Genomic DNA, 144179 nt, shown 5'->3' on the forward strand with positions numbered 1-144179 from the left:
GTCTGAGTGGGAATGGGGCGGTGAATTAAAATGACAGGCGACCGGAAGCTCGGGGTCCCCCTTACAGACTGAACGGAGGTGTTCCGCAAAGCGGTCACCCAATCTGCGTTTGGTCTTCCCAATGTAGAGGAGACCGCATTGTGAGCAGCGAATACAGTATAGTAGATTGCAAGAAGTACAAGTAAATCGCTGTTTCACCTGGAAGGGGTGTTTGGGGCCCGAGACAGTGGGAAGGGGGGAGGGATAGGGGCAGGTGTTACATCTCCTGCGCTTGCACGGGAAGGTGACAGGCGAAGGGGAAGGGCTGTTTGGGGTGATAGAGGAGTGGACTAGGGTGTCTCGGAGGGAGCGGTCCCTACGGAATGCTGAAAGGGGAGGTGAGGGGAAGATCTGTTTGGTGGTGGGATCACGTTGGAGATGGCAGAAATGGCGGAGGATGATCCGTTGAATGTGGAGGCTGGTGGGGTGAAAGGTGAGGACAAGGGGAACCCTATCGTGGTTCCGGGAGGGAGGGGCAGGGTTGAGGGCAGAAGTGCGGGAGATAGAACCGACACGGTCGAGGGCCGTGTCAACCACGGTAGGGGGGAATCCTCGGTTGAGGAATAAGGAAGACATGTCGGAAGCACTGGTGTGGAAGGTGGCATCGTTGGAGCAGACACGGCAGAGACGGAGAAACTGGGAGAATGGAATAAAGTCCTTGCAGGAGGCGGGGTGGGAGTCCGATCACCATCTCGTCTGGTTTTGAATACCTCTTAATGTCTCTTCTCTTTGGTTCTCTCCCAGCCCGGCCTTTCAATCTATTTCATTCCCTGTGTCTCTTTAGTCTTGATAAAGGGTTAGACCTGAAACAATGACTCTAATTTCACTGCATGGATATTGCCTGGCCTGCTGAGTTTCCCAGCATTGTCTGTGGTGATTTTAGACTCTTTAACACCATTGTTCACTGTGGCCATGGAGAGGCCTGCTTGGCCTGCTGAGTTTTGCAGCATTGTCTGTGGTGATTTTAGACCCTTTAACACCATTGTTCACTGTGGCCATGGAGAGGTCTGCCTGGCCTGCTGAGTTTTGCAGCATTGTCTGTGGTGATTTTAGACCCTTTAACACCATTGTTCACTGTGGCCATGGAGAGGCCTGCCTGGCCTGCTGAGTTTCCCAGCATTGTCTGTGGTGATTTTAGACCCTTTAACACCATTGTTCACTGTGGCCATGGAGAGGCCTGCCTGGCCTGCTGAGTTTTGCAGCATTGTCTGTGGTGGGCGGGACCCCGAGGCGCTCCGGGCGGTGATTGGTGGAGGCGGCTGTCAATCCTCGAGCCGCAGCCAATAGAAGAGCCGGACTCAGTGAGGGACTTTATTTGGGCGCTGTGCGGCCGCAGTGCGCATGCTCGGCGCTGCTCGCAGTCCCCGGATGAGGCTCCGCTTTGAGGAAGGAGCTAAAATGGCGGCGGGACTGAGGATGGATCCGGAGTGGGAGTGGCCGGCCGGTCGTGGTGCGGAGGATCAGGGAATCTCCGACATTTATAGCAGCGCCGGCCTTCCCTGGGAACTGTGGGTCGGGGGGAGGGGGAAGTGTTTGGGTCGGAGGGCGGGAGGGGGAAGTGTTTGGGTCGGAGGGCGGGAGGGGGAAGTGTTTGGGTCGGAGGGCGGGAGGGGGAAGTGTTTGGGTCGGAGGGCGGGAGGGGGAAGTGTTTGGGTCGGAGGGCGGGAGGGGGAAGTGTTTGGGTCGGAGGGCGGGAGGGGGAAGTGTTTGGGTCGGAGGGCGGGAGGGGGAAGTGTTTGGGTCGGAGGGCGGGAGGGGGAAGTGTTTGGGTCGGAGGGCGGGAGGGGGAAGTGTTTGGGTCGGAGGGCGGGAGGGGGAAGTGTTTGGGTCGGAGGGCGGGAGGGGGAAGTGTTTGGGTCGGAGGGCGGGAGGGGGAAGTGTTTGGGTCGGAGGGCGGGAGGGGGAAGTGTTTGGGTCGGAGGGCGGGAGGGGGAAGTGTTTGGGTCGGAGGGCGGGAGGGGGAAGTGTTTGGGTCGGAGGGCGGGAGGGGGAAGTGTTTGGGTCGGAGGGCGGGAGGGGGAAGTGTTTGGGTCGGAGGGCGGGAGGGGGAAGTGTTTGGGTCGGAGGGCGGGAGGGGGAAGTGTTTGGGTCGGAGGGCGGGAGGGGGAAGTGTTTGGGTCGGAGGGCGGGAGGGGGAAGTGTTTGGGTCGGAGGGCGGGAGGGGGAAGTGTTTGGGTCGGAGGGCGGGAGGGGGAAGTGTTTGGGGCGGGGGGGGAGAGGGGGAAGTGTTTGGGGCGGGGGGGGAGAGGGGGAAGTGTTTGGGGCGGGGGGGGGAGAGGGGGAAGTGTTTGGGGCGGGGGGGGAGAGGGGGAAGTGTTTGGGGCGGGGGGGGAGAGGGGGAAGTGTTTGGGGCGGGGGGGGAGAGGGGGAAGTGTTTGGGGCGGGGGGGGAGAGGGGGAAGTGTTTGGGGCGGGGGGGGAGAGGGGGAAGTGTTTGGGGCGGGGGGGGAGAGGGGGAAGTGTTTGGGGCGGGGGGGGAGAGGGGGAAGTGTTTGGGGCGGGGGGGGAGAGGGGGAAGTGTTTGGGGCGGGGGGGGAGAGGGGGAAGTGTTTGGGGCGGGGGGGGAGAGGGGGAAGTGTTTGGGGCGGGGGGGGAGAGGGGGAAGTGTTTGGGGCGGGGGGGGGAAGGGGAAGTGTTTGGGGCGGGGGGGGAAGTGGAAGTGTTTGGGGCGGAGGGCGGGAGGGGGAAGTGTTTGGGTCGGAGGGCGGGGGGGGAGAGGGGGAAGTGTTTGGGGCGGGAGGGGAAGTGTTTGGGTCGGAGGGCGGGGGGGGGGAAGTGTTTGGGTCGGAGGGCGGGGGGGGAGAGGGGGAAGTGTTTGGGGCGGGGGGGGGAGAGGGGGAAGTGTTTGGGGCGGGGGGGGAGAGGGGGAAGTGTTTGGGGCGGGGGGGAGAGGGGGAAGTGTTTGGGGCGGGGGGGGAGAGGGGGAAGTGTTTGGGGCGGGGGGGGAGAGGGGGAAGTGTTTAACCCGGGGAGGATGGGCCCAGTGAGATCAGACAGTGTGTAACCCGGGGAGGATGGGCCCAGTGAGATCAGACAGTGTGTAACCCGGGGAGGATGGGCCCAGTGAGATCAGACAGTGTGTAACCCGGGGAGGATGGGCCCAGTGAGATCAGACAGTGTGTAACCCGGGGAGGATGGGCCCAGTGAGATCAGACAGTGTGTAACCCGGGGAGGATGGGCCCAGTGAGATCAGACAGTGTGTAACCCGGGGAGGATGGGCCCAGTGAGATCAGACAGTATGCAACCCGGGGAGGATGGGCCCAGTGAGATCAGACAGTGTGTAACCCGGGGAGGATGGGCCCAGTGAGATCAGACAGTGTGTAACCCGGGGAGGATGGGCCCAGTGAGATCAGACAGTGTGTAACCCGGGGAGGATGGGCCCAGTGAGATCAGACAGTGTGTAACCCGGGGAGGATGGGCCCAGTGAGATCAGACAGTGTGTAACCCGGGGAGGATGGGCCCAGTGAGATCAGACAGTGTGTAACCCGGGGAGGATGGGCCCAGTGAGATCAGACAGTGTGTAACCCGGGGAGGATGGGCCCAGTGAGATCAGACAGTGTGTAACCCGGGGAGGATGGGCCCAGTGAGATCAGACAGTGTGTAACCCGGGGAGGGTGGGCCCAGTGAGATCAGACAGTGTGTAACCCGGGGAGGATGGGCCCAGTGAGATCAGACAGGTGTGTAACCCGGGGAGGATGGGCCCAGTGAGATCAGACAGTGTGTAACCCGGGGAGGATGGGCCCAGTGAGATCAGACAGTGTGTAACCCGGGGAGGATGGGCCCAGTGAGATCAGACAGTGTGTAACCCGGGGAGGATGGGCCCAGTGAGATCAGTGTGTAACCCGGGGAGGATGGGCCCAGTGAGATCAGACAGTGTGTAACCCGGGGAGGATGGGCCCAGTGAGATCAGACAGTGTGTAACCCGGGGAGGATGGGCCCAGTGAGATCAGACAGTGTGTAACCCGGGGAGGGTGGGCCCAGTGTGATCAGACAGTGTGTAACCCGGGGAGGATGGGCCCAGTGAGATCAGACAGTGTGTAACCTGGGGAGGATGGGCCCAGTGAGATCATAGTGTGTAACCCGGGGAGGATGGGCCCAGTGAGATCAGACAGTGTGTAACCCGGGGAGGATGGGCCCCGTGAGATCAGACAGTGTGTAACCCGGGGAGGATGGGCCCAGTGAGATCAGTGTGTAACCCGGGGAGGATGGGCCCAGTGAGATCAGACAGTGTGTAACCCGGGGAGGATGGGCCCAGTGAGATCAGTGTGTAACCCGGGGAGGATGGGCCCAGTGAGATCAGGCAGTGTGATTTGCTGGACGCCATGGCGGGGATCTGAGAAAAGGGACAAAAATCAGACAGAAGCACTCGGACCTAAACTTTTATTTTTATTAAGCAGAAGAAAAGTCTACATTACATTACTTCACACTCTTCATGTTGTTATTTTCAGTTCTGCCATAATTAGATCTCCCGGTGAAAGACTGAGTGATTGAGAAAGGTTCACAGCTGAGAGTAAACAGGGATTGTAGACTGAGGAACGACAGCAGGTGAACCAACACAGGATTGTGAGAGCACCAACTGGAGAGAACCCTTCCGATTCAAAGAGCTTCCAGAGATCGACTGGGGAAAAAAGGTAAGAGGAAGTCCCATTGACTCAGATACACACTGGTCCTGGAGATAGACTGGGGAGAAAGGTCAGAGAGAGTCCCATTGACTCAGATACACACTGGTCCTGGAGATGGACTGGGGAGAAAGGTCAGAGAGAGTCCCATTGACTCAGATACACACTGGTCCTGGAGATGGACTGGGGAGAAAGGTCAGAGAGTCCCATTGACTCAGATACACACTGGCCCTGGAGATAGACTGGGGAGAAAGGTCAGAGAGAGTCCCATTGACTCCGATACACACTGGTCCTGGAGATGGACCGGGGAGAAAGGTCAGAGAGAGTCCCATTGACTCAGATACACACTGGTCCTGGAGATAGACTGGGGAGAAAGGTCAGAGAGAGTCCCATTGACTCAGATACACACTGGTCCTGGAGATGGACTGGGGAGAAAGGTCAGAGAGTCCCATTGACTCAGATACACACTGGTCCTGGAGATGGACTGGGGAGAAAGGTCAGAGAGAGTCCCATTGACTCAGATACACACTGGTCCTGGAGATGGACTGGGGAGAAAGGTCAGAGAGAGTCCCATTGACTCAGATACACACTGGTCCTGGAGATGGACTGGGGAGAAAGGTCAGAGAGAGTCCCATTGACTCAGATACACACTGGCCCTGGAGATAGACTGGGGAGAAAGGTCAGAGAGAGTCCCATTGACTCAGATACACACTGGTCCTGGAGATAGACTGGGGAGAAAGGTCAGAGAGTCTGATTGACTGACTCCGATACACACTGGTTCCTCCCTCCCTTCCATTTCCTGATTTACAGCTATTTCTGGGATGTTACTTGAATCCTCTATAGTGAAGACCGATGCAAAATACCTGTTCAATTCAGCTCCCATCTCCTTATTTTCCATTATTCCCCAAACTCACTTTCTATAGGACCAATGCTCACTTTGTTAACACTTTTTTTTTCTTTTTAAATATCTATAGAAACTCTTACTATCTGTTTTTATATTTCTAGCTAGCTTTCTCTCATACTCTAATTTTTCTCTCCTTAATTAATCTTTTAGTCATGCTCTGCTGTTTTTTATATTCTGTCCAATCTTCTGAGCTGCCAGCCGCCTTTGCGCAATTATCTGCTTTTTCTTTAAGTTTGATACTTTAACTTCTTTAGTTAACCACGGATGGTGGGTCCTCCCCTTGGAAATTTTCTTTCTCTTTGGAATGTATCTATTCTGTGTATTCTGAAATATCCCCGTAAATGTCTGCCACTGCATCTTTATTGACCTCTCCCTTAACCTAATTTGCCAGTTCACTTTAGCTAGCTCTGCTTTCATGCCCTCAGAATTGCCCTTATTTAAGCTTAAAATACTAGTCTAGGACCCACTCTTCTCTCCCTCAAACTGAAGGTAAAATTCAATCATATTATGATCGCTGCTACCTAGGGGCTCCTTCACTATGAGGTCATTAATTAATCCTATCTCGTTGCACAATACCAGGTCTAGTATAGCCTGCTCTCTGGTTGGCTCCAGAACGTGCTGTTGTAAGAAACTATCCCGAAAACATTCTATGAACTCCTCATTTATGCTACCTTTGCCGGTCTGATTTTTCCAGTCTCTGTGTAGATTAAATCCCCCATGATTATTGCCATACCTTTCTGACAAGCTCCCATTATTTCTTCCTTTATACTCCATCCTACCGTGTGGTTACTGTTAGGGGGCCTGTACACCACTCCCACAAGTGACTTCTTGCCTTTATCATTTCTCATCTCTACCCAAACCGCTCCTACATCCTGGTTTCCTGAACTTAGGTCATCCCTCTCTATTGTGCTAATACCATTAATTAACAGAGCCACCCCTCCACCTTTTCCTAGCTTTCTGTCCTCCCTAAATGTCACGTACTCTTCAATATTCAGGTCCCAATCGACGTCATCCTGCAGCCATGTTTCTGTAATGATGATCAGATCAGACTTATTTATTTCTATTTGCGCTATCAGTTCATCTGTTTTGTTTCGAATGCTACGTGTATTCAGATGCAGAGCCTTTAGTTTTGTCCTTTTATTATTTTTGTAACCTCTAGCCTTATCTGTTGATTTACTCTTAGATTTGTCCTCTCTATCCCTTCCTGTCACGGTCTGTTTATCATTTCCCATATTACTACCTTTCTCTGTTGCCTTGTCTCCACTCTTTGATTTACCACATCTCAACAAGTTTGATCCCTTGCCCCCACTATTTAGTTTAAAACCCTCTCTACCGCCCTAGTTATATGACTCGCCAGAACACTGGTCCCAGCATGGTTCGGGTGAAGACCGTCCCAACGATACAGATCCCACTTTCCCCAGTATGGTGCCAGTGCCCCAGGAATCAAAACCCATTTCTCCCACACCAGTCTGTGAGCCACGCATTCATCTCTCTAATTTTATTTACCCTATGCCAATTTGCTCGTGGCTCAGGTAATAATGCAGACATTATTACCCTTGAGGTTCTGCTTTTTGAATTAGCCCCTAGCTGCACAGTCTCTCAGCAGAACCTCTTTCCTAGTTCTAACTGTGTCATTGGTACCTATATGGACCACGACGACTGGCTCCTCCCCCTCCCACTGCAAGTTCCTCTCCAGCCCAGAGCAGATGTCCTGAATCCTGGCATCCGGCAGGCAACACAGCTGTCTGGACTCCCGCTCTTGGCTGCAGAGAACTGTATCTATCCCCCTGACTATACTGTCCAATGACCACTATCTTCCTATTAACTCCCCCCGCTTGAATCGCTTCCTGTACCTCGGTGCCACGGTCAGTTTGCTCATCCACCCTGCAGCCACCGCTTTCACCCATACAGGCCGCAAGAACCTCGAACCTGTTGGACAATTGCAAAGGCTGAGGCTCCTCCACCTCCTGGGTCCCCATACCTGCCTCACTTTTAATTTAATTTGATTTAATTAACAGGTAAGGCATGGCAGGAGAGCTCTGTGCCATGGTATGCTCTTCCTGCACTATGTGGGAAATCAGGGACACTTCCTGTGTCCCTGACAACCATGTGTGCGGGAAGTGTATCCAGCTGCAGCTACTGGCAGACCACATGCGGTGCTGGAGCTGCGAGTGGATACATACTGGAGCATTTACGATGCTGAGGACGTCGTGGATAGTACATTTAGGGAGTTGGTCACACTGCAGGTAAAGGCTGCACAGGCAGGAAGAGAATGGGTGATGGCCAGGCAGAGTAGTAGGCGCAGGCAGGTAGTGCAGGGGTCCCGTGTGGTCATACCCCTCTCAAACAGATATACCGCTTTGGATATTGTTGGGGAGGATGGCTTATCAGGGGAAGGCAGCAGCAGCCAACTTCCTGGCACCGTGGGTGGTTCTGCTGCACAGGACGGGACGAAAAAGAGTGAGAGCTATAGTAATAGGGGATTCTATTGTACAGGGAACAGATAGGCGTTTCTGTGGCCGCAAACGTGACTCCAGGATGGTATGTTGCCTCCCTGGTGCAAGGGTCAAGGATGTCTGAGTGGCTGCAGAATATTTTGGAAGGGGAGGGTGAACAGCCAGTTGTCGTGGTGCATATAGGTACCAACGATATAGGTAAAAAACGGGATGAGGTCCTAAAAGCTGAATATAGGGAGTTAGGAGGTAAATTAAAAAAACAGGACCTCAAAGGTAGTAATCTCAGGATTGCTACCAGTGCCACGTGCTAGTCAGTAGAAATAGAAGAATATTTCAGATGAATACGTGGCTGGAGGAATGGTGCCAGGGGGAGGGATTCAAATTCCTGGGACATTGGAACCGGTTCTGGGGAGGTGGGACCAGTACAAAATGGACGGTTTGCACCTAGGCAGGGCCGGGACCGATGTCCTAGGGGGAGTGTTTGCTAGTGCTGTGGGGGAGGGTTTAAACTAAAATGGCAGGGGGTTGGGAACATGAGCAGGGAGACAGAGGAAAGGGAAACAAGGATAAAAGCAAAAGACAGGAAGGAGAAAAACAAAAGTGGCAGACAGAGAAATCAAGGGTTTAAATCAAACATGGCCACAGTAAATAATAATTCTAAAAAGGTCTAAGAGGGTTAAAAAAACAAGCCTGAAGGCTTTGTGTCTTAATGCGAGGAGCATTCGTAATAAGGTGGATGAATTAGCTGTGCAAATAGAGGTAAACGGATGTATGATTGGGACTCCGGAAACATGGCTCCAGGGTGACCAAGGCTGGGAACTCAACATCCAGGGGTATTCAATATTCAGCAAAGATGGACAAAAAGGAAAAGGAGGTGGGGTAGCATTGCTGGTTAAAGAGGGATTAACACAATGGTAAGGAAGGATATTAGCTCTGATGATGTGGAATCTGTATGGGTAGAGCTGAGAAATACCAAGGGGCAGAAAACGTTAGTGGGAGTGTCATATAGACCCCCAAACATTAATGCTGAGGTTGGAGATGGCATTAAAAGGGAAATTAGAGAAGCGTGCAATAAGGGCACAGCAGTTAACACAGGTGACTTTAATCTACATATAGATTGGGCTAACCAAATTAGTAACAATACTGTGGAGGAGGAATTCCTGGAGTGTATACAAGATGGTTTCCTGGACCAATATGTTGAGGGACCAAGTAGAGATCAGGCCATCTTAGACTGGGTATTATGTAATGAGAGGATTAATTAGCAATCTTGTTGTGCGAGGCCCCTTGGGTCGGAGCGATCATAATATGATAGAATTCTTCATTAAGATGGAGAGTGAAGTAGTTGACTTGGAGACTAGGGTCCTGAATTTAAATAAAGGAAACTACGATGGTAGAGGTAGACTACCCTTTATCCGGACTTCCGAAACCCTCTAAAAACCGAAGGTTTTTTCAGTCAGCGTAAGTCGTGCGCACGACCCCCCGCAGACACCCCCGACCCCCCCCCGCGGACCCCCGCCGACTTACGCTGAGCGTCAGCGTAAGTCGTGCGCACGACCCCCCGCCGACCCCCCCCCGCGGACCCCCGCTGACCCTGACCGTAAGTCGGCGGGGGTTGGGGTCGGCGGGGGGTCGTGCGCACGACCCCCCCCCCCACCGCGGACCCCCCCCCCCCCCCCGCGGACCCCTGCCGGCCCACCTTCCGAAATCCGAAATTCTCCGAAAACCGAAACACGGCTGGTCCCGAGGTTTTCGGATAAAGGATAGTCTACCTGTATGAGGCGCGAGTTGGGTAGGATTGATTGGGGAATGTTACTCAAAGGGTTGACGGTGGATAGGCAATGGCAAACATTCAAATCGCATGGATGAACTACAGAATTTGTTCATCTCTGTTTGGCATAACAATAAAAAAAAAGTTGACTCAACCGTGGCTAACAAGGGAAATTAGGGATAGCATAAGATCCAAGGAGAGGACATATAAATTGGCCAGAAAAAGCAGTAAACCTGAGGGTTGGGAGCAGTTTAGGATTCAGCAAAGGAGGACAAAGGGATTAATTAAGAGGGGGAAAATAGAGTATGAGAGTAAGCTTGCAGGGAACATATAAACTGACTGTAAAAGCTTTTATAGATATGTGAAGAGGAAAAAGATTGGTGAAGTCGAGTGTAGGTCCCTTGCAGTCAGAATCAGGGGAATTTATAATGAGGAACAAAGAAATGGCAGACCAATTAAATACATACTTTGGTTCCGTCTTCACAAAGCAGGACACAAATAACCTCCCAGAGATGTCGGGGAACATAGGGTCTAATGAGAGGGAGGAACTGAAATAAATCAGTATTTGTAGGGATATTGACGGGATTGAAGGCCGATAAATCCCCAGGGCCTGATAATTTACATCCTAGGGTACTTAAGGAAGTGGCCCGAGAAACAGTAGATGCATTGCTGGTCATCTTCCAAAATTCGATAGACTCTGGAATAGTTCCCATGGATTGGAGGGTAGCTAATGTTACCCCACTATTCAAAAAAGATGGTAGAGAGAAAACGGGGAATTACAGACCGATAAGCCTGACATCGGTAGTGGGGAAAATGCTAGAGTCCATTATAAAAGATGTAATAGCAGAGCACTTGGAAAACAGTGACCAGATCGGACAAAGTCAACATGGATCTAAAAAGGTAAATCGTGCTTGACTAATCTACTGGAATTTTTTGAGGATGTAACTGGTTAAATAGGTAAGGGAGAACCAGTGGATGTGGTGTGTTTGGACTTTCAGAAGGCTTTCGATAAGGTCCCGCATAAGAGATTAGTGTGTAAAGTTAAGGCACATGGGATTGGGGGCAAGGTATTGACTTGGATAGATAACTGGTTGGCAGACAGAAAGCAAAGTGTTGGAATAAATGGCTCTTTTTCCGAGTGGCAGGCAGTGACTCGTGGGGTACCCCAGGGATCAGTTCTCGGACCCCAGCTATTCACAATATATATTAATGATCTGGACAAGGGAACGAGATGTAATATCTCCAAGTTTGCAGATGACACAAACCTGGGTGGACGTGTGTGCTGTGAGGAGGATGCAGAGAAACTCCAGTATGATTTGGACAGGTTGGGTGATTGGGCAGAGGCATGGCAGATGCAATTTCACGTGGATAAATGCGAGGTTATCCACTTCGGTGTCAAAAACAAGGTGGCTGATTATTATCTGATTGGCAATAGATTGGGAGAAGGAGAAGTGCAACGAGACCTGGGCGTCCTTGTGCACCAATCGCTGAAGGTAAGCATGCAGGTGCAGCAGGCGGTTAAGAAGGCAAATAGTATGTTGGCCTTCGTAGCAAGAGGGTTTGAGTACAGGAACAAGGATGTCTTGCTGCAGTTGTACAGGGCCTTGGTGAGACCACACCATGAGTATTGTGTGCAGTTTTGGTCGCCTTATCTGAGGAAGGATGTACTTGCCATGGAAGGAGTGCAGCGAAGATTCACCAGGCTGAAGGGGCCGAATGGCCTACTCCTATCTTCTATGTTTCAATGTTTCTGATACCTGGGATGGCAGGAATGATGTATGAGGAGAGATTGGGTCGATTGGGCTTATACTCGCTGGAGTTTAGAAGAATGAGAGGGGATCTCATTGAAATTTATAAAATTCTAACAGGACTAGACAGACTAGATGCAGGAAGGATGTTCCCGATGGCGGGGGAGTCCAGAACCAGGGGTCACAGTCTAAGGATAAGGGGTAAGCCATTTAGGACAGAGATGAGGAGGAATTTCTTCACCCAGAGAGTGGTGAACCTGTGGAATTCTCTACCACAGAAGGCAATGGAGGCCAATTCATTAAATATATTCAAGAAGGAGTTAGATATATTTCTTAAGGCTAAAGGGATCAAGGGATATGGGGAGAAAGCAGGGACCGGGCACTGAATTTGGATGATCAGCCATGATCCCATTGAATGGCGGAGCAGGCTCGAGGTTTCATGAAGGGGAAGTCATGTTTAACAAATTTGCTTGAGTTTTTTGAGGAAGTAACATACAGGGTGGATAAAGGGGAACCAGTGGACGTAGTGTATTTAGACTTCCAAAAGGCATTTGACAAGGTGCCACACAAGATTATTGCTCAAGATAAAAAAAATCACGGGATTGGGGGTAATATTCTGGCGTGGGTGGAGGATTGGCTCTCTAACAGAAAGCAGAGAGTTGGGATAAAAGGTTCGTTCTCAGACTGGCAACCAGTAACTAGTGGTGTTCTGCAGGGGTCAGTGCTGGGTCCCCAACTCTTCACAATCTATATTAACGATTTGGAGGAGGGGACCGAGTGTAACATATCAAAGTTTGCAGATGATACAAAGATGGGAGGGAAAGTAGTGAGTGAGGAGGACATAAAAAACCTGCAAAGGGACATAGACAGGCTAAGTAAGTGGGCAGAGATTTGGCAGGTGGAATACAATACTGGAAAGTGTGAGGTTATGCACTTTGGCAGGAAAAATCATAGAGCAAGTTATTATCTTAATGGCAAGAAACTGGAAAGTACTGTAGTACAAAGGGATCTGGGGGTCCTGGTGCACGAAACTCAAAAAGTTAGTATGCAGGTGCAGCAAGTGATCAAGAAGGCCAATGGAATGTTGGCTTTTATTGCTAGGGGGATAGAATACAAAAACAGGGAGGTATTGCTGCAGTTGTACAAGGTATTGGTGAGACCGCACCTGGAATACTGCATACAGTTTTGGTGTCCATACTTAAGACATACTTGCTCTCGAGTCAGTACAAAGAAGGTTCACTCAGTTAATCCCGGGGATGAGGGGGTGGACATATGAGGAGAGGTTGAGTAGATTGGGACTCTACACATTGGAGTTCAGAAGTAAGAGAGGCGACCTTATTGAAACATATAAGATTGTGAAGGGGCTTGATCGGGTGGATGCGGTGAGGATGTTCCCAATGATGGGTGAAACTAGAACGAGGGGGCATAATCTTAGAATAAGGGGCTGCTCTTTCAAAACTGATGAGGAGAAACTTCTTCACTCAGGGTGGTAGGTTTGTGGAATTTGCTGCCCCAGAAAGCTGTGGAAGCTACATCATTAAGTAAATTTAAAACAGAAATAGATAGTTTCCTAGAAGTAAAGGGAATTAAGGGTTACAGGGAGCGGGCAGGAAATTGGACATGAGTCTAGGTTCGGAATGGTCATGGCCCTGTGGGTAGTGGAGTGGGCCCAGGGGCTGTGTAGCCTGGTTCTGATCCTACTGTGTTCTAATTCTGTGTTAGATTTCAGGAGATGGTTTTATTCCTGTTCCTGGCTAGGGTGGAGATCGCCTTTACAGAAGGTAAGTACTGTAGAAAATATAGGGACAGAGTGATCTCGACGAGTTTCGATCGCCTAGATGGGTCGGAGAGGAATTTCCCAGATTTTTTTCTCCCAAATTGGCCATTGGGTCATTTATCTGGTTTTTCGCCTCTCCTGGGAGACCACATGGGCTCGGGTGGATGGAGAGTGATAGAAGATTTGAGGTTAGGATCAGATCAGCCATGATCTCATTGAATGTCAGAGCAGGCTCGAGGGGCCGAATGGCCTACTCCTGCTCCTATCTTCTATGTTTCTGTTCCAAGCTGCACTCCGTGACAAACTGCACCATGTTGTGAATTACAATTCTGAACTGACGCTGGATTTACTGAGTTATTTTCTATCAGTAAATCTATTTCTGAATTTCACGATGGCAGTTGAATTAAATGATTATCGTTTTAGTAAAAACTGATAAAATGATATGTAAACCTTATATTTTAATGATTAGTAAAATTATTTTGTGTTGTCAGAAAAAGTTTCTTGTTGGTCCCATGATCCAGGTGTATGAATACATACCATTCCATAACAGTAACAGATTTAGATAGTTTAAGACAATCTGATTTCCAGCGGTCACAGGGTGTATCTCCAACAATGTGACTATTTTATTGATGTATTTCTGTAGATGCGGCGCTGCTTAATGTCCTGTACAGCTGGAACTGGCGGTGGATTCAGTAAACCCACAGTGTCAGGTCTGGTGGTGTAAAAAATCCGTTATTGGAATCGCAGCTTCATGGTTAGAAACACTGGCTGAATGTTCAGGGTTAATGTTCTTCACTAAACTCCGAACATGTGATGCTGGTTTTGTTATTTCCGTTTTCAGTTATTGTCGGTGAGTGATTTCCTCTATTGCCAGGGTAACAATCTGTCAGATCTCAGTACAAGAGGCCTTGGTTCCTTTTATATCTGAAAGACCGTGAAACATTCAGTGTAAACTGTCCATGTACTCGGCAGTCCAGGAGTAGGAACCTGTTGGTTCTGAGCAGTAGGGTATGTAGATACATATAATTGGTAAGACTTCCTGTTGCCATGGTTTAGTAATGGTTCTTTTTAAATTTGATAAACTCTGTCTCATTATATTTTTGAGTAGTGAATATTGTTCCACATGTTGTTCAGTTCTGGGCACCACCCCTCAGGAGAGAGTTGTTGGTTTTGGAGGGGATGTAGAGGGGGTTCATCGGATGATACCTGAGCTAAAATGGCTCAATTATGAGGACAGGTTGCAAAGACTAGGCTTGTATACCCTTCAATATAGAAGATCAGGGGACGATCTAATTGAGGTGTTTAAGATGATTAAAGAAGTTGGCAGGATAGATAGAGAAACTATTGTTCCTCTGGGGGTGGGGGGGGGGGGCAGTCCTGAACAATGAGGCTTAAACTTCAACTTGGAGCTAGGCTGGCGCTCTGTGACTGAGGGAACTCGGCTCCATTCAGCACACAGCCCGACAGCGGCTGCTCAGCCCCGAGTTTAGATCACAGCGAGGGAGGGAGGGCCACAGCGCTGGTTCGTAATTCAGAAGAGAAAATGGCGCATTTCCGTCTACAGGAGTGAGAAAGCGGAAGTCTCAGTTCTAATGATTTATATCACAGGGAGGGATGTTAATGTGGAACAGAACCGGTTTGTAATGGAGGGGAGATTCCTGTCAGCATCAGGTCCCGGGGAATGAGCTGAACTGGCTCACAATACAGGTGCTGGTCCGGGGGTGGAGGGCACGGTGGGTTCATCATGTCCCGGGGAATGAGCTGAACTGGCTCACAATATAGGGGCTGGTCCGGGGGTGGAGGGTGCGGTGGGTTCATCAGCTCCCGGGGAATGAGCTGAACCGACTCACAATACAGGGTCTGGTCCGGGGGTGGAGGGCGCCGTGGGTTCATCAGGTCCCGGGGAATGAGCTGAACCGACTCACAATATAGGGGCTGGTCCGGGGGTGGAGGGCGCGGTGGGTTCATCAGGTCCCGGGGAATGAGCTGAACCGGCTCACAATATAGGGGCTGGTCCGGGGGTGGAGGGCACGGTGGGTTCATCAGGTCCCGGGGAATGAGCTGAACCGACTCACAATATAGGGGCTGGTCCGGGGGTGGAGGGCGCGGTGGGTTCATCAGGTCCCGGGGAATGAGCTGAACCGGCTCACAATACAAGGGCTGGTCCAGGGGTGGAGGGCACGGTGGGTTCATCAGGTGCCGGGGAATGAGCTGAACCGGCTCACAATATAGGGGCTGGTCCGGGGGTGGAGGGCGCGGTGGGTTCATCAGGTCCCGGGGAATTAGCTGAACCATCTCGCAATACAGAAACATGGCTCCAGAGTGACCAAGGCTGGGAACTCAACATCCAGGGGTATTCAATATTCAGGAAAGATAAGCAAAAAGGAAAAGGAGGTGGGGTAGCATTGCTGGTTAAAGAGGAATTAACACAATGGTAAGGAAGGATATTAGCTCTGATGATGTGGAATCTGTATGGGTAGAGCTGAGAAATACCAAGGGGCAGAAAACGTTAGTGGGAGTGGTATATAGACCTCCAAACAGTAATGCGGAGGTTGGGGATGGCATTAAAAGGGAAATTAAAGAAGCGTGCAATAAGGGCACAGCAGTCATCATGGGTGACTTTAATCTACATATAGATTGGGCTAACCAAATTAGTAACAATACTGTGGAGGAGGAATTCCTGGAGTGTTTACGGGATGGTTTCCTGGACCAATATGTCGATGAACCAACCAGAGATCAGGCCATCTTAGACTGGGTATTATGTAATGAGAGGATTAATTAGCAATCTTGTTGTGCGAGGCCCCTTGGGTCGAAGCGATCATAATATGACAGAATTCTTCATTAAGATGGAGAGTGAAGTAGTTGACTCAGACTAGGGTCCTGAATTTAAGTAAAGGAAACTATGATGGTATGTGGCGCGAGTTGGGTAGGATTGATTGGGGAATGTTACTCAAAGGGTTGATGGTGGATAGGCAATGGCAAACATTCAAAGATCGCATGGATGAACTACATAATTTGTTCATCTCTGTTTGACATAAAAATAAAACAAAAAAGTTGACTCAACCATGGCTAACAAGGGAAATTAGGGATAGCATAAGATCCAAGGAGAGGACATATAAATTGGCCTGAAAAAGCAGCAAACCTGAGGTTTGGGAGCAGTTTAGGATTCAGCAAAGGAGGACAAAGGGATTAATTAAGAGGGGGAAAATAGAGTATGAGAGTTTGCTTGCAGGGAACATATAAACTGACTGTAAAATCTTCTATAGATATGTGAAGAGAAAAAGTTTGGTGAAGTCAAGTGTAGGTCCCTTGCAGTCAGAATCAGGAAAATCTACAATGGGGAACAAAGAAATGGCTGACCAATTAAATACATACTTTGGTTCCGTCTTCACAAAGCAGGACACAAATAACCTCCCAGAGATGTCGGGGAACATAGGGTCTAATGAGAGGGAGGAACTGAAAGAAATCAGTATTTGTAGGGAAATTGACGGGATTGAAGGCTGATATATCCCCAATGCCTGATCCTTTACATCCTAGGGTACTTAAGGAAGTGGCCCGAGAAATAGTAGATGCATTGCTGGTCATCTTCCAAAATTCGATAGACTCGAACAGTTCCCATGGATTGGAGGGTAGCTAATGTTACCCCACTATTCACCAAAGGTGGTAGATAGAAAACGGGGAATTACAGACCGATAAGCCTGACATCGGTAGTGGGGAAAATGCTAGAGTCCATTATAAAAGATGTAATAGCAGAGCACTTGGAAAACATGGATTTACAAAAGGTAAATCGTGCTTGACTAATCTACTGGAATTTTTTGAGGATGTAACTGGTAAAATAGGTAACGGAGAACCAGTGGATGTGGTGTATTTGGACTTTCAGAAGGCTTTCGATAAGGTCCCGCATAAGAGATGAGCATGTAAAGTTAAGGCACATGGGCTTAGGGGCAAGGTACTGACTTGGATAGAGAACTGGTTGGCAGACAAAGCAAAGAGTTGGAATAAATGGGTCTTTTTCTGAGTGGCAGGCAGTGACTAGTTGGGTACGGCAGGGATCGGTCCTCGGACCCCAGCTATTCACAATATATATAAATGATCTAGACGAGGGAACTAGATGTAATATCTCCAACTTTGCAGACGACACAAAGCTGGGTGGGCGTGTGTGCTGTGACGAGGATGCTGAGAAAGTCCAGTATGATTTGGACAGGTTGGGTGATTGGGCAGAAGCATGGCAGATGCAGTATAATGTGGATAAATGCGAGGTTATCCACTTCGGTGGCAAAAACAGGAAGGCAGATTATTATCTGAACGGTAATAGATTGGGAGAAGGGGAAGTGCAACGAGACCTGGGTGTCCTTGTGCACCAGTCGCTGAAGGTAAGCATGCAGGTGCAGCAGGCGGTGAAGAAGGCAAATGATATGTTGGCCTTCGTAGCGAGAGGGTTCGAGTACAGGAACAAGGATGTCTTGCTGCAGTTGTACAGGGCCTTGGTGAGACCACATCTGGAGTATTGTGTGCAGTTTTCGTCACCTTATCTGAGGAAGGATGTTATTGCCATGGAGGGAGTGCAGCAAAGATTCACCAGACTGATGCCTGGGATCAGGGTATTGGTGAGGCCACACCTGGAATACTGCGTGCAGTTTTGGTTTCCATATTTAAGAAAAGATATACTTGCTCTCGAGGCGGTTCAGAGAAGGTTCACTCGGCTGATTCCGGAGATGAGGGGGTTGACGTATGAGGAAAGGTTGAGTTGGTTGGGACTCTACTCATTGGAGTTCAGAAGAATGAGAGGTGATCTTATCGAAACATATAAGATTGTGAGGGGGCTTGATCGGGTGGATACGGTGAGGATGTTTCCACTGATGGGTGAGACTAGAACTAGGGGGCATAATCTAAGAATAAGGGGCTGCCCCTTCAAAACTGAGATGAGGAGAAACTTCTTCACTCAGGGTAGTAAATCTATGGAATTTGCTGCCCCAGAGAGCTGTGGAAGCTGCGACTTTATATAAATTTAAAATGGAGATAGACAGTTTCCTAGCAGATAAGGGAATTAAGGGTTACGGGGAGAGGGCAGGGAAGTGGAGGTGAGTCTAGATTCGGATCAGCCATGATCCTATTGAATGGCGGAGCAGGCCCGAGGGGCCGTATGGCCTACTCCTGCTCCTACTCCTGATCCTACTTATGTTCTTATGATGGCAGGAATGACATATGAGGAGAGATTGGGTCGATTGGGCTAATACTCGCTGGAGTTTAGAAGAATGAGAGGGGATCTCATTGAAACTTGTAAAATTCTAACAGGACTAGACAGACTAGATGCAGGAAGGATGTTCCTGATGGCCGGGGAGTCCAGAACCAGGGGTCACAGTCTAAGGATAAGGGGTAAGCCATTTCGGACAGAGATGAGGCATTTCTTCACCCAGAGAGTGGTGAACCTGTGGAATTCTCTACCACAGAAGGCAGTAGAGGCCAATTCATTAAATATATTCAAGAAGGAGTTGGATATATTTCTTAAGGCTAAAGGGATCAAGGGATATGGGGAGAAGGCAGGGACAGGGTACTGAGTTTGGATGATCAGCCATGATCTCATTGAATGGTGGAGCAGGCTCGAGGGGCCGAATGGCCTACTCCTGCTCCTATCTTCTATGTTTCTATGTTTCTGTTCCAAGCTGCACTCCGTGACAAACTGCACCATGTTGTGAATTACAATTCTGAACTGGACGCTGGATTTACTGAGTTATTTTCTATCAGTAAATCTATTTCTGAAGTTCACGATGGCAGTTGAATTAAATGATTATCGTTTTAGTAAAAACTGATAAAATGATATGTAAATCTTATATTTTAATGATTAGTAAAATTATTTTGTGTTGTCAGAAAAAAGTTTCTTGTTGGTCCCATGATCCAGGTGTATGGATACATACAATTCCATAACAGTAACAGATTTGATAGTTTAAGACAATCTGATTTTTCAGTGGTCACAGGGTGAATCTCCAACAATGTGACTATTTTATTGATGTATTTCTGTAGATGTGGCACTGCTTAATGTTCTGTACAGCTGGAACTGGCGGTGGATTCAGTAAACCCGCAGTGTCAGGTCTGGTGGTGTAAAAAATCCGTTATTGGAATTGCAGCTTCATGGTTAGAAACACTGGCTGAATGTTCAGGGTTAATGTTCTTCACTAAACTCCGAACATGTGATGCTGGTTTTGTTATTTCCGTTTTCAGTTATTGTCGGTGAGTGATTTCCTCTATTGCCAGGGTAACAATCTGTCAGATCTCAGTACAAGAGGCCTTGGCTCCAATTTATATCTGAAAGACTGTGAAACATTCAGTGTAAACTGTCCATGTACTCGGCAGTCCAGGAGTAGGAACCTGTTGGTTCTGAGCAGTAGGGTATGCAGATACATATCATTGGTAAGACTTCCTGTTAGCATGGTTTAGTAACTTTCTTTTTTAAATTTGATAAACTGTCTCATTATATTCTTGAGTAGTGAATATTGTTGCACATGTTGTTCAGTTCTGGGCACCACCCCTCAAGAGAGATGTTGGCCTTGGAGGGGATGTAGCGCCGATTCATCGGATGATACCTGAGCTAAAATGGTTAAATTATCAGGACAGGTTGCAAAGACTAACCTTCTATTCCCTTGAATATAGAAGATCAGGGGATGATCTAATTGAGGTGTTTAAGATGATTAAAGGAGTTGACAGGATAGATAGAGAAACTATTGTTCCTCTGGGGGTGGGGGGGGGGGGCAGTCCTGAACAATGAGGCTTAAACTTCAACTTGGAGCTAGGCTGGCGCTCTGTGACTGAGGGAACTCCGCTCCATTCAGCACACAGCCCGACAGCGGATGCCCAGCCCCGAGTTTAGATAACAGCGAGGGAGGGAGGGTCACAGCGCTGGTTAGTAACTCTGCAGAGAAAATGGCGCATTTCCGTCTACAGGAGTGAGAAAGAGGAAGTCTCAGTTCTAATGATTTATATCACAGGGAGGGGTGTTAATGTGGAACAGAACCGGTTTGTAATGGAGGGGAGATTCCTGTCAGCATCAGGTCCCGGGGAATGAGCTGAACAGACTCACAATACAGGGGCTGGTCCGGGGGTGGAGGGGGCGGTGGGTTCATCAGGTCTTGGGGAATGAGCTGAACCGACTCACAATACAGAGGCTGGTCCGGGGGTGGAGGGCACGGTGGGTTCATCAGGTCCCGGGGAATGAGCTGAACCGACTCACAATACAGGGGCTGGTCCGGGGGTGGAGGGGGCGGTGGGTTCATCAGGTCCCGGGGAATGAGCTGAACCGATTCACAATACAGGGGCTGGTCCGGGGGTGGAGGGGGCGGTGGGTTCATCAGGTCCCGGGGAATGAGCTGAACTGACTCTCAATACAGGGGCTGGTCCGGGGGTGGAGGGGGCTGTGGGTTCATCAGGTCCCGGGGAATGAGCTGAACCGACTCACAATACAGGGGCTGGTCCGGGGGTGGAGGGCTCGGTGGGTTCATCAGGTCCTGGGGAATGAGCTGAACTGACTCACAATACAGGGGCTGGTCCGGGGGTGGAGGGCACGGTGGGTTCATCAGGTCCCGGGGAATGAGCTGAACCGACTCACAATACAGGGGCTGGTCCGGGGGTGGAGGGGGCGGTGGGTTCATCAGGTCCCGGGGAATGAGCTGAACCGACTCACAATACAGGGGCTGGTCCGGGGGTGGAGGACGCGGTGGGTTCATCAGGTCCCGGGGAATGAGCTGAACCGACTCTCAATACAGGGGCTGGTCCGGGGGTGGAGGGCGCGGTGGGTTCATCAGGTCCCGGGGAATGAGCTGAACCGACTCACAATACAGGGGCTGGTCCGGGGGTGGAGGGCGCGGTGGGTTCATCAGGTCCTGGGGAATGAGCTGAACCGACTCACAATACAGGGGCTGGTCCGGGGGTGGAGGGAGCGGTGGGTTCATCAGGTCCTGGGGAATGAGCTGAACCGACTCACAATACAGGGGCTGGTCCGGGGGTGGAGGGGGCGGTGGGTTCATCAGGTCCCGGGGAATGAGCTGAACCGACTCACAATACAGGGGCTGGTCCGGGGGTGGAGGGCACGGTGGGTTCATCAGGTCCCGGGGAATGAGCTGAACCGACTCACAATACAGGGGCTGGTCCGGGGGTGGAGGGGGGCGGTGGGTTCATCAGGTCCCGGGGAATGAGCTGAACCGACTCACAATACAGGGGCTGGTCCGGGGGTGGAGGGCGCGGTGGGTTCATCATGTCCCGGGGAATGAGCTGAACCGACTCACAATACAGGGGCTGGTCCGGGGGTGGAGGGCACGGTGGGTTCATCAGGTCCCGGGGAATGAGCTGAACCGACTCACAATACAGGGGCTGGTCCGGGGGTGGAGGGGGCGGTGGGTTCATCAGGTCCCGGGGAATGAGCTGAACCGACTCACAATACAGGGGCTGGTCCGGGGGTGGAGGGGGCGGTGGGTTCATCAGGTCCCGGGGAATGAGCTGAACCGGCTCACAATACAGGGGCTGGTCCGGGGGTGGAGGGGGCAGTGGGTTCATCAGGTCCCGGGGAATGAGCTGAACCGACTCACAATACAGGGGCTGGTCCGGGGGTGGAGGGGGCGGTGGGTTCATCAGGTCCCGGGGAATGAGCTGAACCGACTCACAATACAGGGGCTGGTCCGGGGGTGGAGGGGGCGGTGGGTTCATCAGGTCCCGGGGAATGAGCTGAACCGACTCTCAATACAGGGGCTGGTCCGGGGGTGGAGGGGGCGGTGGGTTCATCAGGTCCCGGGGAATGAGCTGAACCGACTCACAATACAGGGGCTGGTCCGGGGGTGGAGGGGGCGGTGGGTTCATCAGGTCCCGGGGAATGAGCTGAACCGACTCACAATACAGGGGGTGGTCCGGGGGTGGAGGGGGCGGTGGGTTCATCAGGTCCCGGGGAATGAGCTGAACCGCCTCACAATACAGGGGCTGGTCCGGGGGTGGAGGGGGCGGTGGGTTCATCAGGTCCCGGGGAATGAGCTGAACCGACTCACAATACAGGGGCTGGTCCGGGGGTGGAGGGGGCGGTGGGTTCATCAGGTCCCGGGGAATGAGCTGAACCGACTCACAATACAGGGGCTGGTCCGGGGGTGGAGGGGGCGGTGGGTTCATCAGGTCCCGGGGAATGAGCTGAACCGACTCACAATACAGGGGCTGGTCCGGGGGTGGAGGGGGCGGTGGGTTCATCAGGTCCTGGGGAATGAGCTGAACCGACTCACAATACAGGGGCTGGTCCGGGGGTGGAGTGCGCGGTGGGTTCATCAGGTCCCGGGGAATGAGCTGAACCGACTCACAATACAGGGGCTGGTCCGGGGCTGGAGGGCGCGGTGGGTTCATCAGGTCCCGGGGAATGAGCTGAACCGACTCACAATACAGGGGCTGGTCCGGGGGTGGAGGGCACGGTGGGTTCATCAGGTCCCGGGGAATGAGCTGAACCGACTCACAATACAGGGGCTGGTCCGGGGGTGGAGGGCACGGTGGGTTCATCAGGTCCCGGGGAATGAGCTGAACCGACTCATAATACAGGGGCTGGTCCGGGGGTGGAGGGCGCGGTGGGTTCATCAGGTCCCGGGGAATGAGCTGAACCGACTCTCAATACAGGGGCTGGTCCGGGGGTCGAGGGCGCGGTGGGTTCATCAGGTCCTGGGGAATGAGCTGAACCGACTCACAATACAGGGGCTGGTCCGGGGGTGGAGGGGGCGGTGGGTTCATCAGGTCCTGGGGAATGAGCTGAACCGACTCACAATACAGGGGCTGGTCCGGGGGTGGAGGGCACGGTGGGTTCATCAGGTCCCGGGGAATGAGCTGAACCGACTCACAATACAGGGGCTGGTCCGGGGGTGGAGGGGACGGTGGGTTCATCAGGTCCCGGGGAATGAGCTGAACCGACTCACAATACAGGGGCTGGTCCGGGGGTGGAGGGCGCGGTGGGTTCATCAGGTCCCAGGGAATGAGCTGAACCGACTCACAATACAGGGGCTGGTCCGGGGGTGGAGGGGGCGGTGGGTTCATCAGGTCCCGGGGAATGAGCTGAACCGACTCACAATACAGGGGCTGGTCCGGGGGTGGAGGGGGCGGTGGGTTCATCAGGTCCCGGGGAATGAGCTGAACCGTCTCACAATACAGGGGCTGGTCCGGGGGTGGAGGGGGCGGTGGGTTCATCAGGTCCCGGGGAATGAGCTGAACCGACTCACAATACAGGGGCTGGTCCGGGGGTGGAGGGGGCGGTGGGTTCATCAGGTCCCGGGGAATGAGCTGAACCGACTCACAATACAGGGGCTGGTCCGGGGGTGGAGGGCACGGTGGGTTCATCAGGTCCCGGGGAATGAGCTGAACCGACTCACAATACAGGGGCTGGTCCGGGGGTGGAGGGGGCGGTGGGTTCATCAGGTCCCGGGGAATGAGCTGAACCGACTCACAATACAGGGGCTGGTCCGGGGGTGGAGGGGGCGGTGGGTTCATCAGGTCCCGGGGAATGAGCTGAACCGACTCACAATACAGGGGCTGGTCCGAGGGTGGAGGGCACGGTGGGTTCATCAGGTCCCGGGGAATGAGCTGAACCGACTCACAATACAGGGGCTGGTCCGGGGGTGGAGGGCGCGATGGGTTCATCAGGTCCCGGGGAATGAGCTGAACCGACTCACAATACAGGGGCTGGTCCGGGGGTGGAGGGCACGGTGGGTTCATCAGGTCCCGGGGAATGAGCTGAACCGACTCACAATACAGGGGCTGGTCCGGGGGTGGAGGGCACGGTGGGTTCATCAGGTCCCGGGGAATGAGCTGAACCGACTCACAATACAGGGGCTGGTCCGGGGGTGGAGGGCACGGTGGGTTCATCAGGTCCCGGGGAATGAGCTGAACCGACTCACAATACAGGGGCTGGTCCGGGGGTGGAGGGTGCGGTGGGTTCATCAGGTCCCGGGGAATGAGCTGAACCGTCTCAATACAGGGGCTGGTCCGGGGGTGGAGGGGGCGGTGGGTTCATCAGGTCCCGGGGAATGAGCTGAACCGACTCACAATACAGGGGCTGGTCCGGGGGTGGAGGGCACGGTGGGTTCATCAGGTCCCGGGGAATGAGCTGAACCGACTCACAATACAGGGGCTGGTCCGGGGGTGGAGGGCACGGTGGGTTCATCAGGTCCCGGGGAATGAGCTGAACCGACTCACAATACAGGGGCTGGTCCGGGGGTGGAGGGCGCGGTGGGTTCATCAGGTCCCGGGGAATGAGCTGAACCGACTCACAATACAGGGGCTGGTCCGGGGGTGGAGGGGGCGGTGGGTTCATCAGGTCCCGGGGAATGAGCTGAACCGACTCACAATACAGGGGCTGGTCCGGGGGTGGAGGGGGCGGTGGGTTCATCAGGTCCTGGGGAATGAGCTGAACCGGCTCACAATACAGGGGCTGGTCCGGGGGTGGAGGGCGTGGTGGGTTCATCAGGTCCCGGGGAATGAGCTGAACCGACTCACAATACAGGGGCTGGTCCGGGGGTGGAGGGGGCGGTGGGTTCATCAGGTCCCGGGGAATGAGCTGAACCGACTCACAATACAGGGGCTGGTCCGGGGGGTGGAGGGGGCGGTGGGTTCATCAGGTCCCGGGGAATGAGCTGAACCGACTCACAATACAGGGGCTGGTCCGGGGGTGGAGGGGGCGGTGGGTTCATCAGGTCCCGGGGAATGAGCTGAACCGACTCACAATACAGGGGCTGGTCCGGGGGTGGAGGGGGCGGTGGGTTCATCAGGTCCCGGGGAATGAGCTGAACTGACTCACAATACAGGGGCTGGTCCGGGGGTGGAGGGGGCGGTGGGTTCATCAGGTCCTGGGGAATGAGCTGAACCGACTCACAATACAGGGGCTGGTCCGGGGGTGGAGGGCGCGGTGGGTTCATCAGGTCCTGGGGAATGAGCTGAACCGACTCACAATACAGGGGCTGGTCCGGGGGTGGAGGGGGCGGTGGGTTCATCAGGTCCCGGGGAATGAGCTGAACCGACTCACAATACAGGGGCTGGTCCGGGGGTGGAGGGCGCGGTGGGTTCATCAGGTCCCGGGGAATGAGCTGAACCGACTCACAATACAGGGGCTGGTCCGGGGGTGGAGGGGGCGGTGGGTTCATCAGGTCCCGGGGAATGAGCTGAACCGACTCACAATACAGGGGCTGGTCCGGGGGTGGAGGGGGCGGTGGGTTCATCAGGTCCCGGGGAATGAGCTGAACCGACTCACAATACAGGGGCTGGTCCGGGGGTGGAGGGGGCGGTGGGTTCATCAGGTCCCGGGGAATGAGCTGAACCGACTCACAATACAGGGGCTGGTCCGGGGGTGGAGGGGGCGGTGGGTTCATCAGGTCCCGGGGAATGAGCTGAACCGACTCACAATACAGGGGCTGGTCCGGGGGTGGAGGGGGCGGTGGGTTCATTGGCAGTTGGGACAGAAAATGGTGCATTTCCGCCCAGAGCAGTGAGAATGGGGGAGTCTCGGGAGGGCTGAAATTTACTGTGAGCAAAATCTCCAAACTGAACACACCGCCCCGGAACTGGGGATCTGAGGAAAATCTCCAAACTAAACAAACAGCCCCGCAACTGGGGATCTGAGGAAAATCTCCAAACTAAACACACCGCCCCGGAACTGGGGATCTGAGGAAAATCTCCAAACTAAACACACAGCCCCGCAACTGGGGATCTGAGGAAAATCTCCAAACTAAACACACAGCCCCGCAACTGGGGATCTGAGGAAAATCTCCAAACTAAACACACAGCCCCGCAACTGGGGATCTGAGGAAAATCTCCAAACTAAACACACAGCCCCGTAACTGGGGATCTGAGGAAAATCTCCAAACTAAACACACAGCCCCGCAACTGGGGATCTGAGGAAAGGGACAAAATCAAACAAATACTCGGCCTTAAAATTGAATTTTTAGTAAGCAGATAAGACATCTAAATGACATCATTTCACGCTTTCAATCAAAATTCTAATTTTCTGACCTGCCATAATTAGATCTCCCGGTGACCGATGGAGTGATTGAGGAAGCTGGAAGTAAACAGAGACTGCAGACTGAGGAACAACAGCCGGTGAACCAGCACAGGATTGTCAGAACACCAATCGGAGAGAACACTTCCGATTCAAAGAGCTTCCAGAGATCAACTGGGGAGAAAGGTAAGAGTCCCATTGACTCAGATACACTCTGGTCCTGGAGATGGACTGGGGAGAAAGGTCAGAGAGTCTCCCATTGACTCAGATACACACTGGTCCTGGAGATGGACTGGGGAGAAAGGTCAGAGAGGGTCCCATTGTCTCAGATACACACTGGTCCTGGAGATGGACTGGGGAGAAAGGTCAGAGAGTCTCCCATTGACTCAGATACACACTGGTCCTGGAGATGGACTGGGGAGAAAGGTCAGAGAGTCTCCCATTGACTCAGATACACACTGGTCCTGGAGATGGACTGGGGAGCAAGGTCAGAGAGGGTCCCATTGACTCAGATACACACTGGTCCTGGAGATGGACTGGGAAGAAAGGTCAGAGAGTCCCATTGACTCAGATACACACTGGTCCTGGAGATGGACTGGGGAGAAAGGTCAGAGAGTCTCCCATTGACTCAGATACACACTGGTCCTGGAGATGGACTGGGGAGAAAGGTCAGAGAGGGTCCCATTGACTCAGATACACACTGGTCCTGGAGATGGACTGGGAAGAAAGGTCAGAGTCCCATTGACTCAGATACACACTGGTCCTGGAGATGGACTGGGGAGAAAGGTCAGAGAGAGTCCCATTGACTCAGATACACACTGGTCCTGGAGATGGACTGTGGAGAAAGGTCAGAGAGTCCCATTGACTCAGATACACACTAATCCTGGAGATGGACTGGGGAGAAAGGTCAGAGAGTCCCATTGACTCAGATACACACTAATCCTGGAGATGGACTGGGGAGAAAGGTCAGAGAGAGTCCCATTGACTCAGATACACACTAATCCTGGAGATGGACTGGGAAGAAAAGTCAGAGAGAGTCCCATTGACTCAGATACACACTAATCCTGGAGATGGACTGGGGAGAAATGTCAGAGAGAGTCCCATTGACTCAGATACACACTGGTCCTGGAGATGGACTGGGGAGAAAGGTCAGAGAGTCCCATTGACTCAGATACACACTGGTCCTGGAGATAGACTGGGGAGAAAGGTCAGAGAGAGTCCCATTGACTCAGATACACACTGGTCCTGGAGATGGACTGGGGAGAAAGGTCAGAGAGAGTCCCATTGACTCAGATACACTCTGGTCCTGGAGATGGACTGGGGAGAAAGGTCAGAGAGAGACCCATTGACTCAGATACACACTGGTCCTGGAGATGGACTGGGGAGAAAGGTCAGAGAGTCCCATTGACTCAGATACACTCTGGTCCTGGAGATGGACTGGGGAGAAAGGTCAGAGAGAGTCCCATTGACTCAGATACACACTGGTCCTGGAGATGGACTGGGGAGAAAGGTCAGAGAGAGTCCCATTGACTCAGATACTCACTGGTCCTGGAGATAGACTGGGGAGAAAGGTCAGAGGGAGTCCCATTGACTCAGATACACACTGGTCCTGGAGATGGACTGGGGAGAAAGGTCAGAGAGAGGGTCCCATTGACTCAGATACACACTGGTCCTGGAGATGGACTGGGGAGAAAGGTCAGAGAGTCCCATTGACTCAGATGATGTCCCCACACTATTACTGCAGATTTGGTTTTCCCAATCTATACATAGCTTAAAATCCCCCATGATTACTATATTACCCTTGCTACATGCACTTCTAGTTCCCTGAATTATACACCGCCCTACATTACAACTACAGTTTGGGGGCCTATAATCACCTCCAACCAATGTTTTCTGACCCTTGCTGTTTCTTGGCTCCACCCAAACTGATTTATTTACTTTATTTTTGGAGCTAAGATAATTTCTCCCTCCTGTCTTTATCCCATCCTTTATCGATGTGAGACCAGAACTGTGCCCGGTACTCCGGTGTTGTCTCACCAAAGCCCTGTACAATTGTAGCAAGACTTCCTCACTGTTGTATTCCAACCCCTTGTAATAAAGGCCAACATGCCATCCGCCTTCTCAATTGCTCGCTGTACCTGCATGCTAACTTTGTTTCCTGTACGAGAACACCTAAATCTCTCTGAACACCAACATTTAATAATTTTTCACCATTTAAAAAAGGTTCTGTTTTTCTACTCTTCCTACTAAAGTGAATACGCACACATTTCCCCACATTATGTTCCATCTGTCACCTTACTGCCCGCACACTTAGACTGCCCATATCCCTTTGCAGGCTCTGTGTCCCCATAGCTTACTGTCCCACCTGGCTTTGTATCAGCAGCAAACATGGATACATTGCACTCGGTCCCTTCATCTAAGTCAGTAATATAGATTGTAAATAGCAGAGGCCCCAGCACTGATCCTTGTGGCACCCCACTAGCCTGCCAAGCTGAAAATGTCCTGTTTATCCCTACTCTGTTTTCTGTCAGTTAACCAATCCTCTATCAATGCTAATAGTCATAATGGCACAGAAGGAGGCCATTCGGCCCATCCAGTCCATGCCGGCTCTCTGTAGAGCAATCCAGTCAGTCCCATTCCCCCGCTCTATCCCCGTAGCCCTGCAAGTTTATTTCCCTCAAGTGCCTATCCAGTCTCCCCTTGAAAACATCGAGTGTCTCCGCTTCCACCACTTCCGTCGGCAGCGAGTTCCAGGTCCTCACCACTCGCTGTGTAAAAAGGTTTTTACTCACATTCGCCCCCTGTATCTCTTGCCCAAAACCTTAAATCTGTGTCCCCTAGTCCTCGTACCATCCATTAGTGGGGACAGCCTTTCCCTGTCTAGCCTATCCAAACCCATCATAATCTTGTACACCTCGATCAAATCACCCCTCAACCTCCTTTGTTCTAATGAAAACAAATCCAGCTTCTCCAACCTGTCCTTGTAGCTAATATATTGCCCTCACCCCCATGAGTCCTTATCTTGCATAGCAGCCTTTTATGTGGCACCTTATCAAATGCCTTTTAGAAACATAGAAGATAGGAGCAGGAGTCGGCCATTCGGCCCCTCGAGCCTGCTCTGCCATTCAATGCGATGATGGCTGATCATCCAAATTCAGTACCCTGTCCCTGCTTTCTCCCCATACCCCTTGATCCCTTTAGCCTTAAGAAATATATCCAACTCCTTCTCGAATATATTTAATGAATTGGCCTCCACTGCCTTCTGTGGTAGAGAATTCCACAGGTTCACCACTCTCTGGGTGAAGAAATTCCTCCTCATCTCTATCCTAAATGGCTTACCCCTTATTCTTAGACTGTGACCCTTGGTTCTGGACTCCCCGGCCATCAGGAACATCCTTCCTGCAACAAGTCTGTCCAGTCCTGTTAGAATTCTATAAGTTTCAATGAGATCCCCTCTCATTCTTCTAAACTCCAGCGAGTATAAGCTCAATCGACCCAATCTCTCCTCATACGTCATTCCTGCCATCCCAGGTATCAGTCTGGTGAATCTTCGCTGCACTCCCTCCATGGCAAGAACATCCTTCCTCGGATAAGGTGACCAGAACTGCACACAATACTCCAGATGTGGTCTCACCAAGGCCCTGTACAACTGCAGCAGGACATCCTTGTTCTGTACTCAAACCCTCTTGCTACAAAGGCCAACATACCATTTGCCTTCTGCACCTGCATGCTTACCTTCAGCGACTGGTGCACAAGGACACCCAGGTCTCGTTGCACTTCCCCTTCTCCCAATCTATTGCCATTCAGATCATCTGCTTTCCTGTTTTTGCCACCAAAGTGGATAACCTTGCATTTATCCACATTATACTGCATCTGCCATGCTTCTGCCCAATCACCCAACCTGTCCAAATCATACTGGAATTTCTTGACATCCTCCTCACGGCACACACGCCCACCCAGCTTTGTGTCGTCTGCAAACTTGGAGATATTACATCTAGTTCCCTCGTCTAGATCATTTATATATATTGTGAATAGCTGGGGTCCTAGGACCGATCCCTGCGGTACCCCACTAGTCACTGCCTGCCACTCGGAAAAAGAGCCGTTTATTCCAACTCTCTTGCTTCCTGTCTGCCAACCAGTTCTTTATCCAAGTCAGTACCTTGCCCCCAATCCCATGTGCCTTAACTTTACATGCTAATCTCTTATGTGGGACCTTATCGAAAGCCTTCTGGAAGTCCAAATACACCACATCCACTGGTTCTCCCTTATCTATTCTACCAGTTACATCCTCAAAAAATTCCAGTAGATTAGTCAAGCACGATTTACCTTTTGTAAATCCATGTTGACTTTGTCCGATCATATCACTGTTTTCCAAGTGCTCTGCTATTACATCCTTTATAATGGACTCTAGCATTTTCCCCACTACCGATATCAGGCTTACCGGTCTATAATTCCCTGTTTTCTCTCTGCCACCTTTTTTGAATAGTGGGGTAACATTAGCTACCCTCTAATCCATGGGAACTATTCCAGAGTCTATTGAATTTTGGAAGATGACCAGCAATGCATCTACTATTTCTAGGGCCACTTCCTTAAGTACCCTAGGATGTAGCTTATCAGGCCCTGGGGATATATCGGCCTTCAGACCCATCAATTTCCCTAACACCATTTCCCTACAAATACCGATTTCTTTCAGTTCCACCCTTTCATCAGACCCTATGTTCCCCGGCATCTCTGGGAGGTTATTTGTGTCCTCCTTTGTGAAGACAGAACCAAAATATGTATTTAGTTGGTCTGCCATTTCTTTGTTCCCCATTATAAATTCCCCCGATTCTGACTGCAAGGGACCTACGCTTGACTTCACCAATCTTTTTCTCTTCACATATCTATAAAAGCTTTTACAGTCAGTTTTTATGTTCCCTGCAAGCTTACACTCATATTCTATTTTCCCTTTCTTAATTAATCCCTTTGTCCTCCTTTGTTGAATCCTAAACTGCTCCCAATCCTCAGGATTATTGTTTTTTCTGGCCAATTTATATGCCCTTTCCTTGGGCCTTATGCTATCCCGAATGTCCCTTGTTAGCCACGGTTGGGTCACCTTTTTTGTTTTATTTTTATGCCAAACTGGGATGAACAACTTCTGTAGTTCATCCATTCGGTCTTTGAATGTTTGCCATTGCCTATCCACTGTCAACCCTTTGAGTGACATTCCCCAATCAATCCTACCCAACTCGCTCCTCAGACCATCGTAGTTTCCTTTATTTAAATTGAGGACCCTTGTCTCCGAGTCAACTACTTCATTCTCCATCTTAATGAAGAATTTGATCATATTATGATCGCTCCGACCCAAGGGGCCTCGTACAACAAGATTGCTAATTAATCCTTTCTCGTTACATAATACCCAGTCTAAGATGGCCTGATCTCTGGTTGGTTCCTCGACATATTGGTCCAGGAAACCATCCTGTAAACACTCCAGGAATTCCTTCTCCACAGTATTGTTACTAATTTGGTTGGCCCAATCTATATGTAGATTAAAGTCACCCATGATGACTGATGTGCCCTTATTGCACGCTTCTTTAATTTCCCTTTTAATGCCATCCCCAACCTCCGCCTTACTGTTTGGAGGTCTATAAACCACTCCCACTAACGTTTTTTCCCCTTAGTATTTCTCAATTCTACCCATACAGATTCCACCTCCTCAGAGCTAATATCCTTCATTACAATTGTGTTAATCCCTTCTTTAACCAGTAATGCTACCCCACCTCCCTTTCCTTTTTGCATATCTTTCCTGAATATCGAATACCCCTGGTGAGTTCCCAGTCCTGGCCTTCCTTGAGCCACGTTTCTGTAATCCCAACCAAATCATGTTTGTTTACTTCTATTTGCGCAGCCAATTCATCCACCTTATTACAAATGCTCCTCGCATTAAGACACAAAGCCTTCAGGCTTGTTTTTTTAATGCTCTTAGACCTATTAGAATTATTATTTACTGTGACCATGTTTGATTTAAACTGTTGATTTCTCTGACTGCCACTTTTGTTTTTCTCCTTCCTATCTTTTGCTTTTATCCTTGTTTCCCTTTCCTCTGTCTTCCTGCTCAGGTTCCCAACCCCCTGCCATTTTAGTTTAAACCCTCCCCCACAGCACCAGCAAACACTCCCCCCTAGGACATTGGTTCCAGCCCTGCCCAGGTGCAGACCGTCCGGTTTGAACTGGTCCCACCTCCCCCAGATCCGGTTCCAATGTCCCAGGAACTTGAATCCCTCCCCCTGGCACCATTCCTCTAGCCACGTATTCATCTGAAGTATCCTTCTATTTCTACTCTGACTAGCACATGGCACTGGTAGCAATCCTGAGATTACTACCTTTGAAGTCCTGTTTTTTAATTTATCTCCTAACTCCCTATATTCCGCTTTTTAGGACCTCATCCCACTTTTTACCTATATCGTTGGTGCCTATGTGCACCACGGCAACTGGCTGTTCACCCTCCCCTTCCAAGATGTTCTGCAGCCGCTTGGAGACATCCTTGACCCTTTCACCAGGGAGGCAACACACCATCCTGGAGTCACGTTTCCGGCCGCAGTAACGCCTATCTATTCTCCTTACAATTGAATCCCCTATTACTATAGCTCTACCCCTCTTTTTCCTCCCATTCTGTGCAGCAGAGGCACCCCTGGTGCCAGGAAGTTGGCTGCTGCTGCCTTCCTCTGCTAAGCCATCCCCCCCAACAGTATTCAAAGTGGTGTATCTGTTGGAGAGGGGGATGGCCACAGGGGACCCCTGCACTACCTGCCTGCGCCTAGTACTCTGCCTGTTGGTCACCCGTTCCCTTTCTTCCTGTCCAACCTCTACCTGCGGTGTGTCCAACTCCGTAAATGTGCTATTCACGATGTCCTGAGCATCATGAACGCTCCAGTATGCATCCAATCGCAGCTCCAGTGCCGCAATGCGGTCTGTCAGTAGCTGCAGCTGGATGCACTCCCTGCACATGTAGTTGTCGGGGACACAGGAAGTGTCCTTGAGTTCCCACATATCGCAGGAGGAGCAGATCATGGGGCCCGGCTGTCCTGCCATGACTTACCCTTTAATTAATTGAATTTAAATTAAATCAATCAATCCCACTAATTACACTACAGTTAACTGGTTTACCAGCAGTCCCTGCTACACTAGAGAGACCTTAGAAACTATAAACCAGAGTTAAAGTTTAAAAAAGAGAGAAATACTCACCAACCAATCACTTACCTGCTTCCTGGTGACGCCACAATTTGATTACTTTTTACCTCTCTTCCCCTGCTGTTGAATTGGTCGGGCCTCGTTCGCTGAATCAGCCGCCGCGCCCCAACTGCCGCCGGTTTTTGAAACTCCTCAGCTGCTCGCTCGCAGGTCCGCTCTGGTCGGGCCTCATTCGCTGAACAGCGGGAGGCCGAGGACAGCGCGGACCTGCGAGGAGTCGGCAGCAGTGAGGAGGCCGATACTTATCCGGCGAATTCCAAAAGAACAGCAAAATCAAGGAGTGACGTCACAGGACTGCAGGAAAGAGTCTGAGAGCGGGAGCAGTCAAACTACAACTGTAAAACCGCTAAAGTGACATCACAACCAGGGAAGGAGCTGATTGGTAAGTAGGACCTGGTGAGTATTTCTACAGTCCAGTCGTTAAAGTAAAAGTAAGGTCTCTAGTTTAGCGTAAGTAGTGTTTAAAGGGAAGTAAGGTCCCTAGTGTATTTAATATTTAAAGGGAGTAAATTAAGGGTAGGACTTGGCAGAGCAGCTCAGCAGTGTGGAGTGCTCCTCCTGTGCTATGTGGGAGGTCAGGGACACTTTTGGTGTCCAGGGCGAACGTGTGCAGGAAGTGTCTCCAGCTGCAGCTACTTGCAATCTGCGTTTTGGAGCTGCGGCTGGAGTCACTGTGGAGCATCCGCGAAGCTGAGTTCTTCATGGATAGCTTGTCAAACGACATCGTCACACCGCAGGTAAAGAATGCACAGGCAGACAGGAAATGGGTGACTGCCAGACAGAGTAAAAGAACTAGGAAGGCAGTGCAGGAGTCCCCTGGGTCCATCTCTCTCTCCAACAGATTTTCCGTTTTGGATACTGCTGGGGGAGATGCTTTCTGAGGGGAATGCAGCAAGAGCCCAGTCCGTGGCACTACGAGTGGCTCAGCTGCACAGGAGGGGAGCAAAAAGAGTGGGAGAGCAATAGTGATGGGGGATTCTATCATAAGGGGAACAGATAGACGTTTCTGTGGCCGCAGACGTGACTCCAGGATGGTATGTTGCCTCCCTGGTGCCAGGGTCAGGGATGTCACTGAACGGCTGTAGGGCATTCTGAAGGGGGAGGGCGAACAGTCAGAGGTCGTGGTTCACATTGGTACCAAGGTCATGGGTAGAAAGCGGGATGAGGTCCTGCAACAAGAATTTAGGGAGCTAGGTAGCAGATTAAAAAGCAGGACCTCAAAGGTTGTAATCTCTGGATTGCTCCCGGTGCCACATGGTAGTGATTATTATAGGAATAGGTGGATGGAGCAGATGAATGCGTGGCTGAAGAGTTGGTGCAGGAGGGAGGGCTTTAGTTTCCTGGATCACTGGCTCTGTTTCTGGGGAAGGTGGGACCTGTACAAGTCTGACGGGTTGCACATGAATCGGAACGGGACCAACATCCTTGCAGGGAGGTTTGTTGGTACTGTTGGGGGGAGTGTAAACTAACTTGGCAGGGGGATGGGATACGGAGTGGAGCTATAGTAGGGTGTGATGCACAGCCAAATATAGAGGAAAAAACAAGAGCCTGGAAGGCAGAGCAAATATGTAATGGCACAAGGGAGTATGGCAAGGCTGGATGGCATTTATTTTAATGCAAGGAGTCTTGCGAGTAAGGCAGATGAATTCAAGGTGTTGATGAACACATGGGAGTATGATATTGTTACTATCACAAGAGACATGGTTGAGGGAGGGGCAGGACTGGCAGCTCAGTATTCCAGGGTATAGAATCTTCAGGCAAGACAGGGGGGGGTGTAAAAGAGGAGTGGGTGTTGCAATATTAATCAAGGAGTCAATTACTGCTGTAAGGAGAGATGATATCTTAGCAGGTTCTCAATGATTTATCTCCAGAAGGTTCCTGAACACCGGCGCTAGACTGATTCACCTGTAGATCATTGGTTTACCACACGCTCCATTTTTAAACGAGGGGGTAACATTTGCAAATCCCCAGTCCTGTGGCACCACTCCCCTATCCAAGGAGGATTCAAAGATTGTGGCCAGAGCCTTCCTTCTCTCGGTAACCCAGGATGCATCCCATCCAGACCATGACACTTCCACTTTGAGCGCTGTCAACTGTTTCACTACATCCTCTTGGTCTATTTATATCCTGTCCAATTTCACTACCACCCTCTCCTTCACTGTAACATTGGCAGCATCCTCTTCTTTAGTGAAGGCAGATGCAAAGTACTCATTCAGTACCTCAGCCATGCCCACTGCATCCACCAGAAGATTGCCCTTTTGCTCCTTAATCATCGCACCTTTCCATTGACTCTCCTTTTAGGCTTTACATGTTTAAGAAAGATTTTAATGTTCCCTATTCTATTCCCACTAATCTTTCCTCAGTTTTTCCGTGCCCCTCTTAGTTTGTTTTTGATTTCTCCTCTGTACTTTCTGTATTCAGCTTGATTCCCTACGGTGCTGCTGTTGTTGTCGTGTGTTTATTATACCAGAGTCTGCGTGTGTCAAACAGCAGAAAACTCCATCTTACAAGGTCTCAAATTGGGTTATAACTTAATGCCGGCAAATAACATCAACTTAAGTTTGGAGAAATTACTGATCCGGGACTGAATCACTTTCACATTTCCCCAGTGGGGAAAGGGAAGGACGCTGACTGAGAGTTTGTTAGACACACAGCGGGACATGTGCACACGTGGAGAATTATAATTGTAAAACAGCAGTCAGATCAAACCAGTTATGTATTTGTAATTTCCAGATATTGTAAGACCCCTAAAGATAGTACGTCACCAATCTGCTTAAAGTTACACCACTGTTAATATTAGTGGAGCAGTGGTGAATGTCCTCGCCTCCTACAGTGCTCATTAGTCAAGTGCTGACACCATGAGCCATGTCCTCGGCTTTTATTTGCTATTCCTCTTGTAATAAAGCCAAGAAAGTTATGTTAAATTGTTATAAAAGACTGGTTAGGCCTCAGCTGGAGTATGGTTTGCAATTCTGGGCACCACACTTTAAGGAGGATATCAAGGCCTTGGAGATGGTGCAGAAGAGATTTGAGAGAATTGTACTAAGGATCAGGGACTTCAGTTCTGGGGAGAGGCTGGTTTGTTCTCTTTAGAGCAGAGTTGGTTAAACGAAGATTTTATAGAGCTGTTGAAACTCATGATTGGTTTTGATGAGTAAATAAGGAGGAACTGTTTCCATTGGCAGAAGGGGTCAGTAACCAGACGACGCAGATTTAAAGTGAGTGGAAAAAGAGCCACAGGCGAGGTAACATTGTGTTGCACAGCGAGTTAGTGAGATCTGGAATGCATTGCCCGAAAGGGTGGTGAGGTAACATTGTGTTACACAGCGAGTTAGTGAGATCTGGAATGCATTGTCCGAAAGGGTGGTGAGGTAACATTGTGTTACACAGCGAGTTAGTGAGATCTGGAATGCATTGCCCGAAAGGGTGGTGAGGGAACATTGTGTTACACAGCGAGTTAGTGAGATCTGGAATGCATTGCCCGAAAGGGTGGAGGAAGCAGATTCTGTTGTAACATTGAAAAGGGAATTGGATAAATACTTGAAGGGAAAACATTTACAGGGCTATGGGGAAAGAGAGGGACAGTGGTAATAATGGGATAGCTCTGCCAAAGAGTCAGCACCGGTGTGATGGGCTGAATGACCTCCTGTGCTGTATCATATTATGGGTCTATGATGCAGCCTCGCCCAGTCAATGGAGGTGCCTGATGGGCTGAATGACCTTCTGTGCTGTAAAGTCTGTGAGTTGTTTAGTTAATTAATACACAGACTACCAGAGTAACTTAAAACAGGACTTTACTATTCGAAGGTCAGGGCGAATCTGCCAAATAAATCCTGACACAGCACTTATATACCGGTGTGGTCACCGTCAGTATTACAGTATACAGAAGCCAACAAAGTAGTGCCACACCTAAAATAGTTCTCTTAAAGGTGAACGGTTACATACAATGGTTTTCTTAAAGGTAGACGGATACATACACTACAATCCTCCCTTTTTAGCTTACAACATACTTAGTCCCCCATTAAACATAACATATATTCAACTTCATGTAAAACAATTCACAGGTATAATCTATGCGGGAAACAGTTTATAGATTCAGTCTCTGCGGGAACAGTTCACAGATTCAGTCTCTAGTCTTGACTCGGTCCGAACAACATCTTTGTGGTGTAGCCGGTTCACATTGCTAGCGTGACTCATCCAATAGTCTTTCCCTTGACTTAACAGCTTGAACTTCCATCCTGCTGAACCAGCAGTGCTGACTTTTACAAACAGCTGGACTGCCTTGGTAATTTTTCCTACTTGCCAACTGATTTGGCTCCCTTCGTAGGGCCCACGTACATGATCTGGTAGAAGTGATAATGATTTAGATGGTTATCACCTTCTGCTTCGTCTTTTTCTTTTCTGCTTCTTGGAGACTCTCGGGGCTCCCTTATCAGCTGCCAGCTGTAGCGCCACCATCTCCCTATGTTTCTTAGACTTTAAGTGCTTCATCCTGATTTCTGCACTTTGGGAGTTTTCATCACAAGCTGGGCAGACCAAGTCCTCGTAATATTCCGTGTCACTCAACAGGTCATGGTAATATTTGGTGTCGTCCTGAACTAGTCTAGCGAGAGGGCCTGCTACTTCTTCCTCACCCAACTGGACGTTAGCCGACTGTTCCCTCCCTAGACATCTTTCCTGAAGAGACTTCTTCATGCGTTCATATTCATCCCGCTCTTCCTGGGTTTCCTGCAAATCCTTCACTAATGACCTCATTTGTGATTTCAATACTTCCCCTTCCATCGGGGATTGATTGATCGGGCTATTCAATCCTTCTACTGGAGCAGCTGTTTCAACATTCTGTTCACATAGACGTGATTCAGCGTACTTTTGGCATCCCAGTAAAATCTGTGTTGCAACCTCAGCTATTTCCATAACTTTTGAGAGCTCCGAACTCCTTCCCTTTGAAGATTGAAGCTCGTGTTCAGATTGTTCCCATTGCAGAGTCTTGTCCCTCAGCATATGAAGGAGTTGGCTGACTGTTAACTCTTCCACGGGAACACTGTGGATCAGAGTCTTCTCCATTTCATCCACCTTTTCCTCCAATGCTTTCACCTTCTTTTCCTCTTGTACTTTGGCTTTCAGTGCTCGGAGAAGTTGCGCCTTGATGCTCTCTAGCTCATGTTCAGGGGCCATTCTTACAGTCTCTGTGTTTCTTACAGTTTCCTTTTCTTCCACTGAGAGGATTCCCAGTTGAATCTGTTCTTCAAGTTGTTGAACCTCGGTCATTGCCGCCTCATATTTGTCTTGGGTTTCCTTCAATATTTTTGAGTTCTTGGACATCTTGTCTTTCATGTTCTGCCATGTCTTTCACCTCTAATTTCTCATCTATGGATGGAGCTTCTATCGATGAGTCTGTCTTGGCCTTGAGCTCATCAAGAATTTCCTGCAGCCTTTGGACTTCTTGCTCATGTTCAACCTTTAGTTGCTCATATGCTTCTACTGAAACTAGCTTTTCGGAGGTTGCCGAGTTAATCCCCTCCAGGATTGTAGCCTGGGCCTGTTCATACTGTTCCTTCAACTTCTCAAACTCTGCTTGTAAGGAGTCGTAGAGAAGAACGGGAATAAAATCCTGGCTTCCTGAAGATTCCTCTTCATTTGCTCCTTCCTGCAAATATTCTAACTCCTGAACAGCATAAGGGAGATGTGATCGGTAATTGGTCACAATGGCTCTATGGTCGCTCTCTGCTTGAGCTAGCTGCTTCTGTTGTCTTTCCAGATTCTCCCATTCGGTGTCATAGAACTTTTTCATTGTTTTCATCTCTTGTTCGAGACGGTAACTCACTTGTTCTACTTGCTGTCGTAATTTGAAATAAAGTTGAGTCCGAGCTCGGTGTTCGTCAGTCATGGATATGTCCGTAAACTGAACAGACTCAGAATTCTCTGTCAAACTATGTTGTCGTTGTTCGGTGGAGTTCTGTTCTGAAACTTTGTTCTTCTCTGGAGCATAAGCCTTTATGCATGCCAACTAAGGTTGGAAGAACGAAGGCAAGTCCATTTTAGCCTTGTCTTTCATATTTGGGTTGGTCTTATCGTCATCCGTTTCAGAATCTGAGCTGACTGTCTGCACTGAGTCCTCACTCGTTATGGCTTTTAGATAGTGCCATTCCATGTCTATTTTCTTGATCCACTCCCGTCCCAGAAGTGGTGGTCCTTCCTCAGGTAGTACGTATAAGTTCATTCTTGGGTGTTCTTTACCCCCATCTCTCACCTTGACTCTTATCTTCCCCATGGGGTATACTTTATGCCCCGTGTATGTCTGCAATACGAACTTGGTATCGCTTAAGGGTATATGTGAGAATAGCCGGTGGTAATCCCTTCGATTTATGACTGATAGAGCTGATCCAGTGTCCAACTCCATTTTCACTTGGACTCCAGCTATTTTTAGCATGACCCAGATAGTTTGTAGGTCAGCTTCCTTACTCACATTGTGAATTCTCAGACTGCCCAGCTCCTGGCCGTTTGGGTCTGAGTCTGAATTCTGTTCGTCTGAACTCTTCTCAGCCACCTTGTGTACCTTGTTGTACTTTTCCTGTGATGGCTTCCTTTGGTTGTTGGTCTTCTTCCCTGACCGGCATACCTTAGCTATGTGACCCAGTTTGCCACATTTCCTACATTCCTGGTTCTTAAACCAGCATTGGTTCTGGTCGTGTGTTGTCTTCCCATAACGATAGCATTTTGTTGTACTCGAGGTAATTTGATCCACACTGAGTGCCGCTGCCTTCAGCTGCATTTCCGCAGTTCCCTTCGCTGCGGCTTCGTGCGATGCTGCAATAAGGACAGCCCTGTCAAGTGTAAGGTCGTTCTCTTCGAGTAGTCGCTTTTGCGTTCCTTCCTTTGACAACCCGCACACGAACTTGTCTCACAATGCCTCTGTCAGATTCCCTCCAAACTGGCAGTGTTTCGCTAGTCTACGCAGTTCGACCAAGTATTCTGCGTTGCTTTCGTCTTTCCTTTGCGTTCTCGCATAGAATTTGAATCGTTCCGCCAACATCAACGGTGTGGGGTTCAAGTGATCCTTCAGAACAGTCACAATATCATCGAAAGTCTGATCCGCCGGTTTAGCTGGTGCTAGTAAATGCTTCAAGAGCCCGTATGTCTTCGCGCCCATCGAGTTTAGCAAGGTTATAGCTTTGTCATCTTCTATTTTATTGGCCTCACAATAGATCTCAATGCGTTCCACATACGTGGCCCAGTCTTCTACCTCGGAATTAAAATCGTTGATGTTACCACACTTAGGCATCTTCCTCTCTCCCTGATAACACCACGAATTATTTCTTTTCTTTTTTTTTTCCAAGATGGCGGTTCCCGCGAAAATGGCGGTTTCCCGCGCTTATCTTCTCTCCCCGCCCACTTCAATGGCGGTTTCCCGCTTCTGTCTTCTTCCCCGCCTAATGGCGGCTTCCCGCGTTTCTTCCCTAGCGGGAGGGGTACACTTTCCCCACGGGTGACGGCCGCTGGCTTTCAGGTTCACAGCCTGCGCGTCGGCTTCAGTGCTTTCCCTTTTCTCGGTAGGGCAACCGGCGCTGGGTACACCCCGTTGACGGCGAACAGTTTCAGCCGCTGGGCTGGCTCTCGCTCGGTTCCCCTTGCTCGGGCTCTGTCTCTCTCCCGCTCGCTCGGCTCTACCGGCGCTGGGTACACCCCGTTGACGGAGAACAGTTTCAGCCGCTGGACTGGCTCTCGCTCAGTTCCCCCTTGGTCGGCTCTGCCTCTCCCGCTCACTCGGCTCCCAATCGCGCCTCCCAGCCCTCTCGCAGTCCGGTGCTTCCCTCCCCGGCTGCGGCTGAGTTTATCTCTTCCCGCGCCTACGCTCCCGGTCGCAGCGCTTCGTGGCTTCGGTCGCTGCCCGGCCTTTTTCGCCGGTCGCGGTCTAGCTGTCTCACGACGCCGTTGCGTCCCCCAGCCTGTCTGTACCGCGGCTTCCTTGCTCCACGCTGCCCCAGTCTCGGCGCCTCTGGACCCGACTTCTGTCCGGCTCCTTTCCCCCTCGACCGTGGTCGAGTGCACCGCCCTTATCCTCCGGTTATTCTTTTTACTTTCCCTTACTCACAGTCACCGTGGCCGCCTTGCTTCTCGTGCTGATCGGCTCACTCCTCACCGTGGCAGAAGGGACAGTCAGTGCCTGTTGCTGATGGAAGTCTTTGTCTCTAACTTCTTCTTCCTTTCTAGTTCTGCAGCCTCGAGTTTTCTCCCAGCAGAACGACGAGGGCGGTTGCCTCTTCTCGACGCTCGTTAACTGTTTCGGAAGTATTGTTGCCGCAGGGTACGATCGGACTCGTCGCCACTGTAAAGTCTGTGGGTTGTTTAGTTAATTAATACACAGACTACCAGAGTAACTTAAAACAGGACTTTACTATTCGAAGGTCAGGGCGAATCTGCCAAATAAATCCTGACACAGCACTTATATACTGGTGTGGTCACCGTCGGTATTACAGTATACAGAAGCCAACAAAGTAGTGCCACACCTAAAATAGTTCTCTTAAAGGTGAACGGTTACATACAATGGTTTTCTTAAAGGTAGACGGATACATACACTACATGTGCTGTATCATATTATGGGTCTATGATGTAGCCTCGCCCAGTCAATGGAGGTGCCTGATGGGCTGGATGACCTTCTGTGCTGTATCATATTATGGGTCTATGATGTAGCCTCGCCCAGTCAATGGAGGTGCCTGATGGGCTGGATGACCTTCAGTGCTGTATCATTTTATGGGTCTATGATGCAGCCTCGCCTAGTCAATGGAGGTGCCTGATGAGGCGATCTCTGCACCGAGATTTCAATGCCCCGGCAAATCCCAAGAAGCAGATATTGAAACAATCCAATCTGCCTCCGGCGCTACAGTAATCGGTTACTATGCACCAGAAGCAGCATCGGTTCAATATTGGCCAACAATATAGGTGTGGATAGAAAGACAAAAGTTAACCCATTGCTGGAGATTTGCGATCTGCGATCAGGGAGCTAGGACAGGAAGCACACAAGGATCAGTTTTATGGGATGGACAATGGAGGCCATGACATGGAAAAGGATGCCAGATGAGACTATCGAATGCTGTGGGAAGGTGAATGATGGACAAGGAAGGGTTACACACCATGGTCACCGTCACAGAGATTGGAGTTTGTGACAGTTCGGGGCAGATTAGATTTACATCGAAACTGCAGCAGAGAAACAGTCCATTCGGCTCAAGTGGTCTATGCTGTGTTTATACTCCACGGGAGCCTCCTCCCACTCTCATTACATCTTGACACTGTGTCCACATAGACGTTCGAGGGCGTTAGACTCGTGACACCAATATTAAATAACATTCAGAACGCCGGAGAACCCACCCTCCTGGAATGGATTGAGCAAGTTTGTCGCAATCCCCTCACTTCAGAACACAATGAGCTCATTCACGTTGGACCTAAAAAGGATCGATCAGAGAATGTTCTAAATGGTTAGAAGTTAGGAACTGTGGATGGGCAGAGAGAACGAGGGGTCCACGTAACCTTAACCGCAGAGCGAGGCCGTTCAGGGGTGATGTTAGAAGTTAGGAACTGGATGGGCAGAGAGAACGAGGGGTCCACGTAACCTTAACCGCAGAGCGAGGCCGTTCAGGGGTGATGTTAGAAGTTAGGAACTGGATGGGCAGAGAGAACGAGGGGTCCACGTAACCTTAACCGCAGAGCGAGGCCGTTCAGGGGTGATGTTAGAAGTTAGGAACTGTGGATGGGCAGAGAGAACGAGGGGTCCACGTAACCTTAACCGCAGAGCTCGGCCGTTCAGGGGTGATGTTAGAAGTTAGGAACTGTGGATGGGCAGAGAGAACGAGGGGTCCACGTAACCTTAACCGCAGAGCGAGGCCGTTCAGGGGTGATGTTAGAAGTTAGGAACTGTGGATGGGCAGAGAGAACTAGGGGTCCACGTAACCTTAACCGCAGAGCGAGGCCGTTCAGGGGTGATGTTAGAAGTTAGGAACTGTGGATGGGCAGAGAGAACGAGGGGTCCACGTAACCTTAACCGCAGAGCGAGGCAGTTCAGGGGTGATGTTAGAAGTTAGGAACTGTGGATGGGCAGAGAGAACGAGGGGTCCACGTAACCTTAACCGCAGAGCGAGGCCGTTCAGGGGTGATGTTAGAAGTTAGGAACTGTGGATGGGCAGAGAGAACTAGGGGTCCACGTAACCTTAACCGCAGAGCGAGGCCGTTCAGGGGTGATGTTAGAAGTTAGGAACTGTGGATGGGCAGAGAGAACTAGGGGTCCACGTAACCTTAACCACAGAGCGAGGCTGTTCAGGGGTGATGTTAGAAGTTAGGAACTGTGGATGGGCAGAGAGAACTAGGGGTCCACGTAACCTTAACCACAGAGCGAGGCCGTTCAGGGGTGATGTTAGAAGTTAGGAACTGTGGATGGGCAGAGAGAACGAGGGGTCCACGTAACCTTAACCGCAGAGCGAGGCCGTTCAGGGGTGATGTTAGAAGTTAGGAACTGTGGATGGGCAGAGAGAACGAGGGGTCCACGTAACCTTAACCGCAGAGCGAGGCCGTTCAGGGGTGATGTTAGAAGTTAGGAACTGTGGATGGGCAGAGAGAACTCTGGGTCCGGGTACAGAAATCACTAGAAGCTAGTGGATAGGGACCAAAAATAAGCAAAAGTCTAATGGAATGTTGGGCTTTATCTGGCGGGCTGGATTACAAAGGGGTAGAAGTTCTGCTCCAGCTGTACAGAGCTCGGGTTAGACCCATTTAGAGAACCGCACCTCGGCAACAATATCTTGGCTTTGGAGGTGGTGCAGCTCAGATTCACCAGAATGATCCCGGGGCTAAAAGCTTTAAATTACTGGAAACTGCCTGGTATCCGGCACTGACTGGACCGAGTTGGTGCCGTCCCCTCAAAACTGCCGGACAAACCAGCGCTAATGTTAAAACATCGAGCTTTTCAGCTCCGTGTGAATCAACAAACCCTGTTGTTTAGCAACAGCTTCAAAACAGTCGGCTGCAGCTTAAAAGCGTCTCTAGCTGAAGCTGTTGCTTAGCTACAGACCTTGCAGAGCCTGACTGGGGGGAAAAAAAGCAATGAGAAGTAAAAAAACTGATCGGAAACGGCTCCTGAATTTTGCCAGTAGATAGAGCTTTCCGGACTTCCGGTTAAACGAAAGTTTCCTGTATGAGGATAGATTACACAGACGAAGCTTTTATTCCCTTGATTATACAAAGTTACTGGGTGAACTAATTGAGGTGTTTAAGATGATCAACGGAATTGTTAGGGCAGAGAGTTAAACTATGTCCTTCGGTGGACTAGTCCAGAAAAAGGGGCATAACCTTAACCGCAGAGCGAGGCCGCTCAGGGGTGATGTTAGAAGTTAGGAACTGTGGATGGGCAGAGAGAACTAGGGGTCCACGTAACCTTAACCGCAGAGCGAGGCCGTTCAGGGGTGATGTTAGAAGTTAGGAACTGTGGATTGGCAGAGAGAACGAGGGGTCCACGTAACCTTAACCGCAGAGCGAGGCCGTTCAGGGGTGATGTTAGAAGTTAGGAACTGTGGATGGGCAGAGAGAACGAGGGGTCCACGTAACCTTAACCGCAGAGCGAGGCCGTTCAGGGGTGATGTTAGAAGTTAGGAACTGTGGATGGGCAGAGAGAACGAGGGGTCCACGTAACCTTAACCGCAGAGCGAGGCCGCTCAGGGGTGATGTTAGAAGTTAGGAACTGTGGATGGGCAGAGAGAACTAGGGGTCCACGTAACCTTAACCGCAGAGCGAGGCCGTTCAGGGGTGATGTTAGAAGTTAGGAACTGTGGATTGGCAGAGAGAACGAGGGGTCCACGTAACCTTAACCGCAGAGCGAGGCCGTTCAGGGGTGATGTTAGAAGCTAGGAACTGTGGATGGGCAGAGAGAACGAGGGATCCACGTAACCTTAACCGCAGAGCGAGGCCGTTCAGGGGTGATGTTAGAAGTTAGGAACTGTGGATGGGCAGAGAGAACTAGGGGTCCACGTAACCTTAACCGCAGAGCGAGGCCGCTCAGGGGTGATGTTAGAAGTTAGGAACTGTGGATGGGCAGAGAGAACGAGGGATCCACGTAACCTTAACCGCAGAGCGAGGCCGTTCAGGGGTGATGTTACAAAGCATTTCTTCAGACACAGTGTAGTGGAAATCTGGAACACTCGCCCTCAAGAAGCTGTTGAGGTTCGGTCAATTGAAAATGACAAAACTGCCATTGATAGATTTGTGTTAGGCAATGGTACTTAGGGATATGGAACCAAGGCGGGGAGATGGAGTTAAGATACAGCTCAGCCATGATCGAATTGAATGGAGGAACAAGCTGGAACGAATGAGCGGCCTACTCCTGTTCCGATGTTCCTGTGCCTCTATTTATAAAGCCAATGCTCCCATATACGTTTCTAAAAGCCTTATCGTCCTGTCCTGCCACTGTCAAAGATTTCTGTATCTATTCCCCCAAGTTTTACTGTTCCTGCAACCCCTTTAAATTGTACCAGTTGGTTTAAATTGCATCGCCTCATTCTTCCTTCCAAAATGCAGCATTTCACACTTCTCTGCATTAAATTTCACCGGCCATGTGTCTGCCCATTTCACCAGTGTCTCTATTTCCTCCTGAAGTCTTCTGCTGTCCTCCTCACGGTTTACGACTTTTCCGAGATTTGTGTCATCGACAAACTTTTAAACTATGCCCTGTATACCTAAGTCCATGTCACTGAAATAAATCAAAGAGCAGTGGTCCTAATCCCGCCCCCTGGGGACACTGTAAACTTCCCTCCAGTGTGAACAATATCGGTTCACAACTACTGTCTGTTTTCTGTCCCTTCACCAATTTAGTACCCACGCTGCCACTGCTCCTTTAATATCATTGGCTCCAATTTTGTTCACCAGTCTATTATGAGGTACTTTATCAAAGGCCTTCTGAAAGTCCAGAAACAGAACATCAACTGCACCACCTTCATCAACCCTCCTATTTCATCCATTGGCTCATTCAAGTCAGCCAGGTTAGATTTGCCTTTAAATAAAATCCATTTTGTCTGTCACTAATTAACCCATGTTCTTCCAAGTGACGGTTAATTGTGTTTCGGAAATGTTGTCCCGAGGAGTTTCCTCAACACCGATGTTAAGCTGAGTCGCCTGTAGTTATTTGGTTCATCACTCTCTTTTTGAACAGGGAAGTAACGTTTGCAGCCCTCCCGTCCTCTGGCACCTTTCCCATATCCAAGGATTGGAAGATTGTGGCAGAGCGGGTGACATTTCTACTTTGAGCCCTGTCGACCGTTTTAGTACATCGTCCTAATCGATTTATATCCTGTCCAATTTCTCTACCACCTCCTCCTTTACTGTACAATTGGCAGCATCCTCTCCTTTAGTGAATACGGAGGCAAAGTGTTAATTTAGTACCTTAGCCATGTCCTCTGCTTCCACAAGATGATTGCCTTTTTGGTCCTTAATCGGCCCCACCTTTCCTTGGACTATTCTTTCACTATTTATATTTATAAAAGGCGTTAGTGTTCCCTATTATGTTACCACTAATCATTTCTCACACATTCTCCCTGCCCCTCTGTTGCTTTTGTGTGTTTATTGGACTAGTGGCAGCGTTAGTGAAACAGCAACGTGCTGAATTTTTTACAAAGTCTCAAACTGGTACTGAATTAACTGAATCGCTTTTACATTTCCACAGTGGGGAAAGGAAAGGCTGCTGATTGATAGTTTCAATGGCCGCACGTGCGCAGGCTCACACACGAATGGAGAATTATGATTGTAAAACAGCAGTCACATTCACCAGTTGTATATTGATGGTGTTTTCTGAGATCCCAGAGATACCAGCTGCTGTACTGATGGGGGAGGAGGGACTTGATATCATGTTTAACAAGGCAACGTTCTCTTTCTCATTTTAATATTTCCCTCGAACCCTCCATTAATATTATATTTGTTACAGAGCATCAGAGCCTGGGAACGCCTGTCACCACCATGGCTGAAGGTCCAAACAGGGGAGAAGATCCAACATCTTCAACACGAAAGAGAATGGACACAGGTAGGCTCACAAAACTCTGTAAAATACAATTTCTGCCCCGACAAAAGGTCCAGATCTATTGCCTGAACCTGCAGCTCTCTCAGGTCGAGGGAACAGGGCAGAGACTGAGTAAATAGAGGGGAGTGAGTGACCATCTAGAGGGACATCGCAGTCACAGGTGGAGGAAGCCCCTGTACTGGAACTGTCCAATAGATACCTGGTATTGGGGACTGTAAGGTGGACAGACTCTTCTGTAGCCCTGAGCAGGTCAGGTATGATTAGTTACCTCCCTGGTGCCAGAGGGAAGAACATCCTGAAACGTATGGGACCGTCTCAGGGAAGCAAAGGGGAGCAGAAAATAGCCATGGTCAGAACCAATAACACTGGACAGAAATACGTTTATAGAGGGACTATTAAGACTTGGGCATTAAACTACGAAACCAGGCCTCAAGCTGTTGATGTCCGGATTGTTTTGCACTGGGCTGCTTAAGGAGGGTAATATGAGGCTGGTCATTGTGCGGCTGCAGGGCTGGAGCTGGGTGGTAAGGTTCACGATCTTGGGGCACTAGAGTGAGTTCAGTCGGAGAGGAAAGGACGGCCGTGATCTGAACCGACCAACAACAATGGATTTACAGAAAAGGTGAATGGTGCAGTGGGAGGGTATCAGCTGATATGACTGGAGGATGGGGAATATCCGGATTTAAGAAGAGTGCAGAATGACTAAAACTGTTGAAACAGGAACACTTGGGTACGGATTTGCATGATGTTGACCCAGCGATGGTGACGAACGGCGATATATGACCAAGTCAGGTCGGTGTGTGACTTGCAGGGGAAATGGGAGCCGGTGGTGTTCCCATTCACCTTCTGCCTTTATCCTCCTGGGTGCTGTGATCAATTAACTATGAGACAGGACTTGGGTTTGAACGGGACTCGGAGCGAAACGATCCTGATTATAACATTTTGAGGAGAGTGAAAATATATTTGCGGATGCCAGTATTACTAAAGATTTCTATGTCGCGCTGGAGAAGGGGAAGTGCAAAGAGACCTGGGTGTTATTGTGCACCAGTCGCTGAAGGTAAGCATGCAGGTGCAGCAGGCGGTTAAGAAGGCAAATGGTATGTTGGCCTTCGTAGCGAGAGGGTTCGAGTACAAGAACAAGGATGTCTTGCTGCAGTTGTACAGGGCCTTGGTGAGACCACATCTTGAGTATTGTGTGCAGTTTTGGTCACCTTACTTGAGGAAGGACGTTCTTGCCATGGAGGGAGTGCAGCGAAGATTCACCAGGCTGATACCTGGGATGGCAGGAATGACGTATGAGGAGAGATTGTGTCGATTGGGTTTATACTCGCTGGAGTTTAGAAGATTGAGAGGGGATCTCATTGAAACCTATAAAATTCTGTCAGGCCTGGACAGACTAGATGCAGGAAGGATGTTTATGATGGCGGGGGAGTCCAGAACCAGGGGTCACAGTTTAAGGATAAGGGGTAAGCCATTTAGGAATTAGATGAGGAGGAACTTCTTCACCCAGAGTGGTGAACCTGTGGAATTCTCTGCCACAGAGGGCGGTGGAGGCCAGTTCATTAAATATATTCAAGAAAGAGTTGGATATATTTCTTGAGGCTAAAGGGATCAAGGGATATGGGGAGAAGGCAGGGACAGGGTACTGAGTTTGGATGATCAGCCATGATCTCATTGAATGGCGGAGCAGGCTCGAGGGGCCAAATGGCCTACTCCTGCTCCTATCTTCTATGTTTCTGTGTGACCCTGGAGTTATTTTAAGATAGAATCTATATGTATACAGCTAAGGAATAGGAAGGGGAATAGCACATTGTGTGGTGGGTTTTGCAGGCTATCGAGCAGTGGAGATGAGATAGAATCTATATGTATACAGCTAAGGAATAGGAAGGGGAATATCACATTTTGTGGTGGGTTTTGCAGGCTATCAAGCAGTGGAGATGAGATAGAGAGAGGACTGTGTTGTGAGCAAACTCCTGGAATATGTGTGGGGAAACTGCAGGGAGACAGAGGAAAGGGAAGCAAGGATAGAAGCAAAAGACAGGAAGGAGAAAAACAAAAGTGGCAGTCAGAGAAATCAAGGGTTTAAATCAAACATGGCCACAGTAAATAATAATTCTAAAAGGTCGAAGAGTGTTTATAAAAAACAAGCCTGAAGGCTTTGTGTCTTAATGCGAGGAGCATTCGTAATAAGGTGGATGAATTAGCTGCACAAATAGATGTAAACGGATATGATATAATTGGGATTATGGGGACATGTCTCCAGGGTGACAAGGCTGGGAATTCAACATCCAGGGGTATTCAGTATTCAGGAAATACAGGCAAAAAAGAAAAGGAGGTGGGGTAGCATTGCTGGTTAAAGAGGAGATTAACACAATAATATGGAAGGATATTAGCTCTGATGATGTGGAATCTGTATGGGTAGAGCTGAGAAATACCAAGGGGCAGAAAACGTTAGTGGAAGCTGTAGACAGACCCCCAAACAGTAATGCTGAGGTTGGGGATGGCATTAAGTGGGAAATTAGAGATGCGTGCATTAAGGGCACAGCAGTTATCATGAGTGACTTTAATCTACATATAGATTAGGCTAACCAAATTCGTAACAATACTGTGGAGGAGGAATTCCTGGAGTGTATACGGGATGGTTTCCTGGAACAATGTGTCGAGGAACCAACGAGAGATCAGGCCATCTTAGACTGGGTATTATGTAATGAGAGGATTAATTAGCAATCTTATTGTGCGAGGCCCCTTGGGGTGGAGCTATCATAATATGGAGAGTGAAGGATTTGTCTCAGATCCTAGGGTCCTAAATTTAAATAGGAAACTACGATGGTATGAGGCGCGAGTTGGCTAGGATGGATTGGGGAACGTTACTCAAAGGGTTGACTGTGGATAGGCAATGGCAAACATTTAAAGATCGCATGGATGAACAACAGGATTTGTTCATCCCGGTTTGGCATAAAAATAAACAATAAAGGTGACTCAAACGTGGCTAACAAGGGAAATTAGGGATGGCATAAGATCCAAGGAGAGCACATATAAATTGGCCAGAAAAAGCAGCAAACCTGAGGATTGGGAGCAGTTCAGGATTTGGCAAACATAGAAACCTAGAAGATAGGAGCAGGAGTAGGCCATTCGGCCCCTTGAGCCTGCTCTGCCATTCGATGAGATCATGGCTGATCGTCCAAATTCAGTACCCTGTCCCTGCCTTCTCCCCATATCCCTTGATCCCTTTAGCCTTAAGAAATATATCCAACTCCTTCTTGAATATATTTAATGAATTGGCCTCTACTGCCTTCTGTGGTAGAGAATTCCACAGGTTCACCACTCTCTGGGTGAAGAAATTCCTCCTCATCTCAGTTCTAAATGGCCTACCCCTTACCCTTAGACTGTGACCACTGGTTCTGGACTCCCTGACCATCAGGAACATCCTTCCTGCATCTAGTCTGTCCAGTCCTGTCAGAATTTGATAAGTTTCAATGAGATCCCCTCTCATTCTTCTAAACTCCAGCGAGTATAAGCCCAATCGACCCAATCTCTCCTCATACGTCAATCCTGCCATCCCAGGTATCACCCTGGTGAATCTTCGCAGAACTCCTTCCATGGCAAGAACATCCTTCCTCAGATAAGGCGACCAAAACTGCACACAATACTCAAGGTGCGGTCTCACCAAGGCCCTGTACAACTGCAGCAAGACATCCTTGTTCCTGTACTCAAACCCTTTTGCTATGAAGGCCAACATACCATTTGCCTTCTTAACCGCCTGCTGCACCTGCATGCTTACCTTCAGCGACTGGTGCACAAGGACACCCAGGTCTCATTGCACTTCCCCTTCTCCCAATCTATTGCCATTCAGATAATAATCTGCCTTCCTGTTTTTGCCACCAAAGTGGATAACCTCACATTTATTAACGTTACATTGCATCTGCCATGCTTCTGCCCTATCAACCAACCTGTCCAAATCATCCTGGAGTTTCTCGGCATCCTCCTCACAGCACACACGCCCACCCAGCTTTGTGCCGTCTGCAAATTTGGAGATATTACATCTAGTTCCCTTGTCTAGATCATTAATATATATTGTGACTAGCTGGGGTCCAAGGACCGATCCCTGCGGTACCCCACTCGTCACTGCCTGCCACTCGGAAAAAGACCCGTTTATTCCAACTCTTCGCTTTCTGTCTGCCAACCAGTTCTCTATCCAAGTCAATACCTTGCCCCAATCCCATGTGCCTTAACTTTACACGCCAATCTCTCATGCAGGACCTTATCGAAAGCCTTCTGAAAGTTCAAGTACACCACATCCACTGGTTCTCCCTTATCTATTTTACCAGTTACACCCTCAAAAAAATTCCAGTAGATTAGTCAAGCACGATTTACCTTTTGTAAATCCATGCTTACTTTGTCCGATCCTGTCACTGTTTTCCAAGTGCTCTGCTGTTGCATCTTTTATAATGGACTCTAGCATTTTCCCCACTACCGATGTCAGGCTTACCGGTCTGAAATTCCCCGTTTTCTCTCTACCACCTTTTTTTGAATAGTGGGGTAACATTAGCTACCCTCCAATCCATGGGTACCATTCCAGATTCCATCAAATGTTGGAAGATGACCAGCAATGCATCTACTATTTCTAGGGCCACTTCCTTAAGTACCCTAGGATGTAGATCATCAGGCCCTAGGGATTTATCGGCCTTCAATTTCCCTAACACCATTTCCCGACAAATACTGATTTCTTTCAGTTCCTCCCTTTCATCAGATCCTATGTTCCCTGACATATCTGGGAGGTTATTTGTGTCCTCCTTTGTGAAGACAGAACCAAAGTATGTATTTAATTGGTCTGCCATTTCTTTGTTCCCCATTATAAATTCCCCTGATTCTGACTGCAGGGGACCTACGCTTGACTTCACCAGTCTTTTTCTCTTCACATCTATAAAAGCTTTTACAGTTAGTTTTTATGTTCCCTGCAAATTTACACTCCTATTCTATTGTCCCCTTCTTAATTAATTCCTTTGTCCTCCTTTGTTGAATCCTAAACTGCTCCCAATCCTCAAGTTTACTGCTTTTTCAGGCCAATTAATATGTCCTCTCCTTGGATCTTATGCTATCCCTTATTTCCCTTGTGAGCCACGGTTGAGTCACCTTTTTTGTTTTATTTTCATGCCAAACTGGGATGAGCACATTCTGTAGTTCATCCATGAGGTCTTTGAATGTTTGCCATTGCCTATCCGCCGTCAACCCTTTGAGTGACATTCCCCAATCAATCCTACCCAACTCGCGCCTCAGACCATCCTTTATTTAAATTCAGGACCCTAGCCTGAGTCAACTACTTCATTCTTCATTCAAAACGTGGACAGAGCGATTTAATTAAGAGGGGGAAAATAGAATATGAGAGTAAGCTTGCAGGGACCATGAAAACTGACTGTAAAAGCTTCTATAGATATGTGAAGAGAAAAAGATTGGTGAAAAGCGTAGGTCCCTTGCAGTCAGAATGAGAGGAATTTATAATGGGGAACAAAGAAATGGCTGACCTATGAAATACATAATTTGGTTCTGTCTTCACAAAGGAGGACACAAATAACCTCCCAGAAATGTCGGGGAACATAGGGTCTAATGAGAGGGAGGAACTGAATGAAATCAGTATTTGTAGGGAAATATCAACAAAAAATGCTGGAAAAACTCAGCAGGTCAGGCAACATCCATGGACAGAAATTTGAGTTGACGTTTCGATCGAACCCTTCAAAACTGGAAAGAAAAGATAGATCGGAGGCAGGGCTGCGATCAGACAAAAGAATAAAAGAAACAAAAGAAGTAAAAAAGAGACAATAAAAGGTATTAGAAGCTAGACGAGATGGTAATAGGCTGAGATTGGGTGTAAAGTGTACTGGCAGGGCAAGAGATAGCTGCCAGGTGTGAGAGAGAAACAAATCGAAAGGGGGGGAGGGGAAGGAGTGGAAAAATTACAAGAAAAAATGAAATAGGGGCCGAGGTTATGATCTGAAATTGTTGAACTCGATATTGAGTCCGGAAGGCTGCAGAGTGCCTAATCGGAAGATGCGGCGCTGTTCCTCGAGTTTACGTTGAACAATACAAGAGGCCAAGGACGGTGAGGTCCGAGTGGGAATGGAGCGGTGAATTAAAATGACAGGCGACCGGAAGCTCGGGGTCACCCTTACGGACTGAACGGAGGTGTTCCGCAAAGCGGTCACCCAATCTGCGTTTGGTCTCCCCAGTGTAGAGGAGACCGCATCGTGAGCAGCGAATACAGTATACTAGATTGCGAGAAGTACAAGTAAATCGCTGTTTCACCTGGAAGGGGTGTTTGGGGCCCTGGACAGTGGGAAGGGGGGAGGTATAGGGGCAGGTGTTACATCTGCGCTTGCACGGGAAGGTGCCAGGCGAAGGGAAAGGGCTGTTTGGGGTGATAGAGGAGTGGACTAGGGTGTCTCGGAGGGAGCGGTCCCTGCGGAATGCTGAAAGGGGAGGGGAGAGGAAGATACATTTGGTGGTGGGATCACTTTGGAGGTAGCGGAAATGCTGGAGGATGATCCGTTGAATGTGGAGGCTGGTGAGGACAAGGGGAACCCTATCGTGGTTCCGGGAGGGAGGGGCAGGGGTGAGGGCAGAAGTGTGGGAGATAGAACTGACACGGTCGAGGGCAGTGTCAATCACGGTAGTGTCAAACACCCCAGTCCACTCCTCTATCACCCCAAACAGCCCTTCCCCTTTGCCTGGCATCTTCCCGTGCAAGCGGAGGAGATGTAACACCTGCCCCTATACCTCCCCCCTTCCCACTGTCCAGGGCCCCAAACACCCCTTCCAGGTGAAACAGCGATTTACTTGTACTTCTTGCAATCTAGTATACTTTATTCGCTGCTCACGATGCGGTCTCCTCTGCACTGGAGACCAAACGCAGATTGGGTGACCGCTTTGCGGAACACCTCCATTCAGTCCGTAAGGGTGACCCCGAGCTTCCGGTCGCCTGTCATTTTAATTCACCACTCCATTCCCACTCGGACCTCACCGTCCTTGGCCTCTTGTATTGTTCCACGGAAGCTCAACGTAAACTCGAGGAACAGCACCTCATCTTCCGATTAGGCACTCTGCAGCCTTCCGGACTCAATATCGAGTTCAACAATTTCAGATCATAACCTCGGCCCCTATTTCATTTTTTCTTGTAATTTTTCCACTCCTTTTCCCCCCTCCCCCTTTTTGTTTCTCTCTCACACCTGGCAGCTATCTCTTGCCCTGCCAGTACACTTTACACCCAATCTCAGCCTATTACCATCTCGTCTAGCTTCTAATACCTTTTATTGTCTCTTTTTTACTTCTTTTGTTTCTTTTATTCATTTGTCCAATCGCAGCCCTGCCTCCGATCTATCTTTTCTTTCCAGTTTTGAAGAAGGGTTCGACCCGAAACGTCAACTTAAATTTCTGTCCACGGATGTTGCCTGACCTGAGTTTTTCCAGCATTTTCTGTTGTTATTTCGGATTTCCAACATCCGCAGTATTTTGCTATCGTACCAGTATTTGTAGGGAAATGGTGTTCGGGAAATTGATGGGATTGAAGGCCGATAAAACCCCAGGGCCTGATAATCTACATCCTAGGGTCCTTAAGGAAATGGCCCTAGAAATAGTAAATGCATTGCTGGTCATCTTCCAAAATTCTATAGACTCAGGAACAGTTCCCATGGATTAGAGGGTAGCTAATATAACCCCACTATTCAAAAAAGGTGGCAGAGAGAAAACGGGGAATTATAGACCGGTAAGCCTGACATCGGTAGTGGGGAATATGCTAGAGTCCATTATAAAAGATGTAATAGCAGAGCACTTGGAAAGCAGTGACAGGATCGGACAAAGTCAACATGGATTTACAAAAGGTACATCATGCTTGACATATACTGGAATTTTCTGAGGATGTAACTGGTAGAATAGATAAGGGAGAACCAGTGGATGTGATGTATTTGGACTTTCAGAAGGCTTTCGATAAGGTCCCGTATAAGAGATTAGTGTGTAAAGTTAAAGCACATGGGATTGGGGGTAAGGTACTGTCTTGGATAGAGAACTGGTTGGCAGACAGGAAGCAAAGAGTTGGAATAAACAGGTCTTTTTCTGAGTGGCAGGCAGTGACTAGTGGGGTACCCCAGGGATCGGTCCTCGGACCCCAGCTATTCACAATATATATTAATGATCTAGGTGAGGGAACTAGATGTAATATCTCCAAGTTTGCAGACGACACAAAGCTGGGTGGGCGTGTGTGCTGTGAGGAGGATGCCGAGAAACTCTAGTTTGATTTGGACAGGTTGGGTGATTGGGCAGAAGCATGGCAGGTGCAGTATAATGTGGATAAATGTGAGGTTATCCACTTTGGTGGCAAAAACAAGGCGGCAGATTATTATGGGGCGAAAGCAGGGGCAGGGTACTCAATTTGGATGATCAGCCATGATCTCATTAAATGGCGGAGCTGGCTCGAGGGGCCGAATGGCCTACTCCTGCTCCTATCTTCTATGTTTCTATGAACGTATCCTTAGTGAACATTTCCTGATACGGGATGATCGGGGTGGCTGGATCCGATAAGCTGTCGATAAGTCGTGTTTGAGAAATTTGCACACAGAATTGACTGTAGATTGAGGAATGAAACACATGCGATGTAGGTGGGTTTTCAGGAGGTGTTTGTTAATGTGGTTCTTTGTGTTCACAGATCTGAACTCAACAATCAATAAGTTCTTGACAAAGTGCGACGATTACCAGCTGTTCCAGTTGACGAAATTCTACCGGGACAGACTGGAACAGGCAGTTGAAGAGGGTGTGGAGGGACTTGATCTCTGGTTAACAGGCGGGGACCATTTCAGTGGACAAGAGTATCATGTAAGTGGGAGGGACACAGAATGAGTTTAGATTATTCTACGTCACAGGATATTCTGTTCAGCGCTGTCATAGGAACGAGAATTACTCGATTGAAAAAAGATCACGGCCTATGTAATTCCCCTCCTGATACCCTGATAATCGAATGCTACAATGATAATGGAGTTGTTGACTAATCGATCTCTATCGATTGGTCTACAACAGACCCAGACATGAGGTGAGGAAAACCCCAGTGGTGGAGAGCTTTGGGAACCAGAGGTCAAAGGTCACCTGTTCCCCTCAAGCATGTTACACTTACCACATCTCATATTTCAAATTACTCATACTTCACCCCAAAATGAGATTTTCTGAAACAAATCTATCTAATTTGCTGTTTAATGAATCAATATTAACAGCTTCCACCATCTCCCTAGGGAGCCTGTCCCCCCCCAGATTGACCAGTCGCTCATTGAAATATTGTTTCCACAGACTAGTTTTCAATTTACCCTCCAAGCACAGGCCGTGTCCTCTGTTTATACTACACTGGACAAAGTGAAACAGTGATTATATCACCTCTCAAACTTCTCTAATCCAGTGAGAACAGGCCGTGTCCTCTGTTTATACTACACCGGACAAAGTGAAACAGCGAACATACTGCCTCTCAAACTTCTCTAATCCAGTGAGAACAGGCCGTGTCCTCTGTTTATATTACACCGGACAAAGTGAAACAGCGATTATATCACCTCTCAAACTTCTCTAATCCAGTGAGAACAGGCCGTGTCCTCTGTTTATACTACACTGGACAAAGTGAAACAGTGATTATATCACCTCTCAAACTTCTCTAATCCAGTGAGAACAGGCCGTGTCCTCTGTTTATACTACACTGGACAAAGTGAAACAGTGATTATATCACCTCTCAAACTTCTCTAATCCAGTGAGAACAGGCCGTGTCCTCTGTTTATACTACACCGGACAAAGTGAAACTGATTATATCACCTCTCAAACTTCTCTAATCCAGTGAGAACAGGCCGTGTCCTCTGTAGTTTACTGGACAAAGTCAAACAGCGAACATACCGCCTCTCAAACTTCTCTAATCCAGTGAGAACAGGCCCAATTTGCACACTAGCTCCTCCTAATCCAACCCTTCCACCCTCTCAATCACTCCAGTTGCTGTCTTCATTAGCTGTGATAACCATTGTACAGAGGCAATCAGAACTGTACACAGTATTCTCAGTGCGGTCACACCAATGATTGATAAAGTAGCAGGATTATCTGACTATTTTGGCTCAAATGTTAATAAATGCCAACATCGCATTTACTTTATTCACTGCCACCGAGAATAGTTGAAACAACACATCTTAGAATCATATAATGTTACAGAACATGAACCTGAAAAATAGGGAAGGAATTAATAAAACTGTAAATATTGTGAATCTGAAACAATGATCCGAAGAGGTGAAAATACCCAGTGGATCTGTCAGTACCTGCACAAAGGACAAGGGCATGGTTCGGTATAACTCCTGAGTGGATGGAAAGCAAAAGGGAAACTGTTTTATTGGGACTGGGAAAAGGAGAGACCGGAGACAATAGACAGGAGTTAGAGGGAAGGCAATAAGCTGAGTGACCAGGAAACTACTTCATAGTAAATTGGGGAAAGGTTCGATGACACAAAAAAAAAAATCCCTTGTGGGCTAAACAAATGGTATTTAAAAAACACCGGAGCTCAAATGATGAAAATGCATAAAACTCAAACAGGACAACAAATGTTTATAACCAGAAACAACTATGTGGATGGAAAAGTCAGAGCGCTCCCTCCTTAGATAGTGCTTTCTCCTCCCTCAGTCACGGAATCTAATTCCCAACCTCCTGCTCACTGCCCATTACCGATAATATCCCACCTAGTCTAATCCCAACCTCCTGCTCATTACCCATTACTGTTAATATCCCAGCTAGTCTAATCCCAACCTCCTGCTCATTACCCATTACTGTTAATATCCCACCTAGTCTAATCCCAACCTCCTGCTCACTGCCCATTACCGTTAATATCCCACCTAGTCTAATCCCAACCTCCTGCTCACTGCCCATTACTGTTAATATCCCACCTAGTCTAATCCCAACCTCCTGCTCACTGCCCATTACTGTTAATATCCCACCTAGTCTAATCCCAACCTCCTGCTCACTGCCCATTACTGTTAATATCCCACCTAGTCTAATCCCAACCTCCTGCTCACTGCCCATTACTGTTAATATCCCACCTAGTCTAATCCCAACCTCCTGCTCACTACCCATTACTGTTAATATCCCACCTAGTCTAATCCCAACCTCCTGCTCACTACCCATTACCGTTAATATCCCACCTGGTCTAATCCCAACCTCCTGCTCACTGCCCATTACTGTTAATATCCCACCTAGTCTAATCCCAACCTCCTGCTCACTGCCCATTACTGTTAATATCCCACCTGGTCTAATCCCAACCTCCTGCTCACTGCCCATTACTGTTAATATCCCACCTAGTCTAATCCCAGCCTCCTGCTCACTGCCCATTACTGTTAATATCCCACCTAGTCTAATCCCAACCTCCTGCTCACTGCCCATTACTGTTAATATCCCACCTAGTCTAATCCCAGCCTCCTGCTCACTGCCCATTACTGTTAATATCCCACCTAGTCTAATCCCAACCTCCTGCTCACTGCCCATTACTGTTAATATCCCACCTGGTCTAATCCCAACCTCCTGCTCACTGCCCATTACTGTTAATATCCCACCTAGTCTAATCCCAACCTCCTGCTCACTACCCATTACTGTTAATATCCCACCTAGTCTAATCCCAACCTCCTGCTCACTGCCCATTACTGTTAATATCCACCTAGTCTAATCCCAGCCTCCTGCTCACTGCCCATTACTGTTAATATCCTACCTAGTCTAATCCCAACCTCCTGCTCACTGCCCATTACTGTTAATATCCCACCTAGTCTAATCCCAACCTCCTGCTCACTGCCCATTACTGTTAATATCCCACCTAGTCTAATCCCAACCTCCTGCTCACTGCCCATTACTGTTAATATCCCACGTAGTCTAATCCCAACCTCCTGCTCACTGCCCATTACTGTTAATATCCCACCTAGTCTAATCCCAACCTCCTGCTCACTGCCCATTACTGTTAATACTCCACCTAGTCTAATCCCAACCTCCTGCTCACTGCCCATTACTGTTAATATCCCACCTAGTCTAATCCCAACCTCCTGCTCACTGCCCATTACTGTTAATATCCCACCTAGTCTAATCCCAACCTCCTGCTCACTGCCCATTACTGTTAATATCCTACCTAGACTAATCCCAACCTCCTGCTCACTGCCCATTACTGTTAATATCCCACCTAGTCTAATCCCAACCTCCTGCTCACTGCCCATTACCGTTAATATCCCACCTAGTCTAATCCCAACCTCCTGCTCACTGCCCATTACTGTTAATATCCCATCTAGTCTAATCCCAATCTTACTGCCCATTACTGTTAATATCCCATCTAGTCTAATACCAACCTCCTGCTCACTGCCCATTACTGTTAATATCCACCCTAGTCTAATCCCAACCTCCTGCTCACTGCCCATTACTGTTAATATCCCACCTAGTCTAATCCCAACCTCCTGCTCACTGCCCATTACTGTTAATATCCCACCTAGTCTAATCCCAACCTCCTGCTCACTGCCCATTACTGTTAATATCCCACCTAGTCTAATCCCAACCTCCTGCTCACTGCCCATTACTGTTAATATCCTACCTAATCTAATCCCAACCTCCTGCTCACTGCCCATTACTGTTAATATCCCACCTAGTCTAATCCCAACCTCCTGCTCACTGCCCATTACAGTTAATATCCCACCTAGTCTAATCCCAACCTCCTGCTCACTACCCATTACTGTTAATACCCCACCTAGTCTAATCCCAACATCCTGCTCACTGCCCATTACTGTTACTATCCCACCTAGTCTAATCCCAACCTCCTGCTCACTGCCCATTACTGTTAATATCCCACCTAGTCTAATCCCAACCTCCTGCTCACTGCCCATTACCGTTAATATCCCACCTAGTCTAATCCCAACCTCCTGCTCACTGCCCATTACTGTTAATACCCCACCTAGTCTAATCCCAACCTCCTGCTCACTGCCCATTACTGTTAATATCCCACCTAGTCTAATCCCAACCTCCTGCTCACTGCCCATTACTGTTAATATCCCACCTAGTCTAATCCCAACCTCCTGCTCACTGCCCATTACTGTTAATATCCCACCTAGTCTAATCCCACCTCCTGCTCACTGCCCATTACAGTTAATATCCCACCTAGTCTAATCCCAACCTCCTGCTCACTGCCCATTACTGTTAATATCCCACCTAGTCTAATCCCAACCTCCTGCTCACTGCCCATTACTGTTAATATCCCACCTAGTCTAATCCCAACCTCCTGCTCACTGCCCATTACTGTTAATATCCCACCTAGTCTAATCCCAACCTCCTGCTCACTGCCCATTACTGTTAATATCCCATCTAGTCTAATCCCAATCTTACTGCCCATTACTGTTAATATCCTACCTAGTCTAATCCCAACCTCCTGCTCACTGCCCATTACTATTCAAAAAGGGGGGTAGGGAAAAAGCAGATAATTACAGACCTGTAAGCCTTACATCAGTTGTGGGCAAAATGCTGGAGTCCATCATTAAGGATGAAATAGCGGAGCACTTAGCAAATGGGGACAGGATAGGACAGAGTCAACATGGATTTACAAAGGGTAAATCGTGCTTGACTAATCTATTGGAATTTTTTGAGGGAGTAACTGGTAGAATAGATGGGGGAGAGCCAGTAGATGTGGTGTACCTGGACTTCCAAAAGGCCTTCGATAAGGTCCCACATAAAAGATTAGCATGGAAAATTGAGGCTCATGGGATAAAGGGGAAAGTTTTGGCGTGGATAGGGAACTGGCTGTCAGATAGAAAACAGAGAGTTGGAATAAACGGCTCATTTTCTGAATGGCAGGCAGTAACAAGTGGGGTACCACAGGGATCTGTCCTGGGCCCCCAGCTGTTCACAATTTACATTAATGACCTGGATCAGGGAGTCGGATGCAGCATTTCCAAATTTGCAGACGACACTAAACTAGGAGGGGGGGTGGGCTCAGAGGAAGAGACCAGGAAGCTCCAGAGCGATTTGGACAGACTGGGCGATTGGGCGGATAAATGGCAGATGCACTATAATGTGGACAAGTGCGAAGTTATCCACCTTGGGTGCAGGAACGAGAGGGCAAATTATTATTTAAATGGCAATAGATTGGGAGAGGGGGAAGTACAGAGAGACCTGGGTGTTCTTGTACACCAGTCACTGAAGGCGAGCATGCAGGTGCAACAGGCGGTCAAGAAGGCAAACGGTATGCTGGCCTTCATAGCAAAAGGGTTAGAATACAGGAACAGGGATACCTTGCTGCAGCTGTACAGGGCACTGGTGAGACCACACCTCGAGTACTGTGTACAGTTTTGGTCGCCTCATCTGAGGAAGGATGTTCTTGCCATGGAGGGGGTGCAGCGGCGATTCACCAGGCTGATACCAGGAATGGCGGGAATGACCTATGAGGAGAGACTATGTAGTTTAGGGATGTACACACTGGAGTTTAGAAGATTGAGAGGGGACCTCATAGAAGTGTATAAAATTCTGACAGGTCTAGACAGACTGGATGCAGAAGGAATGTTTCCCTTGGCGGGTGAGAACAGAACTAGAGGACATAATTTAAGGATAAGGGCTAAACCATTTAGGACAGAGATGAGGGGGAATTTCTTCACTCAGAGAGTGGTGAACCTGTGGAACTCATTGCCACAGAGGGCAGTGTACGCCAGCTCATTAAATATATTTAAGAGGGAATTAGATATATTTCTACGGGCAAAAGGGGTTAAGGGTTACGGAGAGAAGGCGGGGACGGGATACTGAATTAAAGGATCAGCCATGATCTCATCGAATGGCGGAGCAGGCACGAAGGGCCGAATGGCCTACTCCTGCTCCTATCTTCTATGTATCTATGTATCTATGTACTGTTAACATCCAGCCTTAGCTCTTCCCAACTTCCCAGTTTCCTGTTCACTCCACAAACACTAAACTCAATTTGTCAAAAATAATATCTATTGTATTAATTTATCGAGTGCTTCTGCAACAGTTTGTGGGAGTAAATTATGCAATCTAACCAAATTGTAGTTAAATAAATGGATCTAACCTTACCCGTAATACTTCGAATTGGCCGACATTTGTCCCCTATGTACAAACATTGGGAACACTCTGCGGGCGGAGGCCTACCTCGGGAGTAAATTTGTCCCTCTGAACAAACAATGGGAACACTCTGCGGGCGGAGGCCTACCTCGGGAGTAAATTTGTCCCTCTGAACAAACAATGGAAACACTCTGCGGGCGGAGGCCTACCTCGGGAGTAAATTTGTCCCTCTGAACAAACAATGGGAACACTCTGCGGGCGGAGGCCTACCTCGGGAGTAAATTTGTCCCTCTGAACAAACAATGGAAACACTCTGCGGGCGGAGGCCTACCTCGGGAGTAAATTTGTCCCTCTGAACAAACAATGGGAACACTCTGCGGGCGGAGGCCTACCTCGGGAGTAAATTTGTCCCTCTGAACAAACAATGGGAACACTCTGTGGGCGGAGGCCTACCTCGGGAGTAAATTTGTCCCTCTGAACAAACAATGGGAACACTCTGCGGGCGGAGGCCTACCTCGGGAGTAAATTTGTCCCTCTGAACAAACAATGGGAACACTCTGCGGGCGGAGGCCTACCTCGGGAGTAAATTTGTCCCTCTGAACAAACAGTGGAAACACTCTGCGGGCGGAGGCCTACCTCGGGAGTAAATTTGTCCCTCTGAACAAACAATGGAAACACTCTGCGGGCGGAGGCCTACCTCGGGAGTAAATTTGTCCCTCTGAACAAACAGTGGAAACACTCTGCGGGCGGAGGCCTACCTCGGGAGTAAATTTGTCCCTCTGAACAAACAGTGGAAACACTCTGCGGGCGGAGGCCTACCTCGGGAGTAAATTTGTCCCTCTGAACAAACAGTGGAAACACTCTGCGGGCGGAGGCCTACCTCGGGAGTAAATTTGTCCCCTCTGAACAAACAATGGAAACACTCTGCGGGCGGAGGCCTACCTCGGGAGTAAATTTGTCCCTCTGAACAAACAATGGAAACACTCTGCGGGCGGAGGCCTACCTCGGGAGTAAATTTGTCCCTCTGAACAAACAATGGGAACACTCTGCGGGCGGAGGCCTACCTCGGGAGTAAATTTGTCCCTCTGAACAAACAATGGGAACACTCTGCGGGCGGAGGCCTACCTCGGGAGTAAATTTGTCCCTCTGAACAAACAATGGGAACACTCTGCGGGCGGAGGCCTACCTCGGGAGTAAATTTGTCCCTCTGAACAAACAATGGGAACACTCTGCGGGCGGAGGCCTACCTCGGGAGTAAATTTGTCCCTCTGAACAAACAGTGGAAACAATCTGCGGGCGGAGGCCTACCTCGGGAGTAAATTTGTCCCCTCTGAACAAACAATGGAAACACTCTGCGGGCGGAGGCCTACCTCGGGAGTAAATTTGTCCCTCTGAACAAACAATGGAAACACTCTGCGGGCGGAGGCCTACCTCGGGAGTAAATTTGTCCCTCTGAACAAACAATGGGAACACTCTGCGGGCGGAGGCCTACCTCGGGAGTAAATTTGTCCCTCTGAACAAACAATGGGAACACTCTGCGGGCGGAGGCCTACCTCGGGAGTAAATTTGTCCCCTCTGAACAAACAATGGGAACACTCTGCGGGCGGAGGCCTACCTCGGGAGTAAATTTGTCCCTCTGAACAAACAATGGGAACACTCTGCGGGCGGAGGCCTACCTCGGGAGTAAATTTGTCCCCTCTGAACAAACAATGGAAACACTCTGCGGGCGGAGGCCTACCTCGGGAGTAAATTTGTCCCTCTGAACAAACAATGGAAACACTCTGCGGGCGGAGGCCTACCTCGGGAGTAAATTTGTCCCTCTGAACAAACAATGGGAACACTCTGCGGGCGGAGGCCTACCTCGGGAGTAAATTTGTCCCTCTGAACAAACAATGGGAACACTCTGCGGGCGGAGGCCTACCTCGGGAGTAAATTTGTCCCCTCTGAACAAACAATGGGAACACTCTGCGGGCGGAGGCCTACCTCGGGAGTAAATTTGTCCCTCTGAACAAACAGTGGAAACACTCTGCGGGCGGAGGCCTACCTCGGGAGTAAATTTGTCCCCTCTGAACAAACAATGGAAACACTCTGCGGGCGGAGGCCTACCTCGGGAGTAAATTTGTCCCTCTGAACAAACAGTGGAAACAATCTGCGGGCGGAGGCCTACCTCGGGAGTAAATTTGTCCCTCTGAACAAACAGTGGAAACAATCTGCGGGCGGAGGCCTACCTCGGGAGTAAATTTGTCCCTCTGAACAAACAGTGGAAACACTCTGCGGGCGGAGGCCTACCTCGGGAGTAAATTTGTCCCTCTGAACAAACAGTGGAAACACTCTGCGGGCGGAGGCCTACCTCGGAAGTAAATTTGTCCCTCTGAACAAACAATGGGAACACTCTGCGGGCGGAGGCCTACCTCGGGAGTAAATTTGTCCCTCTGAACAAACAGTGGGAACACTCTGCGGGCGGAGGCCTACCTCGGGAGTAAATTTGTCCCTCTGAACAAACAATGGAAACAATCTGCGGGCGGAGGCCTACCTCGGGAGTAAATTTGTCCCTCTGAACAAACAATGGGAACACTCTGCGGGCGGAGGCCTACCTCGGGAGTAAATTTGTCCCTCTGAACAAACAATGGAAACACTCTGCGGGCGGAGGCCTACCTCGGGAGTAAATTTGTCCCTCTGAACAAACAGTGGAAACACTCTGCGGGCGGAGGCCTACCTCGGGAGTAAATTTGTCCCTCTGTACAAACATTGGGAACACTCTGCGGGCGGAGGCCTACCTCGGGAGTAAATTTGTCCCTCTGTACAAACAATGGGAACACTCTGCGGGCGGAGGCCTACCTCGGGAGTAAATTTGTCTCTCTGAACAAACAATGGAAACACTCTGCGGGCGGAGGCCTACCTCGGGAGTAAATTTGTCTCTCTGAACAAACAATGGAAACACTCTGCGGGCGGAGGCCTACCTCGGGAGTAAATTTGTCCCCTCTGAACAAACAGTGGAAACACTCTGCGGGCGGAGGCCTACCTCGGGAGTAAATTTGTCCCTCTGAACAAACAATGGGAACACTCTGCGGGCGGAGGCCTACCTCGGGAGTAAATTTGTCCCTCTGAACAAACAGTGGGAACACTCTGCGGGCGGAGGCCTACCTCGGGAGTAAATTTGTCCCTCTGAACAAACAATGGGAACACTCTGCGGGCGGAGGCCTACCTCGGGAGTAAATGTGTCCCTCTGAACAAACAGTGGGAACAATCTGCGGGCGGAGGCCTACCTCGGGAGTAAATTTGTCCCTCTGAACAAACAATGGAAACACTCTGCGGGCGGAGGCCTACCTCGGGAGTAAATTTGTCCCTCTGAACAAACAATGGAAACACTCTGCGGGTGGAGGCCTACCTCGGGAGTAAATTTGTCCCTCTGAACAAACAATGGAAACACTCTGCGGGCGGAGGCCTACCTCGGGAGTAAATTTGTCCCTCTGAACAAACAATGGGAACACTCTGCGGGCGGAGGCCTACCTCGGGAGTAAATTTGTCCCTCTGAACAAACAATGGGAACAATCTGCGGGCGGAGGCCTACCTCGGGAGTAAATTTGTCCCTCTGAACAAACAATGGGAACAATCTGCGGGCGGAGGCCTACCTCGGGAGTAAATTTGTCCCTCTGAACAAACAATGGGAACACTCTGCGGGCGGAGGCCTACCTCGGGAGTAAATTTGTCCCTCTGAACAAACAATGGGAACAATCTGCGGGCGGAGGCCTACCTCGGGAGTAAATTTGTCCCCTCTGAACAAACAATGGAAACAATCTGCGGGCGGAGGCCTACCTCGGGAGTAAATTTGTCCCTCTGAACAAACAATGGGAACACTCTGCGGGCGGAGGCCTACCTCGGGAGTAAATTTGTCCCTCTGAACAAACAGTGGGAACACTCTGCGGGCGGAGGCCTACCTCGGGAGTAAATTTGTCCCTCTGAACAAACAGTGGAAACACTCTGCGGGCGGAGGCCTACCTCGGGAGTAAATTTGTCCCTCTGAACAAACAGTGGAAACACTCTGCGGGCGGAGGCCTACCTCGGGAGTAAATTTGTCCCTCTGAACAAACAATGGAAACACTCTGCGGGCGGAGGCCTACCTCGGGAGTAAATTTGTCCCTCTGAACAAACAATGGGAACACTCTGCGGGCGGAGGCCTACCTCGGGAGTAAATTTGTCCCTCTGAACAAACAGTGGAAACACTCTGCGGGCGGAGGCCTACCTCGGGAGTAAATTTGTCCCTCTGAACAAACAATGGAAACACTCTGCGGGCGGAGGCCTACCTCGGGAGTAAATTTGTCCCTCTGAACAAACAATGGAAACACTCTGCGGGCGGAGGCCTACCTCGGGAGTAAATTTGTCCCTCTGAACAAACAATGGAAACACTCTGCGGGCGGAGGCCTACCTCGGGAGTAAATTTGTCCCTCTGAACAAACAGTGGAAACACTCTGCGGGCGGAGGCCTACCTCGGGAGTAAATTTGTCTCTCTGAACAAACAATGGGAACACTCTGCGGGCGGAGGCCTACCTCGGGAGTAAATTTGTCCCTCTGAACAAACAATGGGAACACTCTGCGGGCGGAGGCCTACCTCGGGAGTAAATTTGTCCCTCTGAACAAACAATGGAAACACTCTGCGGGCGGAGGCCTACCTCGGGAGTAAATTTGTCCCTCTGAACAAACAATGGGAACACTCTGCGGGCGGAGGCCTACCTCGGGAGTAAATTTGTCCCTCTGAACAAACAATGGGAACACTCTGCGGGCGGAGGCCTACCTCGGGAGTAAATTTGTCCCTCTGAACAAACAATGGAAACACTCTGCGGGCGGAGGCCTACCTCGGGAGTAAATTTGTCCCTCTGAACAAACAGTGGGAACACTCTGCGGGCGGAGGCCTACCTCGGGAGTAAATTTGTCCCTCTGAACAAACAATGGGAACACTCTGTGGGCGGAGGCCTACCTCGGGAGTAAATTTGTCCCTCTGAACAAACAATGGGAACACTCTGCGGGCGGAGGCCTACCTCGGGAGTAAATTTGTCCCTCTGAACAAACAATGGGAACACTCTGCGGGCGGAGGCCTACCTCGGGAGTAAATTTGTCCCCTCTGAACAAACAGTGGAAACCATCTGCGGTCGGAGGCCTACCTCGGGAGTAAATTTGTCCCTCTGAACAAACAATGGAAACACTCTGCGGGCGGAGGCCTACCTCGGGAGTAAATTTGTCCCTCTGAACAAACAGTGGAAACACTCTGCGGGCGGAGGCCTACCTCGGGAGTAAATTTGTCCCCTCTGAACAAACAATGGGAACACTCTGCGGGCGGAGGCCTACCTCGGGAGTAAATTTGTCCCTCTGAACAAACAATGGGAACAATCTGTGGGCGGAGGCCTACCTCGGGAGTAAATTTGTCCCTCTGAACAAACAATGGGAACACTCTGCGGGCGGAGGCCTACCTCGGGAGTAAATTTGTCCCTCTGAACAAACAATGGGAACACTCTGCGGGCGGAGGCCTACCTCGGGAGTAAATTTGTCCCTCTGAACAAACAGTGGAAACACTCTGCGGGCGGAGGCCTACCGCGGGAGTAAATTTGTCCCCTATGTACAAACAATGGAAACACTCTGCGGGCGGAGGCCTACCTCGGGAGTAAATTTGTCCCTCTGAACAAACAATGGGAACAATCTGCGGGCGGAGGCCTACCTCGGGAGTAAATTTGTCCCTCTGAACAAACAGTGGGAACACTCTGCGGGCGGAGGCCTACCTCGGGAGTAAATTTGTCCCTCTGAACAAACAATGGGAACACTCTGCGGGTGGAGGCCTACCTCGGGAGTAAATTTGTCCCTCTGAACAAACAATGGGAACAATCTGCGGGCGGAGGCCTACCTCGGGAGTAAATTTGTCCCTCTGAACAAACAATGGGAACAATCTGCGGGCGGAGGCCTACCTCGGGAGTAAATTTGTCCCTCTGAACAAACAATGGAAACACTCTGCGGGCGGAGGCCTACCTCGGGAGTAAATTTGTCCCTCTGAACAAACAATGGGAACACTCTGCGGGCGGAGGCCTACCTCGGGAGTAAATTTGTCCCTCTGAACAAACAGTGGGAACAATCTGCGGGCGGAGGCCTACCTCGGGAGTAAATTTGTCCCTCTGAACAAACAGTGGAAACACTCTGCGGGCGGAGGCCTACCTCGGGAGTAAATTTGTCCCTCTGAACAAACAGTGGAAACACTCTGCGGGCGGAGGCCTACCTCGGGAGTAAATTTGTCCCTCTGAACAAACAATGGGAACACTCTGCGGGTGGAGGCCTACCTCGGGAGTAAATTTGTCCCTCTGAACAAACAATGGGAACAATCTGCGGGCGGAGGCCTACCTCGGGAGTAAATTTGTCCCTCTGAACAAACAATGGGAACACTCTGCGGGCGGAGGCCTACCTCGGGAGTAAATTTGTCCCTCTGAACAAACAATGGGAACAATCTGCGGGCGGAGGCCTACCTCGGGAGTAAATTTGTCCCTCTGAACAAACAATGGAAACACTCTGCGGGCGGAGGCCTACCTCGGGAGTAAATTTGTCCCTCTGAACAAACAATGGGAACACTCTGCGGGCGGAGGCCTACCTCGGGAGTAAATTTGTCCCTCTGAACAAACAGTGGGAACAATCTGCGGGCGGAGGCCTACCTCGGGAGTAAATTTGTCCCTCTGAACAAACAGTGGAAACACTCTGCGGGCGGAGGCCTACCTCGGGAGTAAATTTGTCCCTCTGAACAAACAGTGGAAACACTCTGCGGGCGGAGGCCTACCTCGGGAGTAAATTTGTCCCTCTGAACAGACAATGGAAACACTCTGCGGGCGGAGGCCTACCTCGGGAGTAAATTTGTCCCTCTGAACAAACAGTGGGAACACTCTGCGGGCGGAGGCCTACCTCGGGAGTAAATTTGTCCCTCTGAACAAACAATGGGAACACTCTGCGGGTGGAGGCCTACCTCGGGAGTAAATTTGTCCCTCTGAACAAACAATGGGAACACTCTGCGGGCGGAGGCCTACCTCGGGAGTAAATTTGTCCCTCTGAACAAACAATGGAAACACTCTGCGGGTGGAGGCCTACCTCGGGAGTAAATTTGTCCCTCTGAACAAACAGTGGAAACACTCTGCGGGCGGAGGCCTACCTCGGGAGTAAATTTGTCCCTCTGAACAAACAATGGAAACACTCTGCGGGCGGAGGCCTACCTCGGGAGTAAATTTGTCCCTCTGAACAAACAATGGAAACACTCTGCGGGTGGAGGCCTACCTCGGGAGTAAATTTGTCCCTCTGAACAAACAGTGGAAACACTCTGCGGGCGGAGGCCTACCTCGGGAGTAAATTTGTCCCTCTGAACAAACAATGGGAACACTCTGCGGGCGGAGGCCTACCTCGGGAGTAAATTTGTCCCTCTGAACAGACAATGGAAACACTCTGCGGGCGGAGGCCTACCTCGGGAGTAAATTTGTCCCTCTGAACAAACAATGGAAACACTCTGCGGGCGGAGGCCTACCTCGGGAGTAAATTTGTCCCTCTGAACAAACAATGGAAACACTCTGCGGGCGGAGGCCTACCTCGGGAGTAAATTTGTCCCTCTGAACAAACAATGGAAACACTCTGCGGGCGGAGGCCTACCTCGGGAGTAAATTTGTCCCTCTGAACAAACAGTGGGAACAATCTGCGGGCGGAGGCCTACCTCGGGAGTAAATTTGTCCCTCTGAACAAACAGTGGAAACACTCTGCGGGCGGAGGCCTACCTCGGGAGTAAATTTGTCCCTCTGAACAAACAGTGGAAACACTCTGCGGGCGGAGGCCTACCTCGGGAGTAAATTTGTCCCTCTGAACAGACAATGGAAACACTCTGCGGGCGGAGGCCTACCTCGGGAGTAAATTTGTCCCTCTGAACAAACAATGGGAACACTCTGCGGGTGGAGGCCTACCTCGGGAGTAAATTTGTCCCTCTGAACAAACAATGGGAACACTCTGCGGGCGGAGGCCTACCTCGGGAGTAAATTTGTCCCTCTGAACAAACAATGGAAACACTCTGCGGGCGGAGGCCTACCTCGGGAGTAAATTTGTCCCTCTGAACAAACAATGGAAACACTCTGCGGGCGGAGGCCTACCTCGGGAGTAAATTTGTCCCTCTGAACAAACAATGGAAACACTCTGCGGGTGGAGGCCTACCTCGGGAGTAAATTTGTCCCTCTGAACAAACAATGGAAACACTCTGCGGGCGGAGGCCTACCTCGGGAGTAAATTTGTCCCTCTGAACAAACAATGGGAACACTCTGCGGGCGGAGGCCTACCTCGGGAGTAAATTTGTCCCTCTGAACAAACAATGGAAACACTCTGCGGGTGGAGGCCTACCTCGGGAGTAAATTTGTCCCTCTGAACAAACAATGGAAACACTCTGCGGGCGGAGGCCTACCTCGGGAGTAAATTTGTCCCTCTGAACAAACAATGGGAACACTCTGCGGGCGGAGGCCTACCTCGGGAGTAAATTTGTCCCTCTGAACAAACAATGGAAACACTCTGCGGGCGGAGGCCTACCTCGGGAGTAAATTTGTCCCTCTGAACAAACAATGGAAACACTCTGCGGGCGGAGGCCTACCTCGGGAGTAAATTTGTCCCTCTGAACAAACAATGGGAACACTCTGTGGGCGGAGGCCTACCTCGGGAGTAAATTTGTCCCTCTGAACAAACAATGGAAACACTCTGCGGGCGGAGGCCTACCTCGGGAGTAAATTTGTCCCTCTGAACAAACAATGGAAACACTCTGTGGGCGGAGGCCTACCTCGGGAGTAAATTTGTCCCTCTGAACAAACAATGGAAACACTCTGCGGGCGGAGGCCTACCTCGGGAGTAAATTTGTCCCTCTGAACAAACAATGGAAACACTCTGCGGGCGGAGGCCTACCTCGGGAGTAAATTTGTCCCTCTGAACAAACAATGGAAACACTCTGCGGGCGGAGGCCTACCTCGGGAGTAAATTTGTCCCTCTGAACAAACAGTGGAAACACTCTGCGGGCGGAGGCCTACCTCGGGAGTAAATTTGTCCCTCTGAACAAACAATGGGAACACTCTGCGGGCGGAGGCCTACCTCGGGAGTAAATTTGTCCCTCTGAACAAACAGTGGGAACAATCTGCGGGCGGAGGCCTACCTCGGGAGTAAATTTGTCCCTCTGAACAAACAATGGGAACACTCTGCGGGCGGAGGCCTACCTCGGGAGTAAATTTGTCCCTCTGAACAAACAATGGAAACACTCTGTGGGCGGAGGCCTACCTCGGGAGTAAATTTGTCCCTCTGAACAAACAATGGAAACACTCTGCGGGCGGAGGCCTACCTCGGGAGTAAATTTGTCCCTCTGAACAAACAATGGAAACACTCTGCGGGCGGAGGCCTACCTCGGGAGTAAATTTGTCCCTCTGAACAAACAATGGAAACAATCTGCGGGCGGAGGCCTACCTCGGGAGTAAATTTGTCCCTCTGAACAAACAATGGGAACACTCTGCGGGCGGAGGCCTACCTCGGGAGTAAATTTGTCCCTCTGAACAAACAGTGGGAACACTCTGCGGGCGGAGGCCTATCTCGGGAGTAAATTTGTCCCTCTGAACAAACAATGGGAACACTCTGCGGGCGGAGGCCTACCTCGGGAGTAAATTTGTCCCTCTGAACAAACAATGGAAACACTCTGCGGGCGGAGGCCTACCTCGGGAGTAAATTTGTCCCTCTGAACAAACAATGGAAACACTCTGCGGGCGGAGGCCTACCTCGGGAGTAAATTTTATCCCCTATGTACAAACAGTGGAAACCATCTGCGGTCGGAGGCCTACCTCAGGAATACATTCCGACCAGTGAAATAATTCCGGAAGTACCCGCTGGGGTCCAGGCTGTGAACAGTTCCGGTCTTGGCCCTCCAGGTGGTGGCAGTGTCAGGGCCCACAGATCCCAGTGACACAGGTGGTTCAGAACCATCCCTGGGATCTCGTACACCCGGTTCTCCAATGACAAAGGAGGATTCCGTTTCAATCATTTATGAACGGAATCCCCTGATGAGCAATGGAATCCCCAAATAATTATAAATGTACAGAATAATAAATGTACTGAACTGCAATTTTATGCAAAAGATACTTAGTTGCACCAACCTCAATAAAAATTTAATTTTTTGATAAATAATTTTAAACATCTTAACCCGGGTCAATATTCGCATAAACTCATTTGACGTGTGTGCGCATAATTTTGGATTTTTAAATATTTTATTTAAGCCTTATATAAACAATTATGCTGATGCAGGCAGGCAGGCGCTGTGCCTGCCTTTAGCAGCCATAAGAGATGCGTGGGCAATTGCTGGGCAGTTGTTGGGCAAATAGCCCAACTCTGCTCCAGCGATGCTCATTTTACAGGCGGTTCGGATGATCTGTCAAGGCGTAAATTGATGGATCGCAAGTTCCGGCTCCAAAAGTTGCAAGGACTTTCAAACGGATTACAGAGACAGTAATTTCAGGGCTATTTATTTCATCATGTGCGTTCAGAATCTTGAAGACTTCCCTCAACTCCTCACTTAATCTTCTCATAGTGGCATGAGCCCAGATTATCAAATCCCCTCAAACACATGGTGTACCGTGGCTGCAGTATGTACCATCTACAAGATGCATTGCAGCAAGTCGCCAAGGCTTCTTCGGCAGCACCTCCCAAACCCACAACCTCGAAGGACAAGGGCAGCAGGCACATGGGAACACCACCATCTCCAAGTTCCCTTCCAAGTCACACAAACCATCCTGACTTGGAAATATATCGCCGATCCTTCATCGTCGCTGGGTCAAAATCCTGGAACTCCCTCCCTGATAGCACTGTGGGAGTACCTTCACCCCACGGACTGCAGTGGTTCAAGAAGGCGGCTCACCACCACCTTCTCGAGGGGCAATTAGGGATGGGCAATACATGCTTACTTTTGTAAAGTCTGTGGGTTGTGCAGTTAATAAATACACAGACTTCAGGAGTAACAAACAAACAGGTCTTTACTATTCGAAGGTCCGGGCGAATCTGCCCCAGAAATCCTGCTACAACACTTATATACTGGTGTGGTCACTATCGGTATTACAGTATACAGAAGCCAAACAAATAGTGCCACACCTAAAGTAGTTCCCTTAAAGGTGAACGGTTACATTCAATAGTTCCCTTAAAGGTAGACGGGTACATACACTACAATCCTCCCTTTTTAGCTTATTACTTAGAGTCCCCGTTAAACATACATATCTTCAACTTCCTATAAAACAAATTACAGCTATAATCTCGGTGGAGTCAATGTCATATAAAACAATTTACAAATATAATCTCGGTGGAAACAGTTCACAGGTTCCATCTCTGCGGAAACAGTTCATAGATTCAGTCTCTGATCTTGACTCGTTCCGAACAACATTTCTTTGGGGTAGCCGGTTCACCTGGCTAGCGTGACTCCTCCATAGCCTTTTTCTTGACGTAACAGCTTGAACTTTCGTCCTGTTGAACCAGCAGTGCGGACTTTTACAACCAACTGGCTGTCTTGACATTTTCCAGTTTTTCAACTAATTTAGCTCCTTTCGTAATGTCCCGCCTGGAATGGTAGAAGTGCTAATATTTTAGACAGTTATTATCTTCTGCTTCTTTTTCTTTTCTGCCTTTTTGAAACTCTCGGAGCTCCTTTCTCGGCTGCCAGCTGTAGCGCCACCAACTCTCTATGTTCCTTAGACCTTAAGTGCTTCATCCGGATTTCAGCACTTTGAGAGTTTTCATCACAAGCTGGGCAGACCACATCCTCATAATATTCAGTGTCACTCAACAGGTCATGGTAATATTCAGGTTCGTCCTGAGTTAGGCCAGCGAGAGAGACTTCTTCTTCCTCCTCACCCGTCTGGACGTTAGCTGACGGTGGTTCCTTCCCTAAACATCTTTCTTGAAAAGCCTTCTTCATGCATTCATATTCATCCCGCTCTTCCTGGGTTATCTGCCATTCCTTCACGACGGACCTCATTTGTGAGTTCAATACCTTCCTTTCCATCGGTAATTGCGTTATCAGGCTATTTAACCCTTCTACTGAAGTAACGGTTTCCACCTTCTTCTGTTCACCTTGACGTGATTCAACGTACTTTTGGCATCCTTGTAAAATTTGTGTTGCCACCTCAGCTATCCCCGTGACTTTTGAGAGCTCCGAACTCGTTCCCCCTGAAGATTGAAGCTCGTGTTCAGATTGTTCCCCTTGCAGAGTCTTGTCCTTCAGCATATGAAGGAGTTGGCCGACCGTTAACTCTTCCCTGGGAACACGGTGGATCAGAGTCTTCTCCATTTCATCCACCTCTTTCTCCAATACTTCCACCTTACGTTCCTCTTGAACTTTGGCTTTCAGCGCTCGGAAAAGTTGCGCCCTGATGCTCTCTAGTTCATGTTCAGGGATCATTCTTAGTGTCCTGTTCTTCCACTGAAAGGATTCCCAGTTGAATCTGTTCTTCAAGTTGTTGAACCTCGGACATTGCCGCCTCATATTTGTCTTGGGTGTCCTTCAATGTTTTTATAAGTTCTTGGACATCCTGTCTTTCATGCTCTGCCATGATTTTCACCTCTAATTGCTCATCTATGGATGGAGCTTCTATCGATGAGTCTGTCTTGGCCTTGAGCTCATCAAGAATTTCCTGCAGCCTTTGGACTTCTTGCTCATGTTCAACCTTTAGTTGTTCACATGCTTCTACTGAAACTAGCTTTCGGAGGCTGCCGAGTTAACCCCCTCCTGAATTGTAGCCTGGGCCTGTTCATACTGTTCTTTCAACTTCTCACACTCTGCTTGTAAGGAGTCGTAAAGAAGAACTGGAATAAAATCCTGGCTCCCTGAAGATTCCTCTTCCTTTGGTTCATTCTGTAAATATTCTAGTTCCTGAACAGCATCAGGGGAATGTGATTGGTATTTGACCACGATGGCTCTATGGTCGCTCTCTGCTTGAGCTAGCTGTCTCTGTAGTCTTTCCAGGTTCCCCCATTCGGTGTCCCAGAACTTTTCCATATTTTTCATCTCCTGTACGAGACGGTCACTGAACTGTTCTAATTGTTGTCGTACTTTGACATAAGTTTGCGTCCGAGCTCGGTGTTCTTCCGTCATGGATGAATCTTTTGCTTGAACAGGCTCAGAATTCTCTGTCAACCTGGAGTTCTGCTCTGCAGCTTTATTCTTCTTGGTACCATAAGTCCTTCTGCCTGTCTTCATTTTCTTTCCCATCGTCGGCAAGTCCCTTTTAGCCTTGTCTTCCATTTTCGACTTGGTCTTATCATCATCCATTTCAGAATCTGAGCTAATAGCTTGCACCGAGTCCTCCCTCATTATGGCTTTTAGGTAATGCCATTCCATGTCTATTTTCTTAATCCACTCCCGTCCTAGAAGTGGTGGTCCTCCCTCAGGTAATACGTACAAGCTCATTCTTGGGTGTTCTTTCCCCCTATCTCTCACCTTGACTCTTATTTTCCCCACGGGGTATACGTTATGCCCCGTGTATGTCTGTAATACGAACTTGGTATTTCTTAAAGGTATGTGAGAGAATAGCCGGTGGTAGTCCCTTCGGTTGATGACTGATAGAGCTGATCCAGTGTCCAGCTCCATTCTTACTTGGACTCCAGCTATTTTTAGTATGACCCAGATGGCCTGTAGATCCGTTTCTTTACCCACATTGTGGATTCTCAGCCTACCCAGCTCCTGGTTGTTTGGGTCTGAGACTGAATTCTGTTCGTCTGAACTCTTCTCAGCCACCTTGTGTACCTTCTTGTACTTTTCTGGTGGTGGCTTCCTTTGATTATTGATCTTTTTCCCGGACCGGCATACCTTCGCGATGTGACCCAGTTTGCCACATTTCCTACACTCTTGGTTCTTAAACCAGCATTGATTCTGGTCGTGCGTTGTCTTCCCACAATGGTAGCATTTTGTTGTGCTTGAAGTAATTTGGTCCACCCAGAGTGCCGCTGCCTTTAGTTGCATTTCCGCCGTTCCTTTCGCTGCGGCTTCGTGCGATGCAGCTATAAGGACAGCCCTGTCCAGTGTGAGGTCGTTCTCTTCCAGTAGTCGCTTCTGCGTCCCTTCTTTGGACAATCCGCATACGAACTTGTCCCGCAGCGCTTCTGTCAGATTCCCTCCGAACTGGCAGTATTTCGCTAGCCTACGCAGTTCGACCAAGTATTCCGCATTGCTTTCGTCTTTCTTCTGCGTTCTTGCGTAGAATTTGAATCGTTCAGCCAGCATCAGCGGTGTGGGGTTCAAGTGGTCCTTCAGCACAGCCACAATCTCTTCGAAGGTCTGATCCGCTGGTTTATTTGGTGCTATTAGATGCTTCAAGAGCCCGTATGTTTTTGCCCCCATCGAGTTTAGCAATGTTATCGCCTTGTCGTCTTCCTCTATTTTGTTGGCTTCGCAATAGATCTCTATGCGTTCCACGTACGTGGCCCAGTCTTCTATTTCAGAATTAAAGTCGTTAATATTCCCTCGCTTAGGCATCTTTCTTCCCTTGGGAGCAGCACCAGTATTTCTTATTTATTTATTTGTTTCTAAGATGGCGGTTTTCCCGCGAAATCGGCGGTTTCCCGCTCTTTCCTTCTCTCCCCGCCCACTTCAATGGCGGTATGTCAATCAAGATGGCGGTTTTCCCGCGAAAATGGCGGTTTCCCGCTCTTCCTTTCTCGCCCCGCCCACTTCAATGGCGGTTTCCCGCTTCTGGCGTCTTCTCCGCCTAATGGCGGCTTCCCGCGTTTCTTCCCGGTGGAAGGGGTACGCTTCCCCCACAGCGGACAGGTTCAGCCGCTGGCTGGCTACCGCACAGCTCCCCTTACTCGGCTATGTCTTTTCCTCCCGCCCGCACGGCTCTACCAGCGCTGGGTACACCCCGTTAGCGGAGGACAGTTCAGCCGCTGGACTGGCTCTCGCGCAGTCTCTCACCCCGTTTTCGGCTGTGTCTCTCACCCACTCCTGCACGTTCAGTTTTGCCGGCTCTGAGTACCCCGTTGGTGGAGAATAGCTCAGCCGCTGGACCGGCTCCTCGCAGTCTCTCTCTCCGCACCCGGCTCTCACCCACACGGTTCCCGTTCGCCTCCCCAGCCCTCTCGCAGACCGGTGTTTCCCTCCCCGGCTGCGGCTGGGTTTCTCTTCCCGCGCCTACTCGCAGGCTCAGCGCTTCGTGGCTGCGGTCGCTGCCCGGATTGTTCCCGCCGATCGCGGTCCGGCTGTCACCCGACGCCGTTGGACCCGACTTTTGGCCAGCACAGCTCCCCCTCGACCGAGGTCGAGTGCTCTGCCCTTATCCTCCGGATGCTTCTACACCTTCCCCTACTCTGTCTCTTCGGCCACCTTGTTTCTTGCTGGTCGGCTCACTCCGCACCGTGGCAGAAGGGTAGTCAGTGCCTGTTGCTGATACAGCTTTTGTTGTTAGTCTTCCTGCTTTCTGTTGTTGCAGCCTCGTGTTTTCTTTTGGTAGCACGACGAGGGCGGTTGTCTCTCTTCGACGCTCTTCGTTGCTTTTGGTAATCTTGCCGCAGGGTACGATCGGACTCGTCGCCACTGTAAAGTCTGTGGGTTGTGCAGTTAATAAATACACAGACTTCAGGAGTAACAAACAAACAGGTCTTTACTATTCGAAGGTCCGGGCGAATCTGCCCCAGAAATCCTGCTACAACACTTATATACTGGTGTGGTCACTATTGGTATTACAGTATACAGAAGCCAAACAAATAGTGCCACACCTAAAGTAGTTCTCTTAAAGGTGAACGGTTACATTCAATAGTTCTCTTAAAGGTAGACGGGTACATACACTACAACTTTGCCAACGACGCCCACATCCCATGAACGAATTCTAAAAAAATAACACGTAACTCCTCATTTCTGATAACATCCCAGTGAATCCGCAAGACCGTTTCCCATTTGTTAAAATGTCCTCCCTATAAATGGACTGTCCTGAATGGAGTTTACACTGCTGGGTAAATGACCTCCTCCTGTGCTCTGGGGCTGGAGCGTTACTCCCCAGAGGAACATCAAGAAGTTGAGCTCATTCAGTCTGCAAATGTCAATTTAAATTTAGTGGATGAATTTCCACTCCACTCTGGTTAGAGAATGACTGACGGATGAAATATTAATAGTTGCATATTTTAATTTTCTTCTGTAGGAATTGACGAATTCCTACGAATAACTGAGAACGACACAGGAGAACAATTAAACAGGTCTTTACTCAACGGAGATGCCGTGAGGATTGCCTGGGCAGTCACGTCGTATGTGATGTCATCGCGTTTGCCCGCATTTTCCTGTGCTCTTAAAGGGGCCACGCCCTGTACATGCAAACTTTATATACAAAACACAGTAATGCCTAACACAATGGGACAGGTTTAGGCTGGTGTTAGCACATCGTTAAAGGGAATTATATACAGTTAGCCAGAGTCATTCAGTGGTTCTGCCACATGCGCCCCGCCCAGAATTCGCTTTAACGGACAAAGTCAAACGGTGAGGGGGTCTGACGAGCCTGTCAGAACGACTCCTGTACTCTCGAGGCAGAGTCTGCAGGGCGGCTGGCGGCCTGGCGGGCGGTCGCACTTGGTCTGCCGTAACCACGATGGGTGGCCGACCCCGTCTCGGCGGTTGTGCTGTCTCGACGGGGCGGTCAAGGTCCAAATGTGCTGGCTTTAAGCGGTCGACCGAAATGTGGTCCGGTTTACCACCGACATCTACCGTGAAGGTTTTGTCCTCTGCTTCCAACACGCGGAAAGGACCGGTATATGGGGCCTTGAGCGGATCCCTATGTGCGTCATGGCGAATAAAAACGTACCCCGCCTTGTGAAGCTCCGTGGGAACGTGTGACTCCTGCAGCCCGTGGTGCAAAGTGGGCACCGGTGTGAAACATCTGACCACCTCTTGGTGACTAGCAAGCTGGGCAGACGCGGACCAGGGCTCCGTCGATGTTGGTAGGAAGTCCCCTGGGACTCGCAGCGGCTGACCGTACACGAGTTCTGCTGATGAAGAGTGAAGGTCTTTGGGGGCCGTGCGAAGGCCCAGCAGGACCCACGGTAGCTTGTCTACCCATCCAGCGTCCTGGAGGCTGGCCCTCAGGGCGGCTTTCATTGAGCGGTGGAAGCGTTCGCAGAGGCCGTTCGCCTGTGGGTGATAGGCTGTGGGGCGGTGTAATTTGACACCGAGGCCTTGGGCCACTGCTTTCCAGAGTTCGGAGGAAAACTGTGGCCCCCTGTCCGATGAAATATCTGCGGGCACTCCGAAACGGGCGATCCATGAGGAAATGAACGCCCTGGCCACGTCCGCCGAAGTAGTGGATGACAGGGGGACTGCCTCTGGCCATCTGGTGGTGCGGTCAACCATGGTCAGGATGTGTGAAAAACCATGGGAGGGTGTGAGTGGTCCTACCAGGTCCATGTTGACATGGTCGAAATGTCGCTCCGGAACTGTGAAGGTGGCCAACGGAGCTTTGATGTGGCGCTGTACCTTGGCCTTTTGGCAGACCACGCAGGTGTTGGCCCAGTCACGGACATCCTTATGTATGCCATGCCATACAAATTTTGCGGACATCAGTTTCTGCAAGGCCTTCATTCCAGGGTGTGACAACCCATGTATGGCGTCGAACACTTTGCGGCGGCAGACGTCCGGCATGACAGGGCGAGGATCCTGTATGGAGACGTCACACAACAGTGTGGTACCTGCCGAATGGAAGTTGACGTCAGCCAACTGGAGGCTAGTGATGGCCGTTCTGTAAGCTTGGACTTCCGGGTCTGAGGCTTGGTCCGCTGCCATGAGGGTGTAGTCGATGCCCAAATGAACCGTATTGACGATCGCGCGGGAGAGGCAGTCTGCCACCAGGTTGTCCTTACCGGCCACATGCTGTATATCCGTGGTGAATTCGGATATGTAGGTCAGTTGACGCTGCTGTCGGGCTGACCACGGTTCGGCGGTCTTGGACATTGCAAAGGTCAGCGGCTTATGGTCCACAAAGGCGGTGTAAGGATGTCCTTCCAGTAGGAACCAAAAATGGCGGATGGCCAGAAAAAGGGCGAGCAACTCCCGGTCGAACGTGCTGTATGCTCTCTCGTTCTGCCGTAGTTGACGGCTGAAGAATGCCAAAGGCTGCCACGTCCCGTTCACCCACTGCTGTTGTACAGCACCGACTGCGTAGTCCGACGCGTCGGTGGTGAGGGCGATGGTGGCTCCTGACAGCGGGTGCGCCAGCATAGTTGCGCTGGCTAAGGCGCTTTTGGTGTCGGCGAACACTCAGGCCATGTCATCCGTCCAGTCGACCGGGTTCTTGCCAGTCTTGCCCTTGAGGGCCTCGTACAGGGGCTGCATGAGTAGTGCCGCCTTAGGCACAAAACGGTGGTAAAAGTTTACTATGCCTAGGAATTCCTGCAGGGCCTTTATATTCTGCGGGCATGGAAAGGATGTCACCGACTCTACCTTCGAAGGTAAAGGAACCGCTCCCTCTGAGGTGATGCGATGCCCCAGTAAGTCAATTTGGTGCAGGCCAAACTGACACTTGGCCGGGTTGATAATCAGGCCGTGTTGGCTGAGGTGTCGAAAAAGGGTGCGTAGGTGACAGGTATGTTCTTCCTTAGTAGGACTGGCAATTAGAATGTCATCTAGGAAGACGAAGAGGAACTTGAGGTCCCGCAGCATGGAGTCCATCAGGCGTTGGAAAGCCTGGGCGGCGTTCTTTAACCCAAACGGCATTCGTAGAAACTCGAAGAGGCCCAATGGGGTGATGACTGCGGTCTTCTGGACATCTTCTGGATGAACTGGGACCTGGTGGTAGCCCCGGACGCGGTCGACTTTTGAGAACACGGTGTTCCCTGCCAAATGGGCAGAGAAATCCTGGATATGGGGAATCGGGTACCGATCAGGAGTGGTGGCGTCGATAGTCGCCGCCATCCGCCGCCAGGCTTCAGGACGATATGGAGGGGTGAAGACCAGGGACTATCCGACCGGCGAATAATCCCTAACGTTCCATGGTTGCGCACTCCGCCTTTGCGACTGCCAGGTTCCAGGCGCCAGGCTCACGCGTAGACCAGGGGGCCATTGGTGGTGATGTGGTGTTCCACACCATGTGCGGTGGAGGAGAACGTGGGTCTTGTCAGGTCGGGGAATTCGCCGAGCAGGCGAGCGAACTCATCAGGAGTCGGGAACGCACAGGAGACGGTGCGTGACGTAGTGTTACTGCGGTAACACGGAAGAGAATTAAAAGTTGCTGCGTTGATCAGCCGCCGGTTCCTAACATCGACCAGGAGGCTGTTGGCGCACAGGAAATCCGCGCCGAGGAGGACTGGGAAACTTTGGCCGTAACAAACTCCCAGTGAAAACGTTGCACCCCGAGGCACAACTCCACTCGCCGTCTGCCGAAGGTCCGAATTGTTCCGCCATTGGCCGCTTCAAGGGCGGGGCCGTGATTCCCCATCTGCACATTGAGGGCGGATGCGGGTAAAATGCTGCACTGCGCTCCGGTGTCGCACAGAAAATGATGACCGGAGAGAGTATCGGTGATGAACAGCAATTTTCCCGCATTGCCGATCGCGGCCGCGGGGTGCCCGTTAGACCCGTTCCTCGGTGTTCGCAGTGTCAGTTGATGCTGGTATTTTTGGGGGGGGAAACTGCAAGGAGGGCGGCAACGCTTTGCCTTTGCACCGAACTGCGCGTGGTAGAAACAGCCCAGCAGGCTGACGAGCTGGGGCGGTGTCTGCGGGGGATGGGTGCCTCGTGGCGGCGCAGTACTGCCGAGTTACAGCGAAAATTTTGTCAGCCTCCGCCGCGAGTGTTGCGCAGTCTTCAGTTTCAGATCTGGCCAGGGCAGCTTGTACCTGTTCAGGCAGTTGGCTGAGGAAAATCTCGCAGAATAGGAAACATTCCCGTTCTGAGCCCAGGAGTGTGAGCATTTGGCTCATCAACTCTGAAGGCTTGGAGTCCCCGAGCCCGGGCATAGCGAGTAATCGATGGGCACGCTCCGATTTTGTGAGCCCGAAAACCTGCAGTAACCGCGCTTTGAGGGTTTCATACTTGCGCTCCGTTGGGGGGTTTTCGAGGAGGCTGACGATCCGAGAGGCGGTAGAGCTGTCGAGTGCAGAGACCACGTAAAGATACTTGGTCTGACCCGCATCGATGTTCCTCAGGGCGAACTGGGCCGCGACCTGAATAAACCACGAGGGCGCTTGCTGCTCCCAGAACTGCGGTAACTTTAGTGAAATGGCGTTTGCCTCCATGCTGTGCTCTTCTTCTGTGAAAACGTTCACAAAAACGGGGTCACCAATGTAGGAATTGACAAAATCCTACGAATAACTGAGATCGACACCAGAGAACAATTAAACAGGTCTTTACTCAACGGAGATGCCACGAGGACTGCCTGGGCAGTCACGTGGTTTGCGATGTGACGTCATCGCGTTTTCCCGCGCTCTTAAAGGGGCCACGCCCCGTACATGCAAACTCTATATACCAAACACAGTAATGCCTAACACAATGGTACAGGTTTAGGCTGGTGTTAGAACATCGTTAAAGGGAATTATATACAGTTAGCCAGAGTCATTCAGTGGTTCTGCCACACTTCCACGTTTTAGATTCAGTATTTTTATTAGATTGTGCCGTTTCTTGACTTTGAACTTTTATCCAATTAAACAGTGTGAAAACTGAAGCCATCGTATTCTACAAACTCCGCCTCCTCACCACTTCATTTCATCCTCCCACCAGACCCCTAAGGCTGAAGCAAACTGTCCAAAATCTCTTCATCCAACCTCAATCTGAACTCCCCACCCCATATACTTTCCTTTTCAAAGACCACCTACTCTGTCTCTAATATTGTCTGTCTTCAGCCCCACCTCGTTCCATCTGCTGCTGAACCCTCTCCCACGCCTTTGTCAACTCCAGACTCGACTATTCCAATGCTCCCCTGGCCGGCCTCCCACCCTGCCCCTCCATAAACTTCAGCTGCTCCAAACTCTGCTGCCTGTGCCCTGTTCTGACTCTGCCCTCTTGTGCACCCCTTCCTTTACAACACCACTGGTGGCCAAGTGTTCAGTTGTCTGAGGCTCCACACTCTGTAATTCACTCTCTGAACCCCTCTGTCCCTCCATAAACTTCAGCTACTCCAAACTCTGCTGCCTGTGTCCTGTTCTGACTCTGGCCTCTTGTGCACCCCTTCCTTTACAACACCACTGGTGGCCAAGCGTTCAGTTGTCTGAGGCTCCACACTCTGTAATTCACTCTCTGAACCCCTCTGTCCCTCCATAAACTTCAGCTACTCCAAACTCTGCTGCCTGTGCCCTGTTCTGACTCTGACCTCTTGTGCACCCCTTCCTTTACAACACCACTGGTGGCCAAGTGTTCAGTTGTCTGAGGCTCCACACTCTGTAATTCACTCTCTGAACCCCTCTGCCTCGCCACCTCTCTCTTCTCAACATTGACCTTTCCTCCAGACTTTGGTCATCTCTAATAGTATATCCTGCTTTGTCTCAGGTCCATTGTCTGGTTCCGTCTCTGTGAAGGGCCTTGGGACATTCTTCTACATTAAAGCCGCTATATAAATGAAAGTTGTTGATGATAAAGGTCCTGATTACATGCTGCAAGTATGCCTGGGTTACTTCTGTTTCATACTGGCAGCGGGCGAGCAAAATAATGGTTGTCAAACATGTCTATCACCGAGGGACAATTTTTCATTTTTTTTGGTCGATTTTATGTGACCGATAAATCAACAGTGGTTGTTTCGATTAGTCGATGTAATTCCTCAGGTAGTTTTCTAGCAGCTTCCCTCAGTTCAGAATCGTCCCTTCCCTGCCACTCGAGTTCCGATTCGCTGCTGGTTTAGTTCTCAGTAAATCACAGTGTGACAGCAGGAAGTAAGTGTGAGAAACGAGTGCATCATATTGTCAATCAGGAACCTGATGTCATGTTGGACACTGAAGCACAGAGAACACTAATCCCATTAAACCTATTGCAGATTCTCGGTGATTCCTCACTCTCCGAGAACAATATTCCTGATTTCTATTTTCCTTTTATCTCATTTATTTCTCGTTTGAGTGAATCAAGATGTTCACAGAATATTCAGCCCATGTTCAGAATGGATCAGTACCCGTCCCAGTGACTGCTTTCTGTGCTCAACAACTGGGAGATCCCATCACTGAGTAGATCCTTTCCTTCTCATTCTCAGTGTTTGTCTTTCACTCCGCTCCTCAATATATTCATTACTATTCTTTACAGAAAGTCACTGAGCTCGCGGAGAAGGGAAACCGGGCGGACAGTTCCAAACTTCTCCTAACTCTGGTGATGGAGAAAGGCTCTGGGGCCCGAAGGGTGATGTGGGAATCCTTTGTGAAAATGCGCCACAGGTTACCAAAGCTGAACAAACTACTGAAAGAAATAGAGGAACTTGGTACGGTAAAATCACCCACTGAATTCAATGACAGATTCAAACACTGCAGATTTTACTATAATATCTCAGATCTGAATTGATGAAAGTTCATTGTTTTAAACAGGTTCCGATCCATTTGATTACATGAACATCGCAGAAGGTTTATCCGAAATACCCAGTAACCTGAAAGGTAAGTGATGAAATGGGGAGTTCAAAACTTTTATTGAATTTCTGAAGCTCAGAATGTTTGACTGTAGCCGTTTGTTTAGAGGTTGTCAGAATCTGGAAATCAGAAGTTCAAAGGCTGAGGAAACAGGATTGAATGTCATTTGGATTATTCAATCCTCAACTATTCTGTGTTGATTCAAGTTACAATTCGTACAATGTCTGACATAATCCGGTAAATATAAATAATCACGTAATCCAGCTGCAGCTCGCTAACACTTATATATTCATACACACCTGGCAGGATCCTGATACACTGTGAAACCCCATACACACCTGGCAGGATCCTGATACACTGTGAAACCCCATACACACCTGGCAGGATCCTGATACACTGTGAAACCCCATACACACCTGGCAGGATCCTGATACACTGTGAAACCCCATACACACCTGGCAGGATCCTGATACACTGTGAAACCCCAGACACACCTGGCAGGATCCTGATACACTGTGAAACCCCATACACACCTGGCAGGATCCTGATACACTGTGAAACCCCATACACACCTGGCAGGATCCTGATACACTGTGAAACCCCAGACACACCTGGCAGGATCCTGATACACTGTGAAACCCCAGACACACCTGGCAGGATCCTGATACACTGAAACCCCAGACACACCTGGCAGGATCCTGATACACTGTGAAACCCCATACACACCTGGCAGGATCCTGATACACTGTGAAACCCCATACACACCTGGCAGGATCCTGATACACTGCGAAACCCCATACACACCTGGCAGGATCCTGATACACTGTGAAACCCCATACACACCTGGCAGGATCCTGATACACTGTGAAACCCCATACACACCTGGCAGGATCCTGATACACTGTGAAACCCCATACACACCTGGCAGGATCCTGATACACTGTGAAACCCCATACACACCTGGCAGGATCCTGATACACTGCGAAACCCCATACACACCTGGCAGGATCCTGATACACTGCGAAACCCCATACACACCTGGCAGGATCCCGATACACTGCGAAACCACATACACACCTGGCAGGATCCCGATACACTGCGAAACCCCATACACACCTGGCAGGATCCCGATACACTGTGAAACCCCATACACACCTGGCAGGATCCTGATACACTGTGAAACCCCATACACACCTGGCAGGATCCTGATACACTGGGAAACCCCATACACACCTGGCAGGATCCTGATACACTGTGAAACCCCATACACACCTGGCAGGATCCTGATACACTGTGAAACCCCATACACACCTGGCAGGATCCTGATACACTGTGAAACCCCATACACACCTGGCAGGGTCCCGATACACTGTGAAACCCCATACACACCTGGCAGGATCCCGATACACTGGGAAACCCCATACACACCTGGCAGGATCCTGATACACTGTGAAACCCCATACACACCTGGCAGGATCCTGATACACTGGGAAACCCCATACACACCTGGCAGGATCCTGATACACTGTGAAACCCCATACACACCTGGCAGGATCCTGATACACTGAAACCCCATACACACCTGGCATAGAAACTTCGAATATAGAAGCAGGAGTCGGCCATTAGGCCCCTCGAGCCTGCTCTGCCATTCAATCCGATCATGGCTGATCATCCGAATTCAGTACCCGGTCCCTGCTTTCTCCCCATACCCCTTGATCCCTTTAGCCTTAAGAAATATATCCAACTCCTTCTTGAATATATTTAATGAATTGGCCTCTACTGCCTTCTGTGGTAGAGAATTCCACAGGTTCACCACTCTCTGGGTGAATAAATTCCTCCTCATTTCTGTCCTGAAGGGCTTACCCCTTATCCTTAGACTGTGACCCCTGGTTCTGGATTCTCCGACCATCGGGAACATCCTCCCTGCATCGAGTCTGTCCAGTCCTGCCAGTATTTTATAAGTTTCAATGAGATCCCCTATCATTCTTCTAAACTCCAGCGAGTACAAGCCCAATCGACCCAATCTCTCCTCATACGTCATTCCTGCCATCCCAGGTATCAGCCTGGTGAATCTTCGCTGAACTCCCTGCATGGCAAGAACATCCTTCCTCACAAGGCGATGAAAAATTGCACACACCTGACAGAATCCTGATACACTGTGAAACCCCATACACACCTGACAGAATCCTGATACACTGTGAAACCTCATACACACCTGGCAGGATCCTGATACACTGTGAAACCCCATACACACCTGGCAGGATCCTGATACACTGTGAAACCTCATACACACTGTGAAACCTCATACACACCTGGCAGGATCCTGATACACTGTGAAACCCCATACACACCTGGCAGAATCCTGATACACTGTGAAACCCCATACACACCTGGCAGGATCCTGATACACTGTGAAACCCCATACACACCTGGCAGGATCCTGATACACTGTGAAACCTCATACACACCTGGCAGGATCCTGATACACTGTGAAACCCCATACACACCTGACAGAATCCTGATACACTGTGAAACCCCATACACACCTGGCAGGGTCCTGATACACTGTGAAACCCCATACACACCTGACAGAATCCTGATACACTGTGAATCCCCATACACACCTGGCAGGATCCTGATGCCTCCGATCGGAACAAATCTTTGAACCTACCTGCTGGTTCCATAAATCCCGAGGCTGGGCCTCTCCGGGTCCGTGCCGGGTCTGCGCTGGGGCCTCTCCGGTTCTGCGCCGGGCCCACTCCTGGTCCGCGCCGGGCATCTCCGGGTCCGCGCCCTCTCTGGGTCTACGCCGAGAATCTCCGGGTCCACGCCGGGCATCTCCGGGTCCGCGCCCTCTCCGGTCTGCGCCGGGCTGCTCCGTGTCCGCGCCGGGGCCTGTCCGGGTCCGCGCCGGGGTCTCTCCGGATCTGTGCTGGGAGAAGCCCACGTATCCCAGGGGCAGATGCAGTTCGCGCGCCATTGGGATCATGTAGGCTCGGTGAACCAATCAAAGAATGGGATCCCCCTTCATACTTTTGACAGGTCTGTACACACAGAATTGAGTCATAGAGTTATACAGCACAGAAAGAAGCCCTTCGGCCCATCGTGTCCGCACCGGCCTTCAAGCCCTGTCTATTCTAATCCCATTTCCCAGCACTTGGTCCGTAGCCTTGTATGCTATGGCGTTGTCAAATGTAATATTTCTATTTTTCAACATTCTTAAGCAGATAAAATCCGGCCTTTCGCCTGCTTTAACCAGGCGTAGGAATTCCATGGCCTTTCAGCGGGCGGAAGTTGTGCAAAAAGCGCATCTCTCCACCCGCAGAGGCAATTTTCCTGGGCTGGCGGACCTTGACAGATCGCCAGTGCCGGTTTTCAGCACATGCGCTTCCATTGCCTGAAACTGACACTTGCGAGACGCAAATGGGTGCATACACACCTAGTACGCACCCATGGGGGTTGGAAAATCCGGCCCCTTATAACAGGAGAATGATTAGGTGCAGAAAATGTGTATTTGACCCAAGATAAGCCTGTCCCTGTTAGAGAGATGACCCACTTACCCCTCTCCGTGTATTGACACAAACTCGTTCAATTGTCTCTACCCCGCCTAACAAGGCCCCATCACTGTGTTTCCTTGGTAACTGGTCCACCCAATAAATTATGTTACGGGCGACAAAAATACCCTGAGTTACCCTCTTACTTTCAATTCACTCCATTAGTAATTATTTTGCTAATTGTGAGCCTGATCTCTGCATTAATTTTGTGAAATCCATTAAAACATTTCAATACCGAAATCTCCTGATCAAACAAAACTCATCAAACCCAGTAACCCTTCTTACAGCCTAACCTCAGAATACCTTCAACCATCTTTCTCCGTGCACACAATACACCGGATAACCTGCACAATTCATGAAACAAAAGCAATCTACCTCCTGTCTATTCACAGTCTGTCCCTCTCTCAGTGCACACAATACCCCAGATAACCTGCACAATTCATGAAACAATAGCAATCTACCTCCTGTCTATTCACAGTCTGTCCCTCTCAGTGCACACAATACCCCAGATAACCTGCACAATTCATGAAACAATAGCAATCTACCTCCTGTCTATTCACAGTCTGTCCCTCTCAGTGCACACTATACCCCAGATAACCTGCACAATACATGAAACAATAGCAATCTACCTCCTGTCTATTCACAGTCTGTCCCTCTCTCAGTGCACACAATACCCCAGATAACCTGCACAATACATGAAACAATAGCAATCTACCTCCTGTCTATTCACAGTCTGTCCCTCTCAGTGCACACAATACCCCAGATAACCTGCACAATTCATGAAACAATAGCAATCTACCTCCTGTCTATTCACAGTCTGTCCCTCAGTGCACACAATACCCCAGATAACCTGCACAATACATGAAACAATAGCAATCTACCTCCTGTCTATTCACAGTCTGTCCCTCTCAGTGCACACAGTACCCCAGATAACCTGCACAATTCATGAAACAATAGCAATCTACCTCCTGTCTATTCACAGTCTGTCCCTCTCAGTGCACACAATACCCCAGATAACCTGCACAATTCATGAAACAACAGCAATCTACCTCCTGCCTATTCACAGTCTGTCCCTCTCAGTGCACACAATACCCCAGATAACCTGCACAATACATGAAACAATAGCAATCTACCTCCTGTCTATTCACAGTCTGTCCCTCTTTCAGTGCACACAATACCCCAGATAACCTGCACAATACATGAAACAATAGCAATCTACCTCCTGTCTATTCACAGTCTGTCCCTCTCTCAGTGTACACAATACCCCAGATGACCTGCACAATTCATGAAACAATAGCAATCTACCTCCTGTCTATTCACAGTCTGTCCCTCTCTCAGTGCACACAATACCCCAGATAACATGCACAATACATGAAACAATAGCAATCTACCTCCTGTCTATTCAGTCTGTCCCTCTCAGTGCACACAATACCCCAGATAACCTGCACAATTCATGAAACAATAGCAATCTACCTCCTGTCTATTCACAGTCTGTCCCTCTCTCAGTGCACACAATACCCCAGATAACCTGCACAATCCATGAAACAACAGCAATCTACCTCCTGTCTATTCACAGTCTGTCCCTCTCAGTGCACACAATACCGCAGATAACCTGCACAATACATGAAACAATAGCAATCTACCTCCTGTCTATTCACAGTCTGTCCCTCTCAGTGCACACAATGCCCCAAATAACCTGCACAATTCATGAAACAATAGCAATCTACCTCCTGTCTATTCACAGTCTGTCCTTCTCAGTGCACACAATACCCCAGATAACCTGCACAATACATGAAACAATAGCAATCTACCTCCTGTCTATTCACAGTCTGTCCCTCTCAGTGCACACAATACCACAGATAACCTTCACAATACCCCAGATAACCTGCACAATACATGAAACAATAGCAATCTACCTCCTGTCTATTCACAGTCTGACCCTCTCAGTGCACACAATACCCCAGATAACCTGCACAATACATGAAACAATAGCAATCTACCTCCTGTCTATTCACAGTCTGACCCTCTCTCAGTGCACACAATACCCCAGATAACCTGCACAATTCATGAAATAGCAATCTACCTCCTGTCTATTCAGTCTCTCCCTCTCAGTGAACACAATACCCCAGATAACCTGCACAATACATGAAACAATAGCAATCTACCTCCTGTCTATTCACAGTCTGTCCCTCTCTGTGCACACAATACCCCAGATAACCTGCACAATTCATGAAACAATAGCAATCTACCTCCTGTCTAGTCACAGTCTGTCCCTCTCAGTGCACACAATACCCCAGATAACCTGCACAATTCATGAAACAATAGCAATCTACCTCCTCTCTATTCACAGTCTGTCCCTCTCTCAGTGCACACAATACCCCAGATAACCTGCACAATTCATGAAACAATAGCAATCTACCTCCTGTCTATTCACAGTCTGTCCCTCTCTCAGTACACACAATACCCCAGATAACCTGCACAATTCATGAAATAGCAATCTACCTCCTGTCTATTCACAGTCTGTCCCTCTCTCAGTGCACACAATACCCCAGATAACCTACACAATACCCCAGATAACCTGCACAATTCATGAAACTATAGCAATCTACCTCCTGTCTATTCACAGTCTGTCCCCCTCAGTGCACACAATACCCCAGATAACCTGCACAATTCATGAAACAATAGCAATCTACCTCCTGTCTATTCACAGTCTGTCCCTCTCTCAGTGCACACAATACCCCAGATAACCTGCACAATTCATGAAATAGCAATCTACCTCCTGTCTATTCACAGTCTGTCCCTCTTTCAGTGCACACAATACCCCAGATAACCTGCACAATACATGAAACAGTAGCATTCTACCTCCTGTCTATTCACAGTCTGTCCCTCTTTCAGTGCACACAATACCCCAGATAACCTGCACAATTCATGAAACAATAGCAATCTACCTCCTGTCTATTCGAGGTCTCTCCCTCTCTCAGTGCACACAATACCCCAGATAACCTGCACAATACATGAAACAATAGCAATCTACCTCCTGTCTATTCAAAGTCTGTCCCTCTCTCAGTGCACACAATACCCCAGATAACCTGCACAATCCATGAAACAACAGCAATCTACCTCCTGTCTATTCACAGTCTGTCCCTCTCTCAGTGCACACAATACCCCAGATAACCTGCACAATTCATGAAACAATAGCTATCTACCTCCTGTCTATTCACAGTCTGTCCCTCTCTCAGTGCACACAATACCCCAGATAACCTGCACAATACATGAAACAATAGCAATCTACCTCCTGTCTATTCACAGTCTGTCCCTCTCTCAGTGCACACAATACCCCAGATAACCTGCACAATTCATGAAACAACAGCAATCTACCTCCTGTCTATTCACAGTCTATCCCTCTCTCAGTGCACACAATACCCCAGATAACCTACACAATACATGAAACAATAGCAGTCTACCTCCTGTCTATTCACAGTCTGTCCCTCTCTCAGTGCACACAATACCCCAGATAACCTGCACAATACATGAAACAATAGCAATCTACCTCCTGTCTATTCACAGTCTGTCCATCTCTCAGTGCACACAATACCCCAGATAACCTGCACAATACATGAAACAATAGCAATCTACCTCCTGTCTATTCACAGTCTGTCCCTCTCTCAGTGCACACAATACCCCAGATAACCTGCACAATACATGAAACAATAGCAATCTACCTCCTGTCTATTCACAGTCTGTCCCTCTCAGTGCACACAATACCCCAGATAACCTGCACAATTCATGAAACAATAGCAATCTACCTCCTGTCTATTCACAGTCTGTCCCTCTCTCAGTGCACACAATACCCCAGATAACCTGCACAATACATGAAACAATAACAATCTACCTCCTGTCTATTCACAGTCTGTCCCTCTCAGTGCACACAATACCCCAGATAACCTGCACAATTCATGAAACAATAGCAATCTACCTCCTGTCTATTCACAGTCTGTCCCTCAGTGCACACAATACCCCCGATAACCTGCACAATTCATGAAACTACAGCAATCTACCTCCTGTCTATTCACAGTCTGTCCCTCTCAGTGCACACAATACCCCAGATAACCTGCACAATTCATGAAACAATAGCAATCTACCTCCTGTCTATTCACAGTCTGTCCCTCTCTCAGTACACACAATACCCCAGATAACCTGCACAATTCATGAAATAGCAATCTACCTCCTGTCTATTCAGTCTGTCCCTCTCTCAGTGCACACAATACCCCAGATAACCTACACAATACCCCAGATAACCTGCACAATACATGAAACAATAGCAATCTACCTCCTGCCTATTCACAGTCTGTCCCTCTCTCAGTGCACACAATACCCCAGATAACCTGCACAATTCATGAAACAATAGCAATCTACCTCCTGTCTATTCACAGCCTGTCCCTCTCTCAGTGTGCACAATACCCCAGATAACCTGCACAATTCATGAAACAATAGCAATCTACCTCCTGTCTATTCACAGTCTGTTCCTCTCTGTGCACACAATACCCCAGATAACCTGCACAATACATGAAACAATAACAATCTACCTCCTGTCTATTCACAGTCTGTCCCTCTCTGTGCACACAATACCCCAGATAACCTGCACAATTCATGAAATAGCAATCTACCTCCTGTCTATTCACAGTCTGACCCTCTCTCAGTGCACACAATACCCCAGATAACCTGCACAATTCATGAAATAGCAATCTACCTCCTGTCTATTCACAGTCTGTCCCTCTCTGTGCACACAATACCCTAGATAACCTGCACAATTCATGAAACAATAGCAATCTACCTCCTGTCTATTCACAGTCTGTCCCTCTCTCAGTGCACACAACACCCCAGATAACCTGCACAATACATGAAACAATAGCAATCTACCTCCTGTCTATTCACAGTCTGTCCCTCTCTCAGTGCACACAACACCCCAGATAACCTGCACAATACATGAAACAATAGCAATCTACCTCCTGTCTATTCACAGTCTGTCCCTTTCTCAGTGCACACAATACCCCAGATAACCTGCACAATTCATGAAACAATAGCAATCTACCTCCTGTCTATTCACAGTCTGTCCCTCTCTCAGTGCACACAATACCCCAGATAACCTGCACAATTCATGAAACAATAGCAATCTACCTCCTGTCTATTCACAGTCTGTCCCTCTCTCAGTGCACACAATACCACAGATAACCTGCACAATTCATGAAACAATAGCAATCTACCTCCTGTCTATTCACAGTCTATCCCTCTCTCAGTGCACACAATACCCCAGATAACCTGCTCAATTCATGAAACAATAGCAATCTACCTCCTGTCTATTCACAGTCTGTCCCTCTCAGTGCACACAATACCCCAGATAACCTGCACAATTCATGAAACAATAGCAATCTACCTCCTGTCTATTGCCAGTCTGTCCCTGTCTCAGTGCACACAATACCCCAGATAACCTGCACAATACATGAAACAATAGCAATCTACCCCCTGTCTATTCACAGTCTGTCCCGCTCTCAGTGCACACAATACCCCAGATAACCTGCACAACACATGAAACAATAGCAATCTACCTCCTGTCTATTCACAGTCTGTCCCTCTCTCAGTGCACACAATACCCCAGATAACCTGCACAATTCATGAAACAATAGCAATCTACCACCTGTCTATTCAGTCTGTCCCTCTCAGTGCACACAATACCCCAGATAACCTGCACAATACATGAAACAATAGCAATCTGCCTCCTGTCTATTCAGTCTGTTCCTCTCAGTGCACACAATACCGCAGATAACCTGCACAATTCATGAAACAATAGCAATCTACCTCCTGTCTATTCACAGTCTGTCCCTCTCTCAGTGCACACAATACCCCAGATAACCTGCACAATTCATGAAACAATAGCAATCTACCTCCTGTCTATTCAGTCTGTCCCTCTCAGTGCACACAATACCCCAGATAACCTGCACAACACATGAAACAATAGCTATCTATCTCCTGTCTGTTCACAGTCTGTCCCTCTCTCAGTGCACAGAATACCCCAGATAACCTGCACAATTCATGAAACAATAGCAATCTACCTCCTGTCTATTCACAGTCTGTCCCTCTCTCAGTGCACACAATACCCCAGATAACCTGCACAATTCATGAAACAATAGCAATCTACCTCCTGTCTATTCTCAGTCTGTCCCTCAGTGCACACAATACCCCAGATAACCTGCACAATTCATGAAACAACAGCAATCTACCTCCTGTCTATTCACAGTCTGTCCCTCTCTCAGTGCACACAATACCCCAGATAACCTGCACAATTCATGAAACAATCGCAATCTACCTCCTGTCTATTCAGTCTGTCCCTCTCTCAGTGCACACAATACCCCAGATAACCTGCACAATTCATGAAACAATAGCAATCTGCCTCCTGTCTATTCAGTCTGTCCCTCTCTCAGTGCACACAATACCCCAGATAACCTGCACAATACATGAAACAATAGCAATCTACCTCCTGTCTAATCACAGTCTGTCCCTCTCAGTGCACACAATACCCCAGATAACCTGCACAATTCATGAAACAATAGCAATCCACCTCCTGTCCATTCACAGTCTGTCCCTCTCTCCGTGCACACAATACCCCAGATAACCTGCACAATACATGAAACAATAGCAATCTACCCCCTGTCTATTCACAGTCTGTCCCTCTCTCAGTGCACACAATACCCCAGATAACCTGCACAATTCATGAAACAATAGCAATCTACCACCTGTCTATTCAGTCTATCCCTCTCAGTGCACACAATACCCCAGATAACCTGCACAACACATGAAACAATAGCAATCTACCTCCTGTCTATTCAGTCTGTCCCTCTCAGTGCACACAATACCCCAGATATCCTGCACAATTCATGAAACAATAGCAATCTACCTCCTGTCTATTCACAGTCTGTCCCTCTCTCAGTGCACACAATACCCCAGATAACCTGCACAATACATGAAACAATAGCAATCTACCTCCTGTCTATTCACAGCCTGACCCTCTCTCAGTGCACACAATACCCCAGATAACCTGCACAATTCATGAAACAATAGCAATCTACCTCCTGCCTATTCACAGTCTGTCCCTCTCTCAGTGCACACAATACCCCAGATAACCTGCACAATCCATGAAACAATAGCAATCTACCTCCTGTCCATTCACAGTCTGTCCCTCTCAGTGCACACAATACCCCAGATAACCTGCACAATACATGAAACAATAGCAATCTACCTCCTGTCTATTCACAGTCTGTCCCTCTCTCAGTGCACACAATACCACAGATAACCTGCACAATACATGAAACAATAACAATCTACCTCCTGTCTAATCACAGTCTGTCCCTCTCAGTGCACACAATACCCCTGATAACCTGCACAATTCATGAAACAATAGCAATCTACCTCCTGTCTATTCACAGTCTGTCCCTCTCTCAGTGCACACAATACATCGGATAACCTGCACAATACATGAAACAATAGCAATCTACCTCCTGTCTATTCACAGTCTGTCCCTCTCAGTGCACACAATACCCCAGATAACCTGCACAATTCATGAAACAATAGCAATCTACCTCCTGTCTATTCACAGTCTATCCCTCTCTCAGTACACACAATACCCCAGATAAGCTGCACAATTCATGAAACAATAGCAATCTACCTCCTGTCTATTCACAGTCTGTCCCTCTCTCAGTGCACACAATACCCCAGATAACCTGCACAATACATGAAACAATAGCAATCTACCTCCTGTCTATTCACAGTCTCTCCCTCTCAGTGCACACAATACCCCAGATAAGCTGCACAATTCATGAAACAATAGCAATCTACCTCCTGTCTATTCACAGTCTGTCCCTCTCAGTGCACACAGTACCCCAGATAACCTGCACAATTCATGAAACAATAGCAGTCTACCTCCTGTCTATTCACAGTCTATCCCTCTCTCAGTGCACACAATACCCCAGATAACCTGCACAATACATGAAACAATAGCAATCTACCTCCTGTCTATTCACAGTCTGTCCCTCAGTGCACACAATACCCCAGATAACCTGCACAATTCATGAAACAATAGCAATCTACCTCCTGTCTATTCACAGTCTGTCCCTCTCTCAGTGCACACAATACACTGGATAAGCTGCCCAAACCCTGAGACATTCTCAGTGAACCTTTTGTTAAGGGAGGGAAAGGATAAGGGTGCTAATTCCTGCACTCAGCGTCCTGGCAGCTGAAGCACATTCGCCAATGATGGAACCATGTAAACCTGGTATGTGCAAGGGGCGTGAATTGGAGGAGCACAGTTAGCTCGGAGGATTGTGTGGCTGCAGGAGGTTACAGAGATAACGAGGGGGCTAGGACATGGAGCAATTCGAAAATAAGAATGAGAATGTTTATGTCCAGATGTTGCCTGACCGGGAGCCAATTTAGCCCATGGGTAATGGGTAAACCGGATTAATGCGAATTCGGATATGGGCAGCAGAGTGTTAAATGAGCTTGTTTATGGAGGGTATAAGGTGGGAGGTCAGCCAGGAGACCATTGGAATAGTCGAGTCCGGAAGTAACGAGGAGTACGGATGAGGGTTACAGCAGCAGCTGAGCTGAGGAATGGGTGGAGACTGAGGATATGGCAGAGGTGGAAGTAGGCAAACTTTGTGATGGGGAGGATATGGGGTCGGAAGCTCAGTTAATGGTTAAATAGAACGCCGAGTGGAACATCTGTCCGTTCACAGTCTGTCTCACTCCCAATTCACACAATGCCCCAGATAACCTGCCCAAGGTCTGATACAGTAACAGTGGGACACTTGACCATTCACAGTCTGTCCCACTCCCAATTCACACAATGCCCCAGATAACCTGCCCAAGGTCTGATACAATAACAGTGGGACACTTGACCATTCACAGTCTGTCCCACTCCCAATTCACACAATGCCCCAGATAACCTGCCCAAGGTCTGATACAGTAACAGTGGGACACTTGACCATTCACAGTCTGTCCCACTCCCAATTCACACACTACCCCAGATAACCTGCCCAAGGTCTGATACAATAACAGTGGGACACTTGACCATTCACAGTCTGTCCCACTCCCAATTCACACAATGCCCCAGATAACCTGCCCAAGGTCTGATACAGTAACAGTGGGACACTTGACCATTCACAGTCTGTCCCACTCCCAATTCACACACTGCCCCAGATAATCTGCCCAAGGTCTGATACAGTAAGAGTAGAACATCCGTCCATTCACAGTCTGTCCCACTCCCAATTCACACAATGCCCCAGATAACCTGCCCAAGGTCTGATACAGTAACAGTGGGACACTTGACCATTCACAGTCTGTCCCACTCCCAATTCACACAGTGCCCCAGATAACCTGCCCAAGGTCTGATACAGTAACAGTGGGACACTTGACCATTCACAGTCTGTCCCACTCCCAATTCACACAATGCCCCAGATAACCTGCCCAAGGTCTGATACAGTAACAGTGGGACACTTGACCATTCACAGTCTGTCCCACTCCCAATTCACACAATGCCCCAGATAACCTGCCCAAGGTCTGATACAATAACAGTGGGACACTTGACCATTCACAGTCTGTCCCACTCCCAATTCACACAATGCCCCAGATAACCTGCCCAAGGTCTGATACAATAACAGTGGGACACTTGACCATTCACAGTCTGTCCCACTCCCAATTCACACAATGCCCCAGATAACCTGCCCAAGGTCTGATACAATAACAGTGGGACACTTGACCATTCACAGTCTGTCCCACTCCCAATTCACACACTGCCCCAGATAAGCTGCCCACGGCCTGATACACTAACAATGGGAAATCCGTCCATTCACAGTCTGTCCCAGTCCCAATTCACACAATGCCCCAGATAACCTGCCCAAGGTCTGATACAGTAACAGTGGGACACTTGACCATTCACAGTCTGTCCCACTCCCAATTCACACAATGCACCAGATAACCTGCCCAAGGTCTGATACAGTAACAGTGGGACACTTGACCATTCACAATCTGTCCCACTCCCAATTCACACAATGCCCCAGATAACCTGCCCAAGGTCTGATACAGTAACAATGGGACACTTGACCATTCACAGTCTGTCCCACTCCCAATTCACACAATGCCCCAGATAAACTGCCCAAGGTCTGATACAATAACAGTGGGACACTTGACCATTCACAGTCTGTCCCACTCCCAATTCACACAATGCCCCAGATAACCTGCCCAAGGTCTGATACAGTAACAGTGGGACACTTGACCATTCACAGTCTGTCCCACTCCCAATTCACACAATGCACCAGATAAACTGCCCAAGGTCTGATACAGTAACAGTGGGACACTTGACCATTCACAGTCTGTCCCACTCCCAATTCACACAATGCCCCAGATAACCTGCCCAAGGTCTGATACAATAACAGTGGGACACTTGACCATTCACAGTCTGTCCCACTCCCAATTCACACAATACCCCAGATAACTTGCCCAAGGTCTGATACAGTAACAGTGGGACACTTGACCATTCAGTCTGTCCCACTCCCAATTCATACAATGCCCCAGATAACCTGCCCAAGGTCTGATACAGTAACAGTGGGACACTTGACCATTCACAGTCTGTCCCACTCCCAATTCACACAATGCCCCAGATAACCTGCCCAAGGTCTGATACAATAACAGGGGGACACTTGACCATTCACAGTCTGTCCCACTCCCAATTCACACAATGCCCCAGATAACCTGCCCAAGGTCTGATACAGTAACAGTGGGACACTTGACCATTCACAGTCTGTCCCACTCCCAATTCACACATAGCCCCAGATAACCTGCCCACGGTCTGATACAGTAACAGTGGGACATCCGTCCATTCACAGTCTGTCCCAGTCCCAATTCACACAATGCCACAGATAACCTGCCCAAGGTCTGATACATAAGCACTGGTACATTTGACCATTCGCACTCTGTCCATATCCCACTGATATCCTCTGCCCTATTTCCCAGTAAATATTAGAATCACGTGAGGATTTGAAGCAGTTCTCAGCTACTAACTGAGTTTTAATTTCTACACACACCTCTATCGAAATTGCCAGTTTAATCTTGCGTTATTTTACTGAATAGTGAAATGGCATTGAGAGGTTGTTTTTATGTCAGTGCAAATACTGAGAACCACTTTCTGTCTGTTCTCTTTAAAGATCTTCAACAGAAACACAAGGAAACACTCCGGGAACAAACTGAAACACTGAGAGTGAACACTATCCTAATAAAGGAGAAGGTTAAGATTTTCCAGCTGGTTGATCGATATGCTGAACTAACGGTCATTTCTACTGTTCGAGATCGGACACTTGTAGAACATGAACTGCTGGCAAGAGGCCGTGACCATGAAGAGTGGAGAGAGGAACATCTCCGGGGAGAGCTGGAAAAAATCCGAACTGATCAATTGTTCCACAGCAGTTTTTCACGGAGAAAATCCGAATCTGGGAGTTCAGGAGCAGTGAGTGAAGTGTGGGGGAGTTCAGGAGCAGTGAGCGGAGTCCCGGGGATTGGAAAAACAACAATGATACAAAAGATTGTTCATGACTGGGCCACTGGGAAAATATACCCAAACTTTCAATTTGTTTTCAGTTTTAAATTCCGGGATTTGAACGCTATTAACTGTAGAATAAACCTGAGGAATCTGATACTGGATCAGTATCCTTACTTTGGGAATATTCTTAGGGAGCTCTGGAAGAACCCAAAGGGATTGCTGTTTATATTCGATGGTTTGGATGAATTCAAGGACAGGATCGATTTTGCTGACAATCTGAGAAATACTGAACCTCAGCACAGGTGCACAGATCCTGAAGACTGGTGTGAAGTGTCTGACATTGTGTACAGTTTAATACAGCACAAGCTGCTCCCAGGATGTTCAGTGCTAGTGACCAGCCGCCCCACTGCATTACATTTATTGGAAAAGGCTGAGATCAGTGTCTGGGTTGAAATCCTGGGATTTGTTGGTGAAGAACGGAAGGAATATTTCAACAAGTTTTTTGAAGATCAGACGGTGGCAGCAGCTGTTTTCAAACACGTGGAGGAGAACGAGATCCTGTACACCATGTGCTACAACCCTTCCTACTGCTTGATCCTCGGTCTGTCACTGGGCCCCTTCTTTACACAAAGAGACAGGAATCAGCGAGTTCCCAAGACCATCACCCAACTATATTCCTACTATATTTACAACATTCTGAAAAACCATGGCCGAGAGATTGAAAGCCCCCGTGATGTGTTACTGAAGCTTGGTGAGATGGCCTTCACAGGAGTCTCCGAGAAGAAGATTGTGTTTGGAAATGGAGATTTGGTCAAGTACAATCTACAACCTTCCCAGTTCCTGTCTGGGTTCATGATGGAACTTTTGGAGAGAGATGATTCTGTCCAGAGCGTGGTGTACACATTCCCGCACCTCACCATCCAAGAGTTTGTAGCCGCACTCGCACAATTCCTGACTCCAGATCCTGGGGACATCCTGAAACTCCTCAGAGAAGCCCACAGCAAGGAAGATGGGCGATTTGAGATATTTCTCCGTTTTGTTGCTGGTCTCTCCTCCCCACAGGCAGCTCGGCCCCTGGAGGAGTTTCTGGGTCGATTTCTTCATCAAACCACCTGCCGAGTGATTGACTGGGTGAAGGAGAAGATTGAAGGACAGATTGGAGACACAGGGAGTGAAACTGGTCAAAGGGACCTCCTGAACACATTCCACTACCTGTTTGAGTCTCAGAATAAAGCACTGGCTCGGCAAACAGTGGGATCTGTGGAAACACTTACATTTAATAGATTGACATTGACCCCGATTGACTGTGCGGTCCTGTTTCACATCATTGGACTCTGTGATACAATAAAAAGCCTCGATCTAGGAGACTGCTCCATTCAGTGTGAAGGACTCCAGCGGCTGGGACCCGTACTGCACAAATGCCGGGTGTTGAGGTAACTGTTTATTTGTCTCTAACTGTTGGGTGAATTGTAGAACAGTCACGGATTGTGTTGTTGCTCCGTAATGTAGGGAAACAAACAGTTCAGTTAAACCAGGGAGAAGCGGATTCAACACAAATATGACCAATAATAAGAGGATCGGTCAGTAATTCCCTCAGGACTGGAGAATCTAAAATGGATCCTTGTGAACAAGTAGGGATTTTACAGTCTTTATCGGATCAGCAGATACAGGTCACTGAGAGTCTGCTAATTACAATAAGTCACATTTAATAAGACTGGATAGCGGAAGATAAACATAAAATAGAATCTGGCAGTAAAGATAAAATTAATGTAAAATATTTTCCACATCCACCATTTCAACTAGAAACAGGAGAGAAACCCGAGTTTAAATCACTAACAGTTCGATATTTACTCCAATACCGTGCAGAGTGTGTCCTGTCGAGGGGGTAGTTTCCTGGATTGGGAATATTGGGGAATCGGGAATTCTTTCAGCTGTAAATGTTTACAATTATTCACAGTCCTGAACATTGAGTAAAGATTGATATTCAGGATCTTAAACCTGCCGGTGAAAAGGTTCCAATCTAACCGGAGTACAGACACACACCGGCCAGCGGTGGGGCCTCGCACACAGCGGGCGGCTCCTGGGTAAACCGGGGGCAGTGAACCCGGGAATTCCCCATAATCTGCCCCCCGTGTGTGAGGCCCCGCTCGGGGAGGGAACTTCAAAAATTCCCCAAAAACTGTCGGGCCAGTTACCCCGAAATAAATGTAGAGCCAGTTTAATAATGGAAATAAAGTGAGAGACTCCCCTCCCCTATAAACTAGGAGCACAGGGACATTTAAAACTTGTAACGGGACAGAATAAACTCTCTTGCTGCTATTGACAAACATTCACTATAAGCCCTCTGACTCCCACAGCTACCTGGAATACACTTCCTCCCACCTCACTTCCTGTCAGGACGCTGGCCCATTCTCCCAGTTTTTCTGATGATGCCACGTTCCATCCAGTGCTTCCGACATGTCTTCCTTTTCCCTCAACCGAGGATTCCCCTCTACCGTGGTTGACGCGGCTCTTGACCGTGTCTGTTCTGTTTCCCACACTTCTGCTCTCACCCCTGCCCCTCCCTCCCAGAACCACGATAGGTTCCCCTTGTCTTCACCTTTCACCCCACCAGCCTCCACATTTAATCTCTCCTGTCTTCCACCCTATCACAGACCTTCCCTTTTGTTCTGTCCTCCGCTCCCCCCACCTTTCCCGGCCCCGACACTTGCTTAAACATCTGTTACATCTGTAACTTGTTCCAGTTCTGACGAGGGGTCCTTGTCCTGAAACATTAACTCTGTTTCTCTCTCTCTAGATGCTGCCTGACCTGCTGGGTATTTCCAGCATTTCCTGTTTTTATTTCAGAATTAATTCTCCTTGTTATATAAAATCCTGGGGGACGGATTTTACAGCAGCAGTGAGCGTTTCACAATATAACTCACCCAGAGATGATATACAGATTAATATAATGCACAGAGTATAAAGCACAGGGAATCACCGCTTTATCATTTAATTCTGAAAAAATCGACTGATTCCCATAAAATCCGGGATTTAAGGAGCAGCAGAACTGAGACAAGTTTCTCCAAACATGACGAGGCCGGTCACTGAGCTCCAGGAGGGTAATTCTGATCATCAGGGAATGAGACCGGACTGAGGGACATTTAAAGGCTTCCCACAGACAGCACTTTATTTAATAAATACATTAACGGACAGTCCCTGAATATATGGGCAGTTGGACAGAGTGAGATACATTCCCAGTGAGGGGGGAATTTCGCAGGGGTCAGCGGGCGCGATCAGTGGTGGGTCGGGTGGGAAAATGGATTTTTCCCCAGTGGTTCGGGACCCCGATGTCAACCCGCCACCACGTGCCTTTCCCAAACGTCGGGTCTGTCAGAGCAGAGCAGACCCCACACGTAGCGGCGGGGGAGGCAATTCAGGTCATTATAACCTTGTTAACAGAGGATTACAGTAACAACTATTTTCAGCTCGCCTTCAGAGTTTACATAGAAACATAGAAGATAGGAGCAGGAGTCGGCCAATCGGCCCCTCGAGCCTGCTCCGCCATTCAATGCGATCATGGCTGATCATCCAAACTCAGTACCCTGTCCCTGCTTTCTCCCCATACCCCTTGATCCCTTTAGCCTTAAGAAATATATCCAACTCCTTCTTGAATATATTTAATGAATTGGCCTCTGCTGCCTTCTGTGGTAGAGAATTCCACAGGTTCACCACTCTCTGGGTGAAGAAATTCCTCCTCATTTCTGTCCTAAAAGGTCTAACCCTTATCCTTAGACTGTGACCCCTGGTTATGGACTCCCCCGCCATCGGGAACATCCTTCCTGCATCTAGTCTGTCTAGTCCTGTTAGAATTTTATAAATTTCAATGAGATCCCCTCTCATTCTTCTAAACTCCAGCGAGTACAAGCCCAATCAGCCCAATCTCTCTTCATACGTCATTCCTGCCATCCCAGGTATCAGTCTGGTGAATCTTCGCTGAACTCCTTCCATGGCAAGAATATCCTTCCTCAGATGAGGTGACCAAAACTGCACACAATACTCAAGATGTGGTCTCACCAAGGCCCTGCACAACTGCAGCAAGACATCCTTGTTCCTGTACTCAAACCCTCTCACTATGAAGGCCAACATACCATTTGCCTTCTTAACCGCCTGCTGTACCTGCATGCTTACCTTCAGCGACTGGTGCACAAGGACACCCAGGTCTCATTGCACTTCCCCTTCTCCCAATCTATTGCCATTCAGATAATAATCTGCCTTCCTGTTTTTGACACCAAAGTGGATAACCTCACATTTATCCACATTGGGCAGAAGCATGGCAGATGCAATACAATCACCCAACCTGTCCAAATCATCCTGTAGTTTCTCGGCATCCTCCTCACAACACACACGCCCACCCAGCTTTGTGTCATCTGCAAATTTGGAGATATTACATCTCGTTCCCTTGTCTAGATCATTAATATATATTGTGAATAGCTGGGGTCCAAGGACCGATCCCTGCGGTACCCCACTAGTCACTGCCTGCCTCTCAGAAAAAGACCCGTTTATTCCAACTCTTTTTGCTTTCTATCTGCCAACCAGTTCTCTATCCAAGTCAACACCTTGCCCCCAATCCCATGTGCCTTAACTTTGCACGCTAATCTCTCATGTGGGACCTTATCGAAAGCTTTCTGAAAGTCCAAATACACCACATCCACTGGTTCTCCCTTATCTATTTTACTAGTTACATCCTCAAAAAATTCCAGTAGATTATTCAAGCACGATTTACCTTTTGTAAATCCATGTTGACTTTGTCCGATCCTGTCACTGTTTTCCAAGTGCTCTGCTATTGCATCTTTTATAATGGACTCTAGCATTTTCCTCACTACCGATGTCAGGCTCACCGATGTAATTCCCTGTTTTCTCTCTACCACCTTTTTTGAACAGTGGGGTAACATTAGCTACCCTCCAATCCATGGGTACTGTTCCAGATTCCATCAAATGTTGGCAGATGATCAGCAATGCATCTACTATTTCTAGGGCCACTTCCTTAAGTACCCTAGGATGTAGATTATCAGGCCCTGGGGATTTATCGGCCTTCAATCCCATCAATTTCCCTAACACCATTTCCCTACAAATACTGATTTCTTTCAGTTCCTCCCTTTCATCAGACCCTATGTTCCTGTGGTCCACGCTGCTCGGGGATCATGTCAGGTAACCAGGGCGGGATTTGAAAGGCCATGGAATCATTTCATTACTTGACAGCTGGAAATGTGCTATAAAAGCTCCCATCTCACAGCTGTTCACTTTCCAAGCTCAGAAGCTGTTGCTTACTGCATTTGGAAGACAGATTGAGCTTTATGCAGGTTGCAAGTGTTTGGAGCAAACTCTCTATCCAGTGTCACCTCATTGGAACAGCCTCTCTCACCGTTAACAGATAGCTTCTGATATCTCAAGTTCACCTGCCATCTATTACACCAGCATGGGTCTGGTTTATACTGTCTCACCTTGGGCCTCAGAGTCACACCACGATCAGCCCCAACACCAGCAGCACCAGGCACACCAGCAGCACCAACAACAACACCAACCTTCTCCACAACTCCTGATGCTGCACAGCACAGAGGGCATCAACACCCGGCCACATTGCTGACCGGGTCACCAGAGATGGCCTCACCATGGCCAGAATTTCTTCACTTGGTACTGCATGCCCTGGATGACACATGATGCGCCAGGTTAACACCAGCCCACACCAACAACACAAAGCATCCCTGCAATGCCCAAACCATTCCTGTCACACACATCAACATTGCGAGGAGTTCCGTTATGTCTCACCATTCACTGCAACTCACTAAGCCACTTCCAAACATGTACACAAATCTGTCGAAGAACGGAAAGTGTTGAAAATAAAGATTTCAATGTTTGACACCACATTAACAGAAACTTCACATGAACATTGGCTAAAACACACAATTGCCTATCCTTGTGTGTTGTTAGTTGGTATGATTGGACTAGGGTGAGTGTGAGGGGTGGCTCGTGAGATGGGGATGTGATAATATAGAGAGAGATGGGTGGAGGTGCAGGGTAAGTTGGTGAGAGTAAGGATGTTCAGGAGTAGGGTGGGGAAGGCAGAGTGATGGGGATGTGATAATATAGAGAGAGATGGGTGGAGGTGCAGGGTAAGTTGGTGAGAGTAAGGATGTTCAGGAGTAGGGTGGGGAAGGCAGAGTGATGGGGATGTGATAATATAGAGAGAGATGGGTGGAGGTGCAGGGTAAGTTGGTGAGAGTAAGGATGTTCAGGAGTAGGGTGGGGAAGGCAGAGTGATGGGGATGTGATAATATAGAGAGAGATGGGTGGAGGTGCAGGGTAAGTTGGTGAGAGTAAGGATGTTCAGGAGTAGGGTGGGGAAGGCAGAGTGATGGGGATGTGATAATATAGAGAGAGATGGGTGGAGGTGCAGGGTAAGTTGGTGAGAGTAAGGATGTTCAGGAGTAGGGTGGGGAAGGCAGAGTGATGGGGATGTGATAATATAGAGAGAGATGGGTGGAGGTGCAGGGTAAGTTGGTGAGAGGAAGGATGTTCAGGAGTAGGGTGGGGAAGGCAGAGTGATGGGGATGTGATAATATAGAGAGAGATGGGTGGAGGTGCAGGGTAAGTTGGTGAGAGTAAGGATGTTCAGGAGTAGGGTGGGGAAGGCAGAGTGATGGGGATGTGATAATATAGAGAGAGATGGGTGGAGGTGCAGGGTAAGTTGGTGAGAGTAAGGATGTTCAGGAGTAGGGTGGGGAAGGCAGAGTGATGGGGATGTGATAATATAGAGAGAGATGGGTGGAGGTGCAGTGTAAGTTGGTGAGAGTAAGGATGTTCAGGAGTAGGGTGGGGAAGGCAGAGTGATGGGGATGTGATAATATAGAGAGAGATGGGTGGAGGTGCAGGGTAAGTTGGTGAGAGTAAGGATGTTCAGGAGTAGGGTGGGGAAGGCAGAGTGATGGGGATGTGATAATATAGAGAGAGATGTGTGGAGGTGCAGGGTAAGTTGGTGAGAGTAAGGATGTTCAGGAGTAGGGTGGGGAAGGCAGAGTGATGGGGATGTGATAATATAGAGAGAGATGGGTGGAGGTGCAGGGTAAGTTGGTGAGAGTAAGGGTGTTCAGGAGTAGGGTGGGGAAGGCAGAGTGATGGGGATGTGATAATATAGAGAGAGATGGGTGGAGGTGCGGGGTAAGTTGGTGAGAGTAAGGATGTTCAGGAGTAGGGTGGGGAAGGCAGAGTGATGGGGATGTGATAATATAGAGAGAGATGGGTGGAGGTGGGGGGTAAGTTGGTGAGAGTAAGGATGTTCAGGAGTAGGGTGGGGAAGGCAGAGTGATGGGGATGTGATAATATAGAGAGAGATGGGTGGAGGTGCAGGGTAAGTTGGTGAGAGTAAGGATGTTCAGGAGTAGGGTGGGGAAGGCAGAGTGATGGGGATGTGATAATATAGAGAGATGGGTGGAGGTGCAGGGTAAGTTGGTGAGAGTAAGGATGTTCAGGAGTAGGGTGGGGAAGGCAGAGTGATGGGGATGTGATAATATAGAGAGAGATGGGTGGAGGTGCAGGGTAAGTTGGTGAGAGTAAGGATGTTCAGGAGTAGGGTGGGGAAGGCAGAGTGATGGGGATGTGATAATATAGAGAGAGATGGGTGGAGGTGCAGGGTAAGTTGGTGAGAGTAAGGATGTTCAGGAGTAGGGTGGGGAAGGCAGAGTGATGGGGATGTGATAATATAGAGAGAGATGGGTGGAGGTGCAGGGTAAGTTGGTGAGAGTAAGGATGTTCAGGAGTAGGGTGGGGAAGGCAGAGTGATGGGGATGTGATAATATAGAGAGAGATGGGTGGAGGTGCAGGGTAAGTTGGTGAGAGTAAGGATGTTCAGGAGTAGGGTGGGGAAGGCAGAGTGATGGGGATGTGATAATATAGAGAGAGATGGGTGGAGGTGCAGGGTAAGTTGGTGAGAGTAAGGATGTTCAGGAGTAGGGTGGGGAAGGCAGAGTGATGGGGATGTGATAATATAGAGAGAGATGGGTGGAGGTGCAGTGTAAGTTGGTGAGAGTAAGGATGTTCAGGAGTAGGGTGGGGAAGGCAGAGTGATGGGGATGTGATAATATAGAGAGAGATGGGTGGAGGTGCAGGGTAAGTTGGTGAGAGTAAGGATGTTCAGGAGTAGGGTGGGGAAGGCAGAGTGATGGGGATGTGATAATATAGAGAGAGATGTGTGGAGGTGCAGGGTAAGTTGGTGAGAGTAAGGGTGTTCAGGAGTAGGGTGGGGAAGGCAGAGTGATGGGGATGTGATAATATAGAGAGAGATGGGTGGAGGTGCAGGGTAAGTTGGTGAGAGTAAGGATGTTCAGGAGTAGGGTGGGGAAGGCAGAGTGATGGGGATGTGATAATATAGAGAGAGATGGGTGGAGGTGCAGGGTAAGTTGGTGAGAGTAAGGATGTTCAGGAGTAGGGTGGGGAAGGCAGAGTGATGGGGATGTGATAATATAGAGAGAGATGGGTGGAGGTGCGGGGTAAGTTGGTGAGAGTAAGGATGTTCAGGAGTAGGGTGGGGAAGGCAGAGTGATGGGGATGTGATAATATAGAGAGAGATGGGTGGAGGTGCAGGGTAAGTTGGTGAGAGTAAGGATGTTCAGGAGTAGGGTGAGGAAGGCAGAGTGATGGGGATGTGATAATATAGAGAGAGATGGGTGGAGGTGCAGGGTAAGTTGGTGAGAGTAAGGATGTTCAGGAGTAGGGTGGGGAAGGCAGAGTGATGGGGATGTGATAATATAGAGAGAGATGGGGGGAGGTGCAGGGTAAGTTGGTGAGAGTAAGGATGTTCAGGAGTAGGGTGGGGAAGGCAGAGTGATGGGGATGTGATAATATAGAGAGAGATGCGTGGAGGTGCAGGGTAAGTTGGTGAGAGTAAGGATGTTCAGGAGTAGGGTGGGGAAGGCAGAGTGATGGGGATGTGATAATATAGAGAGAGATGGGTGGAGGTGCAGGGTAAGTTGGTGAGAGTAAGGATGTTCAGGAGTAGAGTGGGGAAGGCAGAGTGATGGGGATGTGATAATATCGAGAGAGATGGGTGGAGGTGCAAGGTAAGTTGGTGAGAGTAAGGATGTTCAGGAGTAGGGTGGGGAAGGCAGAGTGATGGGGATGTGATAATATAGAGAGAGATGGGTGGAGGTGCAGGGTAAGTTGGTGAGAGTAAGGATGTTCAGGAGTAGGGTGGGGAAGGCAGAGTGATGGGGATGTGATAATATAGAGAGAGATGGGTGGAGGTGCAGGGTAAGTTGGTGAGAGTAAGGATGTTCAGGAGTAGGGTGGGGAAGGCAGAGTGATGGGGATGTGATAATACAGAGAGAGATGGGTGGAGGTGCAGGGTAAGTTGGTGAGAGTAAGGATGTTCAGGAGTAGGGTGGGGAAGGCAGAGTGATGGGGATGTGATAATATAGAGAGAGATGGGGGGAGGTGCAGGGTAAGTTGGTGAGAGTAAGGATGTTCAGGAGTAGGGTGGGGAAGGCAGAGTGATGGGGATGTGATAATACAGAGAGAGATGGGTGGAGGTGCAGGGTAAGTTGGTGAGAGCAAGGATGTTCAGGAGTAGGGTGGGGAAGGCAGAGTGATGGGGATGTGATAATATAGAGAGAGATGGGTGGAGGTGCTGGGTAAGTTGGTGAGAGTAAGGATGTTCAGGAGTAGGGTGGGGAAGGCAGAGTGATGGGGATGTGATAATATAGAGAGAGATGGGTGGAGGTGCAGGGTAAGTTGGTGAGAGTAAGGATGTTCAGGAGTAGGGTGGGGAAGGCAGAGTGATGGGGATGTGATAATATAGAGAGAGATGGGTGGAGGTGCAGGGTAAGTTGGTGAGAGTAAGGATGTTCAGGAGTAGGGTGGGGAAGGCAGAGTGATGGGGATGTGATAATATAGAGAGAGATGGGTGGAGGTGCAGGGTAAGTTGGTGAGAGTAAGGATGTTCAGGAGTAGGGTGGAGAAGGCAGAGTGATGGGGATGTGATAATATAGAGAGAGATGGGGGGAGGTGCAGGGTAAGTTGGTGAGAGTAAGGATGTTCAGGAGTAGGGTGGGGAAGGCAGAGTGATGGGGATGTGATAATATAGAGAGAGATGGGTGGAGGTGCAGGGTAAGTTGGTGAGAGTAAGGTTGTTCAGGAGTAGGGTGGGGAAGGCAGAGTGATGGGGATGTGATAATATAGAGAGAGATGGGTGGAGGTGCAGGGTAAGTTGGTGAGAGTAAGGTTGTTCAGGAGTAGGGTGGGGAAGGCAGAGTGATGGGGATGTGATAATATAGAGAGAGATGGGTGGAGGTGCAGGGTAAGTTGGTGAGAGTAAGGTTGTTCAGGAGTAGGGTGGGGAAGGCAGAGTGATGGGGATGTGATAATATAGAGAGAGATGGGTGGAAGTGCAGGGTAAGTTGGTGAGAGTAAGGATGTTCAGGAGTAGGGTGGGGAAGGCAGAGTGATGGGGATGTGATAATGTAGAGAGAGATGGGTGGAGGTGCAGGGTAAGTTGGTGAGAGTAAGGATGTTCAGGAGTAGGGTGGGGAAGGCAGAGTGATGGGGATGTGATAATATAGAGAGAGATGGGTGGAGGTGCAGGGTAAGTTGGTGAGAGTAAGGATGTTCAGGAGTAGGGTGGGGAAGGGAGAGTGATGGGGATGTGATAATATAGAGAGAGATGGGTGGAGGTGCTGGGTAAGTTGGTGAGAGTAAGGATGTTCAGGAGTAGGGTGGGGAAGGCAGAGTGATGGGGATGTGATAATATAGAGAGAGATGGGTGGAGGTGCAGGGTAAGTTGGTGAGAGTAAGGATGTTCAGGAGTAGGGTGGGGAAGGCAGAGTGATGGGGATGTGATAATATAGAGAGAGATGGGTGGAGGTGCAGGGTAAGTTGGTGAGAGTAAGGATGTTCAGGAGTAGGGTGGGGAAGGCAGAGTGATGGGGATGTGATAATATAGAGAGAGATGGGTGGAGGTGCAGGGTAAGTTGGTGAGAGTAAGGATGTTCAGGAGTAGGGTGGGGAAGGCAGAGTGATGGGGATGTGATAATATAGAGAGAGATGGGTGGAGGTACAGGGTAAGTTGGTGAGAGTAAGGATGTTCAGGAGTAGGGTGGGGAAGGGAGAGTGATGGGGATGTGATAATATAGAGAGAGATGGGTGGAGGTGCAGGGTAAGTTGGTGAGAGTAAGGATGTTCAGGAGTAGGGTGGGGAAGGCAGAGTGATGGGGATGTGATAATATAGAGAGAGATGGGTGGAGGTGCAGGGTAAGTTGGTGAGAGTAAGGATGTTCAGGAGTAGGGTGGGGAAGGCAGAGTGATGGGGATGTGATAATATAGAGAGAGATGGGTGGAGGTGCAGGGTAAGTTGGTGAGAGTAAGGATGTTCAGGAGTAGGGCGGGGAAGGCAGAGTGATGGGGATGTGATAATATAGAGAGAGATGGGTGGAGGTGCAGGGTAAGTTGGTGAGAGTAAGGATGTTCAGGAGTAGGGTGGGGAAGGCAGAGTGATGGGGATATAATATAGAGGGAGATGGGTGGAGGTGCAGGGTAAGTTGGTGAGAGTAAGGATGTTCAGGAGTAGGGTGGGGAAGGCAGAGTGATGGGGATGTGATAATATAGAGAGAGATGGGTGGAGGTGCAAGGGTAAGTTGGTGAGAGTAAGGATGTTCAGGAGTAGGGTGGGGAAGGCAGAGTGATGGGGATGTGATAATATAGAGAGAGATGGGTGGAGGTGCAGGGGAAGTTGGTGAGAGTAAGGATGTTCAGGAGTAGGGTGGGGAAGGCAGAGTGATGGGGATGTGATATAGAGAGAGATGGGTGGAGGTGCAGGGTAAGTTGGTGAGAGTAAGGATGTTCAGGAGTAGGGTGGGGAAGGCAGAGTGATGGGGATGTGATAATATAGTGAGAGATGGGTGGAGGTGCAGGGTAAGTTGGTGAGAGTAAGGATGTTCAGGAGTAGGGTGGGGAAGGCAGAGTGATGGGGATGTGATAATATAGTGAGAGATGGGTGGAGGTGCAGGGTAAGTTGGTGAGAGTAAGGATGTTCAGGAGTAGGGTGGGGAAGGCAGAGTGATGGGGATGTGATAATATAGAGAGAGATGGGTGGAGGTGCAGGGTAAGTTGGTGAGAGTAAGGATGTTCAGGAGTAGGGTGGGGAAGGCAGAGTGATGGGGATGTGATGAGAGCACAGCCGGATGAGGAAAAGTGAGGCTTTGCAGTTACGTTTTGTGATCTACTGAGATCATTGAAAGGTTTGTGTCACTGCAGGCTGCTCCTCCCGATGACATCCCTTCTTGAGCCCCACGGTGCAATGTGCACCCAGGCTGTGTTGGTCTCTTCCGCTCCTTGGAAGAGACGAGAACCTCCCTACGGGCTGTGGCTCCCTCCATAATCATCTAGAGGGAGTTCTGGGAGAGCCTGGGTGCAGCCGAGCTCCTCTGTGCTGATGTCAGTGTTTGTAGAACCTCAATACTGTCGAACACAGAGCACAATGGGCAAAGTCAATGTGTGTCATCAAACCCGCTTCCCCCAATTCCCCAGAGTGAGGCCGCGACCCCCGACCCCGGACACACCCGACCCGCCCCCGACCCTCCACCGACCTCAACCGACCCTCCACCGACCCCCGACCCTCCGCCAGCCCCGGCCCGACCCTGGCCCCGCCCAACCCCGGCCCTGCCCGACCCTCCGCCGGCCCGACCCTCCGCCCGACCCTGCCCCGGGCCCCGCCCAACCCTCTGCCGACCCTCCGCCGGCCCCGCCTGACCCTGCCCCAGCCCGGCCCCGCCCGACCCTCTGCCGGCCCCGGCCCGACCCTGCCCCCGCCCGACCCCGGCCCCGCCCGACCCTCTGCCGACCCTGGACCCACCTGACCCTCTGCCGACCCCAGCCCCGAAACTCCCAACCCTCCCCCGACCCCGGCCGCACCCAACACCAACCCCACCCTGACCCCCGCCCGACCCTCCACCGGCCCCCGCCCGACCCTCCCCCGACCCAGGCCCCCGCCCGACCCTCCCCCGACCCAGGCCCCCGCCCGACCCTCCCCCGACCCAGGCCCCCGCCCGACCCTCCCCCGATCCAGGCCCCCGCCCGACCCTCCACCAGCCCCAGCCCCGCCGACCGTTGCCGACGGGGAAAACCGGGTGATTAATTTCCTGAAGTACTTTCAGTGATTGCTGTAATATCCCAGAGAGAAAAGTATATCAGATCCGGACTTTGATTCAGTTTGTTTCTCTCTCTGTTTCTTTTTAGTCTGAATGGCAATAAACTGGGAGATTCAGGAGTGAAACTACTGTCTGCGGCTCTGAGGAACCCGGACTGTAAAATACAGAGACTGGGGTAAGTACCAGACTGTGTGAGATTGTGTTTATAATAACTGGATGTCTGACACTGAACATTATTATTAGTATCAGTAATAGTGTTATTAATAAACTCTGGGGATTGACTCTGATTCCTGTTATTTCTCTCTCTGATCCCCAGTCTGAGTCGTGTCGGTCTCACAGATTCTTGTGTCGAGGATCTCGCCTCCGCTCTCAGTACAAACCGCTCACTGACGGATCTGAGCCTGAGTTATAATAATCTGGGAGATTCAGGAGTGAAACTATTGTCTGTGGCTCTGAGGAACCCGGACTGTAAAATACAGACACTGGGGTAAGTACCAGACTGTGTGAGATTGTGTTTATAATAACTGGATGTCTGACACTGAACATTATTATTAGTATCAGTAATAGTGTTATTAATAAACTCTGGGGATTGACTCTGATTCCTGTTATTTCTCTCTCTGATCCCCAGGCTATGGTCTGTCGGTCTCACAGATTCTTGTGTCGAGGATCTCGCCTCCGCTCTCAGTACAAACCGCTCACTGACGGATCTGAGCCTGAGTAATAATAAACTGGGAGATTCAGGAGTGAAACTACTGTCTGTGGCTCTGAGGAACCCGGACTGTAAAATAGAGAGACTGGGGTAAGTACCAGACTGTGTGAGATTGTGTTTATAATAACTGGATGTCTGACACTGAACATTATTATTAGTATCAGTAATAGTGTTATTAATAAACTCTGGGGATTGACTCTGATTCCTGTTATTTCTCTCTCTGATCCCCAGGCTGGGTAATGTCCATCTCACAGATTCTTGTGCCGAGGATCTCGCCTCCGCTCTCAGTACAAACCGCTCACTGACGGATCTGAGCCTGAGTCATAATAAACTGGGAGATTCAGGAGTGAAACTACTGTCTGTGGCTCTGAGGAACCCGGACTGTAAAATACAGAGACTGGAGTAAGTACCAGACTGTGTGAGATTGTGTTTATAATAACTGGATGTCTGACACTGAACATTATTATTAGTATCAGTAATAGTGTTATTAATAAACTCTGGGGATTGACTCTGATTCCTGTTATTTCTCTCTCTGATCCCCAGGCTATGGTCTGTCGGTCTCACAGATTCTTGTGTCGAGGATCTCGCCTCCGCTCTCAGTACAAACCGCTCACTGACGGTTCTGAGCCTGAGTAATAATAAACTGGGAGATTCAGGAGTGAAACTACTGTCTGTGGCTCTGAGGAACCCGGACTGTAAAATACAGAGACTGATGTAAGTACCAGACTCTGTGAGATTGTGTTTATAATAACTGGATGTCTGACACTGAACATTATTATTAGTATCAGTAATAGTGTTATTAATAAACTCTGGGGATTTACTCTGATTCCGGTTATTTCTCTCTCTGATCCCCAGGCTGGTCGCTAACGGTCTCACAGATTCTTGTGCCGAGGATCTCGCCTCCGCTCTCAGTACAAACCGCTCACTGACGGATCTGAACCTGGGAGGAAACTCCTTCACAGACCGATCTGTCCCCGCTCTCCGCCGCCTCATACTGACCTGCAGGAGTCTGGAGCGGATCGAGTGAGTGTTTGTGTTAATGTTTAATGTAATAAATAAAATATCAATGGGATTCAGTCACTTTTCTGGGTAATATTTGTCTGTAATTATTATTGAAATATTACCCCCAGTCTCGCGGTTATTTACACTGTTGTTCAATCTGTTTATTTCCTGTTTAATCTTTAATCTGTTTCAGGCTGAGGAGGAATCAGTTCAGTTCATCCGGAAAAAAACAGCTGGAGTTACTGCGGGGAACAAGACGCGGACTGAGTGTGGAAGTGTGAACAGTCCAAGTGATGACCTCACTGCTCCCATTGTGTGACCATTCCAAGTGATGACCTCACTGCTCCCATTGTGTGACCATTCCAAGTGATGACCTCGCTGCTCCCATTGTGTGACCATTCCAAGTGATGACCTCACTGCTCCCATTGTGTGACCATTCCAAGTGATGACCTCACTGCTCCCATTGTGTGACCATTCCAAGTGATGACCTCGCTGCTCCCATTGTGTGACCATTCCAAGTGATGACCTCACTGCTCCCATTGTGTGACCATTCCAAGTGATGACACCACTGCTCCCATTGTGTGACCATTCCAAGTGATGACCTCACTGCTCCCATTGTGTGAACATTCCAAGTGATGACCTCACTGCTCCCATTGTGTGACCATTCCAAGTGATGACCTCGCTGCTCCCATTGTGTGACCATTCCAAGTGATGTCACTGCTCCCATTGTGTGACCATTCCAAGTGATGACCTCACTGCTCCCATTGTGTGACCAGTCCAAGTGATGACCTCACTGCTCCCATTGTGTGACCATTCCAAGTGATGATGTCACTGCTCCCATTGTGTGACCATTCCAAGTGATGACCTCACTGCTCCCATTGTGTGACCATTCCAAGTGATGACCCCACTGCTCCCATTGTGTGACCATTCCAAGTGATGACCTCACTGCTCCCATTGTGTGAACATTGCAAGTGATGACCTCACTGCTCTCATTGTGTGACCATTCCAAGTGATGACCTCACTGCTCCCATTGTCTGAACATTCCAAGTGATGACCTCACTGCTCCCATTGTGTGACCATTCCAAGTGATGACCTCCCTGCTCCCATTGTGTGAACAGTTCAAGTGATGACCTCACTGCTCCCATTGTGTGAACAGTCCAAGTGATGACCTCACTGCTCCCATTGTGTGACCATTCCAAGTGATGACCTCACTGCTCCCATTGTGTGACCATTCCAAGTGATGACCTCACTGCTCCCATTGTGTGACCATTGCAAGTGATGACCTCACTGCTCCCATTGTGTGACCATTCCAAGTGATGACCTCACTGCTCCCATTGTGTGACCATTCCAAGTGATGACCTCACTGCTCCCATTGTGTGACCATTCCAAGTGATGACCTCACTGCTCCCATTGTGTGACCATGTCAAGTGATGACCTCACTGCTCCCATTGTGTGACCATTCCAAGTGATGACCTCACTGCTCCCATTGTGTGACCATTCCAAGTGATGACCTCACTGCTCCCATTGTGTGACCATTCCAAGTGATGACCTCACTGCTCCCATTGTGTGACCAGTCCAAGTGATGACCTCACTGCTCCCATTGTGACCATTCCAAGTGATGACCTCACTGCTCCCATTGTGTGACCATTCCAACTGATGACGTCACTGCTCCCATTGTGTGACCATTCCAAGTGATGACCTCACTGCTCCCATTGTGTGACCATTCCAAGTGATTGTGGTAAACCACTTTTATCGTTCACTATCGTTACACTATAGTTATCACTGTTATATCGTTACTCTATGGTTATCACTGGTCACACTGTTGTATCACTATACGAGGTCGCCTCTTGTCACGCTGATATACCTGGGCTGACCACTGCTGACTCCGCCCATGACTCCACCTACCTGCCCAGGTATAAAGGTAGTCGACTGGCTGGCATTCCTCCTTGTATCCGATCACCCACGAGGGTGGGCTCTGTTATTTAGCCAATAAAAACCTATAGTTACTTTCCTAACTCGTCGCTTTTCATTGGCTGAATTGATACTTATATCAATTTTATTGGCTAAATTTTAAAATGTCGTTCCCTGAGCAGCAAAGCGAGCAGTCAAACGACCAGCCAGACGCCCAGCTACAACAGCCACAGCAGCCGTCAGACGCCGAGCTACAACAGCCACAGCAGCCGGCCTGGCTGCGAGCCCTCAGACCACCGTACCTGGATCTAAACCCACAGGCTGCAAACTCAGCCCTCGACTTCGAACACTGGCTGAGCTGTTTCGAGTCCTACCTGGGAGAATCCGGCGTGCCTCAGAGATCCAAGCTAAGAGTTCTGACCGCCCAAGTGAGCCCTAAAGTATTCGCACTCATCCGGGACCTTAAAACATACGAGGACACCATCAACCGGCTGAAACGACAGTACCTGAGCCTGGTACATTCCATGTATGCCAGACACCTCCTAAGATCCCACCCGCAACAGCCAGGAGAGACCGTGGATGAATTTTTACAGGTGCTGCAAGCACTCGGCAGAGACTGTAACTTTAAAGCGGTAACGGCGGCAGAAAATACTGAAGACAATGTCCGCGATGCCTTCGTGAAAGGCCTGCGGTCCGACTACTCACGGCAAAGACTACTGGAAGCAAACGACCTCGACCTGGACAAAGCTGCAGCCCTCGCTCGCTCCCTAGAAGTGGCCCATCGGGACCTCGAGGCATACTCAAGGTACTGTAACCTGCGACCCTGGGACTCGGGACCGACCCCAATACCCCCCGCAGCACACCCCGCCCCCCCCCCCCCCGGGACCTACCTCAGTGTCGGCGTCCCGGAGCCGATCGGGACCGCCACCCCCGGTACCGGCTGCGACCTCTGACCCCCGCGATCGGGCCGCCGGCTGCTTCTTCTGCGGCCAGGCGGAACACCCGAGGGCGCGCTGCCCAGCCAGGAACTCTACCTGCTCAAACTGCATGAAGAAAGGCCACTTCGCCAAGGCCTGCAGAGGTGGATCATCAGAGGCCAGCAGTGCCTCATGCGAGCTGTGGGGGCGGCCATCTTCCATCAAGGCCACAGAGGCCAGCATCCCCACACGTGAGTCATGGGGGCGGCCATCTTTGATCCAGGCAACCGACACCAGCAGTGCCTCATGTGAGTTATGGGGGCAGCCATCTTCTCCGCCATTTTGTCCAACCTCATAGAGTCATAGAGTTTGACAGCACAGAAAGAGGCCCTTCGGCCCATCGTGTCTGCGCTGCCCATCCATCCCTGTCCAGTCTAATCCCATTTTCCAGCATTTGGTCCATAGCCTTGTATGCAATGGCATTTCAAGTGCTCATCCAAATGCTTCTTGAATGTTGTGAGGGTTCCTGCCTCCACCACCCTTTCAGGCATTGAGTTCCACATTCCAACCACCCTCTGGGTGAAAAAGTTCCTCCTCAAATCCCCTCTAAATCTCCTGCCCCTTACCCTGAATCTATGCCCCCTTGTTATTGACCCCCCTACTAAGGGGAAAAGTTCCTCTTTATCTACCCTATCTATGCCCCTCATTATTTTGTACACCTCAATCAGGTCCCCCCTCAGCCTTCTCTGCTCCAAGGAAAACAACTCCAGCCTGTCCAGCCTCTCTTCATAGCTGAGGCGCTCCATCCCAGGTAACATCCTGGTGAATCTTCTCTGCACCCTCTCCAAAGCAATCACATCCTTCCTATAGTGAGGCGACCAGAACTGCACACAGTACTCCAGCTGTGGCCTCACCAGCGTTTTGTACAGCTCCATCATAACCTCCCTGCTCTTATATTCTATGCCTCGGCTAATGAAGGCAAGTATCCCATATGCCTTTTTAACCACCTTCTCTACCTGCTCCGCTGCCTTCAGGGATCTATGTACATGTACACCAAGGTCCCTCTGACCCTCTGTACTTCCTAGGGTCCTACCACTCATTGTGTATTCCCTTGCCTTATTTGTCCGTCCAAAATGCATCACCTCGCACTTTTCAGGGTTAAATTCCATTTGCCACTTCTCCGCCCATCTGACCAACCCGTTTATATCGTCCTGTAGCCGGAGGCTTTCCTCCTCGCAATTTACCACCCCACCAATTTTCGTGTCATCTGCGAACTTACTAATCATACCTTTTACATTTTCATCCAAATCATTTATGTAGATCACAAACAATAAGGGACCCAGCACCGATCCCTGAGGTACCCCACTGGACACAGGCTTCCAGTCACAAAAGCAACCTTCGACCATCACCCTCTGCCTCCTGCCACTCAGCCAGTTTAGGATCCAACGCGCCAAGGCACCCTGGATCCCATGGGCTCTTACCTTCTTGACCAGTCTCCTATGCGGGACTTTGTCAAAAGCTTTACTGAAGTCCATGTAAACCACATCCACAGCATTTCCCTCATCCACACACCTAGTCACCCCCTCGAAAAATTCGATCAGATTTGTTAGACATGATTTACCCTTGATAAAGCCATGCTGACTGTCCCCGATTAATCCTTGCCTCTCCAAGTGGAGATTAATTTTGTCCCTCAGAATTTTTTCCAATAATTTCCCTACCACAGATGTTAGGCTCACTGGCCTGTAATTCCCTGGTTTATCCCTGCTACCCTTCTTGAATAATGGTACTACGTTAGCTGTTCTCCAGTCCTCTGGTACATCCCCTGTGGCCAGAGAGGTTCTGAAAATTTGTGTCAGAGCCCCTGCAATCTCCTCCCTTGCCTCCCACAGCAGCCTGGGATACATCTCGTCCGGGCCTGGGGATTTATCCACTTTCTGGCCCGCTAAAACCGCTAGCACCTCCTCCCTCTCGATGCTAATATGTTCAAGTATGTCACAGTCCCCTTGCCCGATTTCTATGTCTGCATCGTCTTTCTCCATAGTGAACACAGATGCAAAAAATTCATTTAAAACCCCGCCTACATCCTCTGGCTCTACACACAGATTGCCACTTTGGTCCCTAATGGGCCCTACCCTTTCCCTGGTTATCCTCTTGCCCTTAATATACTTATAAAACATCTTAGGATTTTCCTTTATTTTGCTCGCCAGTGTTATTTCATGGCCCCTCCTCGCCCTCCTAATTTCTTTTTTAAGTATGCCCCTGCACTTTTTATACTCCTCTAGGGCTTCTTCTGTCTTTAGTCTTTTGTAACTGCCAAAAGCCCCCCTTTTATTTCTAATGCATTTTTGTATATCCCTTGTCATCCAAGGTTCCCTTTGCTTGTTGGTCCCACCCTTGACCTTTACAGGAACATGTTGGCGTTGTACTCTCTCTATTTCCCTTCTGAAAGTCTCCCACTGTTTTGATGTGGATTTTCCTATAAGCAGCTGCTCCCAGTCCACTTTGGCCAGATCCTGCCTTATCATATTAAAATCGGCCTTCCCCCAATTTAGAACCCTTATTTCCGGGCCGTCTTTGTCTTTTTCCATGACCACCTTAAATCTCACCGAATTATGGTCACTGTCGCCAAAATGCTCTCCTACTGACACTTCCACCACTTGCCCGGCTACATTCCCCAGAATTAGGTCCAGTACCGCCCCCTCTCTTGTAGGACTTTCTACATGTTGGCTCAAAAAGCTCTCCTGGATGCACTTTAAGAATTCTGCACCCTCTAAGCCTTTCACACTCTGACTGTCCCAATTTATATTGGGGAAGTTGAAATCCCCCACTATTATTACCCTATTATTTTCGCACTTCTCTGAGATTTGCCTACATATCTGTTCCTCTATCTCCCCCTGACTGTTTGGGGGCCTATAGTACACTCCCAGCAAAGTGCTTGCCCCCTTTTTGTTTTTAAGTTCTACCCATATGGCCTCATTAGAGGAACCTGCTAATATATCATCCCTCCTTACAGCAGTAATTGACTCCTTAATTAATATTGCAACACCCCCTCCCCTTTTACACCCCCCTCTGTCTCGCCTGAAGATTCTATACCCCGGAATATTGAGCTGCCAGTCCTGACCCTCCCTCAACCATGTCTCCGTGATAGCAACAATATCGTACTCCCATGTGTTCAACAACAACTTCAGTTCATCCACCTTATTTGCAAGACTTCTTGCATTAAAATAAATGCCTTCCAGCCCTGCCATATTCTCTTTTGCCTTCACATATTTGCTCTGCCTTCCCAGCTGACTTGTTTTTCCCTCTGTATTTGGCTGTAAATCACCCCCTACTATAGCTCCACTCTGTACCCCAACCCCCTGCCAAGTTAGTTTAAACCCTCCCCAGCAGTGCTAGCAAACCTCCCCGCAAGGATATTGGTTCCCCCCTGGTTCAGGTGTAAACCGTCCGACTTGTACAAGTCCCACCTTTCCCAGAAGCAGACCCAGTGATCCAGGAAACTAAAGCCCTCCCCGCTGCACCATCCCTTTAGCCACGCATTCATCTGTTCTATCTTCCTATTCCTATACTTACTAGCACGTGGCACCGGGAGTAATCCAGAGATTACAACCTTTGAGGTCCTGCTCCTTAATCCTTCACCTAGCTCCCTAAATTCTTGCTGCAGGACCTCATCCCTCTTTTTACCTATGTCGTTGGTACCAATGTGGACCACGACCACTGGCTGTTCTCCCTCCCCCTCCAGAATGCCCTGCAGCCGCTCAGTGACATCCTTGACCCTGGCACCAGGGAGGCAACAAACCATCCTGGATTCACGTCTACGGCCACAGAAACGCCTATCTGTTCCCCTTACTATAGAATCCCCTACCACTATTGCTCTCCCACTCTTTTTCCCCCCTTCCTGGGCAGCAGGAGCACCCCCAGTGCCAGGAAGTTGGCTGCTGCTGCCTTCCCCTGGTGAGTCATCCCCCTCAACAGTATCCAAAGCGGTATACTTGTTTGAAAGGGGGATGTCCGCAGGGGTTCCCCGCACTACCTGCCTGCCTTTGTTGCTCCGCCTGATGGTCACCCCCTGTGCTGCCCTACCCTGAGGTGTGCACAACTCGCTAAACGTGTTATCCACGAGCCTTTCAGCATCGCGCATGCTCCAAAATTCATCCACCCGCAGCTCGAGCGCCGCAATGCGGTCTACAAGTAGCTGCAGCTGGATGCATTTCCCGCACACATGGTCATCAGGGACACTGGCAGCATCCCTGACTTCCCACATGGAGCAGGAGGAGCAGAGCACGGGTATGAACTCTCCTGCCATGACTTACCCCTTTAATTACTTAAAAAATTTATTCAATACCCCAGTTACAGGTATGCTCTAGGGCGCTTTATTTACCAACTATCCCCACTACACCACAGAAATTTAACACCACAGAATTCAAGCTTGTATTGAAAAAAGAGAAATACTCAACAACCAATCACCTACCTGCTCCCTGGTGACGTCACACACTGATTACTTTTTACCTCTCTCCCCGCTGCTGAGTTGGTCGGGCCTCGCCTCTCTCCGGTTTTTATACCGGGCTCCGACTCACTGCTCCCGCTGGTCCCGACTGGTCTCGGGCCTCGCTGGTCGCTGGGTTTTCTCCCGAGCTGCTCCTCGCTGGTCCCGACTGGTCTCGGGCCTCGCCTCTCTCCGGTTTTTATACCGGTCTCACCACACTGCTCCCGCTGGTCCCGACTGGTCTCGGGCCTCGCTGGTCGCCGGGTTTTCTCCCGAGCTCCTCGCTGGTCCTGACTGGTCTCGGGCCTCGCCTCTCTCCGGTTTTTATACCGGTCTCACCACACTGCTCCCGCTGGTCTCGGGCCTCGCTGGTCGCCGGGTTTTCTCCCGAGCTCCTCCTCGCTGCTCCCGCTGGTCCCGACTGGTCTCGGGCCTCGCCTCTCTCCGGTTTTTATACCGGTCTCACCACACTGGTCCCGACTGGTCTCGGGCCTCGCTGGTCGCCGCGTTTTCTCCTGAGCTCCTCCTCGCTGGTCCCGACTGGTCTCGGGCCTCGCCTCTCTCCGGTTTTTATACCGGTCTCACCACACTGCTCCCGACTAGTCTCGGGCCTCGCTGGTCGCCGGGTTTTCTCCCGAGCTCCTCCTCGCTGCTCCCGCTGGTCCCGACTGGTCTCGGGCCTCGCCTCTCTCCGGTTTTTATACCGGTCTCACCACACTGCTCCCGCTGGTCCCGACTGGTCTCGGGCCTCGCTGGTCGCCGGGTTTTCTCCCGAGCTCCTCCTCGCTGCTCCCGCTGGTCCCGACTGGTCTCGGGCCTCGCCTCTCTCCGGTTTTTATACCGGTCTCACCACACTGCTCCCGCTGGTCCTGACTGGTCTCGGGCCTCGCTGGTCGCCGGGCTTTCTCCCGAGCTCCTCCTCGCTGCTCCCGCTGGTCCCGACTCGTGGGAGACGCCATTTTACCCACCACCCCCGACCGCCACCGTGCCTCTAGACCCGACTACCGCCTCAACCGCAGACTACAACAACACGCTCAGCTATACACTAGCCTCCGTCACACTGGACCAGGCCCGCCCGCATCACCTGTCCAAGTCGATGATGGACATCAAAGTAAACGGCCACGCCACGACCTGCCTGTTCGACAGCGGAAGCACGGAGAGCTTCATCCACCCAGACACGGTGAGCCACTACTCCCTCCCTGTCCTGCCAACGCGCAACCGGATCTCGATGGCATCGAGGTCACACGCCACAGACATCAGCGGCTACTGTGTTGTGACCCTGTCGGTTAAGGGTACGGAGTATAAAAATTTTAAACTCCTCGTCCTGCCCCAGCTATGCGCTGCCGTCCTACTAGGCCTAGACTTCCAATCCCACCTCCAAAGCGTTACGCTAGCATACGGCGGACCCCTCCCCCCACTCACAGTCGACAACCAGCAGATTTTAAACCGCCCACCGCGTAACACCTGCGGCCTATCCACCCTCAAGGTCCCGCCACCTTCCCTGTTCGCTAACCTCACCCCCGACTGCAAACCCGTCGCTACCAAGAGCAGGCGGTACAGCGCCGGGGACAGAGCTTTCATTAGCTCTGAGGTGCAGCGTCTCCTGAAGGAGGGCATCATCGAGGGGAGCACCAGCCCCTGGCGTGCCCAGGTCGTGGTCGTTAAGACCGGCAATAAAAACCGCCTGGGCATCGACTACAGCCAGACCATAAACAGGTACACCCAGCTGGACGCATACCCCCTTCCCCACATATCTGATATGGTCAATCAGATTGCGCAGTACCGGGTATTCTCCACCATCGACCTTAAGTCGGCCTATCACCAACTCCCTATCCGCCCTGAGGACCGCCAGTATACAGCCTTCGAAGCGAACGGCCGCCTCTACCACTTCCTTAGGGTTCCCTTCGGCGTCACCAACGGGGTTTCGGTCTTCCAAAGGGAGATGGACCGGATGGTTGACCAGAACGGGCTGCACGCCACGTTCCCCTATCTAGATAACGTCACCATCTGCGGCCGCGACCGGCAGGACCACGATGTTAATCTGGAGAGATTCCTCCGTACGGCCCAACCTCACCTACAATAAGGATAAATGTGTGTTTAACACCTCGCGCCTTGCCATCCTCGGCTGTGTAGTAGAGAACGGAGTCATCGGCCCCGACCCCGAAAGAATGCGCCCCCTCATGGAGCTACCCCTCCCCCACTGTCCAAAGGCACTGAAGAGAAACCTGGGGCTCTTCGCCTACTATGCCCAATGGGTGCCCAATTATGCGGACAAAGCCAGACCCCTCATGAAGTCCACATCCTTCCCCCTTACAGAGGAAGCGTGCGCAGCCTTCTCCCTCATTAAGGGAGACATCGCCAAGGCCACAATGCACGCAGTGGATGAGTCCATCCCCTTCCAAGTCGAGAGCGATGCATCCGACTTCGCCCTAGCCGCCACCCTTAACCAGGAGGGGAGACCGGTGGCCTTCTTCTCAAGGACCCTACAGGGCCCTGAGATCCGACACTCGTCGGTCGAGAAGGAGGCCCAGGCGATTGTGGAGGCGGTACGACGCTGGAGGCACTACCTGGCAGGCAAACGATTTACCCTCCTCACCGACCAACGTTCGGTCGCTTTTATGTTTAATAACAAGCTGAGGGGCAAAATCAAGAATGACAAGATCTTGAGGTGGAAAATCGAGCTCTCCACCTATGATTATGATATCTTGTACCGGCCAGGTAAGCGGAACGAACCCCCCGATGCTCTGTCACGAATTACATGCGCCAGCGCGCAAAGTGATAGACTTCAGACCCTCCACAACGACCTCTGCCACCCCGGGGTCACCAGACTTTACCACTTCATTAAGGCCCGCAACCTGCCCTACTCCATCGAGGAGGTCAGGACCACGACCAGGAACTGCCAGACCTGTGCCGAGTGCAAACCGCACTTCTTTCGGCCGGACAGAGCAAGCCTGATCAAGGCCACCCGCCCCTTCGAGCGCCTGAGCATCGACTTTAAGGGGCCCCTCCCGTCCTCTGACCGTAATGTGTACTTCCTCAACATTGTTGATGAGTACTCCCATTTCCCCTTTGCCTTCCCCTGCCCAGACATGACCAGTACCACGGTCATTAAATGCCTGAACGACCTCTTCGCCTTGTTCGGGTTCCCAAACTATATACATAGTGACCGGGGCTCCTCCTTCATGAGCGAGGAACTCCGTCAGTTCCTACTAGCGAGAGGTATTGCTGCAAGCAGGACCACCAGCTACAACCCCCGAGGGAACGGCCAGGTGGAAAGAGAGAACGCGACGGTATGGAAGGCCGTCCTCTTAGCCTTAAAGTCTAAGGGCCTCCCAACCTCCCGCTGGCAGGAAGTCCTCCCGGCAGCGCTGCATTCCACCCGGTCACTACTTTGCACTGCCATCAACGCCACCCCCCATGAACGAATGTTTGTTTTCCCCAGGAAGTCGACTACGGGAACCACGCTACCAACCTGGCTGACCTCTCCGGGGCCCGTCTTGCTGCGAAAGCATGTGAGGGCCCATAAAACGGACCCCCTGGTCGAGAGGGTGGACCTCCTGCACGCCAACCCCCAGTACGCCTATGTGGCATACCCAGACAGGCGGGAGGACACGGTCTCCTTACGAGACCTCGCACCCTCGGGCACTCCGGAGACACCACCTTCACCCCCCCCACCACCCCCCCAATTCCAGCCAAGGTAGACGGCATGCCGGAACCCCACGAGCCTTCGCCGACCACGCAGACACCAGCATTAACACCGGATAATGCAACACCGCCGCTGCGACGATCAGAAAGGCTTACGAGGCCTCCGGACAGACTGACATACCAGAACTGGTAGTACACTTCACCCCGTCGGACTCAAATCTAAACAAGGGGTGAATGTGGTAAACCACTTTTATCGTTCACTATCGTTACATTATAGTTATCACTGTTATATCGTTACTCTATGGTTATCACTGTTCACACTGTTGTATCACTATACAAGGTCGCCTCTTGTCACGCTGATATACCTGGGCTGACCACTGCTGACTCCGCCCATGACTCCACCTACCTGCCCAGGTATAAAGGTAGTCGACTGGCTGGCATTCCTCCTTGTATCCGATCACCCACGAGGGTGGGCTCTGTTATTTAGCCAATAAAAACCTATAGTTACTTTCCTAACTCGTCGCTTTTCATTGGATGAATTGATAGTTACATCAGTGATGACCTCACTGCTCCCATTGTGTGACCAGTCCAAGTGATGACCTCACTGCGCCCATTGTGTGACCATTCCAAGTGATGACCTCACTGCTCCCATTGTGTGACCATTCCAAGTGATGACCTCACTGCTCCCATTGTGTGACCATTCCAAGTGATGACCTCACTGCTCCCATTGTGTGACCATTACAAGTGATGACGTTACTGCTCCCATTGTGTGACCATTCCAAGTGACGAACTCACTGCTCCCATTGTGTGACCATTCCAAGTGATGACCTCACTGTTCCCATTGTGTGACCATTCCAAGTGATGACCTCACTGCTCCCATTGTGTGACCATTCCAAGTGACGAACTCACTGCTCCCATTGTGTGACCATTCCAAGTGATGACCTCACTGCTCCCATTGTGTGACCATTCCAAGTGATGACCTCACTGCTCCCATTGTGTGAACATTCTAAGTGATGACCTCACTGCTCCCATTGTGTGACCATTCCAAGTGAGGAACTCACTGCTCCCATTGTGTGACCATTCCAAGTGATGACCTCACTGCTCCCATTGTGTGACCATTCCAAGTGATGACCTCACTGCTCCCATTGTGTGACCATTCCAAGTGATGATCTCACTGCTCCCATTGTGTGACCATTCCAAGTGATGACCTCACTGCTCCCATTGTGTGACCATTCCAAGTGATGATCTCACTGCTCACATTGTGTGACCATTCCAAGTGATGACCTCACTGCTCCCATTGTGTGACCATTCCAAGTGATGACCTCACTGCTCCCATTGTGTGACCATTCCAAGTGATGTCACTGCTCCTTCACCCACCCGGGGCCGGTAGCGGTGGGGCTCCTTCACCCCGCCCGGGGCCGGTAGCGGTGGGGCTCCTTCACCCCGCCCGGGGCCGGTAGCGGTGGGGCTCCTTCACCCCGCCCGGGGCCGGTAGCGGTGGGGCTCCTTCACCCCGCCCGGGGCCGGTAGCGGTGGGGCTCCTTCACCCCGCCCGGGGCCGGTAGCGGTGGGGCTTCTTCACCCCGCCCGGGGCCGGTAGCGGTGGGGCTCCTTCACCCCTGGCAAAGGAGGACCGAATCTGAGGGATGTCCTGCGGCCGCGATGGCGATTGGGAATTTCAGGGAAGCTCCTCTATCACGGATTACCTCTCTGGTCGGCGGTTTTTATGCGACACCGGGGTGCAGTGTAGCATCCTTCCCACGTCAGCACTGGATCTACAGGCTGGGAGGCACGGCCTCTCCCTCGAAGCAGCTAATGGCGGGGCTATTCGTACCTTTGGCAAATGGCGGGTCCAGGTGTGCTTCGGCGGGCAACGGTTTCATTGGGAATTCATCACAGCCAAGGTCTCGCAAGCCATCCTTGGTGCGGATTTCTTATGTGCCAACAGCCTCTTGGTTGATGTAAGGAACTGACGGTTAATTAATGCGGCCACTTTCCACTCCATCCCTTGCTTCCGCAGTACCGCCATGTCGCGCACTGTCTCCTGCACATTGCCCTCTCCGGACGATTTCACTCGCCTGCTAGGCGAATTCCCGGACCTGACCAGGCCCACCTTCTCCTCGGCCACTAAACATGGTGTCGAACACCACATCACTACGACTGGCTCCCCGGTCTACGCACGGGCTCGGCGTCTGGAACCTGGCAAGCTCGCGGCTGCGAAGGCGGAGTTCGCCACGATGGAGCAGCTGGGGATTATTCGCCAGTCGCCTCTCCACATTGTCCTGAAACCCAGCGGTGGATGGCGGTCATGCGGCGACTAGCAATGCCTTAATGACGCCACTACTCCCGATCGGTACCCGATCCCTCATATTCAAGATTTCTCTGCCCACTTGTGAAATTCTATATTCTCCAAGGTCGACCTCGTCCATGGCTACCACCAGGTCCCCGTACACCTGCAAGACGTCCAGAAAACTGCAGTCATTACCCCCTTTGGCCTGTTCGAGTTTCTACGGATGCCATTTGGGCTGAAGAATGCTGCACAGGCTTTCCAGCACCTGATGGACTCGGTACTGCGGGACCTTAAATTTATATTCGTCTACCTCGACGATATCCTTATCGCCAGCCCTAACAAAGAGGAGCACATCTGCCATTTACGCACCCTCTTTCGACGCCTCAGCCAACACGGCCTGATCATCAACCCAGCCAAGTGTCAGTTCGGCCTGCAGCAGATTGATTTCTTGGGCCACCGCATTACTTCGGAAGGTGCAATTCTGTTGCAGACGAAGGTAGAGGCAGTCACGGCGTTCCCACGGCCGCAGACCATCAAGGCCCTGCAGGAATTCCTCAGCATGGTAAATTTTTACCACCGCTTTGTACCTAAGGCAGCACGGCTAATGCAGCTCCTCTACGAGGCCCTCAAAGGCAAGTCTGGCAAGGATTCGGTAACCTGGACAGTCGAAATGCACAACGCCTTCGACAACACGAAAACCGCTTTGGCCAACGCGACCATGCTGGCGCACCCACTGCCAGGTGCCACCATCGCACTTACCACCGACGCTTCCGACTACGCCATCGGCGCTGTACAGGAACAGTGGGTCAATGGGACGTGGCAACCACTGGCGTTTTTCAGCCATCAACTACGGCGCAACGAACGAAAATACAGCACTTTCGACCGGGAGTTGCTGGCACTCTTTCTGGCTATCCACCATTTCTGCTTCTTGTTAGAGGGACGTCCCTTTACTGCGTTTGTGGACCACAAACCACTAACCTTCGCCATGGCCAAGACCACCGAACCGTGGTCAGCTCGACAACAACGTCAGTTAACGTTCATATCAGAATTCACGACAAATATCCAACACGTAGCTGGCAAGGACAACTTGGTAGCAGATTGCCTCTCTCGCGCGACCGTCCAAGCACTCCAGCTGGGCATCGACTATGCTCTCATGGCTGCCGACCAAGTATCCGATCCTGAAACACAGGCATACCGCACCGACATCTCCAGCCTCCAACCGGCTGATGTTGAATTCCATGCAGCAGGCACCACACTACTCTGTGACGTCTCCATGGGAGACCCTCCCCCAATCGTTCCGGTTGCCTGGCACGGCAAAGTTTTTGATGCCATACACTGGCTTTCGCATCCTGGAATGAAGGCCTCCCAAAAATTAATGTCTAAATTTGTCTGGAAATGTATGCATAAGGATATCCGCGACTGGGCTAACACCTGCATTGTCTGCCAAAAATCTACGGTACAGCCTCATGTCAAGGCTCCATTGGCCACTTTTACAGTACCAGAGCGTCGGTTTGACCATGTAAACGTGGATCTCGTTGGGCCGCTTCCACCATCACGGGTTCACACACCTCCTCACCATAGTAGACCGCACTGCTAGATGGCCAGAGGCGGTTCCTTTGTCATCTACCACTTCCGCTAATGTCGCCCGTTTGGGCATTCCGGCAGACATTTCTTCAGACTGCGGTCCACAGTTTTCTTCTGAGCTTTGGAACGCTGTGGCCCAGGGTCTCGGCACCAAGCTACACCGCACCATGGCCTACCATCCACAGGCAAACGGCTTGTGCGAGCGTTTTCACAGGTCGCTAAAAGCATCGCTGAGGGCCAGCCGCCAAGGCGCCGGATGGGTAGATAAGCTTCCGTGGGTCATGTTGGGTTTTCGCATGGCACCCAAAGAAGATCTTCAATCGTCTTCTGCTGAGCTCATGTACGGTCAGCCATTCCGCGTACCAGGAGACTTCCTTCCGATTCCAACAGCGCCATGGTCTGCATCCGACCAACTCAGCAGCCACTGCGAAACAACCAAGTCTTTTGCGCCAATCCCAACGTCGCATCATGGCCTCCCAACCTCGCACGTCCCAGCAGAGCTAAAGAACGCCGAATTTGTGTTCATCCGACATGACACCCATCGGGATCCGCTCAAGGCCCCTTACACAGGCCCTTTTCATTTGTACTGGAGGCAGGTGACAGAAGTTTCTCCGTTGACATCGGTGGTAAACCCGACCACGTTTCCATTGACCGTCTCAAGCCGGCACACCCGGACCTCAGCCGTCCTGTTGAGACTGCACAGCCGCCACGACGTGGTCGACCGCCTGCAGCAGCCGTGCCAAACCAAATGCTTCCACCCGCCAGCCCGCCCACCGTCCAACAGCTTCCACTCCAGGAATATAGAAGTTGCTCCGACAGGCTTGTCAGACCTCCTAGTCGATTGACTTTTTCTGTTAAAGATAATTCTGGGGGGGTGCATGTGGCAGAGCCACTAAGGGACTTTGATCAACTGTACATAATTCCCTTTAACAATTTGTTAGCTACAGGCTGAATCTGTATCTTTGTTTATATTGTTGCATGTACATAGCGCGGTCCCTTTAAGAGCGAGACGAAAATGCGATGACGTCATCACGTTGATCACGTGATCCTCCGGCGGGAAAACGTGACCTGGGAAGCCGCCCCAGTCAGTCCTCGTGGAGCCATCGAACTGTACAGACCTGTAACCTAAGTTCTCCTGCACTTGCATATTAAACTCTGTTGAATAGTATTAAACATCGTTTCTTTGATAGACTGACTCGACCTCAGTCCTTTAGTTAGGAATCCGAACATTCCTACAAGGCAAAACTGGGTAGGAAAAAGGGAAACATGTTCCTTTGTGCTTATATGTTGTTTCTGCAATTAATTTATGAATTAATTAAAACAAAAAAATCATTTCTGTTGAATTATAAGTTATTTCAAGTAACCTTCAATTACATGGGAGAAAAACGAATCATTCTTGGGAAGCAAGTATATTTACTTAATCTATTAAAAATGAATTTAATTTCGATTGAATGCAATAACACTGGGAACAAACTCACTGCAAAAATCTCCCCATGATAAAATTAAAATCTCCCAGCAGTAATGTGATGCAACAGGAGCCTCATTTGCTTAAGCGGATTGAAAATAACTGCCCGGCCACAACCAATCAGAAATCAGCATAAGGTGACTGACATTTAACCAATGGCGTCAAAGTACCTATTAGTCCCGTGGCGAGGTTAATCTCATTTCACCAGACACTGACTAAACTATCCCCAAACTGTTGGGAGAATTTGAGAGCATGGTATTCAAAATTATTATTAGAGACTGTCCCCACTCCGCTCCTCCAGCTCCGGCCCTGCTCGCGGCCGTCCCGGCCCAACCCGACCCGTCCCGACCAGTCCTGATGGCCGAGACTGTCCCGGCCCCTCCCCCGGCCCAACCCGACCCGACCTGACCCGACCAGTCCTGATGTCCGAGACTGTCCCCGCCCCTCCCCCGGCCCAACCCGACCCGACCCAACCCAACCAGTCCTGATGGCGAGACTGTCCACGACCCGACCAGTCCTGATGGCCGAGACTGTCCCCGACCCTCCCCCGACCCGACCCAACCAGTCCTGATGGCGAGACTGTCCCCGACCCGACCAGACTTGACCCAACCAGTCCTGATGGCCGAGACTGTCCCCGCCCCGGCCCGACCCAACCAGTCCTGATGTCCGAGACTGTCCCCGACCCGACCAGACCTGACCCAACCAGTCCTGATGGCCGAGACTGTCCCCGACCCGACCCAACCAGTCCTGATGGCGAGACTGTCCCCGACCCGACCAGACCCGACCCGACCAGTCCTGATGTCCGAGACTGTCCCCACCCCTCCCCCGAACCGACCCGACCAGTCCTGATGGCCGAGACTGTCCCCACCCCTCCCCCGACCCGACCCGACCAGTCCTGATGGCCGAGACTGTCCCCACCCCTCCCCCGACCCGACCCAACCAGTCCTGATGGCCGAGACTGTCCCCACCCCTCCCCCGACCCGACCCAACCAGTCCTGATGGCCGAGACTGTCCCCGCCCCTCCCCGACCCGACCCAACCAGTCCTGATGGCCGAGACTGTCCCAGCCCCTCCCCGACCCGACCCGACCAGTCCTGATGGCCGAGACTGTCCCCGCCCCTCCCCCGACCCGACCCGACCAGTCCTGATGGCCGAGACTGTCCCCGCCCCTCCCCCGACCCGACCCGACCAGTCCTGATGGCCGAGACTGTCCCCGCCCCTCCCCCGACCCGACCCCACCAGTCCTGATGGCCGAGACTGTCCCCGCCCCTCCCCCGACCCGACCCGTCCAGTCCTGATGGCCGAGATTGTCCCCGCCCCTCCCCCGACCCGACCCGACCAGTCCTGATGGCCGAGACTGTCCCCGCCCCTCCCCCGACCCAACTGACCAGTCCTGATGGCCGAGACTGTCCCCGCCCCTCCCCCGACCCGACCCCACCAGTCCTGATGGCCGAGACTGTCCCCGCCCCTCCCCCGACCCGACCCGTCCAGTCCTGATGGCCGAGATTGTCCCCGCCCCTCCCCCGACCCGACCCGACCAGTCCTGATGGCCGAGACTGTCCCCGCCCCTCACCCGACCCGACCCAACCAGTCCTGATGGCGAGACTGTCCACGCCCCTCCCCCGACCCGACCAGACCAGTCCTGATGTCCGAGACTGTCCCCGACCCGACCCGACCAGTCCTGATGTCCGAGACTGTCCACGCCCCTCCCCCGACCTGACCCGACCAGTCCTGATGGCCGAGACTGTCCCGACCCCTCCCCCAACCCAACCAGTCCTGATGGCCGAGACTGTCCCCGCCCCTCCCCCAACCCAACCAGTCCTGATGGCCGAGACTGTCCCCGCCCCACCCCCAACCTGACCCGACCAGTCCTGATGTCCGAGACTGTCCCCGACCCGACCCAACCAGTCCTGATGGCCGAGACTGTCCCCGCCCCTCCCCCGACCCGACCAGTCCTGATGGCCGAGACTGTCCCCGCCCCTCCCCCGACCCGACCCAACCAGTCCTGATGGCCGAGACTGTCCCCGCCCCTCCCCCAACCCGACCAGTCCTGATGGCCGAGACTGTCCCCGCCCCTCCCCCGACCCGACCCAACCAGTCCTGATGGCCAAGACTGTCCCCGCCCCTCCCCCGACCCGACCCAACCAGTCCTGATGGCGAGACTGTCCCCACCCCTCCCCCGACCAGTCCTGATGGCCGAGACTGTCCCCGCCCCTCCCCCGACCCGACCCGACCAGTCCTGATGGCCGAGACTGTCCCCGACCCGACCCGACCAGTCCTGATGGCCGAGACTGTCCCCGCCCCTCCCCCGACCCGTCCCAACCGGACCTGATGGCCGAGACTGTCCCCGCCCCTCCCCCGACCCGTCCCAACCGGACCTGATGGCCGAGACTGTCCCCGCCCCTCCCCCAACCCGACCAGTCCTGATGGCCGAGACTGTCCCCGCCCCTCCCCCGACCCGACCCGACCAGTCCTGATGGCCGAGACTGTCCCCGCCCCTCCCCCGACCCGTCCCAACCGGACCTGATGGCCGAGACTGTCCCCGCCCCTCCCCCAACCCGACCAGTCCTGATGGCCGAGACTGTCCCCGCCCCTCCCCCGACCCGACCCAAACAGTCCTGATGGCCGAGACTGTCCCCGCCCCTCCCCCGACCCGACCTGTCCTGATGGCCGAGACTGTCCCCACCCCTCCCCCGACCCGACCGACCAGTCCTGATGGCGAGACTGTCCCCACCCCTCCCCCGACCAGTCCTGATGGCCGAGACTGTCCCCGCCCCTCCCCCGACCCGACCCAACCAGTCCTGATGGCGAGACTGTCCCCGCCCCTCCCCCGAACCGACCCGACCAGTCCTGATGGCCGAGACTGTCCCCGAACCGACCCGACCAGTCCTGATGGCCGAGACTGACCCGCCCCTCCCCCGACCCGACCAGTCCTGATGGCCGAGACTGACCCGCCCCTCCCCCGACCCGACCCGACCAGTCCTGATGGCCGAGACTGACCCGCCCCTCCCCCGAACCGACCAGTCCTGATGGCCGAGACTGACCCGCCCCTCCCCCGACCCGACCAGTCCTGAGGGCCGAGACTGTCCCCGCCCCTCCCCCGACCCGACCCGACCAGTCCTGATGGCCGAGACTGACCTGCCCCTCCACCGACCCGACCAGTCCTGATGGCCGAGACTGTCCCCACCCCTCCCCCGACCAGACCTGATGGCCGAGACTGTCCCCGCCCCTCCCCCGACCCGACCCGACCAGTCCTGATGGCCGAGACTGTCCCCACCCCTCCCCCGAACCGACCCGACCAGTCCTGATGGCGAGACTGTCCCCGACCCGACCAGACCTGACCCAACCAGTCCTGATGGCGAGACTGTCCCCGCCCCTCCCCCGACCCGACCAGACCTGATGGCGAGACTGTCCACGCCCCTCCCCCGACCCGACCCGACCAGTCCTGATGGCCGAGACTGTCCCCGCCCCTCCCCTGAGCCCACCAGTCCTGATGGCCGAGACTGTCCCCGCCCAACCCGACCAGTCCTGATGGCCGAGACTGTCCCCGCCCGACCCGACCAGTCCTGATGGCCGAGACTGTCCCCTCCCCGACCCGACCAGTCCTGATGGCCGAGACTGTCCCCGCCCAACCCGACCAGTCCTGATGGCCGAGACTGTCCCCTCCCTGACCCGACCAGTCCTGATGGCCGAGACCGGCCCCGACCCGACCAGTCCTGATGGCCGAGACTGGCCCCGCCCCTCCCCCAACCCGTCCTGATTGCCGAGACTGGCCCCGCCCCTCCCGCGACCCGACCAGTCCTGATGGCCGAGACTGTCCCCGCCCCTCCCCCGACCAGTCCTGATGGCCGAGACTGTCCCCGCCCCTCCCCCGACCAGTCCTGATGGCCGAGACTGTCCCCGCCCCTCCCCTGACCCCACCAGTCCTGATGGCCGAGACTGTCCCCGCCCCTCCCCCGACCAGTCCTGATGGCCGAGACTGTCCCCTCCCCTCCCCCGACCAGTCCTGATGGCCGAGACTGTCCCCTCCCCGACCCGACCAGTCCTGATGGCCGAGACTGTCCCCCCCCCCTCTCCCGACCCGACCAGTCCTGATGGCCGAGACCGTCCCCGACCCGACCAGTCCTGATGGCCGAGACTGTCCCCGCCCCTCCCCCGACCTGACCAGTCCTGATCGCCGAGACCGTCCCCGACCCGACCAGTCCTGATGGCCGAGACTGCCCCGCCCCTCCCCCGACCCGAACAGTCCTGATGGCCGAGACTGTCCCCGCCCCTCCCCCGACCTGACCAGTCCTGATGGCCGAGACTGGCGCCGCCCCTCCCCCGACCCGACCTGTCATGATTGCCGAGACTGGCGCCGCCCCTCCCCCGACCCGACCTGACCAATCCTGATGGCCGAGACCGTCCCCGCCCCTCCCCCGACCAGTCCTGCTGGCCGAGACTGTCCCCGCCCCTCCCCCGACCTGACCAGTCCTGATGGCCGAGACTTTCCCCGCCCCTCCCCCGACCCGACCAGTCCTGATGGCCGAGACTGTCCCCGCCCCTCCCCCGACCTGACCAGTCCTGATGGCCGAGACTGTCCCCGCCCCTCCCCCGACCCGACCAGTCCTGATGGCTGAGACTGTCCCCGCCCCTCCCCCGACCCGACCAGTCCTGATGGCCGAGACTGTCCCCGACCCTCCCCCGACCCGACCAGTCCTGATGCCGAGACTGTCCCCGACCCTCCCCCGACCCGACCAGTCCTGATGCCGAGACTGTCCCCGCCCCTCCCCCGACCCGACCAGTCCTGATGCTGAGACTGTCCCCGCCCCTCCCCCGACCCGACCAGTCCTGATGGCCGAGACTGTCCCCGCCCCTCCCCCGACCCGACCAGTCCTGATGGCCGAGACTGGCGCCGCCCCTCCCCCGACCCGACCTGTCCTGATGGCCGAGACTGTCCCCGCTCCTCCCCCGACCCGACCTGACCAGCCCTGATGGCCGAGACTGTCCCCGCTCCTCCCCCGACCCGACCCGACCAGTCCTGATGGCCGAGACTGTCCCCACCCCTCCCCCGACCCGACCAGTCCTGATGGCCGAGACTGTCCCCGCCCCTCCCCCGACCACACCAGTCCTGATGGCCGAGACTGTCCCCACCCCTCCCCCGACCACACCAGTCCTGATGGCCGAGACTGTCCCCGCCCCTCCCCCGACCTGACCATTCCTGATGGCCGAGACTGTCCCCGCCCCTCCCCCGACCTGACCATTCCTGATGGCCGAGACTGTCCCCGCCCCTCCCCCGACCTGACCATTCCTGATGGCCGAGACTGTCCCCGCTCCTCCCCCGACCAGTCCTGATGGCCGAGACTGTCCCCGCCCCTCCCCCGACCCGACCAGTCCTGATGGCCGAGACTGTCCCCGCCCCTCCCCCGACCCGACCAGTCCTGATGGCCGAGACGGTCCCCGCCCTCACCCGACCCGACCAGTCATGATGGCTGAGACTGGCCCCGCCCCTCCCCCGACCCGACCAGTCCTGATGGCCGAGGCCGTCCCCGACCCGACCAGTCCTGATGGCCGAGATTCTCCCCGCCCCTACCCCGACTCGACCAGTCCTGATGGCCGAGACCGTCCCCGACCCTCCCCCGACCCGACCAGTCCTGATGGTCGAGTCTGTCCCCGACCTGACCAGTCCTGATGGCCGAGACTGTCCCCGCCCCTCCCCCGACCAGTCCTGATGGCCAAGAATGTCCCCGCCCCTCCCCCGACCCGACCAGTCCTGATGGCCGAGTCTGTCCCCGACCCGACCAGTCCTGGTGGCCGAGACTGTCCCCGCTCCTCCCCCGACCCGACCAGTCCTGATGGCCGAGATGGTCCCCGCCCCTCCCCCGACCCGACCAGTCCTGATGGCCGAGACGGTCCCCGACCCGACCAGTCCTGATGGCCGAGACTGTCCCCGCCCCTCCCCCGACCCGACCAGTCCTGATGGCCGAGACTGTCCCCGCCCCTCCCCCAACACGGCCAGTCCTGATGGCCGAGACTGTCCCCGCCCCTCCCCCGACCCGACCAGTCCTGATGGCCGAGACTGTCCCCGCTCCTCCCCCGACCCGACCAGTCCTGATGGCCGAGACTGTCCACACCCCTCCCCCGACCCGACCAGTCCTGATGGCCGAGACTGTCCCCACCCCTCCCCCGACCCGACCAGTCCTGATGGCCGAGACTGTCCCCGACCCGACCAGTCCTGATGGCCGAGACTGTCCCCGCCCCTCCCCCGACCCGACCAGTCCTCATGGCCGAGACTGTCCCCGCCCCTCCCCCGACCCGACCAGTCCTGATGGCCGAGACTGTCCCCGCTCATCCCCCGACCCGACCAGACCTGATGGCCGAGACTGTCCACACCCCTCCCCTGACTGTGGAAGTACAGTTTCTCACTTAGACACAAAATGGCTTCCTGGGCATAGAATAAAAACTTAAATGGGTGAAAGCATGATTCACTAACCAGTCTCTCCGGTTTTAGACAATTTAAGAATGCTACATACGTGCTCCTTATCTGTAATAAGCTTACAAAGAGCCTCATTCACCAAACAAATAGCCAAGGACATGATAAGGTAAACATCGGCCCACAGGCCCAGTTGATACAGTGAGAGAACAGAAAGTGCAGAGGGATCCCATAATAAAGGATTAGTTAATCTTATCCCAAGGTATTTCTGTTCGTTATTCTAACGCAGCCCGGAATACGTTGTTTCAGTAATTCGCAAGGTCTGTGCCTTTGTAATCAGCTATGATTCAATGCTATATCATGTGGCATAGAAAGCCGGTTTTGTTTCTGTACTGTATCAATATGTTACAACTTCTGTATTACTTTGAAGAGGTCTGATGTCGCCCTTGACTACATAACTCTTCCCTTGCAAGCAAATAAAGCCTGTCTTCAACAATACTTTGTGTTTAAAGAGTCTTACTCGGGAGTCGAGACTTCGACACGACCCGACCAGTCCTGATGGCCGAGACTGCCCCGCCCCTCCCCCGACCCGACCAGTCCTGATGGCCGAGACTGTCCCCGCCCCTCCCCCGACCCGACCAGTCCTGATGGCCGAGACTGCCCCCGCCCCTCCCCCGACCTGACCCCACCAGTCCTGATGGCTGAGACTGTCCCCGCCCCTCCCCCGACCCGACCAGTCCTGATGGCCGAGAGTGTCCCCGCCCCTCCCCCGACCCGACCAGTCCTGATGGCCGAGACTGTCCCCGCCCCCGACCTGACCCGACCAGTCCTGATGGCCGAGACTGTCCCCGCCCCTCCCCCGACCTGACCAGTCCTGATGGCCAAGACTGTCCCCTCCCCCGACCCGACCAGTCCTGATGGCCGAGACTGTCCCCACCCCTCCCCCGACCTGACCCTACCAGTCCTGATGGCCGAGACTGTCCCTGCCCCTCCCCCGACCCGACCAGTCCTGATGGCCGAGACTGTCCCCGCCCCTCCCCCGACCCGACCAGTCCTGATGGCCGAGACTGTCCCCTCCCCCAACCCGACCAGTCCTGATGGCCGAGACTGTCCCCGCCCCTCCCCCGACCCGTCCTGTGCTGATGGCCGAGACTGTCCCCGCCCCTCCCCCGACCCGACCAGTCCTGATGGCCGAGACTGTCCCCTCCCCCAACCCGACCAGTCCTGATGGCCGAGACTGTCCCCGCCCCTCCCCCGACCCGTCCTGTGCTGATGGCCGAGACTGTCCCCGCCCCCTCCCCCGACCCGTCCTGTGCTGATGGCCGAGACTGTCCCCGCCCCTCCCCGTCCTGTGCTGATGGCCGAGACTGTCCCCGCCCCTCCCCCGACCACAGAGAAGACTGGTTGGGTCATGGAATATGTGGGTCAGTGGCAGCTTGGATAAGGAATTGGTTTAAGGACTGAAAACAGCGAGTTGTGGTAAATGGCTGTTTTTCAAACTGGAGGATTGTAGACAGTGGTCTTCCCCGAGGGGCAGTGCTGGGGCCACTGCTTTTTTGGATAAATATAAATGACCTGGATATTGGAATACAGAGTAGAATTTCTAAATTTGCCGATGACACCAAACTTGGAGGTGTGGCAAACAGTGAGGATGATACCAATCCACTGCAACAGGACATAGAAGAATAGCAGAATGGGCAGACAAGTGGCAGATGGAATTTAGTACAGAGAAGTGTGAGGTGATGCATTTTAGCAGAAGGAACAGGGAGAGGCAATATACACTTAATGGCACAGTTTTAAAGAGTGTGCAGGGACAGAGGGACCTGGGAGTTAATGTGCGTAGGTCCCTGAAGGTGGCGGGTCATATTGAGAGTGTGGTTAACAAAGCATTTGGGATCTTGTAAGGGGTTTTGTCCTGGTTCTCTCTCCTGTGAGACCTCTCTCTTTTACACAGTAATTTACCGAGAGTTTCGACCCACTCACCCCTTAGGTTCTGTACACTGGACTTTGAGACAGGAACTACAATGCAGAGAATACTCTGTAGACCAGGTTTAATGAAACGAACTGAAATTTTATTGCATGAAGAAAAATTGGATGTAAGCCAATAAGGTACATGGGAGGGGAAAACAAATCATAATACAGTACTGACCAATATATCCGCAGGCATATTATACTTTACAAGGTTCAACGTGAAATATTGGAAACACACGGAACATCGAGGGACAACAACTCATTGTTAATTATCCCTTAAAATGCCCACCCCCTAAACCTAGCTAGGTTAGATTATGAGGGGCCAGAAACATGCTCACCAGTCCCAGTTAGAAAGTAGAGGTTTTGAAGTCTGCGTTTTGGTCCTCTCGGGCGTCCTGTCTCCACGTGGTCAGCGGAACGCAGCGGGTAGTGACACACTCTTTTCTCCCTCGAGGTGATGGACACGGCCAGGCTGGATGTTAGCAGGCCTGGACGTCGGCGTGGAGAGAGACCAACTGTTTGACCATTTTTTAATCGGTTTCTTTGTGGAGGGTCGCCGTCTTTTGTCTCGTCAATGGCCCGGGGTTTATCGATGATCTCCCGATAGCTACCCCGGGTCTGGACGCAGACTCTGCCTGGACCACCAATGCCTCTACAAAGCTCTCTTTCGATCAACTCCGTCGGTCATCTCCCGGATGCTCTCCCTTCAAGAAGTGCTCCCGATGATCTCTGATGGCCTTGATGCTCCCGATCCTTCCCGATGGCCTCAATCTCCGATGATCTCGAATCAATAGCCCCCGATGCCTACCCCGGGTCTCCAGTTATACTTTTCATCGAGGCCCTTATCTCCCACCATATCAAGGTTAGTCTTTGTTTAACTTTTGGTGGGCTTGTAGCACAGCGGGGTAGTCATTGTGTTTGAAGTACCTTCAGGATGGCCGGTAACTGCCATCTCTGGTCTGGAATGACCTTGTATTGTCTTTAATGGGTCTTGATGTCCCCCTTCGAACTTGAAGCTGTTTCCCTTTGTCTGGGTAAACAGTTTGATGGCATTTATCTACAGGCCGATCTGATTGGATCTGCATCCAATCCATATGTATGGGGTTCTGTCTGGTTTCGCATTCTCCGAAACTGCATTCCAGAACTTACTGTGGGCTGAATCCACAAAAGCTGTCTGTGGACTGCAGGAACCATTTAAAAATGTCCCAAAAAGCTGGTCACGGGGTCTGGTGGCCATTTTGTGTGCCCCTTTTCCTGGGCTTCTTTTCAAACAGTCTTTAAAAAATTAAGGCCTTTTCTGCCAATAGACCCTTATAGGACAATGTTCAATTTTGCGAATCCTACAATCTTGGGCTTAATAAATAGAGGTATTGAGTACAAAAGTAGAGAAGTTATGCTGAACCTTTTATAAAGCGCTGGTTAGGCCACAACTGGAGTATTGCGTCCAGTTCTGGTCACCACACTTTAGGAAGGATGTGAAGGCCCTTGAGAGGGTGCGGAGGAGATTTACCAGAATGGTTCCGGGGATGGGGGATCTTAGCTACAAGGACAGGTTGGAGAAGCTGGATTTGTTTTCATTAGAGCAAAGGAGGTTGAGGGGTGATTTGATCGAGGTGTACAAGATTATGACGGGTTTGGATAGGCTAGACGGGGAAAGGCTGTTCCCACTAGTTGATGGTACAAGGACTAGGGGACACAGATTTAAGGTTTTGGGCAAGAGATACAGGGGGGACGTGAGGAAAAACTTTTTTACGCAGCGAGTGGTGAGGACCTGGAACTCGCTGCCGACAGAAGTGGTGACACTCAATGTTTTCAAGGGGAGACTGGGTAGGCACTTGAGGGAAATAAACTTGCAGGGCTACGGGGATAGAGCGGGGGAATGGGACTGACTGGATTGCTCCACAGAGAGCCGGCACCGGCTCTATGGGCCAAATGGTCTCCTTTTTTTGCCGCTGTGACTCTATGACCTCTACCACCTAGAAGGATAAGGGCAGCAGACGCATGGGAACACCACCACCTCCAAGTTCCCCTCCATGTTACACACCATCCTGACTTGGAAGTATATCGGCCGATCCTTCATCGTCGCTGGGTCAAAATCTTGGAACTCCCTCCGAACAGCACTGTGGGAGCACCTTCACCACACGGACTGCAGCGGTTCAAGAAGGCGGCTCACTACCACCTTCTCAAGGGCAACTAGGGATGGGCAATAAATGCTGGCATTACCAGCGACGCCCAGATCCCATGAACGAATAAAATAAATACGACCTCCCTGATTTTGTCCGTATATTTTCCTTTCCTGCTCTTTCTCTTCCTGCCTTTCCTCTCCACATCTCTCTCTAATTGGCTGCTACATTACATTCCTACATGACCACACCTCAGAAGTCCTGTAATTGCTGCACAGCGCTTGGAGATGTCCTGAAATTGTGAAAGGTGCTGTACATATTCAAGATCTTTCTTTCTTCGTACTTACCTTCTCCTCTCCTGTCTCATTTTTGAAATGTCAATGTTTCTGATCATCACTCACTTTCTCCTCAAATTCTTTTCTTCTCATCTCCTTCGTTTGTCTCCTTCTTACTTTGATCTTTAGTTTTTCTTTCCTTGTCTCTCATTTATTTCTAATGTCTTGTTTCACTTCCCTTATTACTCTCACTATTGTCTCAATGCTAATCAATCGGGGGAAACTCTCCACTGGCTGGAGTCAGACCGAGCACAAAGGAAGATGGTTGTGGTGGTTGGAGGTCAATCATCACAGCCCCAGGATATCGGTGCAGGAGTTCCTCAGGGCAGTGTCCTCGGCCCAACCATCTTCAACTGCTCCATCAGTGACCTTCCCTCCATCATAAGGTCAGAAGTGGGGATGTTCCCTGATGACTGCACAGTGTTCAGTTCCATTTGCAACTCCTCAGATAATGAAGCCGTCCATGCCCACATGCAACAAGACCTGGACGACATTCAGGCTTGGGCTGATAAGTGGCAGGTAACATTCGCACCACACAAGTGCCAGGCAATGACTATCACCGACAAGCGAGCGTCTAACCACCGCCCCAGCATTACCATCGCCGAATCCCCCACCATCAATATCCTGGGGTTACCATTGACCAGAAACTTGACTGGACCAGCCACATAAATACTGTGGCAACGAGAGCAGGTCAGAGGCTGGGTATTCTGTGGCGAGTGTCTCACCTCCTGACTTCCCAAAGCCTTTCCACCATCTACAAGGCACAAATCAAGAGTGTGACGGAATACTCTCCACTTGCCTGGATGAGTGCAGCTCCAACAACACTCAAGAAGCTTGACACCACCCAGGACAAAGTAGCCCGCTTGATTGGCATCCCATCCATCACCTTAAACATTCACTCCCTGCACCACTGGCGTACCGTGGCTGCAGTGTGTGCCATCTACAAGATGCACTGCAGCAACTTGCCAAGGCTTCTTCGGCAGCACCTCCCAAACCCCCGACCTCTTCCACCTAGAAGGACAAGGGCAGCCGGTGCATGGGAACAACTGATAGAATACATAGGTCCCTGAAGGCAGCAGGACAGGTAGATAAGTTGGTTAAAAAGGCATATGGGATACTTGCCTTCATTAGTTGTGGCATAGAATATAAGAGCAGGGAGGTTATGATGGAGCTGTACAAAACGCTGGTAAGGCCACAGCTGGAATACTGTGTGCAGTTCTGGTCACCACACCATAGGAAGGATGTGATTGCATTGGAGAGGATGCAGAGGAGATTCAGCAGGATGTTACCTGGGCTGGAGCGCTTCAGCTATGAAGAGAGACTGGACAGGCTGGGGTTGTTTTCCTTAGAGCAGAGAAGGCTGAGGGGGGACCTGATTGAGGTGTACAAAATTATGAGGGGCATAGACAGGGTAGATAGAAAGGAACTTTTCCCCTTAGTAGAGGGGTCAATAACCAGGGGGCATAGTTTCAAGGTAAGGGGCAGGAGGTTTAGAGGGGATTTGAGGAAAAACTTTTTCACCCAGAGGGTGGTTGGAATCTGGAACTCACTGCCTGAAAGGGTGGTAGAGGCAGGAACCCTCACAACATTCAAGAAGCATTTAGATGAGCACTTGAAACGCCATAGCATACAAGGCTATGGACCAAATGCTGGAAAATGGGATTAGAATAGGCAGGGCTTGATGGCCGGCGCGGACACAATGGGCCGAAGGGCCTCTTTCTGTGCTGTATAACTCTATGACTCTATGACCACCACCTCCAAGTCAAACACCATCCCCACCTGC

At 50.7% G+C, this 144179-nt stretch overlaps 1 protein-coding gene across 5 annotated transcripts; it reads left to right on the forward strand.

Moving 5' to 3' along the window:
* Positions 1-4153: 4153 nt before the first annotated feature.
* LOC147082087 (NACHT, LRR and PYD domains-containing protein 3-like) lies at positions 4154-117273 on the forward strand. 5 transcript variants are annotated; one of them, XM_085980459.1, is made up of 14 exons: positions 4154-4669; positions 26332-26490; positions 47492-47587; positions 56277-56443; positions 84918-85089; positions 85193-85258; positions 100041-101805; positions 113636-113722; positions 113864-114034; positions 114176-114346; positions 114488-114658; positions 114800-114970; positions 115112-115279; positions 115452-117273. In XM_085980459.1, exons 3-14 carry the CDS (start codon positions 47524-47526, stop codon positions 115537-115539), a joined length of 3261 nt encoding a protein of 1086 aa, XP_085836585.1. In that variant the 5' UTR covers positions 4154-4669; positions 26332-26490; positions 47492-47523; the 3' UTR covers positions 115540-117273. The 5 variants fall into 5 exon arrangements, with proteins under 5 accessions (XP_085836585.1, XP_085836584.1, XP_085836582.1 ...); XM_085980456.1 differs by lacking the exon at positions 4154-4669 and adding an exon at positions 19151-19718; XM_085980460.1 differs by lacking the exon at positions 4154-4669 and adding an exon at positions 19151-19697.
* The last annotated feature ends 26906 nt before the right edge of the window (positions 117274-144179 follow it).

This window comes from Somniosus microcephalus, unplaced genomic scaffold (assembly GCF_052327205.1).
Source record: "Somniosus microcephalus isolate GS21.2 unplaced genomic scaffold, FLI_Smic_1.0 scaffold183, whole genome shotgun sequence".
NCBI lineage: Eukaryota > Metazoa > Chordata > Chondrichthyes > Squaliformes > Somniosidae > Somniosus > Somniosus microcephalus.

What these genes read in the sequence shown, in the direction of transcription:
- LOC147082087 (XM_085980456.1), top strand. An exon ending in ACGAAAGAGAATGGACACAG is followed by an intron (nt 47,588 to 56,276) that starts GTAGGCTCACAA and finishes TTGTGTTCACAG; the next exon opens with ATCTGAACTCAACAATCAAT. An exon ending in GAAAGAAATAGAGGAACTTG is followed by an intron (nt 85,090 to 85,192) that starts GTACGGTAAAAT and finishes TGTTTTAAACAG; the next exon opens with GTTCCGATCCATTTGATTAC.